Source organism: Myodes glareolus, chromosome 25 (assembly GCF_982192425.1).
Source record: "Myodes glareolus chromosome 25, mMyoGla1.1, whole genome shotgun sequence".
NCBI classification, from domain to species: Eukaryota; Metazoa; Chordata; class Mammalia; order Rodentia; family Cricetidae; genus Myodes; species Myodes glareolus.
This window is the reverse complement of record NC_142050.1, coordinates 27,002,511-27,124,406: the sequence shown is the minus strand read 5'-3', so window position 1 is coordinate 27,124,406 and position 121,896 is coordinate 27,002,511. Positions and strand designations below refer to the sequence as shown.

The 121,896-nt window shown below is 43.8% G+C and overlaps 5 protein-coding genes across 10 annotated transcripts; 1 reads left to right on the top strand and 4 right to left on the bottom strand.

Moving 5' to 3' along the window:
* The first annotated feature begins 357 nt into the window (after positions 1-357).
* On the top strand, positions 358-4,326 carry Opn1sw (opsin 1, short wave sensitive). The gene is made up of 5 exons (XM_048451037.3): positions 358-703; positions 937-1,105; positions 1,342-1,507; positions 1,945-2,184; positions 2,852-4,326. Exons 1-5 carry the CDS (start codon positions 358-360, stop codon positions 2,969-2,971), a joined length of 1,041 nt encoding a protein of 346 aa, XP_048306994.1. The 3' UTR covers positions 2,972-4,326.
* Calu (calumenin) lies at positions 4,180-32,885 on the bottom strand. 3 transcript variants are annotated; one of them, XM_048451035.3, is made up of 7 exons: positions 32,779-32,885; positions 25,151-25,381; positions 18,918-19,111; positions 14,338-14,504; positions 13,606-13,666; positions 8,104-8,303; positions 4,180-6,499 (listed from the first exon to the last, which is right to left on the bottom strand). In XM_048451035.3, exons 2-7 carry the CDS (start codon positions 25,369-25,371, stop codon positions 6,395-6,397), a joined length of 948 nt encoding a protein of 315 aa, XP_048306992.1. In that variant the 5' UTR covers positions 25,372-25,381; positions 32,779-32,885; the 3' UTR covers positions 4,180-6,394. The 3 variants fall into 3 exon arrangements, with proteins under 3 accessions (XP_048306992.1, XP_085539903.1, XP_048306990.1); XM_085683777.2 differs by lacking the exon at positions 18,918-19,111 and adding an exon at positions 18,654-18,847; XM_048451033.3 differs by having other exon boundaries at positions 25,151-25,377; positions 32,779-32,878.
* Positions 32,886-40,600: 7,715 nt separating this feature from the next.
* On the bottom strand, positions 40,601-63,941 carry Garin1b (golgi associated RAB2 interactor 1B). Of its 3 annotated transcripts, none has more exons than XM_085683622.2 (7): positions 63,778-63,941; positions 57,164-57,348; positions 53,515-53,767; positions 50,748-50,869; positions 47,124-47,167; positions 43,377-43,544; positions 40,601-41,753 (listed from the first exon to the last, which is right to left on the bottom strand). In XM_085683622.2, exons 1-7 carry the CDS (start codon positions 63,778-63,780, stop codon positions 41,740-41,742), a joined length of 789 nt encoding a protein of 262 aa, XP_085539748.1. In that variant the 5' UTR covers positions 63,781-63,941; the 3' UTR covers positions 40,601-41,739. The 3 variants fall into 3 exon arrangements, with proteins under 3 accessions (XP_085539748.1, XP_048306988.1, XP_048306989.1); XM_048451031.3 differs by lacking the exon at positions 63,778-63,941 and adding an exon at positions 58,555-58,869; XM_048451032.3 differs by lacking the exon at positions 63,778-63,941 and adding an exon at positions 58,555-58,869 and having other exon boundaries at positions 47,124-47,161.
* A 27,812-nt stretch (positions 63,942-91,753) lies between these two features.
* Positions 91,754-101,450, bottom strand: Garin1a (golgi associated RAB2 interactor 1A). The gene is made up of 5 exons (XM_048451030.3): positions 101,168-101,450; positions 97,839-98,020; positions 95,442-95,691; positions 94,061-94,179; positions 91,754-92,084 (listed from the first exon to the last, which is right to left on the bottom strand). Exons 1-5 carry the CDS (start codon positions 101,318-101,320, stop codon positions 91,895-91,897), a joined length of 894 nt encoding a protein of 297 aa, XP_048306987.3. The 5' UTR covers positions 101,321-101,450; the 3' UTR covers positions 91,754-91,894.
* Positions 101,451-109,713: 8,263 nt separating this feature from the next.
* On the bottom strand, positions 109,714-112,302 carry Hilpda (hypoxia inducible lipid droplet associated). 2 transcript variants are annotated; one of them, XM_085684013.2, is made up of 3 exons: positions 112,144-112,302; positions 111,506-111,572; positions 109,714-110,581 (listed from the first exon to the last, which is right to left on the bottom strand). In XM_085684013.2, exon 3 carries the CDS (start codon positions 110,523-110,525, stop codon positions 110,331-110,333), a length of 195 nt encoding a protein of 64 aa, XP_085540139.1. In that variant the 5' UTR covers positions 110,526-110,581; positions 111,506-111,572; positions 112,144-112,302; the 3' UTR covers positions 109,714-110,330. The 2 variants fall into 2 exon arrangements, with proteins under 2 accessions (XP_085540139.1, XP_048306985.1); XM_048451028.3 differs by lacking the exon at positions 111,506-111,572.
* Positions 112,303-121,896: the final 9,594 nt, after the last annotated feature.

Below are 121,896 nucleotides of genomic sequence, written 5' to 3'. Positions count from 1 at the left end.
AGGGTGAGGTGCAGAGGCGGGGACAAGTTGTGTGGTGGCGTTTGCAGTGGATATAGGTCAGCATCTTCCAGGCCACAGGAACCAACATTGACCACCTCAGTACCCAGTCTTGCAGATCCAGGTTCAGGTTCCCTGACCCTAATCTGTTATCCTCTGAAGAACACAATCAGCTTTGGGATCATGAAAGGTTTAGGTGGGGGTGGAGAGAGCTCTAATCCTGGACTTCATCTTTGGGAGGCTTAGGGTCATTCAGAGTCCCACTGTGTCTTTAAAGGAGGGTGCTGTGGGGAGGGGCAAAGCAGAAGAACAGTCTCTAAGAGGGACTGGAGGTGGTGGCGAGGGCATCCCAAACACAGGATGTCAGGAGAGGACGATTTTTACCTGTTCAGCAATATCTCCTCCGTGGGGCCCTGGGACGGGCCTCAGTACCACATTGCTCCTGTCTGGGCCTTCCACCTCCAGGCAGCCTTTATGGGGTTTGTCTTCTTCGCAGGGACCCCACTCAATGCCATAGTGCTGGTGGCCACACTGCGTTACAAAAAGCTGCGGCAGCCCCTCAACTACATCCTGGTCAATGTATCCCTCGGAGGCTTCCTCTTCTGCAGCTTCTCCGTCTTCACTGTCTTTATCGCCAGCTGTCACGGATACTTCCTCTTTGGCCGCCACGTTTGTGCTCTGGAGGCCTTCTTGGGCTCGGTAGCAGGTACAACACAGTAGGCAACCGGGGCTAGGGAGCGACAAAGGACATTACTCCAGGATTGGAACCTGGAGTCAGGCTTTCGGTTAGGAGCAGGCTCTTAATCACCCTGAGTACTTGACCAAAATAGGATGCATAAGCATTAAACTCTATTCCAATTCTCTGGACTCAGTTACATTTGTAGCCCACTCCAGGCTGGGTGAGGCTGTCTAATTCTGTTTGTTTTACATTTGCCACAGGTCTAGTGACAGGATGGTCGTTGGCTTTCCTGGCTTTGGAGCGCTACATTGTCATCTGTAAGCCCTTTGGCAACATCCGCTTCAGCTCCAAGCATGCACTGATGGTGGTCCTGGTTACTTGGATCATTGGTATCGGAGTGTCCATCCCACCCTTCTTTGGCTGGAGCAGGTGAGAGTGCAGGGTAGTGGTTTGATGTGGGGAGAGATTGGGTATAGCCTTTTATTCTTTAATCTGAGTTTGGAGAGAAAGGAAAAAGGGCAGCTGGAGACATCAGTGTTTACACCGCAGTTGGAATTACTGCAGTCTTTTTGGCATCCTTCCAACTGGAGAAGCTAATCCAGGAATGGCAGCTCCCGCCCTGCTAGTTCTCAGGGAGAGCCGAGTGAACTCTTGATCCTTTTCAGGTTCATTCCTGAGGGCCTGCAGTGCTCCTGCGGCCCGGACTGGTACACGGTTGGCACCAAGTATCGAAGCGAGTACTACACCTGGTTCCTCTTCCTGTTCTGTTTCATCGTGCCTCTTGCCCTCATCTGCTTCTCCTATTCGCAGTTGCTGAGGACTCTCAGAGCTGTGAGTGGCCTTTGAGAGGGTCAGGTAGGAGTGAATCAGGAGGCTCCAGGACAGAGAGCACGTGTGTCTGCCCCAGGACACAAGTCTGGAATATCCCTGGTCAGATGGGAGCTAGCAAGAGTGGGGAATGGGGAATGAAAACTCGTGGAGTCACAACTCAGCAATACAGCATTCGGTTGCAGGTGTGAGGAGTGTTCTATCCCCAGCACAAGGGGCAGTGGGGGAAGGGGACAAAGACCTGGGAGAGGAGGCGGAACGGAGTGAGACTGTCATCTTTTCTAATGCCAAAGAGCTGAGATCCACTTCCATGATGCCTCCCTCAAGGGAAAGCCAAACTCAGTTAGAAGAGCTGGTGAGAGATTTTCACTACACAAAAGGGTTCAGCGATCTGGAGTTGAGGCCAGAAGAGAGGCTATGACCCTTGTGCTCAATTCCAGGTGGCAGCTCAGCAGCAAGAGTCAGCTACGACCCAGAAGGCTGAACGGGAGGTGAGCCACATGGTGGTGGTGATGGTGGGATCCTTCTGTCTGTGCTACGTGCCCTATGCTGCCCTGGCCATGTACATTGTCAACAACCGTAACCACGGGTTAGACTTACGGCTCGTCACCATCCCCGCCTTCTTCTCCAAGAGCTCATGTGTCTACAACCCCATCATCTACGGCTTCATGAATAAGCAGGTAAAGCTGTCTATTACATTCTCATGAGGACCTGGTCCATTAGACCCTGGTTCTTTGATTACTGACGTTTTAACTCAGCACCCTGGATGCTACACAGGCCTTATAGATGAGGAAAGGTAGAGTCCAAGCAAGCCAGGAAGCTCTTGGTTGGCATATATATGGAGGATGTGGTTCCTAAAACACCAGAAGGGAGGTTAGACCTCATTGTTCTAAAGGGGGAATGGACTGGGAACCTTCTTAGCGATGCTGGGGATTGAACACAGGGCCTTTCGCATGTCAGGCAAATATTCTTAGTAGTGAGTTACACATCGCTACCCTTAAGTTTTCTGTTTTGGTGAAAAAGTAGTAACATCAATAGTAACAGATGTCTAGCTTGTTGCAATTTTTTCCCCTTTTTAAGATAGGATCAGACCATGTAGCCCCAACTGTCCCAGAACTTCTAAAGAAACTAGTCTGGCCTTAAACTCAGTGATCTGCCTGCCTCTGTCCCCAAGTGCTGGAGTTAAAGGTATGCACCGCCATGTATGTCCAGTCTTCTGAAATTTTTTAATCCAGCCCTTCTAAAGTCTAGCTTGCAAAGTCTACCCTGTCTTGAAAAACCAAATAAATAAGAAAGCGGAGTTTAAGTAGTTGGTAGGACAAGGATGACACACACCTTTCCTTCCAGTTCCGGGCCTGCATCCTGGAGATGGTGTGCAGGAAGCCCATGAATGAGGAAAGCGATGCGCCTGGCTCTCAGAAAACAGAAGTTTCTACTGTCTCTTCTAGCAAAGTTGGCCCTCACTAAGGACCCTTACCTGGCCTGCTGGCAGCTAGCAGAATGCCACATTTAGTTTCTACATTCTCCATTAAAACCCAACACAGGGAAGAGATGGGAAGGGGAGTAATGGCACTCCTGGGAGTCAGCTTCGTTTTCCTGTTTTTCTCTTCCTGTCAGCGAGGCTGCTCTTCCCACATGGATCATTTCAACAGTCAGTTTCTACTCCTAAGTGGTACCTTCACCCCCGGAGATCTGGAAGAGAAAGGGCACACTTTCCTTCTCTGTCATTTTTCGTACCCCTTGCTGGGTCTGGGATGACACACCCTGTCTGATGAGCGATAGGGGCAGGTGTCTACAGCGAATTTAAAAGAACCTCCCAGTGGGGTTTCTTGCAGTTGCCGCAGCCTAGGTTGTGGTAGCCATGGTCAGAGCTACCTCAGCTCACCCATCGCAAATAGAATTATTCTAGGTGTTCTCCTCTCTACTTGGCTAAATGAATGTATCCATTTAAAGCTGTGCATTGATTAAAGTTAGTGGTTTAATCCCATGACATCCTCAAAATGAATTTGCATGTCTCAGTACCATTTATAAATCAAACCCAAGTGCTAAAAACATTTTACCTTACGCTCTCCCTACACCTGCTGCTCCTGGAAAATGATTCCTTTAAAATGAAAACCAAGATAAATGTGTTCAGCTATACTCAAGGAATGCTGGATACCAGTCTCAGGCGATGATGCACTGGAAGGCAGGAGGGTCAGAGCTGTGAGAAGCAACTAGAAACCTCAGGAATAGGCAAGGACTAAGCGTGAGGGAGAAGGCAGGGCTCTCTCTCAGCCTGGCAGGGAAATACGGTGGGATATTCTAGGAGAAATCCTTCACTTTGACATTTTATATTACAGAATTCTAAGCCACAATTCCATTTAGTCCTTAATTCTTGGTTTCTTCCTTCCTTTTTAAAAAAATGATTTATTTTTATTTCATGTGCATCGATGTTTTGCCTGCATGTATGTCTGTGTGAGGGTGTCAGGTCTCCTGGAACTGGAACTCCAGAATTGTGAGCTGCCATCTGGGTGCTGGGAATTTAACCAGGACCCTCTGGAAGGGCAGTCAGTGCTCTTAGCCGCTGAGCCATCTCTCCAGCCCCTTCTTAGTTTCTTGAGACAGGGTTTCACTATGCAGTCTTGGCTGGCCTGGAATATAATTCCATTTCCAAGAGAATGAAAGAGACACACGTCCCTGATGAATGTAAACAGTTTTTATTCAGAAACAGATAGGTACCTGCTTGCATTACAGAATATAAAACTTGGTTTACACTCTATAAAAAAAAAAACAATACTCAAATTCAAGAGAGCTTAGCATTCACAGAGCACACCCTATGGACATGCAGTCACTGCTCACTGCCTCAGACTTGATTTAAACCAGAAACTCAAACCTAAACCCCAACACTATATGGGGCTCATGGAGATGAGAGCAGTTCTTGCTGCTGAGCACCCTATGTCCGGAATATGCCATTGTAGCACACTAAGCTTGCTGGTTAAATGTGTGACTTTCACATCAGTGTTAGCCTCTGTGCACCAAATGAGCCAAAAGGCCCTCTTGCCACACAGTGTATGATGCACCCTCTCTAAGTCAGGGTTGGTGGCAATAATTAATTATCTCTGGTCTCCTTAACAATAAAGAGTTGAGAATCTGGAAGGCAGAGAATGTTTATTACTCCTATCCTGGGGTTAAAACTTCGAGTGTTATCTGCGATCAAGAGCTTGATGCAATGGCTGGGGTGAAGTTACACCACACCTGGCTCTTTACCACACCACGCAGCCTACCTCAACAGGACTGTGGAAGACCAAAGGGTAGGTCTAGGTTCAGATATGACCATCACCCAGCACCACCACCTGAATGTATTATTCAGATATAGGAAATAATAATAATAAAGATTATACATACATATATTTATCTTAGTAACCTGAGGGTTAAAGATTTGGAATACATTAATTCTTAAGAGGCCCATTAGTAAGAGATCAAAATATTGGGTTGCACAAAATATGGGTAAGTGGAGTTGGCAACAGACAGGGTTTTTGATAAGGACGGCAACCTGATGATCCGTGACCTTCCTACCTACCCCATCTTTTAGTGTCAGAGAGAAAGGGAGATGACAAAATGGGATTGATGGGTTAAAGCCAGGAAGGATGAGCAGTGGTCCTCAAACCAAAGAGCCTCCTCTATACATCCTTCCATCCTTGAGTCAGAGGCCTGACAGAGAGTGGTTTGCATTCTGAGGTATGAGGATCCTGGTCAATCAGCAGCATGAGGTTTTTAGAAACCAGCCCACAAGATAGGAACACTGCAACCAAGCTTGTAACTAATACTGCTATTCAGCTACTGTCCACAAGAGAAAAGGAGGGAAGACTCCTCACTGTACAGGAGGGTCAGCGCTTTCATGTAAGGTGCCCAATTGTGGCTTCTGAAACAACTTCCCCTCTGGTGATTATTCTCCTGTTAAAGGCACTTTCAATGACATGATTGCAGAAAGTCAATTGTAACTGCAGTAAAACCAAGATTAGTTCGGGGCGGGGGGCTGGATGGGGCCTTGCGGTGGTTTCAACAGGTACACATCAGAATAAAATGCACGCCCTGCACACACTTTCTTCCTTTCGTTTTCCAGCTGTGTCCAGTTGGAAACAGCTCTACAGAGAGCTAGAAATAGCCCTGGGAAGAGATCATACACACTACTTGATTCACTTTTCAAGACACTGGCCCTAATTCTTCCCACCACAGCTGTGCTTGACAAAATTAGCAAATAGCTAGTCCTAACAGGGGAAAAAGAGTGAAGTCAAGTTGCGCCAAGCTGTCTTACAGCACAGGGATCTAGCCTTCCTCAGACAATGGCAGGCTCTGTAGCTGGGCCTGTGACAACTGTACAGCCACTTGAAAATTAAGCATTTCAACAGGCAAGATAAAGCATTCTCTCTCTAAACATAAATCATGGAGTACATGTTTTTCCTTTTTTCTTCTCTCCTGAACATTTCTATTGATCTCAGGCTTTTTAAAAAATTAGTTAAGTGAGAATTATAAAAAAAAATACGTGGCAAGGGGTTGAGAAAGAGTAAAGGGCTAATGTTTGCCTACAAGTGTGGGTTGAGGATCTTGATCCTTCATATTATACTCCCAACTAGAGAACAATACAAAAATAAACACACCATGTCATACATTATACAAAGTGTAAACCTACAGACACAAGTGCACTACTCAGAGTTGTTCTTCAGAAGCATGGGCCCCCCCAGTCCCTCGAGGGGAGAAGGAAGGGGGCAGGGTGGTTTTCATTATCTTGATATGCCTTTTCATGTCTTAAAGTTTGTAATAACAGTCTCAGTAGCGCAAACAATTTCATGTGAAACCAGAGCTGTAAAAATAAATTACTTTTGAAGAAATGTAGGTTCCTCTGTCTGCAGCTTAGAACTCATCATGTCGCACCAAGGCCTCCCCAAAATCTGTGGCCTGGCTGCCCACAAATAAATCATACTTGTCGACAATCTCCTCCTTGGTAAGCTTGCCATCCTGAAATCACAGGGAACAGAGAATTGAGACCATATATACCCCTTCCTCTCTCTCGCCTCACACAAACACCCACACCCCCTTTTTCATTAAGAAAATCACTAGTGGGCTGGGGATATAGTTTAATGATAAAGTGCTTGTCTAGTATGACTGAGGCCCTGGATTTGACCCCTGTACTCAGAAAGCCAGACAGAAGAGTTGTTCAGGGCTAGCCTGGGCTACAGAGGGAGATTCTATTTCAAAGGGGGAAAAAAGTCAAAAGTGGAAAAAATGGGCCAAATATACTCAACAACTTCAGGACAGAGACACAAATCTGTTCCCTAGGCAGCGAACATTCTTTTTGGAGTCAACTATGGGGCAGTTGCCAGATATGGGTGGAAGATGGCCAGGAACACTGGGTTGCTACTCCAGGGCGCATCAGATCGAGGTCTGGCAGGAACAGTGAACTCTCCAGGGTCAATTCTCATCTCAACTCCACTCTAACAAGATGAGCCACATGAAAACAGGCTGGGTCGCGCATCTCAAACAGCATCAAGACTCCTCAGGGAAGACTGCTCACATTCTCACGACTCGGGGCATGACAGCCGGGCTGCTACAGTGATGCTGAACAAGAGCTTAAAACCGATCAGCCCTTAATAAGGTGCTAAGAAACAGCACCTGAAGGCTGAAGACGTTCAAAACAAACAAGTCTGGTCTTTAACAGCCAGATCTCTGAAAAGGTGACAGAGCTTGGTGAAACTGTGATCACCACTGGGCGGTGGCAGCGGCGCACGCCTTTAATCCCAGCACTCAGGAAGCAGAGGCAGGCGGATCTCTGTGAGATGGAGGCCAGCCTGCTCTACAAGAGCTAGTTCCAGGACAGGCTCCAAAGCTACAGAGAAACCCTATCTTGGGGGAAAAAAAAGAAAAAAATAAATGTGATTACCTAAGCACCTCACATAATTTTCAATTCTAATAGAGTCCAGAGAAAAGCTGGCTTATAACCCCTGTAAAGGGCTTAAATTTTAAGAATATATTTGATGCTGGGAATGGTGGTATACCTTTAATCTCAGCAATGGAGAGACAGGCAAGTGTGTCTCTGTGAGCTGGAGGCCAAGTTGGTCTACACTGGTTTCAGGCCAGTAAGCAAGGCTATATATTGAGAGTCTCATTCAGTCAGCTGTCAATCTGTCTGCTCTGCTTCCTCTAAAAATTATATATACATATGTGTGTATTTGATTTAGAATGGCAATAACTGGCTTGGAAAAAAGGTAGAATAAGCCTGTAAAAGGTAAAAGAATGCAGGAAAGAACAATCAACATTTCAAAAAGACAGTTTCCTGGGGACTCAACAGTTAGAACTGATACATGCTGGGCCAGGCTTTAAACCACTACTCTTTGCTGAAGCCCGGGTTTCTCCAGCACCGTGAGCACAGAGCAAGCACTTTCCAAAATGAGATCAGATAGTTAGTGCTGCCCTGAAGATTTCTGGTCATTAAATTTAGGTCCTTGGCAGATTTGAGGTAAATAAGACCCTAAAAAACACTATATTTTGATGACATCTGTTTAAGACAATCCCCCAGGAAGGCTCTGGTCATGGCTAGCCTGCTTGGGCCTGGAACGACTTACCTTGTCTTGGTCTGACTCATAGACTAGATGCCTGGCTTCTGCCTCTGCATGGTCATAGTCTGAAGGGAGGATCCAGTCTTTGGTCTCCTCCTTGTCCATTTTCCCATCCCGGTTCTTATCTCGAAACTCAACAAACTGTTCTCGCTCAGTCTTCACCCACTCTGGCTCATCAGCATTTCCGTCATGACTGTACATGTCACCTGTGTGCAGAAACATATACACAACAGAATTAGTCTTGTTCTAAAGGCTCCCCACATCCAGTCACACAGTTTTCTTAAGCCAGAGAGAGAGACTTTAGAAAGTACGGTAGTTGTCCGTGGCTTAACTGTGAATCTTTAACAAGAGTATTTCCACATGCTGACTAAGTGAAAGGAGAGCGGAACTTGTATCTTAAAAAAATAAAATAAAATAATAATTAAAAATAAAAAGGCAGAAGCTGGGCAATGGTTGGCACATGCCTTTAATCCCGGCACTCAGAACTCTTCATGAGTTTGAGGCCAGCTTGGTCTATAGAGTGAGTTCTAGGACAGGCAGAGCTACACAAAGAAACCCTATCTCGGTGAGGGAGAAAAAAAGGCAGAAATAAGGAGGTGTGAAGCTGAGCGTGGTGGTGTATGTTTGTAAATCCAGAATTTTGGAGTTCAAAGCTAACTTGGGCTACATGAGAACTTATCTCAAAATAAAAGAAATAAGTTGATCAATACCAAGTAAGATTCCCTCGCTTACTGCATTGCATTTTACCCCAAGTGGATAATTATATTGGGCCACTGATTTAAGGAGGCCTAGTTATAAACTCTGAAGGAAACTGTCTCCCTACTAGCCAATGCCTACATAAGTGCACCGTTCAGTGGTTTCCATCAGGACAAGCATGTCCCATGCAGAGGAACACCCTCAAAAGTACACTGAGAAGGGACAATCAGGAAAGAAGCAAATTCCTGATTCTCAACTGTGTAAGAATGTGGACTGGCCCTTACAGCTTCTACTGTCTCCCTCCTACAGTCTCCTCCTTTACTTGTAAGGAAACTTACTAAAGCATACGAAGCTCTAGAGACAATTAAAAGCACTGGTGTTAGTCTTCAGAAAGGAGATGGCCAGGAAAATTGGTAACAAATGTCAAGAGGCTTCTAAATTTTTGTGTACAAAAACCAAAAATTGAGTCTGAATTTTAGTTATGAGATCATTAAAAACAATTCTGATGACAGATTACATCATACATTTTGGCATTTAACTCCAAAGAAGCTGGAAGAACAAAGTGGTGTGGCCATCACAAATCTCCCATTCCACTCAGCTACACAGACAGGGCTTCAGTAACAGACAGTTTCATTTTACATTAAGGTAACATGCATACAGAAAGTGCCATTCTGAGACAGGGTCTTAGCCCAGATTGGCCTCAAACTGGAGATGTTCCTGCCTCAGCCTCCCAAGGACTATAACTGCAGGCTGGTGCCACCTGCTCAGCTGCTCAGCTCTGTGTGACATTTTCAGAGTAATTTAATCTGTGAGATACTTAACACTAAGTTTTATTCTCGAAAATAAGCCTTTTGACATTTCCATTTAAATGCACAATACACTTGTAAGTAATTATATCAAGATAATTAAGATAAAACTCCAAGATAAAATGTATCAAGAAACACAAAAATGTTTGCAAAAATTAAAAATAAACAATAAAATACAAATAGTAGAGAAATGGCCTATTTTTTTTGTTTTCTCAAGTCAACACTATTTTTTGTCTGTTTTGTGACTAGTAAATGTGATGAACATCCCTACAAAATTAAACAAAAATCAACTGTAATCAAGAATGGTCACACTGCTGCCAAACAAATATTGGCATTTAAGAAACTATATAGAGCTAGGATGTAACTGAGTGGCAGAGAGCCTGCCTAGCATGCCAAAGTCCTGGATTTGACTTCCAGTGCCTAACATAAACATATAAACAAAAATAAATGTGTTTCCAGTTTAGCTATGGAAAAATGAGTATGTTTTACATATTTATTTTTTTCTCCATGTATATATAACTCAAAGCACTATTTTCCCTTTAATAACTAATAAATGCAAAAATAACAATTAGCCGGACATGATGGCACACATCTTTAGTTCTAGCACTCAGGAAGCAGAGGCAAATAGAGCTTTGTGAGTTTGAAGCCAGCCTGGTCTACAGAGTGAGTTTCTGGGTAGCCAGAGCTACATACATAGTAAGACCCTGTCTCAAAAAACTCACAAGAAAGTAATTAACATTTATTGAGTGCTCATTGTATTCTAGGCATCATGATCAGTACCCTACTTACAACTATTTGTTTTCATTATATGAACTTTCAAATATATACAAACGCAGAAAAAAAAATCCATAATCTCCTACTTAGCTACCAACTCCAACAGCTGCCATGGTTATGCACACATGCTCATCCATGACACCCCCACCATACTTATTTTAGGGCAAATACTAGGTGCTACCTTCCCCTAAAAAACTAAACTTTTGAGTTTAGCTCTAAAAATGGGGGAGTTTTCTTATAACCACGAAGCCCTCAGCACAGTTTATAAAGTGACTCCAGTGCACCATCCACTATCCATTTCAAGTTTAAACTTCTGAATTACCTTTTAAGAGTTGGTGTATTTCAACCTCACAGAATCCACCTGCCTCAGTCTCCTAAGTGCTGGGATAACAAGCAGGGCCACCACACACAGCGTATAATGGTTTAAATGCCTAATTAAATATTTTAGATAACAACTTTAAAACATAAGTGAATGGCATTCGTTGAAATTTCTTTTAGGTCTGCTGTGGTGGTGCACACTACTCCCAGCACTTGGAAGGCAGAGTCAGGAGGATCACCGCGTGTGTGAGGACAGTCTGGGCTACACGGCAAGACACTGTCCTAAAAACAAAACAGAACACTATACCAGATGACTACATTTTAAAGGCATGTGAGTAAAGATGACAAAAAAAATATTACTTTAGTTTATTTAAAAAGTATTCAACCTACCAGATAATACTAAGGAATGGACTTCTTGGTTTAGACTGTCTTAAAAAAAAGTTTGGAACAATAAATGCGTCATAGAAATACATAATGAAATGTGTACAGATGAAATGGGAAGATGATTAGGGTCTGGGTCAAACAAGAAAGGGAGTAAAGGGGGCTGGATAGACACTCTTTTTTTTACAGGTCTACTTCCTGTAGTAATTATTTTTAACTTTTTTTTTATTTGCATTGGTGTTTTGCCTGTATATATGTCTGTATGAGGATGTTAGATCCTCTGGAACTAGAGTTACAGACAGCTGTGCGCTGCCATAGGGGTGCTGGGAATTGAACCCTAGCCCTTTGGAAGAGCAATGAGTGCTCTTAACCACCGAACTATCTCTCCAGCCCCCCTTTTATTTCTTCTTTGTCTCTTTTACATCATGTATCTTGATCTGATTTATTTCCCCGTCCCTTCCTATCCACCCTTTGCTCTTCAACCTAATAAAATTTAGGAGAAAATAAAAGAAGGAAAAATTTTGTTATGGAAGCTGTGGCAGGGAGTAGTGAGTCATACAGTATACCTTTTTGTCCAAGTGTTCATTGCAATGAGTAACTGGTCTGGTTCAAGGTCTCTGGTTTCTGCAACACTATGAATGCTGGGCCCTCACTGGGACCCTTCTTGAATATCCTGTTACCATGTATCATGGAGATCCTGAAGCTTTGGGTCTATAGAACTGGCCCCTTCTCATTTTTTCTATATGATATTTTTCTAACAGGGCAGAAACTGGCACATACCCAGCATTTCAGCTATACAAGCTTGCAATAGTTACTGACCTACAAAGAAAGTTACACATACTCTTGATTGTTCTATAACTTCACAATGTAATTTCTCTGCCCTGGAATCTAAACGATGCAGAAGAAAACCTTTATCTCCTTATTTGGCCTCAATGCTTAATAAGTGATGCTACTGAACTGTGATAAGCCTGAATTTCTCTGCTTCAGAAATTTAAATGGGAAACAACAAAATGCCAAAACCAAGAATAAAAAAAAAACCTTAAAAGTAGGAAATCTGATAAACTTGAATTAAGAAAACATGACACTACCATGATAAAACTCAATCATTTCACAAAAACCTCTCACTGTTCACCCCATTTTCTCTGGCAGGGATGAGGAAAGAATATCTGAGCAAGGAGTGAGTCTGTTCAGCACAGTCTAACAGTAGCAGAGGTAAACTAAGACTCCTTTTCAGGTTTAATACTTAATAGCAGAGATCAGAGATCAAAAAACAAAATGAGAAAGTTCACTAGAAAAGTACTATGCGCAAGTGTGAATGTGGAGTGCAAAAGAACTGAGAACCCAGATATATCTGTAGCCACAAGGTTTTCAATAAAGAAAGGATAACCTCTTCATCAAATGGTACTCGGAAAGCTGCATATCTATGTATAGAAGACTGAATAAATCAGATATAAACGCAAAACTCTAAACTGTAAGATCAGTAGAGGAACACATAAATCATGACATCAGTGCAGACAAGGGTATTTTAAGAGACCAAAACTAGGTCAACAAAAGTAAAAGCAGACACATAATCACACAAATCTTCGAAGCTTCTGTAAAGGAAACAATCAATAGAGGGATGAGAGACTAGCAGAATGGAACAAAATAGCCAAAGTATTCAGTTGTTAAGGTATTAATACCAGATAGACAGTCCAACAACTCAAATAGTTACAAATTCAAGGCTAGCCCAAGCAACATTGTAAAACACTGACTAATATACCAAAAGATGTGCATTAGAAGAATGTTTCAAAACAGAATGCCATTGGTAACAAACACATTGAGTAATTGTAAAGCAATTTGCTAAATTATTCTTAAGATAGTAAAGTTTCACAGGGAAGTAGGAGTGGATATGATCATGATACATTGTATACATGTAATCACCTCTCAAGTTTCATTTGTAGCCCCACTCCTGCTCCCTCATAAAGATAAAAAAAAAAAGAAAAAGAGGATGTGTGTGGCCAAAATAAATACCCTAAATAAAATGGAAACTTATGGACTTATCAGAAAATGTGCATAACACAGTCACCGAACCCTAGTCACCCATTCACTCGTCTTGCTTGTCTCACGCAGTCCAGAGTGGCCCTGAGTTTCTGATCTTCTTGTAGTTACCTGCCAAGTGCTGAGATTCATGCCTGGCTTTTCCATCAATTTATTTTATATACTTTGTTTTTTTTTAATATTACTTAAGAATTATGTGTGCATATATGCATCTGTGTGTCTTTGTGAAGGTATGGCGTATGTTGAGTGCAGGTATCAGATTCTCTAGAGTGGGAGTTACAGGCAGTGTGGGTGCTGGGAACCAAACTTAGAACCTCTGGTCAAAACTGGGACGTGCCAACCTCTCCTGCCCCAGTTATATTTGTAATGACTACTATTCACCACATTGGTCTGCTTTAACAATCTGTTAAGAGTTGACCCATGAGGTAAACTCTTTCTACAGATTACAACATTTCAGTATTTCAGTATTTAAAGACACTAGAAACAGGAGACTCACCAATGTACTCTTCTAGATCAATGAAACCATCAGCATTCTTGTCTATATCCTCCATTGTTTCCTAAATAGAAGAGAACAAAAAGACTTAGTCTCTAATTAAATTTTCTAGAAGACAGTATGGTGTGTATGGTTAAAACCAGGAAGGATACCACACAAATGTAATTTCAGCTTTTTGGGAGCCAGAGACAGGAAGATCAGAGGCTAATGTTCATCCAAGTTACAGACCTATATAGCAAATCCCAGGCTCAGTTCGCTAGCCAGTCAACCCCAAATGCACACAAAACAAAAACCCAAAACCCAAACAAAACAAAATAGAAAGGAAGGAAGGGAGAGAGGGAGGGAGGGAGAGAAGGAAAGAACAGTACACTCATTCTTTTAGTTAGAGAACTGTTAAATATTACCATTACTTACGTTTCAACCTATGATAGGACACTATCAAATGACAAAAGGTTGTAGCCCTAGTCATGCTGAGCTCTTGCTAATGGGAGCTGAGTCTGCACTGTTAGCAGACTGCCTTCTGTGGGAACTCCTGGGTATCATGGAACTCCCTGGCTTCTGAACAACAAGCATAGGACAGCCTCTTACTCCTAACTTTATGGAACTACCAATGAAATGGAAAATCATTATTTAATGGGCAGGTTTATGACCAGCAAAAAGCCTAAGGCACTTAAGCAGAATACGTAAGCAACAGAAGAAGCTGAATTGTGGTTGGGAACCCTTCGTCTTGCCTACCTGCACAACTATGTCTTTCATGTAGTCATATTCCTCAGGATGCAGGAAAGCAGTAAATTCCTCCTTTGTGGCAATTAGGTCTCCATCCTTGTCTGCCATTTTAAACCTCCGCTCATCTCTAACCATCATCTGTTTATAATTGAATCCATCATCAGGATCTGGATCATCTAGAAAACAAAAATTTAGATAAAGTCTTAAAAAAGTCTTCCAGAGAACACAAAAAGGTAAAGGGATCAGACTGATTTCAAACAAGATAAACCAAACAATGAAGACACAGGTAAAATTAAACCACTCATGAAGAAATGATTTTGATTTCAGAAGCAGCAGTAGAAAGACACTTGATTTGGGACTAAGGCTTCAGTGACCACACCTCCAAATCAGTCCAAGCTGAAAGTAAATGGCTGCCATTCAACATGGAACTGGCCCTGATTAGTTAACTCAATCATGTGCTGTTTCACCATACTGGTGTTAAGGTTAATAGAAGGCTTGGATTTCTTAGTTCTATCTGGGAGGCAGTGGAGGCTGTAAGTCATACTATCTGGGTGTGAATTTATTACCTCTAGCTGTGTGTCCTTGGGCAAACTTTTTTCTTTCAATTTTTTTAAAAATTATGTGCATGAGTATTTTGCTTGCCTGTACATCTGTGTAGCATGTGTGAGCCCAGTGCTTGCAGAGGCCAGAAGGCAGCAGATCTTCTGTGAGTCACCATGTGGGTGCTGGGATTGAACCCAGGGTCTCTGCAAGTGCTCCTAACTGCTGAGACAACTCTCCAGCTCTCGGGCAAGAAACTTAACTGTGTCTCAGTCTCCTACTCTGTAACATGAGACTGCGCCTGCCTTATAGGTAGTTATAAAAAGTTTAATAAGAAACAAACAGTTGGGTAGTGATGGCACATATCTTTAATCCCAGAAGTTGGGAGGTAAAGGCAGGTAATCTCTGAATTCCAGTCTGGTCTACATGGTCTACATAGCTTGTATCAAGACAGAGCTACAGAAAAACTTCTCTCTCAAATTTAAAAAAGAAAAAAAAACAAAACAAACTAAAAGCTTGAACAACACCTGGTATATGGAGCTGGCAGCCAATGTCTGTCAATTGTCATCATTTTTATTAAATGTTAGAACATCCATCAAGACTAAGTACTGCCGGGGAGTGCTGGCACACACCTTTAATCTCAGCACCAGTCTGGTCTACACAGTGAGTTCCAGGACAGCCAGGGCTGTTACACAGAGAAACCATATCTTGAAAAACCAAAGACTCTAGGTATCAAAAGTCTTTGTCCCATTTCATTTTAATGTCACTTGGATTCAAGCAACAAGAACATTACCATTTGAATGGTCCTACTGACCTTCCCCCCTCAAATCTACTGAAAATTACAGGTAAAAAATGCAGACTGCTGTAGAGGTAGAGAAAGTAGGTCAATGGTTTCTTAGGGACAGGCAGAGGGGAGGTGTGACATGAGGACATTTTGGGAAGTGACAGATACATTCTAGATGTCAGATATTCTTTGATTAAGTTTTAAGAGAAAATAAACATTAAAATATAAAACTGGAGAGATGGCTCAGTGGTTAAGAGCACTTGCTGCTCTCCCAGAGGTCCTGGGCTCAATTCCCAGCACCCAAAGGCAGCTCCTAACTACCTGTAACTTCAGTTCCAGGGGATCTGACACCTCTTTTGGCACTTACCCACACAGAAACACACACACAAAAGTAAAATAGAATCTTTAAAATCAAAATATAACCAAATGGGATATAGACTAATCTGTCATGATTTTGACTTGCACAAACAACAGCTGGTTTACACATAAGCATCTAGGAGACTAAAATTTAATTTCTGTAAACTGAAAAAGTATAAAGGAGCTAATTGTAGAAAAGTAAGAAACTGGGCTTCTATGTGAGCCAAAAGACCTAAGAGGTATAACGATACTTTGAGAGGTAGAAGATACCACATTAAAATTAGGAAATTACTGTTCTGTAACACCCTGGTACCTACTTGTCTAAAAACTCACTGTTCTCTTTAACGATAATACCATATTGTTGATATTTGATATTAGAGGCCAATCTTTCTCTATTTTAAGCACACTTAAAAAAGCAAAACAAAAACAAAACAGGCCAGGCATAGTGACTTATGTCTTTCATCCTAGCACTCCAGAGGCTAAGGGGCAAAGGCAGGCAGATCTCTGAGAGTTCAAGCCAGTTTGGTCTCCAGAGAGGTCCAAGTCATCCAAGGCTACATAGTGAAACCCTGTCTCAAAAACTCGAAACCAGTCAAATAAAAAAACTCCCATAAACAAACACCCAAGAAACCAGACAAACAACAACCCCCTCCCCCACCAAAAACCTGCCCTATCCTGAAAACAAAGCAGCTTGAAGCTTCTTTGTTGATCAAGAATTTAGTAAGCAGTAGAATCACACAAGGCTGTGGGCTTCTGCACAGGTAAAGTCAAATAGGTTAGAGATGAAAAATAGAAGGAAATAACATATTTCTCAAACACTAAGTTGTCTTCTAAAAACAAATACTAAGTTCCAGTTAAAACTATGTAACACTAGTCACCTTATGCATTCAGACTAGATTCCTAAGAGCCCTTTGTTTCCTTCCTTTGGGTAACACACAGCAACTAGAACCAAGTAAGCCTGACAATAACCCACACCTATAAAAGAACAGAAAGGGAAGGCGGACAACTTTACGTGTGGCATCTATACCAGACAAGTTTACAGTTCTTGCTGGCCTGCTTACAGCCTCTGGTTCTGCTCTAAGCAGGGCCAATCTTGCTATCTTTTATTTTTACTTATGAGAGAGATAGTGCACACAGCACAAAAGTTCCTTTTGTGGAAGGTGGGATCACTGAAAAGTCTTTAAAAGCTGAGATGATTTATACACAAACTCAAATCAAATCAAGAACACATTCTCACAAAACTCCTCAGCACTTGTCTAAGGCCAGCTTGCTACCCCCCGAGGGCTCATCACCCACAGTCCTCCTGGGAAAGGGCCTTATAAAGACATTACTCCTTCAGCTAGTAGTGCTTTGCCTTGTGCAGTCTCAGGCAGTAGAAATACCCATTACATTGAATCATCAGCCCTCTGAGGAAAGAAAGCTCTCAACAGATTTCTATGCACATAATTATACACAGTTGAAGCAGAATTCTGGACAGCAAGGGTGTACCAGAACCTGAGCCGAGATTTATTAGCACACCATTTTGTTGAGATCACAGATAGTCTAGTCTATCCTTTGCTCCATATTTATAATTAGTTCTGATTAAGTCAGAAGGGTGCTGGGTCTCAGCCAGAGAGCAAGAAACATGGAATGCTTCTCCATCTGTGCTGGGTTCTTAATACACATGTTCTTAATTTGGTGGATATGTTTGGTTCTTGGCTCAGTGTCAAGCCTTGAGAGACTGCCACTTTAGTCTTAGGAATGAGAATAAGTCTCTTCACCAGAAATGCAGTCCTGTAATTAGCACGGCAGCTGGCTATCTGATGAGGAAACAAACCTTTACATACTCCTGTTAGTCACTGGTGAAAAATGATTTCTGTAACCCTAATTTGTCTAATTCCAGGATTAAAGCACAAAAAGTACCATTTATATTTTCATGCCTCAAGTTGAAACTATACACAATACAGAAATCTCATCAGCTCAGTAAGACTGCCATCTGGAGTTCAGCAGCAGGCAGTAGAAAAGCATCGAAGTCAAAGAGAGTATTAACCAGTAGCCCCGACAAACAAAAAGGCTACCAAATCAACAACAAAGCAATCAAAGCAGTGCTTGCCTTGAAGCATTTGCAAAGCAGGCTGATATATACTCATGTGCCAGAGAAAACAAATGGGAAATTTTCATTTCTAAACTTCAGTAAGCACAACACACTGACGGCTATCTTATTTGAATTTATTCCATTCATTCTCAATGGTTTCTACTTACTCTCACCAGTCACGAAAGAATCTAATTTGATTTGAATTTCAGACCCAAAATTTGAATAGTACTATGGTAAGAGAGAGCTCAAGGCAAGGCCTCTTGTTTTGCACTGCTGGAACGATACTGTCTTTTACATGAAATCTACTCTAAAAATTATCTTTATATGAGAGATACAAAGAAAAAAATGGCAAAATACGTTTGCAGTGCTCAAGACATAAATGTCAAACTTCAGAGGATCAAAATCAAAACTTAAAATATATAATATACAAATTTTAAATTAATGAAACAAAGGGAGTCAATTCAGAATCAACTATTGAAGTCTGGCACAGCAACCCTCTTTCCTGTCTGACCCATTTGTTTCTTTGACTCCAGACCACAGTCTCGGCCAGCCTGACATCTCGCCCCTTACCCAAGTAAGTGCCATAAGTCACGTTTCTGTACTCATCCCAGGAGATTAAGCCGTCTTGGTTCATATCAAACTCCTGCCACTGGTTTTCAACATTGTCATATATGTATTTCTTCTGGGCGTGCTTAATCCAGGATTTCAGCTCCCCCTCCGTCACAAACCCATCTTTATCGGCGTCTATTTTATCTACAATCATTCTACAAGACAAAACAGTTGTGTTTCAAGGGCCAGGTCCACAAAGCTTTCCCCCAGACAGCAGTGACCTACCTAAAACGTAGCCGTAGGTGGCATTTTTATACTCCTCCCAGGAGACGAGGCCGTCCTCATTGAGGTCGTGCCCCTTCCACTGCCGCTCTACATCCTCGTGAATCCAGCGCTTCTGTGCAAACTTAATCCAGCCTTTGAGCTCATCCACAGTGACAAACCCATCCTTGTCGCCATCTATTTTACTTACAATCTTTCTGTAGAAAATGCAGAGAAATCCAGCAAGAAGTTAAAAAGCAACAGGTCTCCGGACTTTGCCAGGAGTGTGTTGTGACCACAGGTGTTGCCCAGGGCTAACACACAGAAATAAAAATAAAAATTAAAAAAAAAATAGCTCCCAAGACAAAACTGTCAAACAGAAAACAAACACTTTTCTCTTTACTGGCCTGTTCCTGACTTGTAACAAGCCATCTGGAAAAAGTGACTAGACCATGGCCAGTGTACTGGGTTCTAAAGTCAACCCAGACATCTTTTCAGTTAGGTCTGAGTCTGGTTTGCAGACCCATGTCCACATGGGTTCTTGCTTTAACATTAAACATGATGTAAATCTCTGTATATTTTCCTTTACTATGCTTATAAGAGAAGGTATACCTCTTGATAAATAATCACTAGCATTAACAATGTTTTCCTTAGAATTTATGATCTCTAAATCAGACCTTAAAATAAAAAATTAGTTTCTTTTAGAAAAAGCTATTCTTTTGTTAAAAACACATAGACTTCTTATTAAGAGTGAGACCCCGTTTCAAAAAAAAAAAAAACCCAGATCACATATATTTTAAGGCAAGATAACTGTAAAAAAAACAAATGAATATAAGAGGCATAATTCTTAAAAATGCCAGTAGTTCTTATACATTACAGGAATTGGATTTTTACACACAGCCACAGAAATAGAAGTCTGAGGATATGGGAAGAATATGTACTCCTGGCTATAAGACTGTTAATAAGCTTAGAGGTTATTAGCAGGCAGATTATAAAGCAAAACAGTAAGGGTAAAGTATGGATCTATTTCCTTTATAAGATTCTTCTAGATGTGTCATTTTAATTAAGGATTTAAAGACAGGTCTACGGGCTCTGAGTGTGGCTCAGGAGTAGAGTGCTTGTCTGGTGTGTATGAGGAGCTGAGTTTGATCCCTAGCACCACTAAGTAAATGCTCATGACAAAACCTCCAAAGATGCAACCTCCTGTTCCTAGAGGACTCAGGAAAGTCACACAATAAGCAGCCCAGTTTAAAATGGAAACTCTGTATCAAAAGCCAAGGTGAGCAATGAGCACATTCTCTGCTCGGATGAGAAAAACTATACATGTTTTCCATGTATATATATACATGGAAGCAAATGCCCTTCCTTAGTTTGTGGTTGTTTCACGACTAGAGCATGAGAAAGTGATTAGAAATCAGAGTTATTACCAGCAAGACTATAAACAGACTCATACTGATACAGCATTAGCTCTATTATTTAAGTCTAGACACAAGCACCTTCCCTAAGAGAATAATCTAGCCTCAGCTGTAAAACACTGATCGAAAAGGAACACACTAAGATGGCATCTCCTAAACACTTTCCTCCACCTGCATGGTAAATTATTCTCAGAAAATTTCAATAACATCAACAATTAAGAAAACTTCTGCATTATCTATCACAGAATCCAATTTATGTTCAAATGGTATTGCTACCAATGGTGTCATTACTAAGAAAAAAAAGGGCACAATATCAAAATCTCTCCTGATCCCTGAAGGTATTTTTAAGCTATTATAAATACCCTGAAGAACTGCTCAGATAAAATAGGTACATGACTGTTCATGAGGTCGGTCTCCCCTCCCCCCAAATGATAAAGGGTTATTTATTTAGGGGAGACTCACAGATCACTGTCCTAGATCACAGTCCTCTGCATGAACAGGGAACAGAAACAGAGTCTAGCAGCCGGAAGTGAGAGCCGGCAAGAGAGTGAGTGTACACTTTACAGCTGCATTTATAGTATAAGAGACCATGCCCAAGTGGGCTGGTATCAAGTGGTTTCTCTTAACAAAGGTGGCTGGTTTAACAGTATCCTATTCTGTATCACCCCCGCCACCCGCGGGCTTAACCCAGGAGTTGACAAACTCCTTTTGGAAAGTTAGTAAATATTTTTACTTCATGAGTCACATATAACTTGGTGTTTGCATATATACAAACAACCTCTGAGAGAAATAAGGGCTGGAGAGATGGCTCAGTAGTTAAGAACACTTTTCTTCTTACAGAGGACACAGGTTCAGTTCTCCAAACCCACATGGTGGCTCACAGCCACCTATAACTCCAATTCCAGAGATCTGATGCTTTCTTCTAACCTCTGCAGATCCCAGGAATGCCTGTGGTGCACACACATAAATGCAGGCACAATATTCACACACACAAAATAACACAGATCTAAAAAAATTAAGTGAAAGATTGGGATGGTAGCTCATTGGGACAGTGCTTCCCCAGTACGCATGGAGCTCTGGGTTCAACCCAATACCACATAAACCCAGGGCAGGGGCACCACCTATCTAGCACCGAGGAAGCAGGGGCAGGAGCATCAGAAGTTCAGGTGATCCTCAGCTACATAGTAAACTGAAGGCTGCTCCAAGATAGTCAAAATCCTGTCATTCTCTACCCTTCCTCCCACAGACTAATAAAGCAAAATAGAAAAAAGCTGGGTAAAATAGTACATGCCTGAAATTCCAGCACTGAGCTAAGCATGGTGGAACACACCTTTAAACTCAGGAGGCAAAGATAGGTTGTGGTGGTTTGGAAGAAAATGGTCCGTCCCCACAGGGAATGGCACTGTTAGCAGGTGTGACCTTGTTGGAGGAAGTACGTCACTGTGGGGTGGGCTTTGAGGTCTCCTGCTCAAGTTTCCCTCAATGTGACAGTCAATTGACTTCCTGCTGCCTGCAAGATGTACTCTAGGCTCCATCATCTCTGCGCACTGCCATGCTCCCCGCCATGAATGATAATGGACTGAACTTCTGAAACTACGAGTTCCCTCAATTAATTGTTTCCTTTGTAAGAGTTGCTATGGTCATGATATCTCTTCACAGTAATAAAAACCTTAAGTAAGTTTGAAACCAGCCTGGTCTACAAGAGCTAGTTCCAGGACAGCTAGGACTGTTACACAGAGAAACCCTGTCACAAAAAAACAAAACAAAACAAAACAAAAAAACGACAAACAAAAAACACAGGTGAACCTGTGAGTTCCAGACCAGACAAAGATTATACAGTAAGACCCTGTCTCATAAAACAACAAACAAAAGAAACCCTAGCACCCAGGAGATATGCCTGTAATCTCAACACTGGGAGGCAAAAGCAGACAAGTAACTCCAAGATGGAGGCCATCTTGGTCCATATAGTGAGATTCTATCTCAAAAGGCCAAAAAGCCCAATCAAATCCAACCCAAACAAACAAAAAAGTTCTACTTGTCAACATTTTTAACAGAAAGATACTGAAAAACATCTTCTAAATTTGTCCTAAAAATGTTTCCTGTGGTCTTTCACATATTATTGAAGACTTCAAAAACAGGAATAATTTTTTAACCTATAGATAATGGTTTTTCTCCTTAATAATTACTCTCTTAAAGAATGACAGGGGGTGGGGTGAGTGGTAGTGGTAACGACTATGATTTGCAAATTTTGATTAACAGCTACCAAAGTAATGTTTTAAGATGCTATAAAAAAGGTTTATCTGGGATTATTCTCTCTGTGGGGAAGAGAATCATACTATGTAGCCCAGGCTGGGCTTGAGTCACCAATCCTCTTCCTTTGGGTTCCCCAAGTGCTGTAGTGTGCCATCATGCCTGGCTTCACCTGAGATCTGTGCTTTCGAGGCCGTCACTGCATACAAGAGGGACGTCTGTCACTACCTCTACAGTTTGGGGAAAGCAAACTATTTAGTTCAATTACACACTGTATAAAAACATGGCTTTTTCACATTTTCTAATTATATACAGTTTGCCCAATGTGCTTAATTTTGATATCTACTGATGAAAAACCCAGCACTTTCTCTACTGAAAACGGCTAGATAAGCGATTCTACCAACCCACAAAGCCAGAGGCCACTACAGTCCTACCTACTCTAAGTGACCCCAAACCTAAGGGTCATCCATGATTCAAGAGTAATTCTGCAGAGGCTTGTTCAAACCAAAATCTATGTTGGACATATACAATATTAATAGGTATGTCATAAAGGACTGAGAACACCCACATAGACTGCTCTTTTTAGCTCCAAATGTTAGCAGTTATAAGGTTAAAACTAAAAGCAAGCAAGGTCTCTCAAAGATAGAGAAGAAACCCAGAAAGAAAACTGGCTTTCTGATATATATATTTCTGAATCATCTTCAAATATTGAGGTATAGTTCATTTAATATAGCAAAGTAATTTTATTACTTCTATCACTGCTAAAGAATAAAACAGTGTACAATTTAGTTAGCAGGTAACACAAGGAATAAATTGTTATTTAAGTTTTTATCAAAGAAAACTCTACAATAATATCTTACAATTATACTATTGTACATGATGGCAAAAAAATGCAGCGTGGCACAGCCTGCTACATAAATCTCTTGAAAACAGTCCACAGAGCTGCACCAATGACACTCATTCAGGAGAATTTTTCACAGAATTGACCTGCATCTTCATAAAAATCTGAGTTTTAGAAGAACCAAAAAAGACACGCTTAAAACTCCAGAAACAGGGCTGGAGAGATGGCTCAGAGGTTAAGAGCACTGACTGTTCTTCCAGAGGTCCTGAGTTCAATTCCCAGCAACCACATGGTGGCTCACAGCCATCTATAATAAGATCTGGTGCCCTCTTCTGGTATGCAAGCATGCATGAAAGGAACGTTGTATACATAATAAATAAATAAATTAAAAAAAAAAAAAAACTCCAGAAACAGTCAGTCAGCGTCCCACTAAGTGAAGATTACCTGCAAATGTATCTTTGCATCACATGTGTGCGGTGGGGGCAGAAAAAAGGCACTGAACCCTGGAACTCAAATTACAAATGGTTGTGAGCTGTAGCATGGGAACTGGGAACTGAGCCCAGGTCCTTGAAGAGCAGTCAGTTCTCTTACACACCAAGCCATCTCGCCAACCTCACTACTGAAGTTGTTAAGAAGCTGCTTAGGGCCACAAAACTTGATTAGAACAGCATCACCAAAACCCATGCTGATTCCCGAAACTAGGGCCATTATTTGTCTTTACTTATTATTGCTTGTTTTTTGAGGTACTAGAGATCGAGTACAGGACCCTGAACACACGGGGCAGTGCTCTGTCACTGAGCTAAACACCAACCCTAGTTTTGTTGTAGATGATATCACATCACAATGTCAAAAGGTTGGACACCCCTATTAAAGGGCATGGTTGTTTTGACTTTTATTAAAGGACACCTGGAGAAGTAATAAACTTTACAGAAATAGGGAATCCAATTTCTAGTTTATTAGGAGCCTAGACATTACTTAGTTTGGGCATCATTGAATAAATTAGAGAAAGCTTTTTAAAATTAAAAGCAGCAGAACTAAGAACCCCATGTAATGTTCTGGAATCAAGATGATAAGGCTTAGGCTGGGTTCAATACTACTGGTTACTTTAGGACAATTTTCTTATTATTTTTGAACTATGTGTACACGTGCCTGTGTGCCACCACGTGCGCGTGAGCGCAGGCATCCTTAGGTTCTCGAAGGCATCAGATACCCTGAAGCTGGACTTAAAGACAGATAATTCTTTTTTCTAATTGTTTTTATTGAGCTACTTATTTTTCTCTGCTCCCCTCTTCCTCCCTGCTCCCCTCTTCCCCTCTCCCATGGTCCCCATGCTCCCAATTTACTCAGGAGATCTTGTCATTTTCTACTTCCCATGTAGATTAGATCTATGTATGTCTCTCTTAGGGTCCCAGGTAGATAATTCTTGATAGGAGTGCTAGGTACCGAATCTGGGTCCTGTTCAAGGACAGTATATGCTCTTAACCACTGAGCCATCTTTCCAGGCCTACAGGCCACTTTCACTTTACTCTGTAGAAGAATGAGGTACATACTGTTATTCAGTGGAGAAGCGTATTAAAGAAGGGATTTTATTAGATTTTTTTAGTGGTAGCAATTCTGCTGTTAGTGTTCAGAAGACAGAGCTCAGTACAGCTTTATTAGTGACGGAACCAGAAAATAAAAAGAATTAGCTGATTTATAAAGGTGCTTCTCACCCCCTGGACTCCTGCCCTGACTGAGAACAGACATCTTACCCAAGCCTTTCCTTGCTCTCTTCTGGTGTCAGCTGATCAAAACTCTTTGCTTCTTCTGCACCCAAGAAGGCATCATGGTCATAGTCAAAATTCTGAGCATCATTGTGAACTTTGTCGCTGAGCTGAGGCTCATGGTGTACTCGGTCCTTTTTTTCAGTAGGCTTGCTCAAAGCAAAGGCTGTGCACAGGGACAGGCACATAAGAAACTGTCGCAGGTCCATGATAACCTACCTTAATGGAAGAAGAAAGAGTTAACACAGAAGGCAGCATGCTTGATAGTAAGAAATCAAAACACGTCTCAATTAAATTACTAATTTGGTATGTACACATAGCTAAGTCTTTTATATTACCTAAATATTTTGACTTAATCCATAAAATAAGAGCAGTAGGCCATCAGACTTCCAGTCCCTATAGTGGGATACTTTTACCAGTTTCCTTTATAACTGTAGGATAATTAGGAATCTAGAGTTCAAATAACTATAGATAATTTCTCTTCGAGGAACACCATTTTTTTTGTCCAAGATGTCAAGAGTTAAAACTGAAAGAACAAGTCTTAAATCCTGATTCTAAATCCTTTACTTTTTGTCCTTTTATCAGTGATCTGGTTTTCAGACACAGTTGAATAACAGAATTACCTAGAAGACTTCATGCACCCCCAATCAATTCTCTTAAAATCTCTCAAGTTAAACCAGGCTTCCTTATTCCATAGCACAGGTCTCTCACACAGGCTAACCTTGAGTCTATTCACAAGTAACAAAGGTGTTATCCATTCATCTGCATAGTCTACTCCCAGACTTGCTCAGACACAAAGGCCACCAGATACTATTCGAAGTACAGATTCCTGACAGCCCCTCTAGTCTCTTGGTTCATAGTCGCAGGCAAATCTAATAAACACAAGGCTGGACCTCTATTGAAAAATTCCAGAGAAGCTATCAATTAAAAACCTGTGTCACGCCAGGCATTTAAACCCAGGCAGCCAGGGCTGTTACACAGAGAAACTCTGTCTTAAAAAATAAAAACCAAAGCAAAACAAAAAAACTGTTTCACACATTTAACAAACAACTTACTCTATTACTAGAGAGGCTAAGGTCTCAAGGAACAAAACCTTAAAATTAAATCAAAGGAAATAGTTTTCCTGGACTTTCATATTTTACTTAACCTTTCATTGTGGAACACGAATGTTGAACGTCTGTGCCCATTCCACCAATTTCACAGCACTTCTTACCCCTCTCCCACTATGCCTAATCTCTGGTATCTCTGAACATGCCTTTATTTGGAAATACAGTCCCTTGCAGTTCTAATCAAGTTAAAATGAAGTCATACTCATTTAGTGTGGGTCCAAAGATGGATGTCCTTATAAATGAAGTAAATCTGGAGACAGAGTTAGAATGTTGTGCTCTGACAGAGGCAGAGGTTGAAGTATATGCACGTGAGTCAGGGACTGCCAAAGACTGCTGACTTCTGGTAAGAAGTGGAGAGTCGGGGAAGAGCCTTCAAAGAGAGAATGGCCAAACCAAGCCCTGTACTTGAATTTTAGTCTTTGCAAGGATTAAAGGACATCACCTTCAGGGGCAGGTGAGATGTCTCAGGGGTGCAGAGCTTACTGTTCAAGTCTGATGACTGGACTCTGATCCTGGAACCCACCTAGAGGTGGGAGAAAGAACTGGCCCCACACAAGGCCTCTAACTTCCACAAGTGAATACACAGACAACTAGTAATTAAAACAAAGCTATCAGCTAATTTGTTGCAATTTGTTATAACATCCCCAAGAAATGAACAAAGGTTACAATGGTCAGGAAAGCTACATCTTCTGAAGATTAAGCCCAGGCACAGATGATTCTCCTTTCCTGGGGATGTCACCCTAGAAACTAACAGGTGTAAGCACTCACATTTATATGCGAGAATTTGCCTACTCAGAAAATTCTCTAAGCAAAGCTTCTAACTTAGAGGTTGCTAATCCAACTACACCCCTCAAACACCTCTAGCTGGTTCTGCTTCAAAGTTTTGGGAACCAGAGCAAAGGGAGAGGACTGTGTTAGGAAATAAAGAAATTAAATATGCCAACATAGTCTACATCCTTTAATGTTTCTATCTCCCCGTAACCCTCAAATAGTAGACTTATGAATTTAAACTATTAAGTGATTTATAGAGCCCTCTAGATTACAAAACTAAGAAAATATTTAGCACAGCTAATAGTGAACATGCTTATATAAAAGCCCTTAAAAATAAAAGCAGTCAGGCATGGCGACACAAGCTCTTAAATTCCTGCATTCAGGAGGCAGAGGCAAAAGCAGAGGCAGAAGGATCTCTGTGAGTGGAGGCCAACTTGGTCTGTATAGTGAGTTCCAGGACAGCCAGGGTTACATTGTGAGACCCTGTCTCAAAAAAATCAAAACAAAAAGACAGAACCAAACAAACAAACAAAAAAGAAGAAAGTGAGGTGGCTCATCAGTTAAGAGCACTTGCTGCTTTTCTACAGGAGCAGGATTTGATTCCCAGCACCCACAAAGTGGCTGTCATGTATCGGTAACTCCGATTCCAGGGACTTTCCTGGACAGCCATTACTTCACCCACACTATCCACACTGCTGCTCACTTCTGTTTCCTCAGCATCCACAGTCACCCTGAAATCTGGTTTTCTGTCTGATCACTGACTAAACTGTCTAAAAAAAAAATCACTAGGACCAGTCAGCTGGCAAACCCAAGAACCCTATCCAGTCTCCATCTCTGCAATAGATAACAGGAAAGAAATTTGCATTTTGAATAAGGTCTATTTAAAAAACTGTTCTGTAAGGAAGATGGCTTAGTGGGTAAGAGTGCTTGCAGGGCCAGTCTGCGGACTGGAGCTTAAGTCCAGGGCTGTGGGGAATGAAGACATGAAGAGAGTCGGAGCTTGACGGCTGCTAACCTAGCTCAGGTTCGGTGAAAGAGCCTGTCTCCCAAGGAATAAGGCAGCGGAAGTGACAGAACAGGACACTCAACACACACACACATATGTTCTCTGTGTCCACACATACCAAATTCTATTAGGATCTATGACAGAAGGCTTCTTTGTTTTTATGAAGACACACAATCAAAACATATGCCCCCCCAATTTGATAGTACTAGACTTATCTAAATCTATTCATGAAAAGAAACAAAACAGTTTTATCCAAGACATTTAAAAATACTTTTGTGGAGTTCATTTCTGAAACGTCTTTGTCTTTATAATCAAACGACAGAAAAAAAATTGATTATCTCAATCCCCCCATTTTCTTTAAGTACATATTAACATATGAAAAGAATGATACACATAAACGAGCCACACAGCTGTATGAGCTTTATCACGAGATCTACAGGGCAATCCAAAGGCTATAAAGGTATTCATCCCCCATTTACCCAATGATTTACAAATTTGTATCTCAAATTCTGACCCTCCTCTATTAAACAGAATTTTTTTTTTTAGAGAGAGAAATTATGGCTAGTGCCTGTAATTTCAGTATCTGGGAGACTGAAGCAAGAGGCCGCTATGGCGAGGCAAGATGGTTCACCAGGTAAAGTCATTTACTGTCTGACAACCTGAGTTCTATCCCTGAATGGTGATAAACGCGAAAGGAGAGAACTCTGATTCCACAAAGTTGTACTCTGACCTCCATGGACATACAGAGGTACATGTATGCTGAAGCTTGCACTCTTATGTGTGCTTGGTACCCCTCCCTCTCCCAGAGAGAGAGAGAGGGGGGGGGAGAAAAAAAAAGATTCCAGGCCAGCCTGGGCTACAGCTGAGATGCAGTTTCCAAACGAAAACAAAAGATCTAGTTAGTATTGTAATCACAAGCCACATGGACTAATAAGCATTTAAAATATGGTTAGTGTAAATCATGTTTAGAAGTGCTATATTTTATATAAATGAATATATGCACTCTGTTTCAAGAAATAAAGTTTCCCTGAAAACTCTAACTTTTTAGCACCAACCTCATCTATCCTTTCCGTCAGCTTAGATATCTATGTTAAATTCAGTCTTTCAGAAACATTAATTCTGAGAGATTCCACAATTATTCCAGATGACTGAAGACCCATTGCTCAATGCTAGCAAGTGGGAGAAGTGGGTGTGGCGGTAAAATTCCAGTTCTCTGAGTTTGTACATTCAGTAGAAGGAACTTCTCCATCACAGAGTGGAAGACCCAAGGCTTAAGGGTCTACTTTATTTAATGGGGAATCAACAGCTCGACAGCATTATACTTAACTATATAAGACATGGGATGTGAAATCAAGAAATAAAAATGACCTCGTTATCTATCTGTTATTCCTTACTTGCAGACTTTAATATAAGAATCACTAACATAAATTATCACATAAAAGTCAAATCATCCTTGATATCCAGAAAGGTACGATAATGACAAATTATCTTGACTTTTCTAGTGACAGTCAATTTACACTAGTTTACCCAATAAATTTCAATTAATCAAGTGCAAGATTACAAGAGGGCTGAGAATATAAAAGTGCAAAATTTGGCTACCAAAGCTCTGAGAATGACTGAAACTATTACAAGGTTTAATTAGCCATACAACCAAAGCAATCAAACACAAATAAAAATTTTCTGGCCACACAATCAACTTACTTTTGAAGCTGGACAGATGGTTCAGTGTTTAAGCGTCCTCCAGAGGACCGGGGTTTGATTCTCAGTACCCACATGGTGGCTAACAACTGTCTGTAACCATTCCCAGGTGATCCCATTTGAATCTCTGGCCTCTTTGGAGACTGTGCACATATGGTGCACAGCCATGTGGGTAAAATACCCATAAACAAAATAAAATCTCAACAAATAAACTCAAAACAAAAACAACTTACTTGAAGGAAAAAGGTTGTAGGAATTCTGGGGGGGGGGGCTTCCTTTGGGATGAAATTTTAATATATAACTTATGGTTCAAGTTATTCTAGCAAAATATACAGAAAAAAAAGCTTTGGTGTCTAGTAGTGGATTCTGTTGTATATGTTTAGCATGCATAAATCTTTGAGAATGTGATAGCTATTTTAACTTGATCTTGCTTCAGTGTCAAAAGTCTAAAAATTTTAAAATCTTAGATGGGGGGGGGAGCAACCACACAAGATCTTGGATGAAAAGACCTAGCCACCATGGTTGTATCTCAGCAGAAAGAAGTCTGCACTTCCTGCTTGTATTACTCCACAACAATGACCACAAGCTGTACTGTTTTTCTTTAGTTTCTCAGATGTTCTACTTTTTGGCTTTTTAACATTTATTTGTGTGCATGCATGTGGTCATATATGAGCTAAGGTCAGAGAACAATTCTGGGAAATTGGTTCTGCCCCTGCACCATGTATGTCAAGCTTGGGAACAAACACCTTCAGTGGCTGAGCCACCTCAATCCCCCCTTTCTTTTCTTTTTCTTTTTTCTTTTTTTTGGAAGGGGGAGGGTTTCATTGTATCTCATACTAGCCCAGAACTCACTATGCCAGGCAGCCGTTAGCTTGAGGCAATCCTCCCACATGGGCTTACCAAATGCTAGGATTCCAGGCATGTGTCACCACTAGATTCTACAATTTTGAAGTCATTTCTGCCTAAGTTAATATAAATTAACTCTCTATAGCTCCTAATGTAAAGATATATATATATATGCATTTTATTGGCTTAATTGGTTGATATTTAGCAACAATGTGGTTTTGCTGTGCTTTCCAACTCCCAATTTCCATTACTAGATCTGGTCAAATGCCAGGTATAGGCGAATATGTGATTTCAGGGGCTGGCAAAATGGTTGAGCCAGTACAGTCCAACAACTTGAGCTGGACCCCAGAACCCATGGTGGGAGGTGAAAACGGCCTTCCACATGTCATCTCCCTTGACTTACATAGCAAGCTCATGGCATGTGTACGCCCGGTTCCATAATAAAAGTACCTTAAAAAAACGTCATGTTATTTCGTATGTTTAACTCTAATATATGTTACAGAACAACAGCATTTATATTTAGGAGTTCATAGAAAAGCGGGGAGGGGTGGTGTACTCCTTTAACCTCAGCATTCGAGAAGTCGAGATGCGAGGCTATGAGTTCGAGATGTCTATGAGTTCGAGGCCAGTCTGATCTATATATAGTGAGTTCCAGGCCAGTCAGGACTACACAGTGAGACCTTTTCCTTCACACACAAACAACAAACTCACAAACATTCAATGAGAGAGAATCCAGGATCTTAAGCATTTCCCATGACTCTTCCTAGCTATCCCTGAAACATCCTGTCACACCAGTGTTACAAAAAAAAAAAAAAACTAAAAAAACCAAAACAAAAAACAAACCAAAAAAACAAAAAAAGGAGCTAATATTGACATACTAGTCTCCTGCACTGAGGCAATGGAATAAAACACTACCAAAGGTATATATAACATACCAGTGGATGAACGGCACCAACACAGATGGAGCATGACTCTGCGATGAAGTCCATTCACTCACACAAACTTCAGCATTTTTGTGAGCTCATGGCTCAACTTTTGATTCTACAAAATATCCTGTTGAAGCCCTTTGAAACACTGTCAGAGTAGGCCGAAACAGACTTGCCTCTGACACAAACAGTTACAGGTTAGCTCTCTTCCCTTACTTGTTCAGCAGAGCTGGCTATCACTTGATACTTCAATCTAACTGAATGAGGTCAAATACATATTCGTCTCGGATTAGCTTTCAGGTATAACAAGGAATAATTTATCTGTCAATCCAAGTTTTTCTACTTTCAAGCTCAATTAAATAAACTCGAGGGTCATTAGTCCCAGTGTATTAATGCTGACTTGACAGTCCATGACAGGAAGTGGATGCAATTCTCAAAAAAATTCCTGGGCCAGGGCCTTGGACGCTTAGGAATTTGGATCAAAAACCCAAAAGTTTTAGCACCAATCCACTGAAAGCAAAAAGAAACTTTACAAAATACAAATCACTCTTAATTACAGCAACTACAAGGAATTAAAGTCACTTCTGAATACAGCACGCCAAAAATCCGAATAGCTCTTGGGAAAGGCGAGCAAAAAACATGACATTTAAAGGTAATTAATTCCCTAACTAACATGTGAAAACTGTTATCTATTAATGACTAAATTCGGTCAAACACAAAAAAAGTGCAGCGTTTCTTTCTCAATTAACAAGCCATTATTAAAATAATGACATTGTGTTCGTCGTTCTGTTCCCCACCTTCCTACACTCTGTAAGACAGCAAACTCTTTCTTTCTTGGCACTAACAACCCACTCACGGGATGTGGCCTTGGGGCGGGGTGGCAGCTCCCAGCAGGCCTGTGAAAGGTGGCAGGGAGCTGATATAAATCTCCCCAATTCTCTCCGACCTTCAGGAAACAAACAAGAGTGGCCCTCTAGTCCCAGAGACACTGCGAGTGGAGGGGGCCGGGGCGGAGAACAAGGACGCGCGAAGTCAGGCACAAAACGGTGCCCAAGGAGGGCGCAGGGCCCGGGAGTCAAAGTCTGCTGGGCCACAGTACTCTACGCGAAGCTGCGGGACGGAGAGCCAGGGGACAGAGAGGAGTCTCGGGGCGCTCGGGTACACTGAGGCCGGAGCGAGGAAGATCCACTCCGCACGGGGAACAAGGCGGACGGACAGAATGAGGGCAAACGAGGACCCACCGGGCACCACGGGGCTTACCTTTCCCGGGAGCTCTACGCCGCAAGATACGGTGGCCGAAGCTCACCCAGGGACTCAACTCCCGCGCACAAGCACCGCCCAACCGGAAGGAGTCCATAGCCCCGCCCCCATCCGCCTGGTCGGCGGCCTCCACACCAATCACCAGCAAGACCGCTGCTGATGCGTCGCTTTTCCGCCCGGCCATTGGTTCCACAACCGCGCGGCCGTGATTGGCTTGAAAGCGCCACGTCCCCGCGAGCGCGCCGAGTTGCGTGGACCGGATTCCCGCCCAGTTCGGGTCGCCCATCCTGTGGCGACTCTGAGTCCCAGTTCTGTGCTCTTGGGCGTGTGGGCGCGGCCCGCTGACTGTGGCCCCCCTGTCCGCCACGTCCGCATTCACGACGCACGAATCTGCTCTCAGGGCTTCTAGGGTTATTCTGATCGCTTTCTTCCTGCGCTCAAGCCCCCGGGAGCGGAATAATACCGCGGTCGCATCACCACCCGCGGTGAAACTAGCCCAGCTTCTGGCTCTTGAGGGTCCCGGTTGATCTACTGATCAACAGCCCTGCCAACGTGTGCCTTTCAGCTTCATTTCCCACCCACTATGTTCCTTCGCACCTCTGCCCAATCCATCATGATCCCCGCCTTCCCCGAAAGCCTTACATTTCACATCCTTGTGATCTTTATTCACAAAGCATCTTCCTCTGCCTGAAAGAAGTATGTGCATATATATTTTCCTCGATTTTCCATTAGTCGTAAAACAGATTGCTATCCTGGAATGTCTTAGAGCTGGGTAGGTAGTGAAACCGCAAGGCTCTAGGTCAGGTGGTAGGTCCAGGAATCTTTCCTGGTCACAGTAAGCAAACAATACATATTTCCTTTCCTAACAGTTTTAATTTTCAGTACACAACCAGATTTGGCTAATAACGGCACTTATCCTTGTGTCTTTGCTTAGATCAAGTGCTGGGTTTCGCCGGATTTAAGCATCAGAAGCTCCCAGCTTACAGTCCTAGCCCAAATGCTCAGTAATACTAAATACATTGCTTCGCGGGCCCCTGATTGAAAAGAGGCCCAGGAAATTAGCAATCTCTCTCTCTTCTCTCTCTTCTCTCTCTCTCTTTCTCTCTCTCTCTCTCTCTCTCTCTCTCTCTCTCTCTCTGAAGGCAGACAGGAAGAGTTTGAACCTAGACTTTGCCTGGGACTCTATAATCTACCATTGATCTATAACAGCCCCATTACCTACTCAGTGTCAGAAAATTAAAGCATGCATTCATTGAGGACTACTACATTTTCAGAACATATGGAATGAATAGCACATAAAGTTCATGAAAGACATAAGAAAGCAAATTAGTTTAAGATGAGGAAGGCTGGCAACTACTGCTTGGGGCATTCAAACTAACGACTCTAAACACAACTCTCAAAGAGAGTTCATTCAGGAGCCAAATGTGAGTGACCATGACCAAGAGACCAGATTAGGTTACCCCAAATTCCATGTACCAATGTAGTAATGGTTTGATGAAGCTTTTATAATAACAGAACAAGGAAACTATTCACTATTATATTGGTGGAAACATCAGAGAATGAGTTACAGCCCTCAGGTATTATCTGACGACGCCCTTAGCTCTCGAGTTGTGAAAGCTAGCGGTCCACTAAATCAGTACATTCCAAAGGAAACTAGCGCTCTGTTTCTGCAGTCCACATGATCTGCCTAACGGTCATGAAGCTGTTAGGTTAGTTACAGAGGAGAGCAGTAGACAGCTCTTAAATAAATGGACACTAAGAGGGCTAAATATGGCCCCAAATAGTTTGCAAGGTTCTAACTTCTCCACTTCATTGAGGGTCTAATCAGCTAATAAATCTTGGAGAAGGTTCAGTTTGAAAGTGCAGCTGCTTTCCCGCCAACCAAGCTGCATATTTTGTACATGGGGCAGGAACACATAGCACCTACTGAATATTACTAATGCTCCATGTTGCTAGGAAATGCTTTCTAGCCTCTGTGGTAGATGAGGCTGGGGAGTAGGAAGGACAGGAATCTTCAAGAGAGGGGAACAGCCTGTTAGAGCCCTCAAGGAAACAACTCAGGATCAAATCATGAAAATCTACTGGCTCTTATATTCCAGACATTTTTAAAGCCCTCTGTATTTGATATGTGACGTATATTAAGAGTAACACATCAAAAATTAAAATAACCAAGAATGTTGTCTGGCCTAATAGCATGAAGGAAATGGGCATTAAAACAACAAAATAATTTTTAAAAAACAAACAAAAAGCCCTTAGATTGACTATATATTTGCCCCAGTGACTACAGTTACTTGTACCTGTGAGCTATCATATTTATAGTTATAGTATTTAAACAAATCTATTATCTTTGAAATCCAGTGCAGTTTTTTGTGTTATTGCTTTTGTTCTGACCATCTTAATTCCATAGCTATAATCTTGGGTGGAGTGGCTGATTCTAGGAACTCTAGGAAATATTGATTTTTAATATTCAATATTAAAATTAATATTGTTATTTTTAATAACAATGATAGAAGCAAGATATTAGACTTGTTAGGAATTACAGTTTAGTTGGAGGATGTAGCATAAGAATAAAATGCTTGCCTAGCATGCATGAGGGTTCTGGGTTCAATTCCAAGCACTACCCCCATCGCCCAAAAGTCAGAATGTTACAGTCCTTATAGGCATAACTAAATCTCTCTATTTTAATGTCAGAATTGGAAATGGGACTCTATAGGGAGTCACTGTAGTTTTGTCTATTTCCTTTTTGTTAGCAAAATATAAATATCATTTAATTTAAAAAAAAACAGCCTATTGTACTGTAGAACACCTTAAAAACCCATTTAATGAAGAAACTTCAGCACTCAAGGTATAAAACATCACGGATGTTGTAATTATTAGAGGTTGGCATCTTTTGTATACATGAATGAAAAGAGTTAGCCAAATCAGGTATCTCTAGCTAGAGTAAATGGAGGTAAAGTTACTCTGTTCAACATCTGAGCATATTGTAGGGTCTTTTACAGTGTTTAAATGGGACCTAGTTAAGTTTTTTTAATATTTTTTATGGTTTATTTAACTTTATTTTATGTGCATTGGTGTGAAGGTGTCAGATCCCCCGGAACTGGGTTTTCAGACAGTTGTGAGCTGCCATGTGAGTGCTGGGAATTGAACCCGGGTCCTCTGGAAGAGCAGTCAGTGCTCTTAACCGCTGAGCCATCTCTCCAGCCCCTAAATTTTTTAATCAAAAGTTTATTTCTTCTGGCTGTAGTAAGTCCTGTGCAGGAACAAGTGCCCTTAACCACTAAGCCAGCTCTCCAGTCCCACACTTGAATCTTCCAAACATGAAAACTAGTTTTGTGTAAGGCAGGGGTTCTGGGTAAGCAAACAATCATAGCCAAAAAGCAAACAAGCACACAAGATTAATGCTTTTTAAAGTTCATTAAAACCCAAAAGTAACACTATTTTATCGCTAAGGAATACACCAAGTGAAATACTAAATATCATAAACTATTTTGAAAATACCTAATTATGAAAGGATTTAAGAATCATAAAAAGAGCAGTGTTGTCCCTTGAGATACGTGATTGTCCCTGGACTTGAAGATGAGTACCATCCAGCATTTCTGAAGCCCACTCGGATGTGTTCCCAGATGAAGTAAGTGTATGTTTCTTCTGAAAAAGCTGAACCTAAAAGTTCATCTCGTCTAGTCTTGTCGTCCAGACTAAAGGTGGCTGGGTACATTTTTCCTCCTCCCACTAGAATGAAGTCTTTGCTGTGACGCCCTTTTTCCGTTCAGCTGATGAATCATCTGGTTTCCTTATTCTCTGAGGAAGACTCTATAACTAATTTTGAACTTTTGATTATCTAGTTAAAATTTCTTTTTTAGTAGCAAATGCTTTTAATAGAGATGGTTCATGTACTTTTAACTTATTTTTAAATAGAATGTCAAGTACTTGAAACACTTTTCATCAGTTCTTTAAGAGTTTTGTACATTTTGATCATATTCAATCTCCTTCCCTACCTACCTGACATTATCTGTCCTTCCTTCCTTCCTTCCTTCCTTCCTTCCTTCCTTCCTTCTCCTCAAAACCAATTGTGCTGCCTAAATATCTTGGATATGTGATCTTCATTGACTTGTGGTTGACTTACCGGGGCTACACTCTTAGAGAAAACTGTTTCTTTCTCTCTCAGTAGCTAAAAATTGCCAATAACTCCATGACTGGTTGTGTGCTCAATCCCCCATGAATGCTGGGATTTGATCTGGATTGGATCTGCATGGGGTTTGTTCCAGTTACTGTAACCTCTGTGAGCTCATCTATGCAGCTGCCCTGGTGTGGCCGGAAAGATCTGCTGCCTTGTAGCCATCCACTGCCTCTGGCTCTCACGCTCTTTCCACCCCGTCTTCCGCAATGATTCCTGAACTGTGAAGTGGACAGGGACGGTATATATGTTTTCTTTGCAGGTGAGAATTCTGTAGTCTCTTGTTCTTGGAACCTTGGCCAGTTGTGGGTCTGTTATTACTATCTACTGCAGGAAGGGACTTCTCAGATGAGGGTGAGACATGCACTGTTCTCTATGGGTATTCCTGATGAAATTCACACATCTGAAAATCCAAGGCTAACTAACACCTGCAAATTGTCTTGACCTTTAATATTCCTTCGGTATAAATCATAAAATTTAAAGACATGTTCATTTAAAATGATACTAAGGCCATTTATTGTTGCTTAAACATATGTTTTTAGGGATGACCACTTGGTATTTGATAATCATTTTGGTGGCTAATCCTGGAGGAAACTAATTCTCCCTCTCTTGGCTATTGTTAGCTGCCTATAGCTCTTCATCTAGGGATAGAAACCTCATCCATGAGATCATCACACATCCAAGATATCTAGGTAGCACAAATTGATCTTGAGGAGTCTGGAAAGGAAGGAAGAAAGGAAGGAAAGAGGGAGGGAGGAAGGGAGGGAGGAAAACGAAGGCAAAGTCAGGTGGGTAGGGAAGGAGAATGAATATGACCAAAATATGTACAAATCTTATCCATGAGACTCCCATGTTGCCATATCAACTGGTGCCATTGTTAAGGTCTTGTCTAGACAGCCATTTTGTTGAGACAAAGTATTTATTTTATAAAAAAGATAATGTTTTTCCAAAATGGGTAAACCTTAAGAGAAAGTCAAAGTTTTAGCTAATTTTGACAATTTATTGGTGCTATTTTTCAATCTAATGGGCCAAATTTTATAAATAAAATTAATATTAAAATATTTGTCCATTAAAATGATTTCCATGATCATATGTAGTTAGTAGGAATAACCCAAATTACTATTCAGGAAATGGATACCTAACAAGCAAAGGCTTTGTCCAGTAGGAAAACATAAAATATAAAAATAAATTTTGTCTCATTTAGTAAAAAAATAAAAACACAATCCTTGCTTTTTGAAGCCATTTTTTGTAAACATCAGTAAAATTAGATCAATACTTAAGAAAACCTTTCTGTTACAAACAAAATCAAGCATTAATTTATCTCAGGTCATAATTTTGATCTTAAATTTTAATGAACTTTATATTATACTCAATTCAGTTATAGCTAGATCAACTTTAAGTTTTATTTTCACAATCTTTCTACAATATAATCCAATCTTTTTTATAATATTTATTATTTATTATGTATACATAATTCTGTCTGCGTGTATGCCTGCAGGCCAGCAGAGGGCACCAGACTTCATTACAGATGGTTATAAGCCACCATGTGGTTGCTGGGAATTGAACTCAGGACCTTTGGAAGAGCAGGCAATGCTCTTAACCACTGAGCCAACTCTCCAGCCCCTATAATCCAATCTTTTAAAATTATTATCATACATTTCCATTTTGGAACAACCTTTGTTTACCATACAAAGTCCTTTCTCAACTAAAGCATTTTTTAACTTTTTTAAAACAACAATATATCTGATCTATAACCATTCTATCTCCTTTTCTAACTTAGTTTTTGGTACTTAGCCAATTATTATTTTAAAAATAAAATTTTAAGAACAAGTTTTAATCAGATAATTTTCAATAAAACCCCGAAGGCTGTACCTAAAATAAGAAAACATATACATGGGGTCATAGTTAGCATCAACTATAGACACAACCCAGAGTCACTTGGGAAGAGGGAACTCAGTTGGGATATCACTTCCATCAAACTGGCCTTTGGAAATATTTGTGGAGTAGTTTTTGAATCGATAATTCATGTAGGAAGTTCCAGCCTACTGTGGGGAGTGCACCCCCTAGGCAGTGAACCTGAGCTGTTTAAGAAAGGTAGTTGAACAAGCTAGTGAAGACTGTTTCTGCATGGTCTCCGCTTTAGCTCCTGCCTTGAGTTCCTGCCTTGGCCGCACTCAATGATAGACTGTAACCTATAGCTAAACAAACTAGTGTTTATCATAGCAACACACGGACAGACAGACAGACAGACAGACACACACACACACAGAGAGAGAGAGAGAGAGAGAGAGAGAGAGAGAGAGAGAGAGAACATAAATAAATAGATTGAAATAAGTTTTCAAGTTAGTGACCTGGATGAAAGAAATTAAGGTGGCACTCAAAGCTTGGGCTACGGCTGTGGCTCAGTGGTAGAGTGCTTGTCAAGTACACACAAGGCCCGGAGTTCAATACCCAGCACAGCAAAATGAAATCTTTAAAGAATAGTCCTGGTTCCTGGATACAGGAAATGAGTGGCATGGTGAGTTGAGGTGTCGGAAGGAATCAGAGGCTGGTGGAGGTACTTCAGAGTCTTTGTCCAGGAGGGAACTGTGTTGTCTGAGTTTTCTGTCCTGCCCAGTTCCCGCAATTGTTAAATCCCAAAGAAATCACACAGAAGTCTACATTAGTTATAAACTGATTGGCCCAGTATCTCAGGCTTCTTATTAACTCTTATAACTTATATTAGTCCATTATTCTTGTCTATGTTAGTCATGTGGCTCGGTACCTCATTCAGCATGGCAGTCACATCTTGTTTTTTCTGTGGCTGGGCCAGGACTGCAGAGGAATGGGCTTTCCTCTTCCCAGAATTCTCCTGCTCTCATTGACCTGCCACTACTTCCTGTCTCGTTGTCCTGCCTATACTTCCTGCATGGCTACTGGCCAATCAGCATTTTATTAAAATACAGTTGACAGAATACAGACCATTGTCCCACAGCAGAACTGTTGGAGCCCTTCTGAGAGAGAGGCAAATTAAGATCGATTTAGGAAGTAGCCAGTAAAAGAAGAGGTCTTAGGAGTGGCACTATAAGAAATGATACCACTAGGGCTGGAGAGATGGCTCAGAGGTTAAGAGCACTGGCTGCTCTTCCAGAGGTCCTGAGTTCAATTCCCAGCAACCACATGATGGCTCACAACCACCATGTATGCAATGAGATCTGGTGCCCTCTTCTGGTAATGTAGGCAAACATACAGACAGAACACTGTATATGTAATAAATAAATCTTAAATAATAATAATAAACAAAAGATACCACCAACTATACTCAAGGCCGATTCGCCCATTCTGTCTCTGAGAACCTCACGTCTGGTCTCTGGTCTGCTGTGGGCAGTCATGATGGCTTTGACTGAAAAGGCTGATGCTACCCTCTGAGTGGACTTACTCTGCTCCTGTGGTACGAATGAACACCCCACAAATGAATGAAGTGTTTTCTGTGTGCCAGGCAATGCTCTGGGCACTATGGATGCAGCGGTAAACAAAAGGGGATTAAATTCACAGTGCTTATATTCTGATCTGTAGGAACAGGCTAAACAGACAGTCAGGCTTTGAAAAGCCAGAAGGAGAGATGGCAGCATATACAATGGAGTAAAATAAAGCAGAAAAGGCAGCGAGGAGTGTTGAGATTTTATATGGGATGGCTAATTTAAGGAGCACTCAAAAGGTATGCCAAGCAGGTGTGTCCACATTTCGGGGACTGTCACCCAAAAAGGAAGTGTGCCAGTGTTTCCCAGACTGAGACAGTAGCAAACCTAGTAAGTTTGAACAACAAAATGCGAATTCACCTTACCTTAACACTTTGTCTTCCAATCTCCTGGGAATTTTGGTTCTAAGAGGGGCTGGCGAAATAATTCAGATTGTGAACTATGCTTGCCTAGCATCTATGAGGTCCTGTATTTGGTAAACTGGGAGTAGTTGAAAATGACTGTAATCTCAGCATCCATGAAGTAGCATAGGTGAGATCTCCCCACCCCTGGTTGAGACAGGGTTTCTCTGTGTAACAGCCTTGACTGTCCTAGAACTTGCTCTGTAGACCAGGTTGGCCTCAAACTTACAGAGATCCCTGCCTGCCTCTGCCTCCCAAGTGCTGGGATTAAAGGCGTGCGCCCAGAAGAGACCATACCTCAAAACCCAAACAAAAGCTTGTTCTTTGGCTTGCAACCCACCGCTGAGTGAACAAGTCTGAACTGGGCACCAGGCAGAGAACGAGGATGAAGCTGTTCCGGAGTCATCTGAGCAGAGAGGAAACCACATCCGTCTGCTTGGTTTATGGCTTTACTTTTTAAATTAGATAAATAGATGCTTGGCGGGGCATCTCTCAGAGATGTGCTTCTTGTGTGGTTCTCTTCAGCTCTTCTCCCGGGTCTCTTCTCTTTCCTTGTGTTGCGGCTTTTCTTCCTGCCTCTCTTCTCTGCCTCCCTTGTGCCAGCTTCCGCTCTGATTTGCTGGTGTCCACTGTTGCCCTGGGCTTGCTCCCCTTGCACTCTTCTCCTGGCTCGTCTTTTGGGGAATCCATCCCAATCTACCTGCTTGGTGCCGTGGGATGCAGGCTGCTGTACCCTCAGGCGGTGGTGAGAAGGTATGGAGAGGCTGACGGGATGAAGAAGCATTCTTCTCAGAGCTGCGATAACTCGGCTTTGCTCCTAGTGGCCATTTCTTCCTCCCTTCTGATCTCATGGAGCTCCCAGAAACTGAATACTGAAGAGAAGTGATGGTGTGGACTGCACAAAGTCTCCCCAATGGGAAAGGATCCGTCATATAGAGATTCCTGTGAGTGTCGGACAGAAAGTGGTCAAAATCATATAGGTTACCAGAAACACTCCTCTGTGAATGCACAGTCACAGTGATAGCCCTTGGTCTCTGGGGTTTTATTTCCTGACAATTCTAAGCTTTATAGATGTCATTTCTTCTGATATAAACAAATTAAAGTTTAATTCATAGGCATGGTATGAGATTATCAACATGCCTAATAATTAAACCAAACAATTGTGATCTAACAAAAGTTATGTGGCTATGGTTTCTCTCTCAATATTGAATCTCCATTTAATTTTTGGGCTGGATGTGGTTGTGGCTAACTGAAACCTTGGAAAGTGAGACCACAAGAAGGGCACTTGTTCTTATTTACATTTTCATTTTGGATGTATTTAATTACGTGGATGGGGGATCTTGAGGAGGCCTGAGGCATCAGATCTGGAGCTGGAGTTTCAGGCAGTTGGGAGTCACCTGCAGTGACTACTAGAAACCAAATACAGGTCCTCTGGAAGAACCGTATGCATTCTTCTTCTTAACTGCAGAATGACCACTTTGGCTCCTACTTACATTGAAAACTTTTTGGTTATTAATAAATGGTCTTTTGGAAGAATTTCATTAATTTTCTTTCATATGATATTATTTTGTTTATGCTATCTAAAGTTTTACCACATTAACTTGTTTTGCGTGTATGTTGTAAAAAGATCATGAAAGTAGAAGGGGATCACGGGAAGACAGGAAAAAGAGCAAAAATATAGAGCAAAGCAATGCAGGTGACAGGAAAGGGATGGGGACCAGCAAGAAGGGAGCAGTGGGAATAGGGAGGGCAGTGAGGGGGACAGGAGAACGAAGTATAAGGACATTTACTTAGGAAATGCCAGAGTGGCTGCTTGCACAGTGGCAGGAGAGCCACTTCGGTTTATCTGAGGTGTGATCATTACTAACTGAAAACAAGAAAAATGCCATAGTGAAACCATAGCTTGGTGTGTTGACTTAAAAATTACTTTAAAAATAAAGATCTTTTTTTGCAAATACAAAAATACGTATTTTTATTTTTATGAATTAGAAAAACAAATTAACCCACCCTCTTTAGGACTGCCAGACACAATGCACAGAAGGTGTGTCAACAATGCTTGTTGACTAGATGTAGGAGAGATGGGGCACCTTGGAGCATGGAAAGGGAGGGGCTGGGACCCAGGGAAGTTTGTCCTCACCCAGCCCTGCAGTTCAGCTCCTTCTCCCTTTACTACCCCACACCCATTAGTTAGGAAGACACCAAGAGCTCTAGGGAAGGAGAGGGGAGGAAAGAGCCATGGGAGCTGCTGAGCTCCAGGAGAAGAGCCTCTATGCCTCTTACACAGCACGAAGAGAAGGCTCTAGAGCACCAGCTGAATGGTCTGCCCTTCAGTGCCCTTCAGTGGTATCTGGAGATACCACACTGTAGAATTTCACTCACTATTATTGGAGGCAGAGTAAACAAGGGAGAAGAAGGGAGGAGGGTAAGGTTACTGTGGCCAGCAACCCATCCTCTTCACACAGCAGTTGGAATCACCCTGAGGACCCTAGGACACGGTCCTGTTTCTGAGCTTCAACTCCAGCCAGTCCCGTGAAGGCCACCAGATCAATCCCATCACCACCATACCTCCAGTCAGGGACAGCCGAGGGCTGCTGGAGGCAGCCAGAGTGCCAAGGAGCGAGAGGGGCTGTGGCCCAGAGGGGTTCTCTCTTTCCCACTCTCCGTAAGTCAGTGCATCCCTCCAGCTGAGGTCACGAGTACAGGGGACACTGTCTTCACTGGGGGTAGCTTTCCCTAGTTAAGAAAAGGAATATATTTGCACTCTGGCTCACAGAACACTCTGGAAGCTAACAGCTAATGTGGGGAGAGGAAACCATCATACATGAGATCTGTCAGGCAATTACACATTCTTGCTTTTATCATTGGTGGCAACTCTCCCACAATCCCCACCTTACAGATAAGAACTCTGAGGTCCACAGAGGCTGATTGATTTACTAACGGCCATATTATGATGAGGCAGAGTCAATATGCAAAGCCAACCAACCTGATTCGAGAGTCTATGTTCTTAACCACTGACTACATCATGTTGAGTAAAATAGCGGGCTAACTGAACTAATCTCCCCAAGGATATATTCAGTCGGCTAAACTAACAATGGCCTTGAAACCAGAGGAGCAAAGTCAGAGCCCATTCTTAAACCCTTTGCCCCTGGCTACTCAAAATGTAACCAAAACCTTGGTATCAGTGGGGATCATATTGGAAATACCTGATTTCAAGGCCTTATGTTCAGGTCTAATGAGTTAGAAACAGCATTTTAACAAGACCAAGGATTGAGTCGTGCACCTGCTAATAGGAGCACACAGGTGAACTTTAGGCTTCTGGTTGTCTAGACTGCATATCGATCCCCATGCCCATCCGCTGGACTCTTGTGCAGCCAAGGTTGGTCTTGAGCTCCTGTTTCCTCCTCTCCTTGCCTCGCAAAGGCTGGGATTACAGACATTCACCACAATGTCTAACTATGTGTGCATGAGTGCCTCCATGCTTGTGTCTGTGTGTATGTGCGCGCATGCATGTGCATGCATGTGTGCCTGTGTGAGTTAGTACAAGTGAAGAAAGTTGTCTCAGAGACCGGAGGCATCCGATGCCCCTCCTCCCTTGGAAGCTGGAACTACAAGTAGTTCTGAGCTACCCAAACTGGATGCTAGGAACCAAACTTAGATCCTCTGGAAGGGCAACATGCATTCTAAACCCCTAAGACAATCTCTGAAGCCCCATGGGTTCTGAGGGTCAAACCCAGCTCCTCATTATTACAAGGCAAGTACTTTACTGGCTGAGTTATTTCCCTGCCCTTCTTGTTATTTTAATCCAGAAGTTCCAATAGAGGGTTTAGGGCATGGCTCAGTAGGAGATAGTAAGGGTCCCAAGATCCTGGCATGTAGCTTCCCTTTTCTGGCCAGTACTTGACCCAGCAAGAAAACAAGGTACAAAACACATCCCAACATGGATCATTAAAATCAACCTAAGAACATTTCAACATGAGATATTCTGAAATTTCTTTTGGTATTGTCCGAGGCTCTAGTAAGATCCTATGTAGCCCAGGCTATCCTGTAACTTGCCATACAGACCAAGCTGGCTTTAGGCTTGAAGCATTTCTCCCAGCTCAGCTTTCCAAGGTCTGCAATGACAGGTGTGCACCACCGCACCTAACCAGATATCCTGAAGTTCTAAACCTTTTCTCTTCAGTCCCAGCACTCATTGGAAACATTCTTGAATATTCTGTTTTCCTTATCTCTAACTTCATAAACTATTTTAAAGTGTGTGTGTTTGTGAATGTGCTTGAATGTGCAATAAAAACAGAAAAAAATAGTTGACATCGTGTCAAAGGTCACGACATGTGGGAAAACAGTCCCAGATGGGGAGGAAGTGAGGCTTTGCTCTCCTGTCAGGATGCGGGAGCTGGCAGCCGCCATCTCCATCTTCAGTGAGCCTTCCCTTCGGCACATATTCCTTGCCCACTAAGCTTGAGTGTGTGTGTGTGTGTGTGTGTGTGTATGCTGCACTTCTCTCTTACAGAGTATATTTTAAAAATTCAGACTTGGGGCTTCTCTTGAAAAAAAAATCCAGAGTATCTGACAATACCAGACTACGTGCCAGCATGGCAGCAATTAGTCCAAGTCTAAACTAGTACTGCCACTGTTTTTTTAATCCCTGTCTCCGCCGCTCTCGCTTGCCCTTCTTAATGTTGAAAACAGGGGTCAGTTGCCAGCAGTTGTTCTGTTTCCTAGCTTTACTTATGTTTTACGTGTGTGACTATTTTGCCTACATGTAAGTCCGTGTACCACATACGTATCTGGTGCCCATGGAGGCCAGAAGGTGGTGTCGGTTCCCCCAGGACTGGGGTTACATTCCGTTGTGAGCTGGGGATCGAACCTGGGTCCTCTGCCAGAGCAGCCAGTGTTCTTAACCACCTAACCATCTCTCCCGCTCTGCCGGCAGGTGTTTTAAACATCATAAAGTGAGAGTCACCCATTCCTTTTGCTCGCATTCCCTCAGACCTTTATTCGTTTATTCCACCCTTAGACACGAGTTTGTAAAATATTCTGATTTGGATCCTAGTTCCCCTAGGATCTCCACCCTCCTCTACATTCTAAAATATAGCTGTCTCTGAGCCACAATGGAGAATTAATTTGTCAATAGTCTTAGGTACTGATATTTATTGAACTCTCGTTGTGCCCCCAGCTCTGTGCTTGGTGCTGTGGATGACTTAGAGGCATGCATGCAATTTAACATTCATTAATAGTTAATAATAATAATAATAGTAATATAGGCCTTACGCCTATAAGAGAACCAGAAAACAGTGTGAGAGGTTAGGAGGAAAGCTGAGTCTTGGCAGGAACGTGTGGGTTAGGATTTAGGACAGATGGGTTTAGAGTAGCTCCTCAGGGGAAGGAAGTGGGTGTGGAATGACTAAGGTATGACGAAGCGTGGGTAAAATCAGACTGAAACAGATGTGGCTGGGGTAGACATGAGGCAGGGAGCACGTTACCAGGGGAGACAGGAAAGATGGGGAAGCTGATGAGGGACCACATCCAGAAGACTCGAGGTAGACTAGAATTTGGCAACAGGGAACCAGCTAATGCTTCTAGAACGTCACAGTTTCTCACATGGCTTCACCTACTCCATCTGTCCTGGTCCTATCATATATGGCAATACCCTGAAAGAAGTGAAGGACTCTCTACCTTTACATATCTCTGGAACCCCAGTATGAACTTTGAATGTTGTCTAGAAAGGAGCTTCTATAATTTTGGTATGTACCTGTGTGACTTCACCCGCCCCCCCCCCCCAATAAAGGCAGTGTGATACTTAAAGAGCCTCTGGTGGATGCTTATGAATAAATATGAATAAATAAATTTGAATCAACAAATAGATGCTGCAGATGTGAAGGGGAAAAATACTGGCTAGGGCCATGGGTGGAACTGGAAATCAAGAATAAAGAAGCATCTCAAGCTGGGTGGTGGTGGCACACACCTTTAATCCTAGCACTCGGGAGGCAGAGGAAGACGGATCTCTGTGATTTCGAGGCCAGCTTGGTCTACAGAGCAAGTTCCAGGACAGGCTCCAAAGCTACAGAGAAACCCTGTCTCAAAAAGGAAAAGAAAAGAAAAGAAAAAAGAATAAAAAACCAGATGAATAGAGCTTGGTGCCAAATTGACTTTGGTGACCAAAAAGCCCAGAGAGTTACCCATTATGGTAGGGGGAATCCTATGGTTCTCCTGATGGCATCCAGAAGGACAGAGGGGACCTTGTGAGGGATCTGAGTCTATGCCTACACAGCAGCCAGCTCTCCCAGCATGCAACCCTGTGTCCTTCCTTACCTGCATTGGTCTTGTTGATCTGAATCTTCTTGCTCCTCCTGGAACTCCAGTCATTTCAGGGTCAAAGAAATGAAGATCAAAGTTAAGGAGAAGAACATTAAATTCAGGTGGGTTTTTGTGTGTGTTGTTTGTTTTTTGAGACATGGTCTTATCATAGTCTTAAATTCACTATGGAGCTGAGGACGACTCCGAATGCCTGACTCGTGTCTGGTGTATGCAGTAGGACTGCGGATCAAACCCTGGCTTTGTGTGTGCTGCCACAAACACTCTACACCCTGAGCTACATGCTCAGCCCTGAAGTCACATTTCAAAGCTTATCCTTAGTTAGCCTTTTCCTGATGTGAAGGAGTTAGAGACAGATATAAATATGGAAAAGGCCAGCTGTGGCTACACTGGCATACCATGTTTCCAGACGAGAAAGGGGAAAGAGGAGGTGGGATGGAAGGAGGTAGGGACCAGAGCCCATGGCTCTGATATGTCTGAGGAGGAGGACCGTGGCCCTATCACGGATCTTGTGTCTCCGTCATGCATGCTCTTTACTGTTCAGTAGCATGTTGCTGCAAGTGAGCAAAAACTGTTAATAACTGCAACCAGCCTGGAAGGCGCCTGAATCTGAACATTAACACGCGGAACTTTGTTCTGGGAAACCAAGGAAGCTAACCGTCTGTACAAAGGAGCTACTGAGATAACAGGGAGGCAGAAGTGATACTTTCCACTCTTCCAAACCTCCCTGACCCATTCTATATGGGGCTGTCCAGACCAATTTAGCTGCTCATCTGGTCTCTCTGAGTCTCTTCTTCCCTTCCAATTAACTGTCCAGGCTGCATCTAGAGTGACCTTTTCAAATGCAAATTGTATCACAGCACCTCCAGGTGTCAAATACAGCAAAGGCTCCCTTCCACTGAAAGTAGGAAATTCTCCACACAGCATCTCAGGCCCTGCTTGGTGGGGCTTCAACCTATTTCTACATGTTCTCTGGCCCAGTGATCTTCTTTCTCTTTCCCTAAACCCATCAAGTTTCTTCCTCTGGACAAAGCTTCAGTCACTTGTTTCTTCAACCTTCCTGGCTCTCTACCTCCCTGCTTCTTTTTGTCTAACACCTATTTCTTTTTAGGGGCTTAGCTCCCTCTAACCTTCCAGAATCAAAGACCAGAGATTGATGGTAGGCCCCCAGGAACCCCACTTCCCTTTTCCTTTGGGGGCAGAGCACCTAATTTTGTGGGGTATTCTTGTTTTGAGACAGATTAGTGTAGGCTGATTTCAAACTAGCCTCCTGAGTGTTGAGATTACAGGCATGTACCACCATTTCAGACTGAGGATACTTAATTTGTATGGGCTTGTATCTAAAGGAGAATGTGCTTCTTAGCCTCCCTTGCAGCTCGTTTGGTCTATGGGACTGAGTTCCAGCCAGTAACTCAGAATGAAATATGTGCAAAAGAGTCTGTGGTGATTTGAATGAAATACACACACACACACACACACACACACACACACACACACACACACTCATAGGCTTGAATATCCTGAATACTCAGTCCCCAGTTGGTGACCCTGTTTAGAGAGGTTTAGGTGGTGTAGTCTTGTAGGGGGAAATGTGTCACAGGGGGTGGGGTTTGGGATTAAAATCTTGTCTCACTTCCTGTTAGATCTCTTTGCTTTGTGTTTGCATTTGCCAATGTGAGCTATCAGTGTCCTGTTTCTGCTGCCACACCTGCTTCCTAGCCATGATGGGCTCTTATTACTCTGCATCCGTAAACCCATCCATGCCACACTGTATCTAAGCTGTCTTGATCGTGGCATTTTATCACAGCAATAGAAAAGTAGCTAATACAGTGTCCTATAAATAGTAAGTTAGCTGGGGATTGTGGTCATGTCTGTACTCTCAGGCAGGAAGATCCCGAATTCTGAGCCAGCATTGTCAAGATAGGCGCTGTTTCAAACAAATAAAAAACCCACAGTAACGAGGTAGTGTGGCACAGGCTTGTCATTCTAGCACTTAGGAGAATCAGGGGTTCAAGGTCATCTCAATAGTTACTTAAGTTTCAGGCCTGCTGTGATTGTATCAGTAATTTAGTAATTTGACACAGCTTACAACTTCATACCTTTGCACTATCAGAATTCAACACTAGTTCAGAATGTGATATTCTTTTTTTTTTTTTTTTCTTTTGAGACAGGGTTTCTCTGAGAAACAGTCTTGACTGTCCTGGAACTCACTTTGTAGACCAAGCTGGCCTTGGATTCACTGAGATCCGCCTGCCTCTGCCTCCCCGAGTGCTGGGATTAAGGGTATAAGTCATCACGGACCAGAATATGACATTCTACGTCAACGTTTTTTAATTACAGTGTTCTGTATACAGAAACAATCTTTTATGCAGTGACAATCTTTTGACAAACTGTTAAATCTTTCCCAAGACCATTAGTAACACACATTAATATTTATTGAGATAGCACTCGTATCTGCTTTTCGATCTGACAAAGAGCATGCTGAAGGCTTGGTACTTAGGAGCTCCCAATCCCAACAGTATCCGGATGCGACTTTCTACTATCTTTTAGGTATTACTGAACAGAATGCTGAGGCACTAGTCTGAGAGCCTTCAGTCACTCAGAGAGACCCTCTCTAGGCTCTCTTGCTTTTCGGCTTTCTGCCCCAACACTATTCCGTTTGCCTCTGAGTTACTCTAACTGGTTCCTATTATGATAAGCCCCTCCTACTGGGTTGATATACAGCTGAATGGTAGAGCCCTTGCTTAGGAAGCTTGAGGCCCTAAATTCAACCCCCAAGCTGGAGGGAGGGGGTATCCCTTCTATGTGTCACCAGGAATGGTGGCACAGATTTTCTTCTAATTCCAGTATTTGGGAGGTAGAAGCAGGAGGGTTGGAAATTCAAGATCGTTCTTGATTACATAGGGAATTTGGAGTCAATCTGAGCTGCATGAGATCCTATCTTAAAACAAAAAAAGATCCTTCTCTTTGACAGTTTTCTCTCCTGGTGATAACTACTAATTCATTTTTTTGGTCTTCCTTCTCTGTTTGTAGCCCAAACTAGTCTGGAACTCATTCTGTCGCCCAGGCTAGCCTCAACTTTGAAAGAGTCTGCTTGCCTCAGCCTCTTTTTCAGGGCTGGAATGACAGCAACGGGTCACCACACCGGGCTTCCTGTCTCCCATAGCACACCGAATCATCTGGACTACAGGGACATTTCTTCAGGCATGGAGAAGACAGGCCTGTATCCTGGAGCAGCCCATGAGACTACACTTGAGGAACAACCTCAGGAGCTCTATGAAGTCCAAACAGAGGCCCAGTCAATGGGGAAACGAACCTAGGACACAGCAAGGTGTAAAGCAATGCAGTATGTCTGTGTCGAATTAGATGCTGGATTAGGATTTAACTCTCCTTCTCCCATGCCTGTTACTAACTCATTTTCATGCTGAAGAAGTATTTCATTTCTAGACACCTCCTCTGGAGTCACGCCTACCTCGCTTGCTGTGGGGAGATAAAGGCGATGAGAACAGGACCGTCCAGAGACTATCACTGCCTGACAGTGTGTCACGTCCCTGCCTGCGCTCCTTTCCCCAAGGTCTCACTGCTGGGGTCTTCCGGGTTAACCTGATTTAAATCATGTACCTGTACTGTTTCCGCTGATGCAAGTCGGCAAAGATCTGCGAGAGGGCCTCATTCTCCCCCTGGGCCATCAGCTGCAGGAGGCTCTCGCTGGGCCGGGGACCTTGAGGTCTCTTCTGCACTAACTGTACAGAGAAGGAGCAAGCAAAACAAGAGGTTAAGCCTTAGCTCGCTGCATTTCCTTAGTACTAAGGCTCTAAACTCTGAAACATCAGGACCCAATCATTCCCATGAGGCAGACATACCAGCTGATCACGGGAACGATCCTCTCAGTTTGTAGCTAAGTATTTGGTATAAACGTCCTTTGGTGCCTTAAACGTTAAGATCTTCATTGTACACTTGCAAACATATCTTTAGTACCATTAACTTGCTAATGTGAATTTTAACACCTAGTGCTACTTGTTTTTATAGTTAAATGTATATGAGAAGTTCATGCTTAAAAAAATGAGTTCCTCTAAGAAAAGTCCTCTACGCAGCCGCTTTGTGGGTATGAAGTGCACTTGGACCTGCACAAACGAGTCCACACGTAGAGGCTACAGGTCAACACTGAGTGTTTTCCTCTATCATTTTTCCACCTGATATTTAAGACGGGCCTTTCGCTGGACCTGGCTCTCACTGACTTCACTGAGTTGGCTGGTTAGTGAGTTCCAAGGATCCTCCCCAATCAATCACCTGACCAACAGAGATCTCTCAGAAAATCTGAGACACCTAAAGACTGAGGAGATGGGAAGAATAATGCCATTAATAAAATGATGTGCTTTTCGCTCCTTGAAGCCCCCTCCCATACAGGTGCTTGCAGAGCCTCACTATTAAACCTGCTCATTTTTCTTTACCTCAAAAAGTGTATGTAGCTTTTTCTTTTCTTGTTTACCTCCTTTTTCATATACTGCCCAAAGCAAAAGCACAAAGCCCAGCACTTTGGGCTTTCTCACTGTTTCTCTGAAGACTCTACCCCATGACCCATTCTTTTTTTTTTTTTTCCTTTCAAGACAGGGTTTCTCTGTAGCTTTGGAGCCGGTAGACCAGACCAGCCTCGAACTCACAGCCTACAACCCTTTCTTTTTTTTTTCCTTCCTTTTTTATTTTTTGGCTTGTTATTTTTATTTGAGGGTTTTATTGTTGCTATAGGGACAAGGTATTCTCTTCTATCAGGGTGACCTCAAACTTGTTGTTACAACCTATTCTTAGGTTGTTTGCCAACCTCCCTTGTTGAACACTCCTGATATCTTGGACTGTAACTCAAAGGCATGAATAAATCAGACCCTGCCTCAAACAACTACAACACCCACATAGTTCCAAGTTCATGCACCGCAGCATGTGCCTGGACTCAAAGCACGAGGAGGCTAAAGCAGGAGGCTGGAAGTTGTAGGCCATCCTGAGCTCTGCAGCAGGATTCAGCCTCAAACAGAACTCCTACAACTACATTCACAAGGGTACCAGCACAGGGAATTATGTAGGGGTACGTTTAACAAAAGGATGTTGAGGTTGGGGATTTAACTCCATGGTAGAGTGTTTGCCTAGCAAGGGCAAGGCCCTAGGTTGGGTCCTCAGCTCCTAAAAGAGAAAAGAATGAGAAAAGAGAAAAGGTAACAAAAGGATGTCAACGAGGAAAAAGCTTGATGCTCAGAATGCACGTATGGAACCCCAGAGTGTCTGTGGTGAGATGGGAACCAGAGACAAGAGAATCCACAAACGGTCGAGGGCCAGTTAGCCTGGAGCGCACATAGGAGAACCAGGGACCCTGTCCGAAGTAAGGTAGAAGATGAGGATTGACACCTAAGGCGAGCTGTCCTCTGACATCTACATGTGTGCCATGGCACATGTATGCTTGCACATGTACACACACACACCACACAGGGTGGAAGGAGGGAGGGAGGAAGAGTTGGTAAGAATAGATAAGGAAAAAGCTAAAAATTCCCTCATGGGCTAGGGAGTGGGTAATAGTACTTGTGAAAGAATTAGGACCGAGTTCAGATCCCTAGCATTTGTGTGAAGAGCCATTCACAGCAACGCCCACCTCTTACCCTAGCACTGGGGGTAAGGGGTTGGGGAGCAGTGACAGAAGAATTGCTGGGGCTTGTTGGTCACTAGTCTAGCAAAAATCCCTCAAGCTCCAGGTTCCATGAAATACCCTATCTCAGGAATAAGGCAAATAGCAATAGAGGAATATACCTGAAGTCTTCCTCTGGCTTCTGCATGCCCCTCACAGTGCATACCACCACCCAACACACACACACACACATGCACATGCACACACACGCACACATGTACACACACATGCATATGCTTATGCACACGTACACACATGCACGCACATGCATACGTGCATGCACATGCATGCAAACATGCACACGCATGCACACACGCAGGCATACCAGAAAAGTCTCTTTTGACCTGGCATGGTTGAACATGCCTGTAATCCCAGGACTTGGGAGCTAGAGAACGGAAGCTCAGGATTTCAAGGCCAACTTTGGCTACACAATGAATTTGAGGCCAGCTCAAAAAGCCAAACAAAAAAATAAGCAAAAACAAAACCCTTCTCTCTTGTTTGTTTTCTCTGAATCGTGGTGATGGATGATGGTTTCACAACTGTGTGCCTTTACTGGAAGGATAGTTATTTAGAAAGGGGTACTCTGTGCTTACAAATGTTACCATGTCTGGTATAGAGTTAAAGCTGAGGGCACCTACTTCGGGCACTCAGCAGTGGCTGCTCAAATCTCCCTTCTCCAACTCTGGTCTTGACTGAAGGCTGGCAATGAGGATTTCTTACCTCGGACTTTCCACATGGGCTGCAAAGGCTCTTGGGTACCAGGCAGTGAGTAACAAGAATGCTAGGGTCCTTGGTGGTGATGGACAGACCCTTCTGCAGAATTTGAACCAGGCGGATCCAAAAGTGGAAGACAGTCTCAGGGTGGTCAGGGTGGAGCTTTAGGAAGTAGATCTTCTCGGTAACTGTCCTCAACCTCAGGATGCGTTCATGGTGGTCACAGATCTGAAGCTCCACAAACTTCAAAGGAAGAATACTAAGACACAGAAGAAGACACCTGGACAACCCCATCACTTTGACATGTCTCCTTAAGGGTGGGGGGCTTTTAAAGGCAGGAAAGAGAGCTCTTGACCAGTGGTGCTAAACTCTGGGGAAGGCAGATTTCCCTGGAGCGCTTGATGCGGACTCTCAGAGACAATCCCAAAGATTCAGATTCAGTCGGTCTGGGCTGTGGTCCTGGGACCTGCCTCTCTCACACTGCCACGATTCTCATGCCAGTGTTCCCTGGGTCCCGTCACAGATGCAGCTCAGGAGTAAGGTGGCCGGAGACATGAGATTTTGCCAGTTCCTCCTTGAAAACACAAAGGGCGCTGACCCACCTGCACAATTTGTTCATTCAAGACGAGTCCACACGAGTTGACTCAAGGATCTGGCTTAGATATGACAGTCACCTGTAGGGGGCAGTACTTGCTACAGGTATACCAACATCATAAAATGGAGAGCTCCGCACGAGGTAGCCCGGAGGGGATGAAGGGGTTTCCGGGACCTCTGGTAACATCTAGAGATTCTTGAGATGATTTGCAGACTGTGTAAGGAGGCCTTTTGTGGTCTGAATGCCAAATATCCCCAGACACTTACTTGTTTGAACATGCGGTCCCCAGCTAACGGTGCCGTTTGGGAAGGTTGTATAGGGAACCTTTAGAAGGAGGAAGTGGATCACTGGGGGCGTGGCGGGGGAGAGCGTTGAGATTTTACAGCCAGACCTCATTTCCTGTTCTGTTTCCTGTTTAGATGCAGTATCATCAGCCAGCTTCCTGCTCTTGCCATCATGTCTCCCCTTCCCTGCCACAATACGCTCTGTCCCCGTGGAACTGTAAGCCAAAATGAACCCTCTCTCCCCTAAGCTGATTTTCGGTTTTTAATCACAGCAACAGAAAGGAAACGGAAACAAGGCCCAAGCATCAAGGTGGACGGTTCTATCCCAAGCCTTATGCTACCATTTGCTATAGCCCTAAGTGGAACTTAGGCAGTTTGCTTTATAGAGGAAAACTGCAGCCAGTGACTTGTGATACAGGAATTGAGTCTAGTTAGCTGCACACCCAGGACCCAAGAGAGCATGGCCTCTCCTGAGCAGCCTTCCATCCTCCAGTCTCGCGGCCTCATTACTCCTTAACCGGAGGCTAGGAGGTTTCCTGCTAAATCAGAAGCGGGAAGCGGGAAGACAAGCTTGGAGACCAGCCTCCACTCCTGTCCCCGAGCTTCCCTTTGCCCCAGATAACTTGCCCTTCCAGTGAAAGACCTGTCTTGTCTCACCTGACTTGCGTGTGTTATATGCATGCACGTTTGTCAGGCGTGAGCTTGCCCGTGCATGTGTTTGTGTATGAAAGCCAGGGTTCAATGACACTGTCTTCCTCTAGTGCTGTCCATTATTTAAAAAATGTTTGGGCTGGAGAGATGGCTCAGCAGTTAAGAGCATTGCCTGCTCTTCCAAAGGTCCTGAGTTCAATTCCCAGCAACCACATGGTGGCTCACAAACATCTGTAACGAGGTCTGGTGCCCTCTTCTGGCCTACAGGCATACACACAGACAGAATATTGTATACATAATAAATAAACAAATAAATATTTTTTTAAAAAATAAAAAATAAAATAAAAACAATTTATTTGGACTGGAAAGATGGCTCAGCAGTTAAGAGCATTGCCTGCTCTTCCAGAGGTCCTGAATTCAATTCCCAGCAACCACATGGTGGCTCACAACCATCTGTAATGAGTCTGGTGCCCTCTTCTGGCCTGCAGACATACACACAGACAGAATATTGCATGCATAATAAATAAATAAATATTTTTTAAAAATGTTTGCTTGCTTGCTTGCTTGTTTTGAGACAGAGTCTCACTATGTAGTTCTGCCTGCCCTGGAACTCACTATGTAGACCAGGCCAGCCTAGAACCCACAAAGATCCACCTACCTCTGCCTTCCAAGTGCTGGACTGGATTTAAAGGCATGTTTCACCATGCCCAGTCTAAAATTTTATTATTTGTTGTTATGTGTATGGGGATTTGTGTGCATGTCTATCTGTGTGCATCACATGTATGCAGTGTCCACATTATTCAGAATTGTCTGATACCCTGAGACTGGAGTTACAGACGGTTGCTGACTGCTATGGGAGAGGAGCGAGTGCTTTTAACCACCGAGCCGTCTCTCCGGCCCCCACCATCTTTTTAAAGAGGCAGTTTCTGAAAGAAAAGGAGCAGGAGTTGCTCTTGCAGAAGACCTGCCAATCACAGGGTGCCTCATAACCATTTATAACTCCAGGGGATCTGACTCTCTGCAGGCACTGGGTACGTATATGGCACACAGATATACATGCAGGCAAAACAGTCACATGCTTAAAACAAAATCAGAACTTTTAAAAAATATTAAAAATATAAGGAAAAAGGCACTCATGAGGAAGGGAGTGGGCTTGTGAGTTGGGAAGACAGTCACTCAAAAACTCCCACCAAAATTATTGAAACATTGCTCGTGGAATCCTGAGCTTATGGTTTTATCATCTGGTTAGACTAGCTGGCTCCTCCCTAGGATCCACCTCCTTCCTCTAACCCCTTGCACTATCTCTGGGGTTACAGGCACACATTGTACTTGACTTTTTGTGTGGCTGCTGATAATCCAAACTTGGAAGCGTGTGCACATCATCTATCTCCCCATGAGACATGTCTCCCCACTCCCACCCATCTGTGTATGTATGTGTTTGGGGAGGTGTGTGTGCATGTGTGTGCATAAGCATGTGGAGGTCAGAGGTTAACCCCAAGTCCCATTTCTTAAGTGTTTTCCACTTTGGTTTGTTTGTTTGTTTGTTTGTTTGTTCGTTTGTTATTTAAAATCAGAGTCTCTTACTAACCTTGGAGCTTATTAGCTAGGCTAGGCTGGGTGGGTAGCAGACCCCAGGATCTCCCTATCTCTACCTCCCAAGGCTGCGATTACCATGTGAACCACTATATCCTTTCTTTCTTTCTTTTCTTTCTTTCTTTCTTTCTTTCTTTCTTTCTTTCTTTCTTTCTTTTTTTAAACATGGGTTCTGTGGATAAAGTTCAGGTCTCCTCATGTTTGTACAGCAGGCACTATAATTAAACGACCTCCCAAGCCTCCGACTTGTCTTAGGTTACTGCAGGCTAGAGCACAGTGCACGTTTGGAATCTAAGCACTCAGAAGGAGGAGGCAGGTAGATCAAGAATTCAAGGCCAACCTTGACTGCAGAGTGGGTTCGTGGCCAGCCTGGGCTAGAAAAGATTTTGTTTAGAACAAAGCAAAATAAAAATTCCGAGTAATGTCACTGTAGTGACTTCTCAGTTCTCCATCTGAAGTTTAGTACCAGGCAGCCTCCACCTTGGCCTGCTCTTTGCCCCGCTCACCCCTCACTTTCATCTGCATTGCTTACCTCTTTAGGATGATGCTCGGGGCTGTGGATGGTCTGTTCCATGTCTGGCTTTGCCCCTGATGCCATTTGACTCTGGCCATAAGGAGGATGTTTGGAAGGGGTAGGCAAGGCACGGAGGAGGTCACCCCAAGGGCCATTGTGTTGGAGGCTTTGTAGATTTCTTTCCAGTTTCTGCCCCTTCTGACCTGCAATGCAGCCCCCGGGCCCAGCCTGAGCATTTGGGAAAAGCAGCAAGATGTTTCAGCCAAGTTTCTTCACTCAGCACTAATCTTTATTTTAGATAGCTCTGGCTGGCCTAGAACTCACTATGTAGACCAGGGCCAGAGAGATCTGCCGGCCTTTGCCTCCTGAGCATTGGAATTAAAGGCACGTGCCACCACACTATGGTAGTCTTAGCTTCTTTGTGGGAGGAAGGCCATGCTGTGTTGTGGGAGTGTTTAGCAGTGTCCTTGACCTCTGTATCCTAGAGGCCCTTAGCAAACTCCCATCCAAATTCTGACAACTGAAAACGTCCTCAGGCGTTGCCAAATGTCCCTTAGAAATGAGGACGTAACCATTGCTTTTTGACAACTATTTTAACCTGTATTGGTTTGAAGACTCTAGTGGGGCTTATGGGTGTTTTTTAAATTATTACTTTTTTTTTTAGCTATTTAAACAAGAAAAAAAATGAAGCAAAATAGAGTCTTACTCTATAGCCCAGGATAGATTCATTCTCAAGGGCATCCTCCTGCCTCAACCTCCCAAGTGCTGGGATTACAGACTGTACCACCAGGTAGAATTTTTAAATAAGATTTAAAGGACCTGTTATTAACACAGAGCAAGAAAAAGAACTTAGGAGTTATTTGGCATCTACTTCGTGTCCATGGACACTCCCTTGACAGTTTCCTAACTTTGCTTTGCAGTCATCCTCATGGTCCTTCCTTCTAAATTCTGTCTGGCCCAACAGGAGCCCAGGCAAGGAGATAAAAACACACCAAATCAACTGGGCAGTTTTGGCGCCCGCCTTTAATACAGCACTCGCGAGGCAGAGGCAGGCGGATCTCTGGGAGTTCGAGGCCAGCTAGTTCCAGGACAGACTCCAAAGCTACAGAGAAACCCTGTGTCGAAAAACCTCACCGCCTTAACTTGGCATCAGGTGATAGACCTGAAAATAACATAAATTAGGGGTTCCAATGCCTCATCCTCCACTCAGCAAAGGATCAAAGGATGCCTTGCTTTTCTTGCTGTATGTACACTTACAGGAGAAGCCCTGGCCAGCCTGTGTCTCAGCCCGCTAGCTCTCCTGCATCAGCTCATCTCCCACTGCGGTTCTAAGGCTAACTCTTTCGGTCCCCTCTCGGGAGCGGGTTTAGAAGAATCAAGGAGGGCTGTTCTGAGTCACCCAAGGGTACCTGGACAAAGTTGCTTTCAAACACCACAGAGTTAGGAAACAGGTTGAACTCTGGAGAATGAACCATCTGGCAGAGCAGTCCTTCCTCCACTCCTAGGCCCACTCCAGGGTTCGGCTCCCCTTCCACAGGCAAGAGGCCCCTGAATTTTTCCCAGGCATTCAAGGAAGGGAAGGTTGGATAAGGTCTTATAACGTTTACAGTCTTCTTCGAATTCCACCAAGACTGTCTAGGTGGAACTGATGTCATCCTGTCTGCACATGCTCAGGGGCCCTCTGCACAGTTGTCCTGGGTTCTCTTTCTTCCCTTCTGACCCTGGGCCGCTGGCCAAGGCCTGGGGGCAGTTGGTCAGCTCACAATGATGAATGGATGACATCATGAAAAACCACAGTAGGCCTGTAAGAAAGGGAAGCGGGGGGAGCCTCCCATTTCCTCCCGAGACAGTGCTGTTCACTTATGCACTAACATCCTAAGTCGTTCTCTGGGGCCTACGTGGAACAGTCACAGAGCTCGCTGGGAAAGCCTGAGGCAGTTAGGAAGCTCCTGCTACTGCCCAGAAGGAAGGCCCTTCCTGACTCTCAACCTTCTCTGACCTGTGTATGTGTTTGTGTGTGTGTGTGCGTGCACGTGCACGTATATGTGTATGTGACGTGTGTGTGTGTGTGTGTGTGTGTGTGTGTGTGTGTGTGTGGTGTATGTTGCCGGGGACTGAACCCAGGGCCCCTCGCATGCTGTATGAGTCGCGCAACTTTATCCCCAGCTCACACAGAGCGTGAACTTGCCATATTTCTGCCTCAGCCTCCTTCCTTCTGAGATGATGGACCTGCAGCATGAAGTTCAAGCTCCCCCATTTACTTTACATTTGATTGATTGACTGATTGATGTGCACAAATGGGTAAGTGCGTCACAACATGTGTGAAAGTCAGAGAACATCTTACGGGAATCAATTCCACCGTACAGCCTCTGGGGATCAAACTCGGTTCATCAGGCTTGATGGTTAGGTACATGCCTTTATCTGCTGAGGCATCTCACCACTGAGCAGTCTTGCTGGCCTACTCCCTTACTCTCTTAGAGAAAATTATTCCAAGCAATGCAAAGAGCTGATGTCTATTCAAAACTCATTTCCAGAGCCTCACATGATATAATCCCCCCACCACACACCCTGATTTAGCATGACGTCAGCCTCTTTGGCTTAACATGATGTCAGCCTCTCACCCTCTGGCTTAACATGACATGAAGCTCCCACACCCTGGTTTAGAGTGACTCCTGCGCCCTGATTTACGTGCAAGAACCATTTCTGCTTCTCGGAGAGCTGCTGGTGCCTACTCTCTGCCTGCTATGGCTGGCTGATTGCAGCTGCAGGATTTTGTTCCCTTAGGAAGTCAAAACTGAAGGAGCAGGAGAAGTAATTAGTTTCTTACAAGGCTGACTGTAGAAGGGTACCAGTTGGGAGGGACACCAACTTATCCTGGTCTTAGTAATTGTGTATCTCCCCAAGAGCCAGAGAAAGAAAAAAAAAATCCAAATAGTGGGCATGGGGTGGGTCAAAGAACCAAGCAGGCTGACAACTATTCAAAGTCAATTTAAGGAGACATAGTATTCTAACTTGGACAAAGTTCTAGGAGTTGTTAATGTATCACCATCGAGGTTAAATGTGATAAATAGAAAAATGGTTTGGCAACCAGATATACAAAGGACAGGCCTAGATGTTACTCCTGTATTTCATTATAAAGTCAGGAAGAGGCTGAGCATCATGAGGTTTTCCTGGTCTGGTTCCATCAGCCCTCTCCCCTGGCCACAAGGCTACACCCACTCAACTCCCTGGGAAGCAATGAGATGCCCAACTCTCATTCCTCGGTTTCATTTGCTTACAGTGGGGGGGGGGGTAACATGTTGCCCCCTCGTAAGATTCTCTAAGGATGGAGTAATAGACCACACCCTGTGGTTTGCATCCCCCTGGAAACCAAAAACACAATACAGAAGTGATGGCTGTTAATAAGCTGTGCGCACTTAACCGTTGGCACTTAACCAAAACACAGCCTGTTGTGCTAGATACAGGGCTCAATAAATGTAGCCACCGAGACAGCCCAAAGTCAACTGGGAGGTTGACTCTGCTCTTTTCCAGCTAGGGACGCTAAGCCGGTTTCCGTGGTGTTCCTTGACCTTCAGTGGAAGGAGGCTTTAGCACTAGTCTAGAAAGTTAATTATAACAACACTTTTGGCTCTAAACAAGATGCTGAACAATTGTATCCATATTAAAAAATTCTTTTAGACATAGTATATCCATTTGATGCCCGTTCCTGTGGCACGGAACTCGCTGACATGTACTTGGCCATAGGCCATCTAGAATAAAAAGTACATTGTGTGGCTTCTCTTGCATCTAAATAAGGCCATGCGACTATTCTACTGAAAGACATATAAGCTCAAGAAAAATTTCTGGGAGCAATTATTTTAGGAAGAAGCCATCCCTCTTCCCTACTCCCTATTCCCGTCTCCCTCCCTACTCCCCCCCACCCCAAAGTGGAATAAAATTTCCATTCCAATCCTGAACTGTGAATTTCTATTTATGAAAAAAATAGGAATGTTTAACATGTACGTATTATTTTGTATGTGGCTGTATATGTGGGGTGGTGCTGTAGCACACGTGTGGAGGCTGGAGGGAGCCTGCTCGCTTCTGCCACCGTGTGGGGCCCAGGGATTGAGAATCTGCTGTAGACTTAACCATCCCCACAACCCAAATTTGGGTTTTTGAAATTAGATTGAGTCAAACCCAAAACTGGCTGAAGCTACATAGAACTCTTGCTCACTCTTCAGAACAATTGTGCAGCAAATAGAGGTGTTCACCACCATTCTAGGTGATAAGGAAGACAAAGTTAATTTGCAGGGTATCTGAACTTTAGTGGAACAAACTTGTGGCTTCTGGGGAGTGCAACTGTTTCCTTCAACACTAGAAAACACTGCTCCTATGCTCCTCACGTGTTAGGTGGTGCTGGTGCTACCATAATGAACATTCTTTGAATATTTGATGGTGGCAGCTGTGATGACTTCTGGAGGGATGTGTTCTGACGCTTGCTCAAAGTGACCAGAATCTCTGGGTGTCAGTCAGGGCTGGACCAGGCTCTGTGCAGCTTAAGACTTCCTATTTAAAGATTTTTTTTCTGCTTTTCTTTCTTTTCCATCTTTTCTTTCTTTCTCTCTCTCTCTTTCTTTTCTTTTCTTTCTTCCCATCCTTCCCTTTTCCTTTCTTTTTGTTCTTTTTCCAGACAAAGTCTCACTATGTAGCCCTGGCTGCCGTGGAACCTACTTTGTAGACCAGGTTGACCTCAAACTCGCAAAGATCTACCTGCCTCTGCCTTCCAAATGCTGGGATTAAAGGTGTGCATCACCATGCCCTGAAAGAGATTTTTTTTTAAGGTTAGGTAGAGGAGGGCATGGGGTTTGCCTTTATTGGGTACAGAATGTCTGTTTAGGAGTGTGAGCCACTTCTGGAGAGGAATGGGCGGTGATGGCTGCACCACTGTGAATGTGAGTAATTGCACTGCACTGTGCCAAAAAAACTGAAAATGGAGTCACTTGTGCTGTTATTTTAACTATAAAAAAAAGATATCTGGACTTTAAAAGACAATGTGAAAACCCCCCAAAAGTGTGACATGAAATCACCCCGGGCTGGTGGGTATGACTCACAGTGCAGATTCTTCTAACAAGTGTGACGCTTGGGTTTTGTTTTCAGTACACAAAAAGATTATTAAAACCTTTTTTTGGGACAAGGTCACACTCTAGCCAGGTTGCTCGGGAACTCATTACATGGCCAATTGAGCTTGCACACTTGGTGGTCTTCTTACCTCAGTCTCCCACGTTCTGAGATCACAGGAGTAAGCTACTTTGTCTAGCTCTAATACATACATACATACATATGTGTGTGTGTGTGTGCGTGTGCACATGTGTGTGCATGCATGGGCACACATGGACATGCGTATGTTGGTATTGGGGATTGAATTCAGCTCCTTGCAAATACAAGATCAATGTTCTATCACTAACTTACACCTCCAGCACTTAGATAATTAAAAAAAATCCCAGAATACTCCTACTTTTTGGAGAACATTATAACTTTGTATGGTATGTGTGAGTATAGGTATGTGTAAAGCCAAAATATTGTACTGGGGTCTTGGTGTGGGTTTGGAATGAAGTCTTAGGTATTCAGGTTGGTTTGACCTCACTATGTGGAAGATGACCTTGAACATTTGTTTCCCTGACCTCTGGCTCCAGCATGTTGAGACTAACATGCATACCCACCATTAACGCTCTCATACTCTATTGTTTCACAGACTTTTTTGGTCACTAGTTTCATTTAGTCAACACTACAGTTGTGCTCATATATTTTCATCTTACGCCACCAGAGGGTACGTTGGCCATTTCTCTAAGCAACTAAATTATTGCCACATCTGGCTTATTAAAATCAGTATCCAACCCAAGAGCTCACCTTTCCCCTTGTTTATTTTTATCTAGTAAAGTCTCTTTCTTAGGATACTGAATAGTGAAAGCATCAGTGAGCTGTACTGCAGGATGCTCCTCTTCCTGGATTTACCTTGTTGGTCCCTCATGCTGATATTTAGGTTAGTTCTCCAGCCACTAACTTGTTATGAAGTAGAAGTTATAGACAAAAGATTTTTTATCTCAAGACAAATATTTCTTTTAAAATTAAAATGGTCGCCATTCCTTAGTAAAGATCTACCATGGGACCTGTACAAAGAACAGCTCTCCCCACCTCGACTGATGCCAACAGGAACATAAGTGACTGTATATCTGAAGAGAAATAATTTCAGAAAACAGGAGAAAATACTTGACAACAATCTTTGCTGCGCTGGAGACTAAATGTAATATGAAAAAAAATAATGGAATCGGAATGGAAGATTCTGGTGGGAAGAGAAAATGAAGAAACAGAGAAAATAAAAACTCTTAAATTTTGAAGTCGCATCAGAAGCTGAAGTTGATATGATAGAAAAACAAGACATTGATGTGGATGACAGACTAGCAAATATCCCACCGAAGGCCTCAGAATGGGTGAAGAGACATGGTGACAGGAGGGGACAGCACCTAGTGAGACAGTTCGGTCGATTCAACGTGGCTGATGTGCCTATGAAGAGAAAAATGAATGGAATTGGACAACAATAAAAAAGCTATTCTGAAACTAAACTCCCTCGGTATGACAACACAAACAGGACTCACCATGTTCCAAGGAGACTGGGTGAATATACTAGAGAGGAAAGAATGGCCTTTAAGAAACTCTGAGTTACTGGAATAAAAGGAGAAGCATCCTACTACAAATACCCAGAGAGATGAAGTCAACGGTCTACTAAGCAAAGAGAGGATGGCCTCAGACTTCTCAGGACTTGTAGATGACACAAGACAATGGGACAGTGTCGAAAGAATGTTGAGGAGAAAAGAATGTGGCCCCAGAATTCTACAGACAGCCTGAGGTCTGTCTATACCATTCAATTGTAATGGCAGTAAAAATAATCTTAAAATATGTAAATGAACATATAAGCTAATTGAAAAAAATTAGTTCATCCACTTGCTAACAGTATAGTTTTAAAATGTGGATATAAAAGGTAAAGGCGCTGACTGCTCTTCCAGAAGTCCTGAGTTCAATTCCCAGCAACCACAGCATCAATCGTGAGATCTAATGCCTTCATCTGGTGTTCAGACAAACAAGCAGACAGAACACTGTAAATATAATAAATAAAATAATTCTTAAAAAATAAAAATTGAAACAAATACATAAATATGTATTGGTAAAATGAAAGTAGTGACATGAAATATTATTTAGAATATAGCCAAAGTATCCCCTATATCTGGTGATTAGACAAAACAGTTTTTAATTTTTCTCTCACAAAGATAGTCCAAAGCTGGTGCATTGTCTCTGTCATGTGGCTTCATTTCTGAGCCTCAAGGTGGCTGCGCTGGCTCTTGTCATCACGTTTGCATGCTGATCAGTAAGGAAAGAGAAAGCAAAGAGAACACAAAACATTCCTTTTACAGGGATGACCTAGAAATGGCATTATCATTTTTGCTCACATTCTATTGGCCAGAGTTCAGATACATGTCCACACCCACATACAAGGAAGGCTGGGAAAGGAGCTGTTAGGCAGGTGGCTAGGAACCCGCCTAGAGCTGGGCATATAATTATTGAAGGATGAAAAGATAGCTGTGGGCAATTAGTCCTTATGAAGAAAGCATGTCACAGAATGACACCTAACACATACATTACCAGCATAATAATGTTTAGTGTACTTGAGATAGGGTCTCAATATGTAGCCTAGCCTGGCCTTAAACCTGAGATCTGTCTGCCATGACCTCACTAATGTTAGGATTATAGGTGCACATCACTACGCTTGGTTAATAATTTCTTAAAAGATGCATGGTTTACATGTATGTGTGTACCTGTGTGAATTTATATACACCGTATGTGCTTTTATTGTCTGCCAGATTTTTCCGTCATATTATTCTGCTGTGGGAGTACCTTCCGCTGCTTCAGTCAATAGTCGCTGAAGCATGAGCCCACAGTGCTGCAGGAGCGCCTTCCGCTCCGTCAGCCAATAGCCGCTGAAATACCAGCCCACTGGGGCGTGGTATATTTCTCTTTAAAAGAAGAGCGGCAAGCCTCGGCTCTGGTTCCAGTGCTTGGTTCTGGCTCCTGCTCCAGTGACCAGGCTCCTTTCCTGATGGTTTGTGTATATGTAAGTTTTACCCCCCAAAATAAATATCCCCTTTAAAACCTAACTGGTGTGGGATTGATTCGCCATTATTATTCCTTTTCCGTCTGCAAGTTAGTAAAAATTTTTGGGCAATATTCGTGGTTGCATGGATAGTCAGTTCTTCAGCAAACTTCTACTCACTAGTCTCAGGCACAGTGAGAAAAGTTCCTCCCTGGACCAACCACCTCTCAGATGGTACAAGTAATGCATTTCTATGTCCATCACTCATTTTACTAATAGCCAGGCCCTTCCCTCAAGAAGCTTTGTAGTTTTATCTACCACCTACCCATCCATCTGTTCATCATCAATATAGCTCACAGGTCCCAATTTGATTCAAGGGTTTGCAATTCATCCCTGCTATTACTTTACTTTGATACTCAACCTGTCCCAGACCTGGCCAGTGGCAGTACCTCCAGGCTGACCTCTGTGTTCTGTTCTTTCAACTTGTCCCAATCTTTCAAAAAAAAAATTTGAGCATTCCGCTTTCTGAGAAGTGCCTGGTGGTGCACATCTATGATCCCAGTACTACCAAGGTGGAGGAAGAAAGATCAGGAGTTTAAGGCTATCCTTGAGACCTGTCTTAACAAGTGGTTGGACCAAGGGGGCTTTGACTTAATAAAATAGTTATTCCATTGAGGGATTCATAGTTTGATGGCTTGATTGGGAAGTGGTAGAAACTAGGAGGTGGTGCCTGTTGGAGGAAATAAGTCATAGAATGGGGAGGGGAGGGAGAGTACCCTGAAAGAGTATACCCCCTTGATAGTCCTGTTCTGGTATACTTTGTCCCCAGCCACCCTCTGGTTCTCTTGGGCTGCTTTGCTTTTTGTTTGGGTCTTTGTTTTGTTTTGTTTTGTTTTGTTTTGTTTTGTTTTGTTTTTTTTGAGACAGGGTTTACCTATGGGGCCTGTCCTGGAACTAGCTCTTGTAGACCAGGCTGGCCTCACAGAGATCCACTTGCCTCTGCCTCCCGAGTGCTGGGTACTGGGATTAAAGGCATGAGCCACCACTGCCCAGCCTGTTTGGGTATTTTGTAACAATGACAAAAGGCGGATTAATATAATGTTTAAATTTTTCACAAAAAGCAGGGGGCTGGAAAGATGGCCTGGTGATTAGAGTACTAGCTGATAGTCTAAAGTACTCCTGGTCAATTCCTAGCACCCACACAATGGCTCACAACTGTCTGGAATTCCAGATCCTGGGGATCTACTGCCCTCTTCTGGCCTTCCTGGGCACTGCACACACATGGTGCACATAACACAGGCAAAACATCCATTAACATAAAATAATCTTTAAAGGTGTATTAAAACTTTAAAAAAACAGAAATTTTTTAGAATGTTCTTTTTTTCTTAACTTTCTTTTTGTGCGTGTTTTTTTTTTGTTTGTTTGTTTTTTGAGACAGCATTTCTCTGTACCTTTGGAACCTGTTCTGGAACTCGTTCTTGTAGACCAGGCTGGCCTTGAAATCACAGAGATCCTTTTACCTCTGCATCCCAAGTGCTGGGATTAAAGGAGTGCACCACCACTACCCAGCCAGAATGTACTTTTAGTTTAATTCATTTAGCCGTGGAGGGGTGTTTCTTTCTGGGTTGCTCCCCACAGCTTGCTCAGTCTGCTTTCTTATAGAACCCAGGACCACTAGCCTAGGGGTGGCCCCAACCATAATGGACTGGGCCCTCTTGTATCAATCACTAACTGAGAAAATGTCCTACAGGCTTGCCTAGGGTCCTATCTTATGAAAGCATTTTCTCAATTGAGGCTCCCTCTTCCCTGATCACCTTAGCTTGTGTCAAGTCAACTTAAACTAGCCAGTAGTCACCATTATTAAATTAATGAGATGTTTGGGGTTAGCAGGCTCCATGGAGTACCTGGTAGAGTGTTTGGTCTGCTTTGTGATGTTTTTCTGTTAGCCTGGTGACTGCACATGAATCTACTAATATTTTAATTATCATCTGCTGCCTCATACCCCCTCCTCCCAGTCAGTGTCCCACCAGCTACTCAGGCTGAGGCCTGGAGAGTCTTCAGGTTCTTTGGCCTGCTCTGCTGTGGCCTCAATATGAAGGTTTAAACTAAGTCTCTATTGTTCTATTTAGCAACAAAACTCAGAAGTCAGACACGGGGCTGAAAATCCACTAGATCAGAGAAGCTGAGAAGCAACCAGCTGACCTTGCTTTTTGGCTGGAGATGCAGACTCTTTATTTCTAAAGCCAAAAGATGCATCAAATTCCAGCTCCGCCCTTTCCTTCCTTTTTTGTCTTCTCTATCCAAATTTCTGGCTTTTCTATGGCTAATTCTGGCCGACTAGTCGCTGGCTCTGCCCCTGGTTCAAGGTTAACTTTATTAACTGTCTCGGAGTGTCACAGTACGATCAAACATCCCACAACAGCTTTAGGTGGGATAGGATGGGTTTGCAATTTACAGAAGAATTAGCAGTTCCGGCAATCTTCTTTTACTTAGTTCCTGTTTCCTGGGCCTGATCAGGGAAGACCAGGCAGGAAGACTGGGACCTGGGGAGAGTGGGTCTCTGCCTTTTTTGCTGGCACAGCTCTTCATGGAGGCTCTGGGGTTAGGAAGGACATCAGAGCCTTGTCCTTCCGTGTTAGCCAGAGACTGACTGAGACTGAGTCATCTGAGTGAAGGGTAGAGAGGATCAGGATCCCTGTCCCCACCAGTGCTGACTCACCTCAACCTGTACCTGCTGAAGACTGGCAGCCATGGTTCACCTGTCTCTCAGATTAGCCTCAAAGAGGCCATTGTCCCTACTGTCTGCTGGACTTGGAGGACCACCAGCTGCCCACAGCGCAGTCCTCACAGGGCTTGTACTCACCCGACTGCTCTGGGCTTTGCTTTCTGCACTTGGGGTGTATAGTTATTAGTAACAGACATTGAATGCCATTATGAGACTTTTATGGTAGATGTGGAGACCCTTTCCAAAATGCCAGGTGCAGGACTGGAGCAACAACTCAGCAGGTAAAGGCGCTTGCCACACAAGCTTGACAGCTTGAGTTTGACCCCTGAGTTCACAAAGTGAGAGGAAACAACTGATTCCTACAAGTTGTTCTCTGACTTCTAACACATGCATTATGACATCTATACACACACACACACACACACACACACACACACACACAGAGAGAGAGAGAGAGAGAGAGAGAGAGACATTGGATGATGACACATGCCTTTAATCCCAGTTTTGTTCTTAAAAAATATAATGTATAATGGGGTGACTGGAGCCACAGTCCAGGCAGAGACGGCTAGAGCCGTACAGGTTCCTTGCAGTGAGCAGCAGCGGGCTCATTCCGGACAGGCGACCGGGAGAGTCAGGCGGCCGGGTGGGGCGGATAAAAGACTTACAGGACATAGTAAATAGACGTAAGGCTAAACATAAAGGTAAACATTTATTACTTAAAGAAGAGGGAGAGAAAGAAAGACATGGAGACAGACATAGAGGAGACACATGTGCACACGCCAAGAGAGGGGGACAGAAGGCAAGGGTTAAGATGGCGATGGAGAGGTCAGAAGTGGCTGGGAGTGGGCATGGCTTGCCCTTAAAGTGACCAGACCAAAAGAATAACACCCAGCATGAAAAACAAATACACACAATAAATAAGTACACGTTTAAAAAGAAGAGTAAGCATTTGCAATTACAATGTCCTGAGTATGTGTGTGAAGGAATCACCGCTTTCTCACTGCATCTGGTCCTCGAATGGCGTCCAGGGGAGGGATGGGTGTGACGTTAATTCTTTGTCCAGGCATCGTGTTTGAACACTAAAACTCCACTTAGGATAAATTGTCTATGTCATTCCTTTGTGTGTTATCAGTAGGTAGGATGTTCTCGGGTATTCTGACAATTATTAATATCCCAAAGCAATGTTTTGTCTGAGCATGGTTCAAAATTTAATTTTAGTGATATTTAATAAAAATCGGTATCTGTATCTGTAGCAGAACAAAGAAGAGGGTTTATTTGTTCTACGTTAGGTAGGAATCAAAGACTGTGAAGACCAGAAAGGTTCCCTCTGAGGTTATCTCTAGATTTCTGCATTTGTGGTTGCTTTTATTTAAGTAATCTTCAAGTAATCCAAGTGATTACTCCCATAAATTAGTGACCTTAGTCTTAATAATACTAAATGCTTACTTTATTTATATTTTATTACACCTATTTGTGTGTGTGTGTGTGTGAGTGTGTGTGTGTGTGTGTGAGAGAGAGAGAGAGAGAGAGAGAGAGAGTGTGTGTGTGTGTACCAAGGTGTGCATGTTGAGGTCAGAGGGCAACTTGCCACGGTCACTTCTCCATCTCTTTTTTTCCACTATGTGAATCTGAGGGATTAAATTTAAGCCGTCAGATTTGACAAGTACCTTTACCCACTGGGCCATCTCTCTCCAGCCCTTAAACATTCACATTATACGATGACGCTGTCATTGTCCCATCTTTGTAACCCTGGGTTTGGATTTCTCCAGCCTGGCCCTCGGCGGTTTGTTTCTGCAAATCGATGGCCTAAGGTTCTGAGTGATCCCTTGTGAACCTGGGCTGGTGGAGGATGTGGATCAAAACTGCTCATTTCTCTGCGTTTGGTGTGACCAGCTGCTCACTCCCCTCTCTGATGTCTCATTAGCACCAGGGCAGTCTTCATTAACCCTCTGCTATCTTTCTAGAGACTTCCAAGGACAATTGTGAAGCCTTAATCCCATTTCTGTCACAGAGTTTAAGAGGGTGCATTTCGATGTTATTCCTTCAGGGTATTTTCTCTCTCTGAATTCTACCTCAGAACCTTAAGAGGCATCCTTTTACTTTATTCTGGAGATTGTTTTGACAAATGCCATGTCCCAGAGGCCATTAATTGATTCTAGATGACAATGTTTTGTCCCTTTTCTCCTTCAGACGCTGTTCACTGGCCTTTAAATGCTTTACCAATCCCTCATGCGGTGTTATTTTCATCTAAGAAACAGTTTTTGGAAAATCAATTTCTAGGAGAAACCAGGAGTGGAGGTTTCCCTTGATTATGGGAAGACAGACAGAGTTGGTAATGGCGGAAATGCATTTGCCTAACCGCCTTTAATTGGGTTTCTGGTAGGAAACAGGCCCCAGGGGATACACAAATGACTAAACCACATACAGTTGGCATATGGATGCCTACACAGTATCCCTTGCCTGGGGACAGAATGGCTTCAATTAGACCTCATGGCTATCGGCACAGGGAGGGGACAGGCCAACCTAAGTCAGAGGGGTTTTGTTGGAAAGCCACTAGGGGCTCTCAACTCCAACTGGGTTAAGGAAACTAAGGGAAGAAAACCGGGAAACAACACCCTGAAGAGAAAAGGTAACAGTGAGGATGTTATCTTCAGGAAGTTAATTGACAACGTTGCTCATGATATAAAATCAGAAAGAGAGCATCGGGGTAGCCAGGTCCACATCATGGAGGTGTAGGGTAAGGAGCCAGAATGGTTACTGGAGCAGGGGGTGGGGGTGGGTGGGAACATTCTAGAGCATTCTTATATGACCATGGGGCAGAAGTGACCTATTCTCTCCTACCCCTCTGGTCTCCTACCTGGCCTGACTGTTGGCCAAATCACATGGAAACTAGATGTGATGAGCCATCTCTACACGGACCTGCCAGGGAACAGGGAACTCAAGTTCCCAAGTCCAGAGCTCCCATTTGGAGGCAGTGGGTGCCTCTGTCTGTGGGAAGGGACTTCGATCTTCACCTTTCTTCCCTTCCCCACACACTTGCCCTTCACTAATCTTCCAAGCAGATCTTGGTACCTTTGGTTAAATCTTTAATCATCGCTGGCAGTATTTTACAAATAGTTGCAAATATAACACATCCATGAATTGTATTTCTCATTCTACATTTTTTTTCTCCTTAAGAGTTTTTCGTGTGCTTGTTTTTAATCCTGATTTTTTTTTCTACATCAGCTTCAGCATAGATACAAATTGCCTCTCAAGCATTCAACCCCATCAGTCAAGCGCCTTTGCTGAGTGCTGTCTTCTGGCGACCGAGCTATCCCTTCTCGCACATCCTGGACGCTCCTTCACTCAGTTCCTACATGGAACTTGTTAGTCACAGCCAGGCCATTTTGTAAAGCTCCTCCATTTTGATCGAACAGTGATAATTACCAAAATTACAATAATTTGTGTTTCAGAATGAAAGTAAGTTGTTTTCTGGATTCTTGTTCTCACCCTGCGCTGTTGTACCAGAGACAGCCTGACTGCCAGCAAGCACATGCTACAGACTACTCATCAATCACGTGACAAAGCGTCTGCCTCCTGCCTCTGAATCTTATAGGAAAGGACTTCTGCCATGCCTCACAGGCCCGAACTCGCCTCAGAAACCTCCAAAGGCTGTCTAGCTATGCGTTAATAGCTCACCTAATAAACTTCTTATTCAGTGTTCCCCACTCCAAACCTGAAACCCTTGAGAACCAGCCAGCTCATGAGTCTGCATTTCCTCCTCCCCCTCATCTTCTAACACTTCCTGCCTGACCCCTCACCTTCCTTCTCTGTGACACTCAGGATGGTATCAGATATACCATGCAAGCTTAAACAAGCTCTCTGCCACTGAGATACATCCCCAACCCCCTTCTTCTTCTTCTTCTTCTTCTTCTTCTTCTTCTTCTTCTTCTTCTTCTTCTTCTTCTTCTTCTTCTTCTTCTTCTTCTTTCTTCTTCCTCCTCCTCCTCCCTCCTTCCTTCTCCTCCTTCCTTATCTACCTCCTACTTCATCCTCTCCCTTCTCCTTCCTTCTCCTCCTTCTCCTTCTTTGGTTTTTGGTTTTTCGAGTCAGGGTTTCTCTGTAGCTTTGGAGTCTTTCCTGGAACTCATTCTGTAGACCAGGCTGTCCTCGAACTCACAGAGATCCGTCTGCTTCTGCCTCCCAAGTCCCGGGGATCAAAGGTGTGTGCCACCATTGCCGGGTTTCCTTTTCTTCTTTTTAAGTTGACTACATCAGATCTTTTGTCACAACAACAGAAAGTCAACTACCTCAAACTATATGAAAAATGTCTACTACTCTCTGACCTGAAGTTGAGAAGTAAGTGTGGCAGTGATGTCACCAGGGCTGGAGGTGACTGTGGGGGGGTGGTCTGGAAAGCTGGAGGCAAAGCTGGTTGTGATGCTGTATGTACCAGTAAGCTGCTACTTTGGAGGCTAAAATAAGAAGACCATGAGTTTAAGGCCAGCCTTGCATGTATAGACTCTGTCTCAAAACAACGACAACAAAAAAACAAAGCCAGAAATGGGAGGCAGATATTGCTAGTTTTGGCTCCTCCTCCCTAGGTCAGCTGTTCATAACCTGTGGGTTGTGACCCCCTTGGGGGCTGAGCGAACAACCCTTTCACAGGATTGGTTGCCTAAAACCATTGGAAAACACAGATATTTACATTATGATAACTGTAGCAAAATTACAGTTATGAAAGCAATGAAAATAATTTTATGTTGGGGGGGTCACCACAGCATGAGGGACCGCATTAAAGGATCAAAGCATCTGGGAGGTTGAGAACCACTGCTCGAGAGGACTGTGATACTTCTGGCCAGGTGTTTGGAGAGGATCATCTTTACCAGTAAGACAAGCACGCCTTCCTCACGGTAAGGGTGGGAAGTAGTGGCACCGAAATAAAACGGAGACCTTGCTCAGTCAGCAGAAGAGGACATACACTGTGCAAACAAAACTGTCAGCGATTTGGAATTTGGAGTTGAAAGGCCTCCCTACAAGAAAACTTTTAACAGAGAACAAGGAACTCGTGTCCCTAGCAAAATTTTTAAAGATTTATTTTGTTGGGTTTTTTTTTTTTTTGTATATGAATGTTTTGTCTGCATGCATGTATGGGCACCGTATACAAGTCTGGCACCCGGAAAGGTCAGAAGACAGTGTCAGATCCCTTGGAACTGGGTTACAGATGGTTGTGAGCCACTGTGAGGATGCTGGGAACTGAACCCTGATTCTTTGCCAGAACCGCAAGTGCGCTTAACTGGTGAGTTCTCTCTCCAGGCCCTTCTTGCAACATTTTAAATTCTAAACATAGAAAAAACAAACACAGGTTAAATAGTACCTGAAATTCACAGGATCAGGAGAGTTGCAGATGTGGGGACGTTCTGGGCTGGCGGTACAGCTCAGCTGGCCGAGCGTTCACCTGACGCGCACAAAGCCGAGTCTGATCCCTAGCACAGCACAGTGTGGGGGCTTGTGCCTGCAACCCCAACACTTGTGAGGCTGAGGCAGGGCAGAGTGAGTTCTAGGCCAGCCTGGGTGACAGAGAGACCCACCGTGAAAGCAACAGCATCCACAGTGGGTTATCTTTAAGTACAGCATCACTTAGAGACCATTTCACTATTCTAAGTGGTGAATGAAGGGCGTAGGTGGTCTCGGATGCTGTAGAATGTAGGTCTCAGAGGGTGGCAAAGAGTGACATTTGAAAATGATGACTTAATGGAGAAGTGGGTGGACTTCTGTCAGCGCCTTCTGCGACACTATGACAGAACTCCTGGCAGAAACAGTTCACGAGAATAAAGGATTGTCTGGGCCGTTTGGTCTCTCAGTCCATCATGCGGAAGGGCAGGGTTGGAGTACAGGAAGGCTTTGCCCACACTGCACACAGGGAAGCAGGGAGGATGCTGGAACCAGGGCCCTGGTATAATCTTCAAAGGCCTGTCCTTCATGACCTTCCTATGCCACGCAAGCCTCACATCCAAAATAGCATGTCCAGGTCGAGGTGATGGTCCAGTCGGTAACACACTCAGGGCACGAACATCAGGACCTGAGTGGGTGTACCCACGTAAAATTCTACAGATTTTTATGTACCTATGATTCTGTGACTGGGGAGGGAGGGACAGGAGGGTCCCTGAGACTCGCCGGTCTCTTAACCTAGTCAATTGGTGAGCTCCAGGTTTAATGAAGAGACCTTATCATTGCTGAAAAAAAATAAATATATAAGTCAGAGGGCAGGCAAGATGGAGCAGAGGGTAAAGGCACCTGCTTCATAAACCTGGAGACCTGAATTCGATCCGAGGCTGTCAGGGGGAAGGGGAGAACCTGACTCCTGAAAGGCTCCTCTAACCTCCACATGTGTCAGGGCACAAGTGCACTCCCAGTCTTGCACACAATAATACTAAACAAAACATAAGCAAGTTAAAATAGAGTGCAGCTGTTGAAGAAGACGCCATGTTAGCCTCTGGCTTCCACACGTATGTCTGCCCCCTCACACTGGAAGTGGTTCCGACTTAAACCATCACTACACCCAAAAGGAACAAGGTGGGATTGAATGAACAATGCATCAAAACAACGCAGTTTATTCCACCAGCACAGCAAACAGAAGAATATTAACATTCCATTATCAATTGACGTGGCGCATGCTACAAAATGGGACCAAATAAGGGCCATATCTCATAGGTTGACTGAGAGCCCAGAGCTAAGGGCTTGGTGGTTTTTCACTCTAAACAGCAACCAAACTTGCTTTCTTCTAAGAAGAGAAAATGTCATAAGGTGATCATCCTATGTCACTTGACCCCCTTAATTGTCTATCTAACTAGCCACTGGAACAGTTTTTGGTGGCAGAACTTGAAATTTGGGATACTCTCAAAGCCCACAGAAGTGGGGGTTCAGGTTACAGTCCAGAACTTGGGAGATTTAGGAATGAGTCTCCTTAGCTCAAAACCAACCCAGGCTCCAGGGTGAGACCATCACTCAAAAACAAAAAAATACAGGGCCAAGTGTGGTGGCATGCGTCTTTAATTCCAACACTTGGGAGACAGATGCAGGTGTATCTCTGGTCAGTCTGAGAGTTCTACCCAGAGAGTTCCAGGTCAAACAGAGCTACACAGAGAGACCCTGGCTCAAAAAAAAAAAAAAGTAAATAAATAAAATCTCTCTTGTTTCCCCCACCAGAGAACAGAGTTAAACCACACTGGATATTTGCTATCAGCCATCAGAATGCCATTTCTCTATTTGCTACTTTGTAACAATTTAAATTTCCCTCGGAAAGACCATCTGGCCTTCTGCAGCCTTAGACCAGATGTCCAATTACCTACCTCTCCCTGACCTCCTCCCCCCAATGATGCCCTGCTGTCACTCTGAGACGTCTTGACTCTCCAGTGCTGCGCCGGTGTCCTTTGCTTGTCTTTTTGGTTTTGTGATGGCTAAAGAAGCTCCATTTTATGCTAGGCATCCATCGTGGTACCTAATAGTTGTTTGGCTCTGGCTCCAGTCCCTGGAAGGTAAGTTCCCAGTTACCTGATTCGGTGATTCCACCCAGAAATGTACAGCTGTGATTATCTACTTGTTAGGATACAACTAACTGCTTTTTTGCTCCTGTAATTTGCTTACACAGATACCCAAAGATTGTTTTAGATTGCTTTAGCCACTTAACTTGGCAGAGCAGGCTAGTTTTTGCTTGCTTGTATAGATACTGAAAGTCATCTTGTGGTGTTCACAAATGTAATTTTGCCACTGTTATGAATCATAGTGTAGTTATCTGTGTTTTCTGATGGTCTTAGGTGACCCCTGTGAAAGGGTCATTTGACCCCCAAAGAGGTCGTGACCTAACCACAGGTTGAGAACCTCTGCTTTAGGACAAGAGAGAAAACAAAACAGTCTGAGAAAGGATACTCTGTGCCTTACAACAGTTAAAATATAAACTTCCTGTACCTTCAGGTTTGTAAGCTTATTGGACACAATTTAAAGTCTGTGAAACAAAAATCTGTAAAGAAAACAAGAACAATACCAGGAGTGGTGGCACATGCCTTTGATCCCAGGACTCGGGAGGCAGAGGTGGGCAGATCTCATAGAGCTTAAGGCCAGCCTGGTCTATATAGAAAGTTCCAGGACAGACCAAGGCTGTTACACAGAGGAAACCCTGTCTCCAAAACAAAACAAAACAAAAACAAAATCAAAACAAAAACCACAAAGAAGAAAGAAAACAAAACAACAAGATGCCAACATTTTCTGAGTTTCTGTCATTGTTTGGCTTTTATAGACTTATGTTTAATGGCCTCTAGGTTACAGATACTTTTATTATTATGCAGCTTAATGACTTCATAAGAAAAAAGTACTTAGTAAGCTTTCCAGGTCTCCATATGAAGGCACAACTGGTTATAAAATAAAACCCTGTTGTTTTAACTTCAGCACAGTGGCTGCATCTTAATCTACTGACATTTCAGCCAGCATTGCCACTCCACGGTTCCTGCAGGCACTGGCTCTGTTGCTGCCACCAAAGGTGGCTTTAATTAAATCTCTATTGTTTTATTTATAAATAAGACTACAGATTCAAAGGCTGCGGTGAAAATCTACCGGCTCAGAGAGGCTGAGTAGCAACCAGCTAACCTTCTCTCCTTGCTGGCAGCTCCCCAAGAGAACTCCCCAACTCAGGCTCCTAACCCAAGGTTAATTTTATTTAATTAATGCAAATGCAAACTCAGGGTTCACAGTGTGATAGAATGTCCCCCATCAAAACCTTCTGTTTAAAATCTCTCAGCAATAATTCCAAATATGTCTGCTCAAAATAACCCAAGCTGTACTTGTTAAAAATTGATATTCCTCCAGAAAAGGAGATAAACAAGGTCACTGGACCTTCACCTAAGCATCTAGTTACTACTCTGATTGGTTGTGTGCAAGCAAGGTCACTGGACCTTCACCTAAGCATCTAGTTACTACTCTGATTGGTTGTGTGCAATTAGGCCCTGAGGTTTTCTGGAGAAACTGGGTACACAAGCTAAAAAAATAAGAATAAGGATGGGCTCCACCCTTTGCAAAAATTGAAAAGCTGTCACATATACTGGGTAAAGACTCCAATTGTCTAACACCCTCTTAGGAAAAAACTGTTACTAAAAAATGATAAACTTATTTGTTATTGTTATGTCTCATACTATTTAATTCTTTAGTCAGAAAGGCTTTATATAAAAATTAGGGCGTCTAGATGAAATTGAAAATGCCGAGCTCTTTGAGCTTTCCCTCCTTTTTTGCTCCCTCATTCGAGGCCATGGATATTCAAACCCCTTGCTAAAATGTAAATTCTCTCTCTCTCAGGATCTATAAGACAATTGTGGGGGTGGAGTGGGGTGGAGGACAGGGTGGACCCATAAAATTTTAAGCATAAAAACTTAGCTTAAGGGGGCTGGAGAGATGGCTCAGAGGTTAAGAGCACTGACTGCTCTTCCAGAGGTCCTGAGTTCAATTCCCAGCAACCTCATGGTGGCTCACAACCATCTGTAATGAGATCTGGTGCCCTCTTCTGGCCTGCAAGCATACATGGAAGGAATGTTGTGTACATAATAAATAAATAAATCTTTAAAAAAAAAACTTAGCTTAAAACTTCTAACAAAACAAACAAACAACAACAACAACAACAAAACTTGTAACAAAAAAGGGCTGGAGAGATGGCTCAGTGATTAAAAGCATTGGCTGTTTTTCCAAAGGACCCTGGTTTAATTCCCAGCACCCACATGGCAACTCACAACTGTCTGTAACTCATTTTCCAGTGGATCTGACTCTCTCATATAGACATACACACAGGTCAAATATCAACACACATAAAATTTAAAGGAATGAATGAATAAATAAATAATTTAAGTCATGTGGTGGTAGCAACATGCTTTTAATCTCAGCATTTGGGAATCAGAGGCAGGTGAATCTCTGGTGTGGGAGAATTGTCTGTATTCTGTCAATCATATTTTAATAAAACGCTGATTGGCCAGGCAGGCAGTATAGGCAGGAAAGCCAGACAGGAAGTAGGGGTGGAGCAAAGAGACTGCAGGAAGCTCCCTCTGCCACTCCTGCACAGACCACCGAAGAGGCAACACGTAAACTGACAGCTGAAAAAGGTACCAAGCCACGTGGCTAACATAGATCAGAATAATGGGTTAATATAAGCTGTAAGAGTTAACAAGAAGCCTGAGCTAATGGATCAATCAATTATAACTTATAGAGATCTCTGTGTGGTTGATTTTCCTTGGGAGTTGCTGGTTGTGGGGTACCGGGCGGGACAGATACCCCAACAAGCCGGCCCTCATGTTACATATGGCACCCAGACGTGGATAACTGAATCCACAGAAAGCCTGAGAAAGCTTGGGAAAGAATAAAGCATGTTTTCTTGGTATGGTAGCAGCAATTTCTCGTGTCTGCTCTGCTTGCTAGAGGCAAGCAAGCACTCTCATCTAAGAGAGGCTTCCTGACTCAGCTTTAGCTGCAAAACTTTGCAGCCCTTTTAAAAGGTCCTGCCACGAAACACTTAAATGGTGTTGACGAAAAGCTGAACACATGCTTTTCGGTTGTCAGTCGTAGCAGGAAAAAAGCTGTGCTGTTTTAAAATGCCAGCTTTCTGGGCTGTCCTGCCAGGGCAATCTCTGACTCCTTCAGGTTGGCAGTCCGACTGAGTGTGGTCTGTGAGCAGAATGCTGCAGCTTGCTTGCTGGCAGGGACCTTGAAACGCCACAGAGTTGTGGCAATAAAATGGCTCTGGCGGTACCTCTGCCATGAGGCTGGAAAGCTAAGGAATGGGCTGGATTCAGCCGTCAAAGCCACGGCTTTCATCCTCTCCTTAAAGACTCCTGTAGTTAGAAAAAGAGAGATATACAGTAAAGAGAGATTCAAAGAGGAAGAAAACCTCTAAATGGTTTACAGTGTGTTAAAAATATATGCAGGATAAAAGTTAAAGTCCTTAAAGTAGAGAAAGAAAGAGAGTAGTTGGGTGTGGTGGTATACACCTTTAATCCCAACACTTGGGAGGCAGAGGTAAATTTACCTCTGTGACTTTAAGGTGTGGTAGTACATACCTTTAATCCCAATGCCTGGGAGGCAGAGGCGTATTGACCTCTGTGACTTCAAGGGGTAGAGGTAGATTGACCTCTGTGACTTCAAGGTGTGGTAGCGTGCACCTTTAATCCCAATGCCTGGGAGGCAGAGACAGACAGATCTCTGAGAGTTCAAGGTGTTGTAGCACACACCTTTAATCCCAGAACTTGGGAGGCAGAGACAAGTGACTCTGTGAGTTCAAGGACAGCCTGGTCTACAGAGTTATTCCAGGACAAAGATATACAGAGAACCTGTCTCAAAAAGTAAAAGTAAAAATAAAAGAAATAGAGGTTAAAATAAAGCTGCATAAAGATGGAAAATACACAGAGAATCTTGATACTGTATGTTATTATGCTCTCTTTGAATTGTTTGAATGCTGAGGAAGGAGCAACAACTGCTAAAAGACTTTTGTTTATAAATGCTGCTGAATTAACCCAAGATAGGTATTTTGAAAATACCTTGGCTTCAAAACTGAAGTCAAAAGGTATGTTACTTTGGAGAAGAGATTTTGCTTTTGTTTCCACAGAAAATGAGAGGCTGTGGATTCATTCTGAGTTAAGAAAAATCAGGTTCGAAAAAGGAAGACCACCTGAGAAATCGCCAGTAGGAACAGACGGCCCAGATGACAGAGTTCTTCATCCTGAACAGGTTCAAGACTGCTGCCTGAGATGATCAAGACTCACAGGATACTCCAGTCAGGACTTGATTATAACTCTAAATTTTCTTTAGGTCCCCATAAGATCATCAGTGCCCTCAACCAGCAGGAAGTAGCCTGAAATACTACGCCCACATTCCCAACAAATGGACTATGGGCATTTTCCTTTGTTTAAAAAAAAAAAGAGAGGGAAATGGTGTGGGAGAATTGTCTGTATTCTGTCAATCATATTTTAATAAAGCGCTGATTGGCCAGGCAGGCAGTATAGGCGGGAAAGCCAGACAGGAAGTAGGGGTGGAGCAAAGAGACTGCAGGAAGCTCCCTCTGCCACTCCTGCACAGACCACCGAAGAGACAACATGTAAGCTGACAGCTGAAAAAGATACCAAGCCACGTGGCTAACATAGATCAGAATAATGGGTTAATATAAGCTATAAGAGTTAACAAGAAGCCTGAGCTAATGGGTCAATCAGCTTTATAACTTATAGAGATCTCTGTGTGGTTGATTTTCCTTGGGAGTTGCTGGTTGTGGGGTACCGGGCGGGACAGATACCCCAACAAACCAGCCCTTCATGTTACACATCTCTTTGATTTCTAGGCCAGCTTGGTCTACAGAGTGAATTCCATGACAACCAGGGCAACACAGAGAAACCCTGTCTCAAAAAACCAAAACAACAATAACAAAAAAACGGGCCTGGGGAGATGGCTTAGAAGTTAAGGACACTGCCTGTTCCTCCAGAGGACCTGGGTTCAATTCCCAGCACCCACATGGAGTTTACAACTGTCTGTAACCCCAGGGGATTTGATACCTTCACACCAATTCACATTAAATAAAGTTAAAAAAACAATAATAAAAAACTTGTAGCAAAGAGGTTAATAATTAAAGATCTATATGTAGGTGGATGTTTCTCTCCTGCCCACCAGTTCTCAAATAACCACTCAGATGCTGAATATGAATTATAAATGCTCGGCCAAAAGCTCAGACTTGTTACTAGCTAACTCTTACATTTTAAGTTAACCCATATTCCTCATTTACACTCTGCCATGAGGCAGTACCTTTATTAGCATGGCACATTCATCTCCTGTTCCCTCTGCGTCTGGCTGGTGACTCCTCACTCCACCCTTCTCCTCCTATCATCCTTAGTTTGAGTTTGGTTGTCTGACTCTACTTCCTGCCTGGTTACTGGCCAGTGTTTTGCTAAACCAATTCAAATGACAAATCTTTGCAGTGTACAAGAAGATTATTTCACAGCATTTCCCCTTTTTATCTAATTAAAAAGGAAGGCTTTAACTTTAACATAGTAAGACTATACGCAACAAAAACAGTTATCAAGTAAGAATTACAATTACAACATCCAGTCTATCTGTATTTGGCAAGTAAATACCGTATTATCTATCTGATCTTTGTGAGTCCAAAATTTTGTACCTAATTTATCTTCTATCGTAATGAAAGAAAACTGTAATTATCTAGTCTTCAACTCCATCAAAGAAAGCAGAAAGGTGAAATATTACCTAAGGACAAGATCATCAGGCTGCCTGGACACTCACTCAGAGTTCCTCTTTGATGTGCTGCCAGGAGCAGACATGCTTCACTGTTGAGAAAAGTCTAAGTTCTTAAAACATTTTAAATGCTATATTCTGTAGGCCTTTGTAGTATTTGAATGTTGCCTATCTATCTAAAATGCATCTCTGTATGACCTTGAAAAACTGACTATAAGTTTGCTATTATAAATAACTATTAATCTGTATTTAGTAATTATATATTACATTTTTAAATGGGCTGCATAAACAAAATACCCTAAACAAAAGTATAGATATACATTCAGTATAATAGAGATTCTAAGATAAATAACTGTTTTTTGGTTTAAAGAAAATTCGATAATCTATTCTTTTATTATTTCTAGATCTCCCCTTTTTCTTTTTAGAACAAGATCTCTGAATCTAATCTCCTTTGTTCATCTTTTTTCCTGATCATTACTAATAACAACTTGTAACCAACTCTCCTAAACGATGACTAACGTTTATAACCAATATTTGGGAATGTGGGCATAGTTCTCTAGACTACTTCCTGTTGATTGAGGGTGCTGGCAGTCTTTGAGGTTGTTCATTAACCAATAAAAGCAACAAAAGGACCTCCTGCACCACCTTTTGTCTGAATGTCTCCTTACTTAGAGCATCTGAAACCTTTTCTGCTTGCATGAGCAAAAACAATAACAACAAAACAAACGAACAAACAAAAACCTTGCTATGTAGCTTAGATCATGGCATGTTGGTGACTGGCTCATCTCCCTCAGTTCCCTGAGAGACTAGTCTCATGGCTGAGGTATGTTTACTTACTGTTTTCTGAGGGACCAGTCTCCAGTAGCACAGGGCTTTGAAAGGAATCCATGGAGTTGGCAAGGCTAAATTTTTCTATCTGAGGCAGGTTAGGGAAAAAGGCACTCACAAATTCTCTTGAGGTTTTCCTTCTTTATTCTTATTCTTTTTTCTCTCTTTATTTTCTCTCTTCCCTCTCATGTTATTTTACAGTTTTTATACCCCAACAGAATCTTCCAGGAAGTATAAGAGTCAAAACAGTTGCATTCCACTTTTCAACTGAATTATTATAGGTAAATCATGCTTTTCATCTCCCTCACATGATTAAGCATTTTATGTATTACAGATGAAAAACGAATTATCCCAAGAACCCACATACATTCATACCCAAGCAACTTGTTAACCATGTGGCAAGCAAGGTATTTTTTTCAGGTCTTTTACTGGCAGGCTGCATTTTGCAGTTACAAAGAAAGGACCAATTACTTTATTATTGAAAAGTCCTCTTATAAGGAATCTTAAAGGAATCACAAACCTAAAGAATCAGTCAGTTCTACTTTAAATCTTTAGGGTACATATCCATTCGTTAATAGTTTTTTTTTTAATCAGGAGAATGAGCACAGAAATGGGTATAAGAAATTAATCATCACCTTTAGTCATCAACCAAACCTAGCAAGGAAAGTTTGTCAGCCAGTAGTAACTGGGCTGCTTTTTTTTTGTTGTTGTTGTTGTTGTTTTTGTTGTTTTTTTGTTCCCTGACCTTAAAGAGCTCTGCACTCATGTAAGTAACTTTCTAAGACTTTAGATTATTTTCTTGGTTTTTCCACCTCAAAGTTATTTAACAAAAACATCATAGTGTAACTCTGTTATTTTTAAAAGCTTTGCTTAAGCTGTGATATACTCCAAGACCTGTGAACACATCTCCCAACATTAAGGTTAAAAGAATTTAAACTATCTAGACTATAGGGACTCAGTTGTCAGTCATTAACTTGAGCTACAATCCATGTAGCTCCTTAGACTCAGACTTTGGCTATGAAACATAACCTTGTATTTATTTTTATTCATCAAAACTCCATATAAGCTATCATTGTTATTATCAAATTAGACAGTACAGCTTAGGGAAAGGGCATCTTCTTGATGATCCACAGGTAAAAATGCCCAGTAGAATGGGATCTTTTCAAGAGCTGAACACACTATATTACAGGTAGTAAGATCTCCCCACATCCGATACTCACACCATGCTAGATACCAGAGAAAGAGAGCCGCAGCAAACATGTAAAGGCACAGCAAAAGCAAAAGGCATTCCAGAGCCTGTAGTTCTGCGGCCTTGCCTAAACAAGACTGGCCCATCAAAGGATTCCCTTCTGCTGGGCTGACACTGGGAAATTCAATTACAACTCGCTGCCCTTCTGGCATGGCCCACCGCATTTACTGCCAGCTCTGGGAGCCATCTTCACCAACACAGGAAGTTCCTGGATCCATGTTGTCACCAAGTAGCATGACACCTGCTGCTCATAAACCCCATTTAGGTATCTGGTAGCAGGACCTCTGAAAAGAGTCACATGATTTTTGGCACTAATGCTGAGTCAGGAAGCCGTCTCTTAAAGGAACAGCACCTCTACTCACCACCAGCAAATAGAGCCCACCCCAGAAAATGCTGCTTCCAAGAAGCTGTGCCTAACTCTGTTCTTTGGTGTGTTTAGAATCCTTTTTGAAGCTTTCTTGGGTTTTATGTGGAAATGCTTGTCAAACATTTAGGAGCCATACATATATAGGTGGATCCCACCAGTTCCCAGATAACCAATGCTGAATATGAATTATCAATGCTCTGCCAATAGCTCAGGCTTCTTACTAGCTAACTCTTACATTTTAAGTTAACCCATATTCCTTATTTACACTCTGCCATGAGGCAGTACCTTTATTAGCATGGCACATTCATCTCCTGCTCCCTCTGAGTCTGGCTGGTGACTCATGACTCTGCCCTTCTCCTTCCCATCATCCTTAGTTTGGTTGCCTGCCTACACTTCCTGCCTGGCTACTGGTCATCAGCATTTTATTAAAACAATTTGAATGACAAATCTTTTCAGTGTAAAAGAGAATTATTTCACAACATCCATACACAGGTAATCTTAATTTGCTATTGCATATTTATATGTAACTTAAAATCAATTTCTTGTTGTCTCCGGAGGCAACAGCAGGCCTTCAAAAAATTTTAGATTAGAAGACATTTTTATATGATTTTTGTTCTAAAAATTTAAGTAAAAAACATTTTAATAAATGAAATATATTTGACAAATAAGGTTTATGAATTCCTAAGGTCTACTCAGGTTAACAATAACTGACTTAAAGATATATTTCTAGCTTCTTCACATTTGCTAATTTCATTAAACTTTAGCTCTTTGGATAAACTGAAGAAACTATACATACAAGAAACTATAATATTGTGTAATGGTGCACTATAAAAGAATAAAAAAATAAGGTTTCCAATCTCTCTGTATTATTTATGGTTATAAAATTTCCAGTCTCTCTTGTGTGGCACTGGTAATTTAATGTTTTGTTTTGATACTAAAAGAGTTTAGGTTCAAAATTGTAATTTTTAAGGCTAAAACCTAACAGGGTTAAAACTGTAAAATCCTAATCTTATTTAAGTTATTAATGTCTTACAAACTATTAAAGATAATTAGGACATACAAGTTAATGTTCAGTCATCTTATAAGTGATCAAATTCTTTAATGAGCTCAAAACTATGCTCGTAATCATGTTAAATACAAACGTAATTCACTTTTTGGGACAAGCTTTATTTAGCCTTCTATGTATGTTTTCAAGATTAAGCCTACAGCAAGTAACTGAAAAAAAATGTTTATTTAAAATAAAGAATATTTAATAAATTAAATGTTGGCCCTTGTACTGGCTGGTTTTGTGCGTCAACTTGACACAAGCTGGAGTCGTCAGAGAGGAAGGAGCCTCAGTTGAGGAAATGCCTTCATGAGATCAAGCTGTAAGGCACTTTCTTTTTTTTCAGGTTTATTATTATTATTATTATTATCATCATTATTATTATTATTAAACATTTTCATCTCATCCCCTGTAGGGCATTTTCTTAATTAGTGGTCTATGATTGAGGGCCCAGGCCCTGGTGGGTGGTGCCATCCCTGGGCTGGTGGTCCTGAATTCTATAAGAAAGCAGGCTGAGCAAGCCAAGAGAAGCAAGCCAGTAACCAGCACCCCTTCCTGGCCTCTGCATCAGCTCCTAGCTCCGGGATCCTGCCCTGTTTGAGTTCCTGTCCCAACTTCCTTCAGTGATGAACAGCAATGTGGAAGTGTAAGCCAAATAAACCCTTTCCTCCCCAACTTGCAACAGAAACCGTGACAGCTCTCAAACTCCTCAGAGTTCTGCTAGATATGGCATTTAAGATGTTTAATTTTACATTAAGAAATTAAACAGAGAAACCGTGTTTCAAAAAAAAACAAATAAAGTTTCCCGTGATAGACTAAAACTACTAACTTCTAGAGGCAGCTCTTAGGTCTCCTCCAAAGAAAATGATGGAGCAACAACCCATAGTAACTCTAATCACTGAGCAAAAAAACTGCTTCATGCCTTGCCTGCTTCTAGGACCCTGCTCAAACTGTGAACAAGGTTGCTGGAGAATTGAATGTCCCTCTTTGCCACCAAGGTAAGCCAGTCTGTCAAGTTTTTCATGCACAAGCAAGTTTCTCAGATCTGGGACTTTCAGCTGAAGGCTAAACTACTCTGTATGCCAATGAAAGACTTAACGCCGTCCTGTGTGACTGCCCGTGAATAACTAAGACCTCTGCCCTCAAGACCATCTGGAAGGAGCCTAGGCTAACTGTCTAGGTAAGCCTCTGTCCTTTTAATTGATTGAGGCCATTTGAATTATAGTTCGTGCTCAAATTTATCCTCAGATCTCTGATAATATTGATATTTAACTGTAGCAATAACTGGTCCTCAGTGACCAACCACCTATGTCTCACGGTAAATAATTAGATAAAAAATGAAATTTATAGCTAGGTGGTGGTGGCACACACCTTTAATCCTAACACGGGGGAGGCAGAGGCAGGCGGATCTCTGTGAGTTTGAGGCCAGCCTAGTCTACAGAGTGAGTTCCAGGACAGCCAGGGATACACAGAGAAACCCTGTCTCAAAAAAAAAAAAAAAAAACAAAAAAGAAGAAAGGAAGAAAGAAAGAAGGAAGAAAAAAGAAAGAAAAAAGAAAGAAAACTGAAAATTATGAAGGTTATGGGGTCTATGAAAATGATTTAGAATGCAAGTTGTAAGGTCTAAGGATATAAAAGCTTAAATAAGTTGTCAGGGTCTAAGAAAGTAATTTAATGGGGCTAGAGAGATGGCTCAGAGGTTAGGAGCACTGGCTGCTCTTCCAGAGGTCCTAAGTTTAATTCCCAGCAACCTCATGGTGGCTCACGGCCATCTGTAATGAGATCTGGTGCCCTCTTCTGGTATGTGGGCATACATGGAGGCAGAATGTTGTATACATAATAAGTAAATAAATCTTTAAAAAAAAAAAAGAAAGAAATTTAAGGTATGTAAAGGTCTAAGGATATGAAAGTTTAAGTCGTGAGGCTCTGAGAGGATGATCTCTCAGGTGTGTAAGCACAAGTCACAAAAGTCTAAAAGAATGATTCAAAATTTACAGAAATCAGTTAACAATGTCAACAATCATTTAACAATTTCTTTCCCTCTTGCTATGCTATTGTTATATTAGAATTTCAAAAGTTCAGAGTTTTAACATAAATGGAGTTAAGATTTTCCCCTAAACTCCTGAACTTTACCTTCTGTTCCTACTCTATATTTGGCCCAGCAGATTTCCAATCAGCTAAAAATTGCAAAGCGCTCCAAACACACCAGCCTCAAAGCCTAAACGGTGGACCTTCAGAACTAGCCAAGCCGGACTTGCTGAACATTGCCTGAGTCCCAGCTTTGAACCAGCATTCCAGATGCTCCAAAGCTACTTCACTAGCCCCAGATGGCCCACCAAAACCTGCACAGCACACCCAATGTGCCATGTTCCCTCCCGGCCTTGGTCTGCTGTCCCAGCCTTCCTGGGCCTGACAAGTGTCCTATTTCAGTTAAGAAGCAGGTTCAGAAGAAACTACATTGCCCCTTAGCAGTGACAGAGTTGGAATGTTAGGTCCAAAGGAAATTAGTTCCCTTCTATCGAAGCAGCCATTTCCCTGGCACTGTCTCTGGTGCATATTCATATTACAAACACCTTTAAAAATCTGAGAATTAGAAAAAGGGCTACTCAAGATGGGTTTTGGGATCTGATTTAACAGCTTACTTCATAGTTATCAAATTTTACCTGGATAAAGCAACTTTATTTTCTCTGTCTTGCTGCTTTATGCATCCTAATACTCATTTGTAAATGTCAATGTCAACACTACAGATACCCGGAACCCTAAATTAGAGTCCCTGGCTTATTCTCCTGGAGTCAGTGGGGAATATAATGGCTACACATATATTTTTCAACACAATTAAAGTATCAACCTTTGGCCTTACATAAATGTGAACCAATGATTTAATTAATATTATCTAGGACCAGTGAGGACTGTGATGGCTAAAGAATCTCCATTTTAGTCTAGGCATCCATCTTGGTACCCACTAGTCATTTGGTTCTGACTCCAGTCCTTGGAAGATAAGTTCCCAGTTACCTGACTCAGTGATTCCACCCAGAAACATACAGCTGTGATTATCTATATGTTAATCATATGTTAGGATATGGCTAACTGCTTTTTTGCTTTAGTAACTTGCTTACACAGATACCCAAAGGTTGTTTTGAGTTGCTTAATCACTTAACTTGTCAGAACAGACTGGTTTTTACTTGCTTGTGGGATCCTAAAGGTCTTCTTGTGGTTTTCCCCTTTTAAAATTCCTCCCTCAGCTGGGGGGTGGTGGCACACACTTTAATCCCAGCACTCAGCAGACAGAGGCAGGCAGATCTCTGAGTTCAAGGCCAGCCTGGTCTACAGAGCGAATCCGGGACAGCCAAGGCTACACAGAGGAACCCGGTTGAAAAACAAAACAACAGAACAGTTCCCCCGACATTCTTCCCTCAACCCCCTTTCAAGGCAATCTCAAATTTGGCTCAGAGATTGTCGGCCTGCTAGCAGCTAGTCAATAAATCTTTTAATTATAATTGGGTTGAGTTTATGGTCTTTTCCCAGGGGTCACAAGCTCCATAACAGTTTTGCATGGCAACCTGCATCCTTCCGACGAATTCCTCTCCTTTGAGGGAAAGTTAGCTTCTCTTCTGAGTATCTAATTGATTCCGAAATGGCATCTGTTCTTAGAGTTCCTATAAGGAGACAGACGTGGAAGAAATAGCTATGATATGGTTAGGAATGCTGCAATCCAATGCAAATGAGGATCACATGGCTAGCAGAGTACATAGCACACTAAATACCAGTATCTTGGGAGGTATAGGCAAAGCAAGGAAATGAATATTGGATAGAGTGGATGTGTATGAAATGCCTAGGCAGTACTTAAAGGCAATGCAAATTTAGGAACCCACAAGGAACTTTGGCATGATGGATACATAAGATTCCAGGGGATCTGCAGCAAATAGAGGGCCTGTGGTTATTAGCGGGGTGTCAATCATTTCATGCCAGAGTTTGGGTTTATGAAGAAGGAAGCTCTGGCAGGCATGTATATAATGCTTCAGAAAGGTTGCTGTTAGACGTGTGTAAGAGGAACGGATAGGCAGAGGGTCACAGGCTCACCCAAAGTGTGGGCTGTGGCGCATGACTTGTAAGCCCAGAACCTGGGAAGCAGCAGCAGTTTGAAACCAGATCTGTCTCTATAGCAAGTTTCAAGACAACCAGGATTATAGAGAGAGACCTATACAAATGTCGTAAGCTTAGATTAGACAGACTGAGTTAAAATGCTGGCTACTTACTCCCTGTGTGACCTCAGATATTCTCTCTGTGGTGTCGTCATTCACAAAACGTGCCAACGAGTTTCTGCCTCCTAGTGGGTTGTGGGGTGGACTGAGAGATCTTTGTAAACCCTTACAGATGTGAGTATCCAGTGATGTCATCTGTTAATGTTATGGTGATATTAGAGTCTGGCCAATGGGATCACCACAGCAGGTCAAGTGAGAACTGAAAGAAACATAAACCCAGGCCCTAGAGGCCGAGGGTGGTGGCCCACACTTGTGATCCTAGCACTTGGGAAGTGGAGACAGGAGAATTGCCGTGAGCTCAAGGATAGACTGGGCCACAGAGTGAGACTTTGTTTAAATGGAGTAAAGACAGGCATTCTTTAAGTGCTTAAAACACGGGATGCCATATGATTTAGCCCCACAAGGACAATTTTGAGAGTTATATATTATATATTAACAATGATACTAGAACAGGCATACATTGGGGAGTATGGTCACTCTTCATTATTAGTCTCACATGGGTTCAGCTTCTAGATGTCCTTTTACGAGCACCGGCAAAGCCCAGCTTATTTAGTAGCAAATATGTCTGCCCTAGCTTCCTTTCTATTGCTGTAACAGAGGCCATGACCAAAGGCAGTGTGGGAAGAACATGGCTTACTTCAATTTACACCTTCTAGCCTATCGCCAATGGAAGCCAAGGCAGGAACTGAAAGCAGAGGCCATGGAGAAAGGCTCCTTACTGGCGTGCTCAGCCTACATGTTTACACAACCTGCTCAATGGACTGGGCCCTCCCGCATTAATCATTAATTAATAAAATGCCCATAGGAAAAATAAATGCACCATAGGCCAATCTGAAGGAGGCATTTTCTCATTTGTGGTGCTGTGGTCCCATATGACTCTAGCTTGCGCCAAGATGACAGGAAACCAGCACAATGTCCAAAAGAAATTTGGGTTGCTTGTGTTTTTCATGGGGGGCGGGCAGGAGGAAGCAAGTCACTGACGTCAGTATCTTGTATAACCCAGTCTCGCCAGGGTTTGCTCCTCAGATGAACCAAGCCTTCCCTGGAAGGGGACAACCATGCTCTTCCCCCGGCATCACACAAGATGTGAGATATGGGAAGGTAGGTCCTCCAACTTTTATTTAGGAACTGAGTGACATAAATGTCATGTTAGCAGTAATGGCCTTCCTTTATCTTTACAATAGAGGCCAGGAGCTGCCCCAAGCTGTCTCCAAGGACAGGAAACTTGCCCTCTCTTGTTCTCTGATGAGCTCAACATCACACACCAATCAGGGCACCAAACAGATGTCATAAGTGCTTATTTAATGTTTTTCTGTCAGCTTAGCAGCTGAACATGAATCTATTGATATTTTAATTATTGTCTGCGGCCCCATGGCCCTGCATTCAGCCCCCTGCCCACCATTCAGGCATCAGCTGTGGCAGAACCTGGACCATACATAATTGTAAACTAAGTCTCTATTGTTCTATTTACCAACAAAGACTTGGAAGTCAGATGTTGGGGTGAAAACCTGCTAGATCAGAGAAGCTGGGAAGCAACCAGCAGACCTTCCTTTTCGGCCAGAGACACTGCAAGAGACACATCTCTCTCTTGTCCCAGAACCAAAAGGAAGCTCAAACTCTCCTCCCTGCCCTTCTCTTCCATTGCACCCTCTCTATCCAAAGTGCGGGCTTCTCTAAGGCTAATTTCTGTTGGCTAGCTGCTGGTTCTGCCCCCTCGATTCAAGGTAAATTTTTCTGGAGGCCCACAGTGTAATCTAAATATCCTACATGTATTGGCTATTATGGTAGTATATGCCGGGTAAATATTCCTAATTGTCTAGGAAGTAGGAGCAGTTTTTGATCATTGCCTACACAATTAGGAATATGTGCTCAGAAACCTGCAAGATACAAGGTCTCCCAGCTTGCTTTCACTAGGTTCCAGAAGGGAACAGTCAAGGCGGTCAAAACTCTTTTGCTAGGGAGTCACCACTGCCCTTTTCAGAAGCCACATCTCCATTAGTAACCCTTGTTCATGGCCAGGGGCGTGCTGTTGAGCTTTTGCCCTCACACATGGCCAGGGAGTTGAGAGAGATGAATCCTCAGTTTCTTACTTGAAATGCATGAGGTCATCTCCTACCTGGTTGCCATCATCCTAGGGTTTCTGCATACCAAAGTCCTGCCTCTGGGTCCCACTATCTCTTTGACAATGGAAGCTAGAGCTCTCCTCAGAGACCGTTTCCTTTACTCTGGATAGCTCTGGTTTGTAACATGATGGCCGGCTTGTTGGGGTTTCTGTCCCGCCCGGTACCCCACAGCCAGCAAGCCCCAAAGAAAATCACACACAGGACTCCATAAGATTATAAACTGATTGGCCCATTAGCTCAGTCTTCTTATTAACTAATTCTTACATCTTATGGTAACCCTTAATTCTTGTCTGTATTAGCCATGTGGCTCAGTACCTTTTCCAGCAGGGCAGGTTACATCTTGCTTCTCTGTGGTCTGGGCAGGAATGGAGGAATGGGCTTCCTCCTTCCTAGCCTTCTCCTGTTCTCATTGTCCCGCCTCTACTTCCTGCCTGGCCAATCAGCATTTTATTAAAATACATGATTGACAGAATACAGATATTTCTCCTGCACCACTGGTTGGTCTAGATGCTTTGGACTTGGCAGGTCAGAGCTTACTTCGTATTTATTTTTCTGAGTAGTGAGCGGTGATTTCCAGTCAGCCCTGAGCCAGCTGCCCCCATGCTTCTGTCCCTCCCCAGCCAAAACACAACCTGCAACAACAAGGACTCCATTGGAGGTTTATTGGTGGACGTAGAGGAGCGTCTTGGCATAAGCACCATCTCATCTCTCCCGTGGTTACTTGGTCCACTGTGGGACGCAGCATTAGACGAGGCAGGGCTGGCTGACACACATTCTGGTCAGGTGTTAGGGTCCCAAAAAGTTCTCTCCTAAGGAGCTGGCTACAGGAACCTGTAGGAAGCTCTCGTTTGGGTTCTCTTGTTCCCAGAGGCTGTGGGTCAAAGTAGCTCTCATGGGCATATTAACTGAAGATGCCACCAGCGGGGGTGTCTTGTAGCTGTTGGAGCTGTCGATTTCTATGGTAGTATCAGTTTGTCTGTGGGAGTCCAGAGAGCCCCAGGTCATAGAAAACAACAGAGAGGAAAGAAAACAGCGTTAGACTCCACTTACGGGCGGGAACAAAGACCTCAGCAGTAAAAAGCACCCGCTACGTACGTTTTCAGAGGACTTAAGTTTGGCTCCCAGTATCTGTATGGCACCTTACAATTGTCTATGGCTCCAGCTCTAGGGGGTCTGATGTCCTCTTCTGGTCCCCCCAGGCTCTACAGGCAAAACACTCTACGGGCAAAACACCCATACACATAAAAAAAAAAATCTGCTTAAATAAACTGTTTTTTAAAGGATGGAGATAGATTCAGTAAGAGCGCATTCTTCTTCTCTGCCAGAGGCCAGCCCGAGTTACACAGTAAGACTTTGTCCCAGAAAAAAGGAAATAAATAAAAACAAACTCCGCAGGGCCTGGTGGGCCACAACTTTAATCCCCGTACTGAAGAGGCAGAGGTAAGCAGATCTTTGTGAGTTCAAAGCTAACCTGGTCTACAGAGTGAGTCCCAAGCTACCCAAGAGTTAAACAGTGAGACGCTGTCTCAAAAACAAGCCAACAAACAAAAACCCGAAACAATACAGAGGGGTGCGATATACTCCGGTAGTCCTGCACTTGGAAAGTAGAAGCAGGAGGGATCAGTAGTTCAAGATCATCTGTCTTAGAACAAAACTGAAACAGAAACTCCAAACAACAAAATAACCCAAGAAAGCTCCTAAGAGGAAAAATCAACTTAAATCATGAGGAAATGGAAAGAGAAGTTGATGACCCTGCTTGGGGGTTTTGTTTTCATGTATGTTTGTTCACCACTTGTGTGCCTGGTACCTGAGGAGGCCAGAAAAGTGTGTTAGATTCCTTGAAACTAGACTTATAGACGGTTGTGAGCTGCCACGTGGTTGTTGCGAATTAAGCCTGAATTCTCTGGAAGAGCAGCCAGTGCTCTGAACCAATGAGCCATCACGTTGGCTCCAAAGAAAGAAATTTTTTTTGGAGGCCGAGGCAGGAGGATTACAGCAAGTTCAAGTCGATTCAGAGCTATAGAGTGAAACCCTGAGTCAAACATGCAAACAAAACCAAGGGGCCAGGACTGGGGATGTAGCTCCATGGGTTGTCTTTGACTGGTATACATGAAGACCTGGGTTCAAACCCTAGCACTTGGGACGTGGAGGCAGGGGGATCAGGAGTTTGAGGTTACCCTTGGCTATATAGTGAGTCTGAGGCCATCGGGGCAATAAGAAGCTCATGGGGGAGGGGAGAGGAGAGCAGAGGAGGAGAAGAGAGAGTGGGACCAGGTTGAGGGCATCAAGAAGGTAGTCTAAGGTATCAGACATGTTAACTTCCAAAGTGAGGCTGTTTTTGCAATCTGAAAGAACCAGATTTTCTTTTCTAAAAGGGCACCATGTTCTGTAGGGACTGTCCAGAGAAGCAGCTTTTAAAGCCATGCAACAAAAATACTCCCCCCAGGGGGGAAAAATCACAAATTAAAATATAAAACAAATTATGTGCTGATGGTAGCGTATGAGTTATATTTGTCCTGCATGTAGGGGTTCAATCTGTGGCTGCTTTGTAAGGGAATTAGTTGAAACTTGGAGCTACGAGGAGCCTTTGGTCACTCACTGCCCATTTTACACCAGAGGTAGAGAGGACAAAGGAGAGGCTCTCCCAAGGGGCCTTTGGGATTAGCAAGTCAGTAGCAAACTGACTCATTTACTAACTCACATTTCTTGGAATTAATTTACTCATTTTTCACTTCTATTGTGCATCTGCCATTTGAAAACAGTGGAGTTTATCCCTGGAATGAGCATTCAGATGCCTGGGTGCCAACAGAACCTGCTTTCAAGCACAAGCTTGGGGACAACGTTGTGTGGCCGACTAGAATAAGAACTAGAGCTGGCTGGATAGAGAGTGTTGTAGGCCCCATGAATCCAGGCTAGGGCGAGGGATACTGGAGCTAACAACACAGGACTCACCTGTCTCCGGTGAGTTGGTGTCTTTTTGAGAGCCCTAAGAGACTGCCGCTGGTCCGCTCAGCCGCCAGCAGCATTACAGTCTCACTGGGCTGGGAGGATGTCGGCACGCTGCTTTCAGGCTGTGTGGGGAAATCCAAGTCAGAGGGTCCTACTGCTATGGGAGCATCCATGCTCTCCCTGGCAGGGCCTTGAAGGAGTCTGTGACTGACTTCAGTTTCAGGCCTATAAGCATTAATTCACAATATTGCCAGGCCAGGGACGGGGGCCTCTGGCAACAGCACACTTTCTCTGGTGTGCTGTGGAGGCTACACTCTCCAGAGGGCACAAAGTGGACCTTAGAGCAGCTGATCCAAGGTGATTGATTATCAAAACACCAAACATACACCTTGGTGAAATCAGCTTTAAGAATTTATATTCTGAGCAATCATCTGCCAGACTTTGCACCAGCACTTCTTCACTGGGCAGGGAAGTCCTCACACCCCAAGGGAGCTCAGTGTAGTGGTGTGTACGTGCAACCCTAGCAACTCAGGAGGCTGCGACAGGAGGCTAGCCGGAAGCGTGAGGGCAGCCTGGGCTACACTGTGAATTCCAGCCCCGCCTAAGCTATAAAGGGAGACCTGTGCCAACAATAGCACACACACACTAAATAAGTAAATGATGAGTAAATACAAAAAGACAATAGCTCGATGGTAGAGCAAGCAGAACACTTGTCTAGCATCGAGTATGCGGGAGGCCCTGCATCTACCCACAACAGGAGGGGAAGCTGTAGGAGCTGAGGCAGGGAGATCTTGAGTTTGAGGCCAGCCTGGGCTATGTAGCGGGATCCCATCTTTACAAAAAAGCAGAAAGAATAAGTCTATCAAGACATATGTAACTATGTTCATATTTATCAAAAAGTAATTTTCATTTTAGGAGTCATTCAGATATATTCTACTGTGGTCAGCAAGTGATGTCTAAATGAGGGGAAGGGCCCATGAAAGGATATAATGCTTTAAAATGTCGATGGCATTGCATTCAGTAACATACATTCTTGTCCCTAAAATCCACGGGGATCGGTTCCAGGATCTACCATCCAACATCCAAATCTACTATACTCAAGTTCCTTATTCCAAAGACGGAGCTTTGGCACATGCCTCGCATAACACAGTGCTATGCAAGTAGCTGCTCTCCTGTATTGTTCAGGGAACCACGGCAAGGGCACAATATCTCCTCCTGAATATTTCTGATCCAAGGTGTTGAGTGGATTCGTGGATGAGGGACTTGCATATATGAAAGGCCAAGTGTCCATTTGCATGTGTGAGCATTCTATGTGCAGGAGTAGGTACATGGAAACACGCCTCTGTTTACTTTTCTGCAGACGCTGGGGGGCCTCCGCACTTACTGTTGTTTCAATGGAGGAGTTGGGTATCTTGGGCACCAGGCAGTGGGTGAACTGGATCCTCGGGTCTTTGGTGGTGATAGACAGACCTTTCTGCAAAATTTTTACCAAGCGGATCCAGAACTGAAACACAGCCTGTGGATGTTTCTCGTGGAGCCTCAGGTAGTAGATCTTCTCAGTCACCGTCCTAACCCGAAGGATGCGCTGGGTGTAGTCATAGATCTGCAGCTCCACATACTTCAGGGGAAGGATCCTGGGCATGATCAGGAAGTTTGTGTGTTGGCACCTCCCCCACTGCCTGGAGGGCGCTGGCCGAACAGAGCTGCTCAAAGGGTGGGGGCTGATTCCCCTCTGATCGTTTGCCTGCTCTTTGTCCCTTAGGAAAGACTTTGCATGACAGTGAGTGTATGCCTAAATCCTGCTACCTGGGAACTGAGGGCCTGAGCTACGGGACTTTGTCTCAAAAAATATTAAGTAAAAATAATCTGCCCACATCAGTCACCACTACTGTTACTGGTGCACGCTGTCTCAGTTCTCATAAAACCCTTTCTTGAGGGAAAGATAAACATCACAAAGTATGCATTTGTAACAGAGGCTTGGAAAAGTTTGGTGAGTGAGGGAAGAGGTGACTCAGAAGATTTAAAAAAAAAAAGCATTTTGCTGTGCAAGCATCGAGGACTGAGTTTGAATCCCCAGCACTCATGTTTAAAAGAAAAAAATGCAGACATTGTCATGTGGGCCTATCGCCTCAGGATTAGAAAGAGGTGGATCCTGGGAGGTCACGGCCAGCCAGCCTAGCCAAGCCAGTGAGCCACAACTTCAGTGAGAGACCACGGTATGGGAGTACAGCAGAATATGACAGAGCAGGACATCCAACACGTCCTCTGGCCTTGCACCCTGACACAAACATAAACATGCTTGTATCTATCCAACATCACACACACGTGCACACACGCACACACACACACACACATGCACGCATGCACGCACACATGTATGCATGCACGTACACGCACAGTGAGTTGGGCACAGTGGTCACCCTTGCACTTGGGAGGCTAAGGCAGGAGGATTAGGCGTTTAAAGTCACCCTCAGCCACCCAGTGTGAGGCAAGCATTGACTACAGGAGACCATGTCTCAGAAAAACAGAACCCGAATTTAAAAATCTCAAGATTAGTTTACAATGAAATCTTCGTAAGAGGGAAATAGAACAAAGATTTCTTAATTTCTAAGCCTTTCCTTCCAGCTTTGATTCCTGGAATCAAATAAGTGAGAAAGGTGGATGTCTCTATATATTATTGAGGTTTTATGTTTTTCTGTTCTTTTCTGTGATGCCCTGTCCTCATCTCCTGAGTTCTGGGATGAAAGGTTTGTATCACTATGCTCAGGTTATTCAGTGCTGGGGGTCAAACCTAGGGCTTTGTGTGTGCCAGACATACACTCTGCCAACTCAACTATGGTTTTCCTTTTTCTTTTCTTTAAGGTTTAGTGTGTGTGTGTGTGTGTGTGTGTGTGTGTGTGTGTGTGTGTGTGAATGCCACATATATGTAGGTATCCTGCAGGTGGTTGTAAGCTGTCTAACATAGCTGCTGGGAACTGAACTCAGGACTTCAGGAAGAGCAGCGAGCCCCTTCTCCTCTGAGTCCTCTCTCCCTATGCCCCCCCACCTTTTTCTGAGACAGGCTCACCATTCTGGGATTTGAAAATCTTTTTTTCAACCTCAACATCTCATAGCCCGATTTGATTTGAATATCTCCATCTTTGGGCTGGTGAGATGGCTCTGAGGGTAAAGGTGCTGGTTATTAACTCCAATGACATGAAATCAATTCCCAAAACTCACATAGCAGGAGAGAAGCAGCTCCTAAAAGTTACACACACACACACACACACACACACACACACACACACACACAGACAGAGAGAGAGAGAGAGAGAGAGAGAGAGAAGAAAAACAAAAGCAAACATTTCATTATCTCTTGTCTTTAAAAAGAAAATCTCAGTCTTCTTTTTGAAAACCCCTACATCTACACTGGCAAAACACAAGGAAGCCAAGGCTGGCACTCTCCGAATTTTAGGAAAACCTGGTCTATATCATGAGTTCTAGGCAAGCCAGGGTTACATAGGGAGACCCCATCTAAAACAAACAAAAAAACCCAAAAAATAAAATAAAATGAAGCCAAGACCCTCAGACACTGGAAACAGGAGCTGCACCCCTACTCCGCAGCTCTGCAATGCACTTGCTGCAAAAGGACACTAAGTAAACATGCATCTCATCAACAGGTGGATGACTCCACAGAACTTATGAAGAGCATTGCATTTTCTTCTGATCTGAAGCCCACCTGCACAGTATGCATATACCTGTCAATCATCCCACAGCCCCGTCCCCTCTCTCCAGCCTTTACCTGCTGAGAGTGATGACAGGGGCACCAGGTGTGCTACAGGTGGAAAACGGACCGTGAGGCCAGGTGACGTTGGCCATTAGGAGGACGTTGGGGAGTGGCAAGGAGGGCACTGACGAGGTTACCCCGATTATCATAGTGGCAGATTTTTCGTAGGCGTCCATCCAGTTTCCTTGCTTAGTGACCTGGAAGCCAAGCCCAGACACACGGGTCAGAGAGTGAGAGCAGGCAAGGAGGCAAGGGGTGGAAGGACATAGATCCCAGACAGGGCCACTTTGGCTTGGTGAACTAGACCGTTACCTGCCACTGGTCCCTTTCATTGGTCTCCCCAGACATAGTCTGTGGACCACAACAACCCTGTGTAGTACTGCTTTGTGTCCAGAAACACATCTAAGTTTGAAAAGATACACTGGTCACTTGGGAATTGAGGCAGGTGAATCAGCACTTCAAGGTCCTTGGTTTCATACGGAGTTAGAAAGCAGCCTGGGGTACATGAGACCCTGTCTCAGAACGACAAACAGAAAGATGTTCAGTAAGAAAAAAAGCTGAGTGGCATTGAAAATTTTACACTTCCGTCCCTGGGTCAGAGAAACCAGCATAGCTTGTTAGCTTGCTTTCTTCTTCTTCTTCTTCTTCTTCTTCTTCTTCTTCTTCTTCTTCTTCTTCTTCTTCTTCTTCTTCTTCTTCTTCTCTCTCTCTCTCTCTCTCTCTCTCTCTCTCTCTCTCTCTTTCTTCCTTTTTGGTTTTTCAAGACAGGGTTTCTCTATGTAACAGCTCTAGCTGTCCTGGAACTAGCTCTTGTAGACCTGGCTGGCCTCGAACTCAGAGATCCGCCTGCCTCTGCCTCCCAAGTACTGGGATTAAAGGCATGCGCCACCACCACCCGGCTAGCACAGCTTTCTAATGACCTGTAAGGGAAGAAAGTTCTACAGGAGAAAGAGAGTAGAGTGGGAAAGACCCAGGAAGCTCAAGTGGAGGAGGCTGAAGAACTTCCCTCAGACAAGAGAGGGCAGCTTATTGCAGGGCCTCAAACATCAGAAGAACTTCCTCTGCTTCCCAAAATATGTGGGGGCAGGGGCAGGGCAGGGGCAGTGAACCACCTGCACAGGGGCATTGGCTCAGCTCACCCTAGAAGTGCGCAGAAGCTGTGACCTTTAAAGGAGCCATCAGTAACGTGGAGACACCCGTGTTTCCAAGACCAGCGGCCTTCTCCCAGTGTCCTAGCCAGCTCTGGCAACTCTACATCCCACATGGGAACTGGAGACGAAGAGAAACCCCTAGGAGGGTGGAAATTGATTCCTACCAGTCTAAGTAATGCTTCAAGAAAAATGAATTCTGGCCAGGCAGTGGTAACATATGCTTTCAATCCCAGCACTCAGGAGGCGGGACAGGTGGATCTCTGTGAGTTCAAGACCAGCCTGGTCTATAGAGCAAGTTCCAGGACAGCCAGGGCTACACAGAGAAACGCTGTCTCAGAAAAACAAAAACAAACAAGCAAAAACAAAACAAATCTGATTTTAGGGAGAGAAAAAGAAGTGACATCTCTGAGAGCCCATGCTATGAAATAGAATTTGTAGTCCTTGCAAAACAGAAGACAGTACCCACTGAGAGTAAGTGCCAATAAATGCTGGGAACTAGTCCTGTGTAAAAGGAAGGAGTGGGCTGCTTTCCCGCCTGGATCCCGGCTAGCTTACCCCCAAAATAATTACACGGAAACTGTATTCTTTTAAACACTGCCTGGCCCGTTACCTTCAGCCTCTTATTGGCTAACTCTCACATATTGATTCAACCCATTTCTAATAATTTGTATAGCACCACGAGGTCGTGGCTTACCGGGAAAGATTCAGCATGTCTGACCTGGCAGCTTTATGGCAGGCAGCTCTCTGCCTCTGCTTTCTTCCTCCCAGAATTTAGTTCTGTCTTCCCCGTCTATCTATGTTCTGACCTATCAGGCCAGGCAGTTTTCTTTATTAATTAACCAATGAAAGCAACAGATAGATAGAAGACTCTCCTACATCAGTCCTGCTTTGGGGAGGCCATAGGGTAGCAGTGATATAGAGAACAGAGGAGAGAGGAAGAAGTGGATCCAACTGAGGAGTGAATCATTCTAAGTAAAGGCAGGGCCCATTCAGAGGCTCTCAGCAGTGCCAATATTAGGTCATATAGAACAAAGTAAGAGGACAAGTCCACTGCCAAGACACCACACTTAAGAGGGATGACTAGGAACTGCAAAGGTCTGGATCCCACATTACTGCTCTCTCACCCCAGGCTTGCTAGCTCATCTCCCAGGAATACAGGTGGGGCAGCACAGGAAAATGGGGTACCAGGAACCCTGAACATAGTTTTCCCAAACTGGGACCATGGTGGGAAGTAGCTCATGGCTGTGAGTCTCACAGTTAATTCCTAGACCCACCTGGAAAGGTTCCCACCATCTTCCCTACGGCTCCCTGGCTCATTTTGTGGGTCCTGACGTCAGAGCCTTGATTCTGCCCAGTCTCTCCACCTTAACTTGGGTACTTCCAAGTCCCTCTGCCTGCTCGTTCCCTACCAGAACCTCAGCAATACCCGCAAAGAGTGGCTGTGGGACCCCTGCTGTCTGGCGCACCGTTTTCAACCGCCAAAGTCCAGAGGGAATGCCCTGGGTGTCTGTAATCATGCATTTCTGGTCCAAATGGTCTTGGATAGAGCTTGCTTAGACAGTTACCGCTGATCATGGTTGAATGGAGCTCCTTGTACACCATGAGGCTCCTTTCAGGGCTAAAGAAACAGCTGGACCACGAGGAGTGTTTACAGCTCTTACAGAGAATCTGGAGCTCAGTTCCCAGCACCCCAATCATGCAGTTTACAATCACCTGTAACTCCAGCTCCAGGGGATCTGATGCCCTCTTCTGGCCTCCCAGGGCACTGCACTCGTGTGTACAGATAGACACAATTTAAAATTAAATAAATCTTTAAAACAAACAAATAAATAAACAAACCCTTTTAAAAAGATGCTTCAGATGAGTGTAGTAACACATACCTTTAATTCCAGAACTCAAGAGGCAGAGGCTAGAGGATCTCTATGTGTTTGAGGCCAGCCTGGTCTACATAGCTCCAGGCCAGCCAAGGCTACAGGTAAGACACATCTCAAAACAAATGAACAACAACAAAAAAAGCCAAACAAACAAACAACGTTCTTTCTTGTACCAAACCACTACTTAACTCTTTGCAGGACGTCTGAAGGGTGTTCCTCACACTACAGTCACAAAGGGAGGTGATTTTGGGACCTAGACCCTTTGGTTCCCTCTGGTGTCCCCCACCTTCAGGACTCATCCCTGGGATGCAGGAGGTACCTGGATGAATGTGCTTTCAAACACCACTGAGTCAGAGAACAAGTTGAATTCTGGAGAATGAATGAGTTGACAGAGAAGGCCATCTTCTACTCCAAGTTCCACTCCAGGGCCCGGGTCCATGACCACAGGAGGGAGGCCCCTAATTGTACTCATTGGTTCTTAAAGAGAATGGGCTGGGGAACATCTCTGGGGCTCCACACAGACCCAGCCCAACTCCAAGGTGTTGTTGGGACCACTGCTCCCCCCCACCTCCCCAGCTCCAGTTCCCCCGCTTGCTTATGGTTGATCATGTCCACCAGAGCTGGGAGGGCCTGTCAGCTCACAATGGCAGCAATGACATCAGGGCATGCGATGGCTAACAACAGGGAAGAGAGAGGAGGACCGGAGGAGGATGTCTAAGAGTGTGCGCTGACTGCAAACCAGAAGAAAAGTCCCAGATTCTACACATTTGCCCTTGCCCCGAGCAGGGGGAGAATGACCTTCCCAAGCATACACCAAGCCTTTACCAAGACAGCGAGCCTTTCAGATAAACTGGGGATAGGTCTCTGGGGAAGTCACAGGCTTGGATCCTCTCTCATCACTGGAGGCCTCGCACAAAAGCTCTCTGTAAGTTCAAATTGTTTACCTAAAGTCAGGGGACCTGCAGGACGGCTCAGCAGGTAGAAGGGCTTGCAGCCCAGCCTGAGGATCAGCATGTGATCCCTGAGATCCGCAGGACAAAAGGGAAGAACAACTGATTCCTCAGGTCGTCCTCTGGCTTCCATATGCAGCTTTGTGCAGATGTTCACACACACACACACACACACACACACACACACACACACTAAAAACAACTAAATGTGATGAAAAAAAAAAAAAAAAGCCAGACTCTGATCTACCCAGGATAATGGGATGGAGGAAAGGGAATTAATTTTCTTTACCCCATCTTACGGGGAAAAATGAGATTTTAAAAAATAACAACCAGGCTGTTACTTGTTTATAAAGTGTGAACAAAGGAGGAAGCAATGACTTGATGGTGTGTCTGCTGAAGCCAGCTCGGAATGAGCCACCCAAAGAACTGGGTGGGACATGTGTCCCTGCAGTGTCAGGTACTTGGGAAGCTGAGGCAGGAGGACTGCTCCAACCAGGGGTTTGAGGCCGGCTTAGATCTCATTCAGAAAACTTTAGTAAAATATACAGATCATTTCACGAATCCATCAGGGCCCATACTGGTCTCTTTCTTTTCAACCATATTGCTGAAGTAAACCCCAGAAAAACTTTTTTTGGGTGACATGGATTTCAAAGTATTTCATAAATAAACACCGGTCCTTTTCTTTTCATTATAGTATTGGCACAGGCTCTCAATATACAGCCCTGGCTGCCCTGGAATTGAGTGTGTAGATCAGGCTGGCTTCAGACTCAAAGAGCCGCCTACCTCTGCCTCCCAAATGCTTGAACTAAAGGCATATGCCACCACACATGGACAATAAACACATTTTAAAATAATGCATCATCAAAGCAATTGTAAAATGTTTAGATTGGGTGTGTTAGGAATTAGTAAAATGAAAACAACTTGTCCAAAGATATGAGTTTTAACAGTTGATTGTGGAGCGGCGACTCACTCCTGTAATCCCAGCACCTAGGAATCTCAGACAGGAGGATGGCCATGAGTCTGTGGCTAGCCTGGGTTGCTTATTTGAGGGCAGCTTGTACTACAGAGTGAGCCTCAGTCTCAGAACGAAAACCGAACCAGACAGGCAGCACTCAGTGTACCTGAGCTCCTTTCAGCCAACAGAACGTGCTCTGAAAAGCCAGCTCCCACGCACTTAGGGCGAGGTGGGTACCGTGTTACAGACCCAGAAAAGGTCATGGTACCACACGTCAGCCCTTCTCTCTTTTCTCGCTCCTCAGCCTGGCACACCTATCCCCTCTCCTTTCTGTTCCTATAACAAACTACGCCTTTCTGCAGCAGAAAGAAAGAAAAGAGAAAGAAATGCTACTAGTCATGAAGAGACACACAATTCCCTCTTGACCACAGGAAGAGAAACATACTACATTCGTGGATTCAGTTTCAAGACGCTCACAACACACACACACACACACACACACAAATTTTTATATTTTCATAAAGCTAAAGTGACCATCATATTTATATCTTTTCATCACTAAGGTGAGATTTGTTCATGTAATAAATATTTATTAAGTACCTACTATGTGCTAGGCAGTATTCTGGGTGCTTGGGATACATCAATTAACAAGAGCTGTTTTTTTTCCTCCAGTACTGAGGACTATACTTGGAGCCTTGCACTTGCGAGGTGAGTATTCAACCACAGAGGCAGACTCTTACTATTTATTTACTTCCATTTCTGTTTGTTTAAGATAGGGTCTTACTGTGTGGCCTTAGCTGTCCTGTAATTCACTATGTAGGCCAGCCTGGCTTCGAACTCACAGAGATCTGCCTGCCTCTTTTGAATGCTGGGATTAAAAATGTGCACCACTACTTCTGGCCCCCAAAACTTTTTGCGATGGGATTCAGAGAGAAAGAAAAAATTATAGAGTGCACTGGAAGGTTCTATAGAAATAAAAGAACTAAGCCGGGTGGTGGTGACGCACACCTTTAGTCCCAGCACTTCGGAGGCAGAGACAGGTGGATCTCTGTGAGTCCAAGGCCAGCCTGGTCAGCGGCACCTTTGCTGCAATGAAAACTCTTATGACCCAACTTCAGCCATCTTTTTTCCCCCTTTATTTCCTCTGTCTTCCTTTCTTTGCCCTGTTCTTTTATTCCTTTCTGTGGTTTTGAGTGTGCGACAAGTGAGTGTATCTGTGTGTGTTTTCCTATGTGGGGTGTAGCCGTGAGCATGGGATCTGTGTAGCTCAGAGGACAGCCCTCAGGTATTGACCCTTACCTTTCACCGTGAGACCAGGCCTCTGTGCACTGTGTACCCCAGGTCAGGCAGACCAGCAAGCTTCTTTCAGCTCTCCTGGTCCTTGGCATCACGGAAGCTCGCGCTATCCTGCTATGGGCTTTTATATGTGCTCTGGGATCAGAGTTTAGGTAGTCAGCTTGTCAGGCCAAGCATGACACTGAGTTTATTTGACCTGTCTATTCATAACTGACCACACGCTGTTCTAAAGGTTGAAGTTTTACAGAACTGATAAGATTAATTTGAAAATGGTTTTTTCCTCCTTCCTTCTACCCGCCCCCTTCCTTCCCTTTCTATTGAATAGGGTGCAACAATCCCTTTCTCCTCAGCGTCCACTAGATGGCAATAGAGCCCAGACCGCCAGTAAACATTTAAAACTTGCTAGAGTTTTCTGCACCTTAGCCCCTCGCCACATCACGTGTTCCTACCGTCGAGACGTACTTCCCAAACTCAGCAGGCCCCCAACTCCCTTCATTTTAGCTGGTCCCAGTGCACGCTTGTAACCCCACTACTCAAGATGCGGCAGAGGCGCCGGGATCACCATTTACGGCCTACTTGAACTACATAGACAAGGCTGCCTTGTGAGATGGTTCTCTCCCCACATGGGGTGGGCTGTGTCCACACAAGCACACACACACACACACACACACACACACTCACTCACTCACTTATCACACACACGAAACTACAGGGGAAAACAAATCAGAAGAGGCTCTTCATTAACACCTACCTCCAAATAGCTTCCTGCGCCTCAGTCTTATATAAATGTCTGTCACAGAATTATCATCTGCGTTTTGTTGTTGTTGTTGTTTGTTTTTTTGTTTTAACCTGCTTTCCCCTCTAGGGTCTTATGCGCTATTGGAGGAGGTCAGTGAGGACGGAGTCAGAATTCCGGAGGTGCTGTATGCAATGTGTGGTCCATCTCAGCGGCTACGTTGCTGTAACAACGCCGCCCCTACCCCCAACCTCTTCGCACAGTAAAGGCTGGTTTCCCTCTCTCCAGGGCTCTTCTCTGTGGCATCATCCCTCCAGGGCTTACACCAACGGAGAAGTTCCGTACAGACCAATCCTAGTTCCCCAAGCACGGTAGGGGGGCTGGCGGGGGTGGGGGTGGGGGAGCTTCCACGCTGGGACTCAGTCCTCACCTGTTCCAAAGCTACTCAGAATTAGTTCTATGACCTCGCTCGACCACAAGGGGTCAGGAGTGAGCTTCGAGGCAGGAGTGGTAGCGTTCACTTGTAATCCTAGCGCACGAGGCTGAGGCAAGATTGCTGTGCCTTTGAGTCCATTTGAGACACAGTGAGAGTGTCTCAAAACAAAGGAATGCAGGAATATTTGGAGACTACAATGACTACCACTAGTAGCCTTCCTGGTAGGCCATTACCAAACTCTCATCTCTCCTGCAGGTAAGACACCCTTACTTTTTGTTTTGTTTTGTTGTTTTTATTGAACTATATATTTTTTTTCCACTCCCCTCCCTTCCTCCGTACTGAAAAAATAGTCCTCAGTACTGAAAAAAGGAATAGCTTTTGTTAATTGGCTCCAGGTTCCTGCCACGAGCTTCTGCCATGGCTTCCCTCAATGGGGGACTGCCAGCTGTCCTTTCTCCCTAAGTTGCTTTTGGTTATGGTCTTTATCACAGTAATAGAAAGGAAGTTAGGACACTAGACAGCACTCTGTTGGCTGAGCTACGTGCCTAGGCCCTAACTTCTCTCTCTCTCTCTCTCTCTCTCTCTCTCTCTCTCTCTCTCTCTCACTGTTTTTGTTGAGCTACATTTTTTTCCTCCACTCCCTTTCTTTCCTGTCCCCTTCTGCCCTCTCCTGTGACCCTTATGCTCCATTTACTCAGATCTTGTCTTTTTCACCTCCCTTTGTAGATTCTCTTTGTTGTCTTGGTTCCCTGGGGTTGTGACCTGTAGGCTGCTTTTTCTTTGCTTTATGTCTAAAAGCCACTTATGAGTGAATACATATTATATTTGTCTTTCTGGGTCTGGGTTACCTCACTCAATATGATGTTTTCTAGATCCATCTATTTGCCTGCAATATGTTTTCTAGATCCATCCATTTCAAGATGTCATTTTTACTTATGTGTAGTACTCCATTGTATAAATGTACGACATTTTCTTTATCCATTCTTGAGGGGCATCTAGGTTGTTTCAGATTCTGGCTATTACAAATAGTGCTGCTATGAACATAGTTAAGCACATGTCCTTATGGTATAATTGAACATCCTTTGGTATATACCCAATAGCGGTATTGCTGGATCTTGAGGTAGATTATTTCCTAATTTTCTGAGAAATCACTGTACTGATTTCCAAAGCAGCTGGACCAATATGCACTCCCACCGGCAATGCAGAAGTGTTCCCTTACCCCACAACCTCTCCAGCACAAGTTGTCATCAGTGTTTTTCATCTTGGCCATTGTGACAGGTGTAAGATGGAATCTCAAAGTTGTTTTAATTTGCATTTCTCTGACAGCTAAGGATGGTGAGCATTTCTCTAAGTAAGACACCCTTATTCTTACTACATCTTCCCTCAAAGGGAAAAAAATTAAAAATTTTACCTACAATTCAAACTTAACAAGTTCTGAGTGTGGTCCAAGTTTCTCTCCCAGTGTGGCTGAGCTGTGTGTGCCATGCTTCCACACATCTAACACATGGTAACAGGAGGAGGCCCAGCTACCAGCGGTCAGGCAGATGAGGAGGAATGGAGGTGGGGCACAACATCCTGAGATTGTGGACTACCAACCAGCCAGAGTGGTGAGGGCACCTCCCTCCAGAGGAAGGGGGAGCACTGTTTAGGCAACTGTTTCTTTATGGGAGCTCAGGTCTGGCTACAATATAACCTTATTGTATAACCTTATTGTCAACCATATTGACAGTCAATATGTCCTTGACTGATAAAAGAATTGCAATTAGCTGGGCATGGTGGTACAGCCCTGTAATTCCACCAATTAGGAGACTAAGGCAAGAGGGTTGCTAAGAGTTCAAAGTCACTACAGACTATGTAGCAAAACCCTGTCTCTAAATTAGTGTGCATGTGTGCACACAAACAAAGCCAACAAACACTATATGTATGACATTAGCTTACATAGAGGGCAGGTGTGTGCCACCATGCTGGGTTTCCAGTTATATTTTTTACTTGTACAACTATTAGTTTATTGGGGGGGGGACATTTGTGAACATCAAAGAACAACTTACAGGAGTGGGTTCTCACCTTCCACCATGTGGATCCTGGGGGTCAAATTCAGGTCATCAGGCTAGGCAGCAAGAACTTTTACCCACTGAGCTATCTTGCCAGACCCCCAATAACATTTTTTTTTCATTTACATTTCTTTGTGTGTGGGGGGGGTGCCAGCATGCCACAGTATATGTGTGGACTTCAGAGGACAACCTGTGGGAATCAGTTCTCTCTCTCCACTCTGTAGGTTTCAGAGATCAAACTCAGGTCATCCTACTTCTTGACGAGTGTTTTACCTGCTAAGACCTCACACCATCCCTCCAAACACAACGGCACTACTGCACTAATGAAATCAACTGTAACCTCATCAGTGTCAAGACTAGCTTACCATATGCCCAGAGCAGATGTGACAACATATCTTAAACCTCAGCAATGAAATCACAAGTTCGAGGCCAGCCTGGGCTACACAGCAAGACCCAGTAAAGAAATCGCTTCTTGAACCTTTGGCTAAGAAAAATGCACTATGTACCTAGAATGGGGAGTTTGGCAATACACTGACTTCCACACAGCACAGATAAAATGAATTCCTATGCCAGTTTTATCAGTCAGTTGAATTAAGAGCACCCAGGAAGCAGGGCTGGCTGAACAGGATGCTGTGTTCCATTCCTTTCTTGGGGCAAAAGGAAATCAAATTCATAAAAGAGTGTACGTACAATGATGAGAGAAAAGATAAAGTGGCTTGGGGCAAAGTGAGCACTTTCACATGCAGCACGTGGGATGGAGTGGCGGAAAGGGGGAAGGGACCCTCTCTGCCTGTCACCATGCCACCCGCCTTTAATCCCAGCACTTGGGGCAGATGGGGCTCTGAATGAGAAGCGTCTGGGTCACTTCAGCTACACAGAGTTCTAGGCCAGATGGGGCTAAGTGGTGAGACTTCCAAAACAAAACAAAAGACGCTCTTCTGCTGTTCTATAAAGGTGAAGCAGCTCAGATCTGGGTGAGGGCAGAAACACCGCCTGCAAGGTAGCTAAACCCCAGATCCTTGAGGCTTGGGTGGAAGGATCTTAAATTCGAGGCCTGTCTGGGTCGCTTCGCGAGCTCTCACAACACAGGCTGTTGCAGACAGTAGCTGACCTAGGTTGACAGCAAACAGAGTTAAACAGCCGCATGCATAAGACAATGAAGAGAACCGAGTCGCCAAGAACTGGAGGATTGCTTGTCCTCTTTTAGACTCAAGGAAAGGCTAGGACAGGGCATTTTTCTTAGAGACGGATCAGTCCCAAGAAGACCAAATGGTCCTTGGGGGAATTAATGCAACAATCTGCCTTGAAGACAAGTCTCTTACATAAAATGGCATTTTATCTGCAGAGGAGTCAAGCATATCCTAACATACGCTTACCCCTGAGTTACTTACAGTACCTAACATGATATAAAAGTACTATATTGCTGCTCTATTTTATTGTTTAGGGAAAAATGAAAAATGTCTGATCATGGGCAAAAATAGTTCATCGTGGGCATAATTTTAAAAAAAATATTTTGGGGGGCTGGAAAGATGGCTCGGCGGTTAAGGGCACTAACTGTTCTTCCAGAAAACCAGGTTCAAAAATCCCAGCACCCACATGCAACTCAACACTGTCTGTAACCCCAAGATCTGACACTCACACAGACATACCTGCAGGCAAAATACAAATGTATTTAAAAGTAAGTAAGTATAAAAAAGTATTTCCAGGGCTGATTTAGTTTCAGCGGTATAGTGCTTACTAGTACGTACAAAGCCTGTTCAATTAGTGTTCAATCCTGAGCACTAATAATCAAAAGCTCAACCTACAACTGGTTGAGTCCCTGCAGGCGGTTATGAAGGATCAATTGTGATAGCCTATGCTCAAATACCTAACTGGCTGATACAGGGCAAACCTGAAAAGCCCTGTCCCCAAATATGTTTAAACAAAATTTTTTGTTTGTGCTCAGTCTTGCTACGCAGCCTTGGCTGTCCTTGGAACTTTTAGCAATCCTCCTGCCTGAGCTTCCTAAGTGCTAAGGATCGTAAGCATATACTCCAATGCTTAGTTCCTAAACAAAGCTCTGAGCACTTTCTTGCTCCTAAATTTGAAAACACTAAGTTTAAGTATAAGCCATCCCATCCTTTAGAAGGTAAAGGCAGGTAGATAAGAAGATCAAGGCCAGCCTTAGCTACAGGAGACTCTCAAAAATAAAAATGGCCAGGCATGGTCGTGGCACACACCTTTAATCCCAGCACTAAGGACAGCCTGGTCTACACAGGGACCTTCAGGATAGCCAGGGCTGCACAGTGAGACCTCATCTCATAAACAAATACATAGATAGATAGATGATACATACATACATACATACATACATACATACATAGACAAGGTTTACTTGAAGATCTAGGATCTAAACTTTTCCTTACTAATTTCCAGGGCAGACATGTCAACATGACACATAGTGGAAACATATATAGTCACATTTATTACATTAGAAAAATTCATTTAAGCCACACAGTGGCTGGATCTCCCACACCCTGAGCGGGTCTGATCACCCCACAGCCCTCTTTAGACATTATTTACAACGCATGCGGACTACACTGGAGGAAGAACTTAATGTACAACTGAGACCTGGATGCTGGATATTCCAACCTCTCTCACTTTATAGCCAGCCCATAATCCCTTAACTGCTGTCCAAACAGCTCTCATGGAAGAGACTCAGTATCAAACCAACGAGAAGATACTTAGGTCCAAAAGAGTCCTTCAGGACAGAGGGCTGAAAGAACCTGACTCTCCCAACAGCTGAAGCCGGTACACCCTCATCTGAGAGCCACACTGCAGAGGACAGCAAAGCCTACGTCAAACGACGGGAGAGTGAGATTCCATCCCATAGCGGGACGGACAACCCACTCACACTCCTACATTAAATAGGCCCCTTTCCAGGGTAAGCAACATCCAAAAAAGGCCCTTCCAAGCCCAGTAACAGTTCTTTGGAGACACCGACGCTGCCGCTTCGGAAATGGAACACTTGGTTGGACATGCTGAAATTGATGTGCCAAAGTCCGGCTGCAGCTTGGTTTTATTGTACTCCTCCAGATGGATGGTCTGGAAGGCCTTTGGGAGGCTCCGTGTTGGCTAGCTGACCTCTGGCGACCCAGGGGCTCCCAGGTACTGGGCTCTCCAGTAAGCCCTCGACTGACTCCATCAGTCTAACAAAGATGGACAGCAGGGTCAATACGACCCCCAGCAGATAGAGGTTCAACATGTACTTCATGGCTGCAATGCCCAGCTCCTTTGCAGGGGAGTAGAGCTGCCTTCTGCTTCTAGATCCTGTGAAGAGAGAGGAAGAGTCCATAATCTAGTCTCTGGGCATGTGTATACATCCTTGTTTTCACTCGAGGAAGAAAGACCCTGCCAGCCAGAGAGCCTGCATGTTTGCTTACAGCAGCATCTCCAAGTATATTTGCACGACAAACGCCACGGCTGAAGAACAAATCACACTCTGGAACAATTTCAAGAACACTGCATAGAACTGCTTGTCTTTCCTTCTCACTCCCTCCAGAATCCTGCTATGTAGCCCAAGCTAGCCTCATACTTGAAGCAATCCTCTTGTCTTTGCCTCCCAAGTGCTGGGATAACAGGTACAGTCGACACATTCAGCTACCTTTACTTCTCTTGAAGACCATTCCTACCAAGAGCAATGTACAAGCCCTATGTTACAGTGCCGGTATTTACCTTTATATAAGGGAAACTATAAGAGAATCATGATGGAGAGATGGGGCTCAGCCATTAGCACTGGCCGATCTTGCAGAGGACTGGGGTTCAACTGCCAGCACCCACATGGCAGCTCACAATCATCTGTAACTCCAGTCCCAGGGAATCTGACACCATCTCTGGCCTCTCCAGGCACCATACAACCATGATGCATAGCAAACACAAAGACAAAACATGGAGGCAAAATGCCCATACATAATATACAAAAGAAAATGCTAGATGTGGTCAGTGGTGCATGCCTGGGGCTACACAGTGAGTTAAAACCTAGCCTGGGCGCCAGGTGGTGGTCCCACAGGCCTTTAACCCCAGCACTCTGGAGGCAGAGGCAGTCGGATCTCTAAGGCCAACCTGGTCTACAGAGAGAATTCTAAAGAGAAACACTGTCTTGGGAAAAATAAAAAAGAGGCTCAAACTATAACTCAAGTGGTACAGAGAGCTTTCCCAGGATGTTAGAGCACCACAGGAATGAAAAGAACATACCCTAGATAAGGCAATCTGTGTAGTCTCTTCTCAATCACACATTTGATGGCAAACTTCTTGAACGTCACTATAAATATAAATGATATAGGTGGCAAAGGCCTGTAATCCCAGCTGCGAAGGAGGCTGAGGCGGAAGGAATGCATGTTTAAGGTCTGCCCCAGCTACAGGGAGAATCAGAAGCTACTATCGTGAAGCCTTGTCAAGTAAACCGTTAGAGCTGGCAACATAGCCAGCGGTATAAGCCTTAGCATACACGAAATTCTAAACATATACCACAAAATTACTGAAAGTTAAATCAAGTTAATTTGTCCAAGCATACTTGAATGCTTTCAAGTAGCTTAGGCATTCTGGAAGGTACTTTGGGCCACGCGATCATCCTACAGACAAGAGCACAGCCTTCCGAAGGGCAGCTACGACACAACACTCCAATAGAGACATTAGAAAGGAAAAGAGAAGGGCGTTTGGGGTACACATGATGGGCGAGCACTGGTGGCTCAAGGGGTTCACAGACTGGGCCAGGCCAAGAGAGCCGAGGGAAGCTCTGAAGGCACAGTCCTAAAGAGAGCCCAGGCAGCCCGATCGGTGGGACTAGGGATCCAGGACTCGACCTCCGGTCTGGAGGGTCCTGGGCCAGTTACCTCAGGAGGAAGAGTCAGGAGACGGCTGCTCGCTGTCACAGCAGGTCCTGCAGGCTCAAGGAGGAAGGTCCTTGGAGTCGCAGCGTGGAAGCTCCACGCAGGCACTGCTCGGGATACGAAGAAGTAGCAAGAGAAACGACGCCTCGAAGCCCCGCCCACCAATGGCCGAGTTCCCGCCCCCGGGGGCCGCGCATGCGTACCGAAGCCGCACGCACGCTCCTCCGGGGCACGTCCGCTGCTCGCCCTGCCCCTGCATCAGCTAGCCTGGTCATCGGGGTTTCCGCAGAGGGTCGCGGCAAGCACGCGGTTTGCGGATGACTCACTGCTGTCCGGAATGGGTCTGGCGTGAGGATCAACCCCGCCGGCCTTCTAGAAAACCAGAATCCAAAAGGCGCCTTCTCACAACCCTCCCGGTCACCATTCTTGAAGTGACGCCACTTGGGGGCGTGTAGAAGGCCCGGCATGGGTTCTTTTTTAAAGCTGGTTCTTATTGTGTAGCCCGGGCTGGCCTCGAACCCTCCCGAGTGAAAGTGAAATATTCTTCTGGCATTAAGGCGTTTGGACAAATCACTTTGCCCTCAGTGGATCCGGTCCCCAGTGAGGGCATTGGACTCCTAGATGCTTTTTGTTTTCATTCATTTAAAATAAACGACTTGCTTTAAAAGGTGCCTTCAGCTTGAACTAGAGAGGGAGGAAGTCATGGTCCAGGTTTCAGACCTGGAAACTGATCTATCTGCCTTACCCGCCAGCCCCGATCAAAACAATGCAGACATTTTATCTCCAAAGGGGAATCTCATAAAAGATTTCCTGGGGAAGCCGAGAATGGGAAAAGACACCCCCCCCCACCTCCGCGCGCGCGCCTAGAATTAAGGGCAGTTCTAATAGTGAACATCCACACATGGAAAGTTGTGAGTGGCCCTATGCCTTCTCAGGATGAAGTGGACTGGGATCGGAGGCAGGGATCGAGAGGCTCCCCGATCTCTAGGATCGGCGAGTCAGTGTACCGAGCAAGAACCAACTCTGTGTGTGGGAAAAGCCCTCACTTCTAAGCTAACCAGAGTTGAAGGGAGGAAGCAAACTCTTGCCGTGACCTTTCCCCTACTTTTCAGGATGTCTAGTCAGTCGAAGAGAGGGCGGGGATGCCCGGAAGAAGAGAGACGTGCTGGCCGACAGACAGAGGTCCGTGGGATCAGTTTTCCTTGAGCAAACCACATTAGTTTTGGTTCATCGTTATGCATAGCGTCTGTGCCCCTTTACCTAGAATTCCACTTCTGGGAATTATCCCTCAGGTAAGCTTCCACCCCTGGAGAATGGAGTTACCACAGTACTGTATCCAGTTAGGAAGGACAGAGAAAGCCCACAATAGAAGCTGGTTCTATAAGTCATGGGACATTCATACGAGGATTGCTATAAGCCAGGAAAAGAAAAGGCAGTTTGCACACACACACACACACACACACACACACACACACACACACACACACAGAGTCTCCACAGTGTGTTGTTAAGAAAAGGTAAGTATAGGGGCTGTAGAGTGTTTACCTTTTTATTCTAGTACCACCCATAATCCCAGCATTTGGCAGGTGGGTGCAGGAGGACCAGGACAAATTCAAGGTCTTCCAGTACCTAGTGAGTTGGGTACCAGGTTATAAGCAACACTGTCTCAAAACACCAGGGCAAGGGCAGGCTGATCTCTAAATTCAAGGCTCGCCTGGTCTACAGAGCCAACGACTTTCAGGATAGCAGGACTACACACAGAAGAACTAAAATAAATGAATAAAACAAAACAAAAACCACTGGTATATGCCATAATGCCGATGAAACTTGAAAACATTATGGAAATTAAAAGGAGCCATTCTCGAGGCCAGAGAGGTGGCTCAGAGTTACAAACCCTGGAGGCTCTTCAGAGAACCTGGGTTCAGTTCCCAGCATCCACATAGTGCACCTGTCTCACAGGCACTGCACACATGCAGGAGAAACACTCATACACATAAAACAACTTGAGACACATGTAAGAAACACTCATACACATAAAGTAATTTAAGACACATGTACGAGTCCATTTAGGCAACACGTCAGAGTAGACAGATCTAAAAAGAGACCACAGAATTTAATGGTCACTAGAGTAAAAGGTGGGAGATTTCTCCCCTGCCTCCTTTGGTTTTTGATACTTAACTGTGTAATAAAGTCCTATATCTCCTTATTGCGCACGTGCGCGCGCACACACACCAGAAACTGAAATCTGTTGCGTGGATTATGTCTGAATAAAGTCAGATTTTTAACTTTTGAGCCAGGGTCTTGCTGGCTGTTCCATCTCATCTTCAGTCTTCCAAATGTGATCAGAGGTGCAGGCCGCCCATGCCTGAGGAGAACGTCATTTGTTTCTAAAAGAGTAGTTAAGGACATCTTCAGATAAACAAAAACAGACAACCACCACAGGCCTTCACAGGGGAAACTTCTGATGTATTTGAAGAAGAAAATTAAGGTCAAAAGGAAATGAGCTGCCAAAAGAAAGTGGCCAAATGTTTAGAAAACACATGTCTATCTCTCTAAATAAATTATGGTAAGTCAAAGCTATTTTTAATAATAATGATTAGTGTGGGAAAGTAAAATTAGATGAACTGAGAGAACCCTGGTAAACATTTAAGATGGGAACAGGAAACTGGGTGTGGGGTTGAGTATCTACAACCCTAGCCCTGGAGAGGTGAGGCCGGAGACCAGTTCACGGCAGCTTCAACTGTATCACGAGCTCAAAGCCAGCCTAGGCTGCTGGAGCCCTCTGTCTTGGTTAATCTTGATCATCAGCTTGATAGACTTTATAATCGCCAGGGAAACAACTCCTGGGAAAGTCGGTAAGGTGTTTCTAGATTAGATTAATTATAGCAGGGGTCCATGCAAAGTTACCAGCTGCCTCAAGGGCCTGCTGCCAGCCTTTTCCATCCAGGCTTGATGGACTAATAACCTCAAATTCTACACCAAAATAATCCCTTCCAAATTGCCTTTGTCAGGATACTTGACTACAGTAGTAGAAAAGTAACTACAACTGTTGTATTTCACAATGGCTTTTGTCAGGGTACTTTATTACGGTAATAGAAAAGGAACTACTAGATTGTATTTCTTAGTGGGCGTGGGGGAGGCCTCAGGGAACAGAGATAGAATCGAGCCAGTCTTTTTCTTTGGGAGGAAAGTCATTAGACTTTTTTGTGTCTTCTAGTTTAAATACTCAACAGGCTCAGTGGTTTTTAATCCCATCACTTGGGAGGGAGGGAGGGGCAGGCAGACCTCTGTGAGTCTGAGGCCAACCTGGTCTACATAGCAGGGTCCAGGATAGCCAAAACTACATAGAGACCCTGTCTCCAACAAAAGAAAAAGAATACAAAGGATAGGTGTCCTTCCTGGCCCCTATCCTGAAATTTTCAGTTTACAAACCATTTAGTAGGACAGAGTAAGGCTTCAGCTGTGCGCACTCTCGTAGTTCCTGCAATCGGAGAGGCTGAGGCAGGCTGTCACTTGAAGCTGAGTGTGAAGCTAGGTGTCGTGGGTCACATCCTAATCCCAACTCTTCCAAGACTGAGAGCCTGCAGTTTGGGGCCAACTTCCGCTGCTTAGCCTGAACTGGAATGGACAGGGGTTGGGGGAGGAAGGAAAAAAGGAAGAAAATAAAAGACAAAAAAAAACTCCCCCAAACAACTCCCTCAAGAGTTTCTGCCCTAAAAAGGAGGACGTGTGACCCAGAATGTAAAGATCTCTTACTGCTGGATCCTCAGTGTCAGACATGCTCAGTCAGTACTGGGTAAGTGAGTGGGTGGATGCTTGGTTCACTCTGCTCTACACCCTAAACGCCATTCCTCACAGCAGCCTTCCAAAACAGCCCTTATACATCAGCACCAGAACCCCTCTCCGTCTCCCCTGCTTGGCTTTGCTTTGTCTTCAGAATGCCCAACGCCACCAAACCCATCTCACATTTATTTGTCGATTACTTTCTCCCACAAGATTGTAGCTTTGTGAGAATGAGGATTTGCATTGTTCTGAAAATTGCTTCATACCTCGACCCAGAACAATGCTGGGCATATATAGCAGGTGCTTATATGGTTTGCTAAATGAATCATTTTATGTAAACGAGATATTTTCATGACTTTTTGGAAATAAAAGAACAGCTGCTGAAATACTTAATGTGTTTGTTTTGTTTGGTATGAAATTTGTTATTGAGGTTTGTGTTGTTGTCGTTTGCGTTTTTTGTTTTTTGTTTTTTTGTTTTGTTTTGTTTTAAGACAGGATCTCACTCTACAGCCCAGACCAGTCAGAAATTCGCCAGATAGAATAGCCTGGCCTTGAACTCCTATCAGCCCCCCCTGCCCCAGCCTCCAAACACTGGGGTTAGAGGTGTGAACCAGTACACCAACTGCATCAGGATTTGTCAAACCTTTTTACAGTGATCCTCTCTGGGTATTACGATGATAATTTATCTTCCAAATTTTCCCCTCCTGGTATTTGTTACAGTTATAATCTCAGAAAAAAAAATTAAAGTTTACTAATATATTGTAAATTATTGCCTTAGCTCCTTATTCCCCCACCCCACCCCGTGATGTTCTGGGTATTGGACCAAGGCTTTGCCAGGCTGGGCAGACATTCACCCTTGCGCCTGCCTGAAGTCTTGACCCAGTTTTTCCACCCCAACTCATGTGTTGTTTTTCCTTCACTGCATGAAACAGCGAGATGCTGGTGGGAGTGGGAGGCAGGGCCATGGCAAGGTGTGCAGAACCAGGGGAAAGGAGACCCAGAGGAGTCGCTGAAAGACGGTCAGAGGGCACCCTCTGCCTATGTGGGCCGGTCGCCTCAGTCCTGAATCTGGTGCTGTTGTAACCCAGCATGGGCTGAGGTGAGTCATTTCTCCAGTCCTCAGTTTCTTCATCAGAACTCGCTGTGAGCTCAGGGGCAGCCCCTAGCACAATAGGCCCCTGTTCCCCAGTGCAGTGGAGGAGGGGGTCTAGGGTTTAAAACTGCGCAGGGGTCTGGCGAAACGGCTCAGCGGGGATAGCGCTGTCACAAAACCTGATGACCTGCATTCAGTCCTTGGGACACACTGCTTCCCTCAAGTTGCCTTCTGACTCCCATGTGCTCTCTGTGGCACGCATGTGACCCTGCAACACACATGTATGCACGCACACGTAATAAAAAAAAATGTAATTTAGATCGTCTGCAATAGTCTTTCCAGGAGGCCAAGGCAGGAGGATCTTGCTTTTGAAGCCAATTTGGCTACCAAGTTAGATATTGTTGGGGAAAAATCTATGTTGAAAAAGGAAGGATCTTGTTTATTTGATTTTGTGTATGTGTGTGTAAACACATGTGTTTGAGCAGGTGCCGGGAGTTGGTATTGTGGGATTTTTGTTTGTTTTTGACAGGGTCTCGCTGTATATCCTGGCTGGGTTGGAACTCACTATGTAATCAGCTTGACCGCAACTCTTAGACATCTGTCTGCCGCCTCTGCCTCTTGAATGCTAAGGTTAAACATGTGTGCCACTTAGCCTGGCAAACACGGTGTCTTTTTCAACTGTTCTCCACTGTATGTTTTATCTAATGTGCATGTTTGTCTGTACCCCACACGTGCGCCTGATGACCTCAGAGGCCAGAAGAAGACCTCAGTTCCGCTAACACTAGAGTTGCAGGCAGCAAGTACTGGGAATCAAACCCGTCCTCTGGAAGAGCAGCCAGTGTTCTTAACTGCTGAACCATCTCACCAACTCAGAACTTTATCTTCTGTCTTTGCAAAGACAATCTCCCAGAGCTCACTCAGGTTAACCTCAAATGCATTGTGCGGCTGAGGCTGGCTTTGAACTCCTGACCTTCCTGCCTCCATTTCCTAAGTACTGGGATTGCAGGTGTGAACCGCTATGCCTGGCTGGCTTCAAAAACTTCATAGCAGTAAAATTAAAGCTTAATAATTAATCAGTATTTATAAAATCTTGTCAACTAGACGATTGAAATTCAAAGTTGAGCTCGGTGGTACACCCTGTAATCCCAGCATTTAGGATTCAGAGGCAAGCCTGCTGAGAGTTCAGGTTAAAGGCAGCCTGCTGGACCCTGTCCATAGAACAAACAAACCAAAGAAGAAAAGAAAGTAAGCCATTTCTTCCAGATGCCTCCTCTCTTCTCTCCTCTTCCTCCCAGACAGTCCCCTGTGTAGCCCAGACTGACTTCAAGCTTTCTCTGGGGCTGAGGCTGTCCTTGACTCAGGATCCTCCTGCCTCTGCTCCTGAATGCCAGGATCACAGACGTTAACCACTCTGACCAGCATTTTTATTTGTTTCATTTTTGAGTCCTCCTCTGTAGCCCAAACTGGCCTGGAACCATGTGGCACAGATTGGCTTTGGACTTCTGCTTCAGCTACCTGAGTGCTGAGATTACAGGCAAGCACCGTGACACCCAGCTGTGCCGAAGTTTGGAAAGTGAGAAGGGGTGAATTTGGTAAGTTTAGAGACTCCAGCGTTTCCAGAGTTCTACTTTGAAAAGTGCTGTCACCTCTTGGTATTCATGGAAAGTTGGTTTCAGGACACTGCAGCTACCGGAAACTGCACGTTCTCAAGTCCCTTATGTAAAATGCCATGGGTTTGCAGGTTTGCACTTCCTTCTGAATACTTTCATTTAGTTATGAGACCTGTCCTCTACATAGATCACACCCGTATCATATAATGCAGTGAGAATGCTGTTAGTAATATTAGCTATACTGTATTGCTTTTAGGGAATAATATCGGGGGTTGGGAGGAAGTCCATACTTGTTCACTATAGAAAATTTCTTTGTAAATATTCTCAATCCAAGGTTGCTTGAGTCAAGGCTACAGAAGGTTGATGATATTATAAAAAGAAGAAAAAGAAATTAATGGATGTTTGAAAACAATAGATTAATGAACAGCTTAGGGGAAATTCGGGAGTCCCATTCTGTGGAGGCTCCTGCACAAGGTAGGTAATGAGCACCAAAAGAATCTATGCTGACAGAAGAGAGTTCCCTGTGAGCTGCCTCAAAGCACTCCCAGTCAGCAACCACAGATGAACGTATGTGTAGACCTTTGTGCAGGTTGGGGCTTCTTGCCCCAGTCACCAAAGTGGAACTGGAGCCTTCCTCTCGGTGTCTTACCTTGGCACACACAGTGAGCCCTGAGCGTGGGGGAGCCCAGGCAGCTGCCAGGGGACCAGGCCCCGGAGAGAGCTACACCGCTTGGCAAGCGGGTGTGGAACTACTGGAGAAAGGGAGCATCTTGCCGTCAAATCTGAGTGGTGGACGATGTGGGTAGAAGTCCTGGGGTGCAGCGGGGATTTCCTGTTTTCCGGGCTGCTTTCATTCATAATTACCTCACCCTGTCCTCTTCACACACATATGCCCTGTATTGACACACACTTGGACTCGATTGCATTCTCTCTTTTCCTAGCTGGCCGGCGACTCTCTCCCAGACAGATGCCCAAACTTCTCTCCTGCCAGCTGGCCGACTCTGTGACTCTGCTCCAAGTTGGCTAGTGGAAGATGGAGGGTTGTCCTGCTGCCTCTTGACCCAGCCAAGAAGGGCGGAAGCTGCAGCAGGGAGAGGCAGAGAGAGGAAAGAAGGGCCAGAGAGATGCCTAAGCCAGCCAAGCGCTTGCCCCACAAAGCTTGGTGAACGGAATTCAATCCCCAGGCCTCACATAAGGATGGAAGGAGACAGTTCTAACGTTGTCCTCTAACCTCCGTATGCACACTGTAGCACGCCCCCGCCCCCACCACACACAATAACAATATTTTTTTTAAATAAAGGACAGTTTGGGGTTTAGCTCAGTGGTGGAGCACAAACGCAAAACCCTGGTAGGGTCCTCAGCTGGGGGTGTGGGGAGAACACTCCAGAATGCTCAGACTCTTTTTTCCCTTTTCCTGACTGACCTTCCTTTATTCTTGCCTTAGTAGAGGACTCTCTGTAGACATTTCCTGATCGATGGTCTTCATGAAAATGCTGTAGTCCTTCCTAAGTGAGGTCTGGCCACTCCCCTTCCCCCCGGAACCTGAAAGGCAGACAGTACTGTATGGTGTTTCTGGCTCTCGGTTCTCCCTAGCGCCCATCCATGATTCTCTTGTGCCACTGGGTTGTCAGGCAGTGTTCTTGTCTCAAAGCTGATGAGTATGTTTTATAGAGAGAGCCTTTTTACTGCTTTTAAAAGTTATTACAGGTTGGGCAGTGGTGGCGCACGCCTTTAATCCCAGCACTCAGGAGGCAGAGGCAGGTGGATCTCTGTGAGTTTGAGGCCAGCCTGGTCTACAGAGTGAGTTCCAGAACAGGCTCTGAAGTTACAGAGAAACACTGTCTAAAAACAAAACACACACACACACACACACACACACACACACACACACACACAAAAAGTTATTGCAGAACAAGAGAATATACAACAGGGGCAGAGTTACTTGCTCAGCGTGTGTGAACTCTGGACTCCATCTCTAGAACTGATGAGGGGGAGGAGGAGGAGGAGGAGAAGGCAAGGGAAAAAGAAGAGAAGGATTGCTCTGAGATATTTAAGATTTATTATTACTACCACTGGTAATTATTATTTTAGAAAAGTATCACTCTATATCCCTGGCTGGCCTGGAATTCGCCTTGTAGATCAGGCTGGCCTTGAACTCACAGAGACCTACCAGCCTCTGCCTGTTGAGGGCTGGTATTAAATATGTTGAAGACCACCACACCCAGCTAGGATTTTAGAATAGATTACCTCGGTCTTTCCTGAGGATGATCAGTTTCTTCTCACTTTCCTGATGGACAACAGTCCTACCCCAAATTTCACCATTTTATATTGTGTGTGTAACTCAGTGGCTTTAAATGTCACAGATTGGTTCAACTGCGACTTTCAGAAACAGTAATAAGGAAGGAGAAATGTCACCTTCCTAAAAGAAACCTCACACTGGTGTCGTTCCCTATGTTACCTCGACCCCTGCCTCTGTCAACCACTACGGAATCTTTCAAGATATTTAGGATTGCACGTTCTGACAAGTTGCCAACCTTGTACCTGGACTGAACCTGCCCATCCCACCTAAGTCACCACATTCTAGCTCAGCCACCCCACAGCCTGCAGCACTGAGCAAACCAAGTCTCTTCAAAGCCCTGAGACCCCAACTTGAAATTCTGGCTGAGAAAAAAGAAAAAAAAAACTAACATTCCTTTTGACTGATTAAATTATGTCAAGATGTGGTTTTATGCAGAAGAATTTTCTTCTCCCGGCTTCTGGAATAAATGCACACTGTCCCCCAAATCTTCTCTGCACAGCAGAAGTCAGGGGAAGAAAGCAGAGCATGTGGTGTCTTCCTGTTATCTTGGCACCATACGTCAGAGGCTGAGGTAGGAGTTAGAGGCCAGCCTGGGCTACAGAGCTCTAGGCCAGCCTGGGCTACAGAGTGAGAGTAAGTAGGAAAGTAAGACTCTGCCTCAAACAAAACAAAACAACAAAAATCAGCTTTTTAGAAACTCAGGATGGGAACCCTTTTGAGAATAGTGACCTTTTGTTTGTTGGACAATGGTTCCATCCAGCCCAGAAGGTTCTGGGTTTGTATGTTAGGACAGGTGTGTGTGTATACTGCAAACCTTTGTACCGTCATGGTTCAGAGCTGTTGACATTCTCATTGTCTTTGTGACTCTTTGTGCCCTGGAATGTCACGGCTAGGTCAAATGGCTTTCCCAGCTCACGGTACAGATCTGAGTCAATAGCTTATGACTGTTGGTGGTTTTTGCACCGGAGACC

Bases quoted from the DNA above. Each gene is read 5' to 3' on its own strand.
- Calu (XM_048451035.3), bottom strand. From the start codon at position 25,371: ATGGACCTGCGACAGTTTCTTATGTGCCTGTCCCTGTGCACAGCCTTT. The intron at 19,112-25,150 runs GTAAGATGTCTG...CATTTTCTACAG, and splicing joins GAGAGCAAGGAAAGGCTTGG to AAAGATTGTAAGTAAAATAG. The intron at 8,304-13,605 runs GTGAGTCTCCTG...TTCTGCACACAG, and splicing joins TGATCTAGAAGAGTACATTG to GTGACATGTACAGTCATGAC.
- Garin1a (XM_048451030.3), bottom strand. From the start codon at position 101,320: ATGAGTACAATTAGGGGCCTCCCTCCTGTGGTCATGGACCCGGGCCCT. The intron at 98,021-101,167 runs GTACCTCCTGCA...CTTGGCTTCCAG, and splicing joins TTGAAAGCACATTCATCCAG to GTCACTAAGCAAGGAAACTG. The intron at 92,085-94,060 runs GTGAGTCCTGTG...GGACTCCCACAG, and splicing joins CACCAACTCACCGGAGACAG to ACAAACTGATACTACCATAG.
- Opn1sw (XM_048451037.3), top strand. From the start codon at position 358: ATGTCAGGAGAGGACGATTTTTACCTGTTCAGCAATATCTCCTCCGTG. The intron at 1,106-1,341 runs GTGAGAGTGCAG...GATCCTTTTCAG, and splicing joins CCCTTCTTTGGCTGGAGCAG to GTTCATTCCTGAGGGCCTGC. The intron at 2,185-2,851 runs GTAAAGCTGTCT...CTTTCCTTCCAG, and splicing joins ACGGCTTCATGAATAAGCAG to TTCCGGGCCTGCATCCTGGA.
- Hilpda (XM_085684013.2), bottom strand. From the start codon at position 110,525: ATGAAGTACATGTTGAACCTCTATCTGCTGGGGGTCGTATTGACCCTG.
- Garin1b (XM_048451031.3), bottom strand. From the start codon at position 58,800: ATGACATCAGTTCCACCTAGACAGTCTTGGTGGAATTCGAAGAAGACT. The intron at 53,768-57,163 runs GTAAGCAATGCA...TCTGTGTCTTAG, and splicing joins CCGAGCATCATCCTAAAGAG to TATTCTTCCTTTGAAGTTTG. The intron at 47,168-50,747 runs GTACATGATTTA...AAATGACTGGAG, and splicing joins CATCAGCGGAAACAGTACAG to TTCCAGGAGGAGCAAGAAGA.